General features: G+C 48.2%; 6 protein-coding genes and 2 long non-coding RNA genes across 21 annotated transcripts in view; 2 read left to right on the top strand and 6 right to left on the bottom strand.

The window, feature by feature from the left end:
• Nucleotides 1-23,886: 23,886 nt before the first annotated feature.
• Nucleotides 23,887-31,384, bottom strand: LOC136994040 (uncharacterized). Of its 3 annotated transcripts, XR_010886270.1 has the most exons (9): nucleotides 31,313-31,384; nucleotides 30,946-31,101; nucleotides 28,716-28,888; nucleotides 28,319-28,504; nucleotides 27,423-27,519; nucleotides 27,052-27,240; nucleotides 26,551-26,634; nucleotides 25,288-25,561; nucleotides 23,887-25,171 (listed from the first exon to the last, which is right to left on the bottom strand). It is a non-coding gene; the product is annotated as an uncharacterized lncRNA (long non-coding RNA). The 3 variants fall into 3 exon arrangements; XR_010886268.1 differs by having other exon boundaries at nucleotides 27,052-27,519; XR_010886269.1 differs by lacking the exons at nucleotides 30,946-31,101; nucleotides 31,313-31,384 and adding an exon at nucleotides 29,307-29,342 and having other exon boundaries at nucleotides 27,052-27,519.
• Nucleotides 31,385-34,161: 2,777 nt separating this feature from the next.
• On the bottom strand, nucleotides 34,162-61,172 carry C2CD2L (C2CD2 like). Of its 3 annotated transcripts, XM_067310319.1 has the most exons (16): nucleotides 60,942-61,172; nucleotides 52,513-52,608; nucleotides 51,899-52,018; nucleotides 49,889-49,999; nucleotides 48,907-49,023; nucleotides 48,062-48,176; nucleotides 47,786-47,909; nucleotides 47,239-47,303; nucleotides 46,549-46,676; nucleotides 45,872-46,043; nucleotides 44,986-45,090; nucleotides 44,255-44,388; nucleotides 43,452-43,734; nucleotides 41,745-41,954; nucleotides 40,832-40,935; nucleotides 34,162-34,195 (listed from the first exon to the last, which is right to left on the bottom strand). In XM_067310319.1, exons 1-15 carry the CDS (start codon nucleotides 61,170-61,172, stop codon nucleotides 40,865-40,867), a joined length of 2,082 nt encoding a protein of 693 aa, XP_067166420.1. In that variant the 3' UTR covers nucleotides 34,162-34,195; nucleotides 40,832-40,864. The 3 variants fall into 3 exon arrangements, with proteins under 3 accessions (XP_067166420.1, XP_067166421.1, XP_067166419.1); XM_067310320.1 differs by lacking the exon at nucleotides 34,162-34,195 and having other exon boundaries at nucleotides 36,198-40,935; nucleotides 48,907-49,020; XM_067310318.1 differs by lacking the exon at nucleotides 34,162-34,195 and having other exon boundaries at nucleotides 36,198-40,935.
• Nucleotides 61,173-62,981: 1,809 nt separating this feature from the next.
• Nucleotides 62,982-69,088, top strand: DPAGT1 (dolichyl-phosphate N-acetylglucosaminephosphotransferase 1). Its single transcript, XM_013943495.2, has 9 exons — nucleotides 62,982-63,480; nucleotides 63,565-63,685; nucleotides 63,770-63,983; nucleotides 64,609-64,755; nucleotides 64,887-64,971; nucleotides 65,847-66,035; nucleotides 66,666-66,753; nucleotides 67,104-67,259; nucleotides 68,233-69,088. Exons 1-9 carry the CDS (start codon nucleotides 63,326-63,328, stop codon nucleotides 68,296-68,298), a joined length of 1,221 nt encoding a protein of 406 aa, XP_013798949.1. The 5' UTR covers nucleotides 62,982-63,325; the 3' UTR covers nucleotides 68,299-69,088.
• Nucleotides 63,966-67,129, bottom strand: LOC106485186 (uncharacterized). Its single transcript, XR_001292663.2, has 3 exons — nucleotides 67,070-67,129; nucleotides 65,273-65,345; nucleotides 63,966-64,044 (listed from the first exon to the last, which is right to left on the bottom strand). It is a non-coding gene; the product is annotated as an uncharacterized lncRNA (long non-coding RNA).
• A 924-nt stretch (nucleotides 69,089-70,012) lies between the features above and the next one.
• On the top strand, nucleotides 70,013-71,927 carry H2AX (H2A.X variant histone). Its single transcript, XM_067310324.1, has one exon. It carries the CDS (start codon nucleotides 71,064-71,066, stop codon nucleotides 71,493-71,495), a length of 432 nt encoding a protein of 143 aa, XP_067166425.1. The 5' UTR covers nucleotides 70,013-71,063; the 3' UTR covers nucleotides 71,496-71,927.
• Nucleotides 71,928-71,937: 10 nt separating this feature from the next.
• Nucleotides 71,938-83,297, bottom strand: HMBS (hydroxymethylbilane synthase). 2 transcript variants are annotated; one of them, XM_067310321.1, is made up of 13 exons: nucleotides 83,146-83,297; nucleotides 81,316-81,388; nucleotides 80,567-80,616; nucleotides 80,410-80,465; nucleotides 79,287-79,364; nucleotides 78,355-78,432; nucleotides 77,011-77,086; nucleotides 76,193-76,306; nucleotides 75,659-75,697; nucleotides 74,260-74,379; nucleotides 73,960-74,013; nucleotides 73,293-73,379; nucleotides 71,938-73,018 (listed from the first exon to the last, which is right to left on the bottom strand). In XM_067310321.1, exons 1-13 carry the CDS (start codon nucleotides 83,278-83,280, stop codon nucleotides 72,845-72,847), a joined length of 1,134 nt encoding a protein of 377 aa, XP_067166422.1. In that variant the 5' UTR covers nucleotides 83,281-83,297; the 3' UTR covers nucleotides 71,938-72,844. The 2 variants fall into 2 exon arrangements, with proteins under 2 accessions (XP_067166422.1, XP_067166424.1); XM_067310323.1 differs by lacking the exon at nucleotides 83,146-83,297 and adding an exon at nucleotides 82,552-83,025.
• A 155-nt stretch (nucleotides 83,298-83,452) lies between these two features.
• Nucleotides 83,453-93,699, bottom strand: VPS11 (VPS11 core subunit of CORVET and HOPS complexes). Of its 2 annotated transcripts, XM_067310130.1 has the most exons (16): nucleotides 93,535-93,699; nucleotides 93,037-93,185; nucleotides 92,714-92,849; nucleotides 91,420-91,583; nucleotides 91,071-91,318; nucleotides 90,493-90,694; nucleotides 90,053-90,204; nucleotides 88,299-88,485; nucleotides 87,707-87,850; nucleotides 87,006-87,194; nucleotides 86,531-86,692; nucleotides 85,926-86,065; nucleotides 85,413-85,615; nucleotides 84,705-84,876; nucleotides 84,370-84,592; nucleotides 83,453-83,717 (listed from the first exon to the last, which is right to left on the bottom strand). In XM_067310130.1, the coding sequence occupies exons 1-16, from the start codon at nucleotides 93,686-93,688 to the stop codon at nucleotides 83,556-83,558; spliced, it is 2,787 nt and encodes a 928-aa protein (XP_067166231.1). In that variant the 5' UTR covers nucleotides 93,689-93,699; the 3' UTR covers nucleotides 83,453-83,555. The 2 variants fall into 2 exon arrangements, with proteins under 2 accessions (XP_067166231.1, XP_067166230.1); XM_067310129.1 differs by lacking the exon at nucleotides 93,535-93,699 and having other exon boundaries at nucleotides 84,705-84,846; nucleotides 93,037-93,381.
• Nucleotides 93,700-96,011: 2,312 nt separating this feature from the next.
• DDX6 (DEAD-box helicase 6) overlaps nucleotides 96,012-112,424 on the bottom strand; it is a 19,171-nt gene continuing 2,758 nt past the window's right edge. For 4 of the 8 annotated variants that reach the window (XR_001292665.2, XR_010886287.1, XR_010886286.1 and 1 more), the window contains exons 2-15: nucleotides 112,059-112,424; nucleotides 110,516-110,579; nucleotides 109,945-110,049; nucleotides 108,511-108,640; nucleotides 107,964-108,110; nucleotides 107,618-107,712; nucleotides 106,757-106,879; nucleotides 106,136-106,264; nucleotides 105,668-105,784; nucleotides 103,958-104,021; nucleotides 102,909-103,010; nucleotides 101,862-102,041; nucleotides 98,113-100,293; nucleotides 96,012-97,371 (exon numbers count right to left, since the gene is read on the bottom strand). The exon at nucleotides 112,059-112,424 is cut by the window's right edge and continues 98 nt beyond it. Coding sequence is in view for 3 of the 8 variants with exons in the window: in XM_067310300.1 (XP_067166401.1) it covers nucleotides 101,866-102,041; nucleotides 102,909-103,010; nucleotides 103,958-104,021; nucleotides 105,668-105,784; nucleotides 106,136-106,264; nucleotides 106,757-106,879; nucleotides 107,618-107,712; nucleotides 107,964-108,110; nucleotides 108,511-108,640; nucleotides 109,945-110,049; nucleotides 110,516-110,579; nucleotides 112,059-112,258 (1,452 nt within the window). In the remaining 5 variants the exon portion in view is untranslated. The other 4 variants (XR_001292668.2, XM_067310300.1, XM_067310298.1 and 1 more) reach the window with 4 other exon arrangements.

A 112,424-nucleotide genomic window follows, 5' to 3' on the forward strand; every position in this document is an offset into this window, starting at 1 on the left:
AGCAAGGCAGAAGGAGCACAGAGCAGAGCACAAAGAGCACAAAGAGCAAGGCAGAAGGAGCACAGAGCAGAGCACAAAGAGCACAAAGAGCAAGGCAGAAGGAGCACAAAGCAGAGCACAAAGAGCAAGGCAGAAGGAGCAGAGAGCAAGGCAGAAGGAGCAAGGCAGAAGGAGCAGAGAGCAGAGCACAAAGAGCAAGGCAGAAGGAGCAGAGAGCAAGGCAGAAGGAGCAGAGAGCAAGGCAGAAGGAGCAGAGAGCAAGGCAGAAGGAGCAGAGAGCAAGGCAGAAGGAGCAGAAAACAGAGCAAGGCAGAAGGATCAGAGAGCAGAGCACAAAGAGCAAGGCAGAAGGAGCAGAGAGCAAGGCAGAAGGAGCAAGGCAGAAGGAGCAGAGAGCAAGGCAGAAGGAGCAAGGCAGAAGGAGCAGAGAGCAAGGCAGAAGGAGCACAAAGAGCAAGGCAGAAGGAGCACAGAGCAGAGCACAAAGAGCAAGGCAGAAGGAGCAGAGAGCAGAGCAAGGCAGAAGGATCAGAGAGCAGAGCACAAAGAGCAAGGCAGAAGGAGCAGAGAGCAAGGCAGAAGGAGCACAGAGCAGAGCACAAAGAGCACAAAGAGCAAGGCAGAAGGAGCACAGAGCAGAGCACAAAGAGCACAAAGAGCAAGGCAGAAGGAGCACAGAGCAGAGCACAAAGAGCAAGGCAGAAGGAGCACAGAGCAGAGCACAAAGAGCAAGGCAGAAGGAGCAGAGAGCAGAGCAAGCAAAATCAGCAGAGAACAGAGAGGAGAAAGCAGAAAACAGCAGAAAGAAAGGAGAAAATAAAAAGCAGAAAAGACAGTAAAGAGCAAAGAGCAGAAACAGATTAAAGAGCAAAGCAAAGAGCTGAAAGCAGAAAGCAAAGCTAAGCAAAGGGCAAATGGCAAGGCAAAGAGCAGAAAACAAAGAACAAAGGGCAAAGCACAAACTGGGAAGCAGACAATTAGGCAGAGAGGAAAGAGCAAACAAAGAGATTAAAGCAATGAGCAAAGCAAAAAATGCAAACCAGGATAGCACAAAGCAAACAATAAAGAGCAAAGAGCAAAGCACAAAACTAAAATACAGGTAGAGTGGAAGACTAAAAAGTAAAGACTAAAGACAGAAAAGTAGAGAAAAACAGGGGCAAAGCAAAGACAAACATGAAGAACATTGAGGAAAGAGGAAATAAGAGACAAAGAAATAACAAAAAGAAAAAGATTTTTCTTTTTTTAAAAAAAGAAACAGAGTACAGATGAGGACCAAGATTAAAATATAGAAGATAAAAAAATTCTCTTATTTTAAAAGCAGAAAGGACCAAGAGCAAAGGGGAAAACAGCAAGAGCAAATGTGTGGCGCAGATACTTCAAATAAGACAACAGAAACAAACAACAAAGACATCTTTATTTGAAAGCAGACACAAACTCAGGCATCTTGATCATCTTTATCATCTTTATTGCTCAAAAAATTCAAAACAATCTCTTTATTACAACATCATGAGCAAATCTTCACCTTCCATCACCACAAAACCAGCAGCCTTCCCTTCCCCCTACCAGAACTCAGTATCTGCACCAGCACAACAAAGTTAATTTCAGGTACACAATCCATTACAAAGCAACAGACAAAACATCACAAACAAGCCCACACTCTGCATCAGCTGCACATACTCTTCAGCATACACCCCTACAATCTCACCACTACCACTCACATCCACCTGCACATATTCTACCTTCCTACAGTAAAAAGCAAGCGCCACAGGTTTTTTAGACAGCCCCCAGTAACAGGGTTACCGAGTGCCTCCAAAAACCATCCTGCCTAGAAAAACCCCAGCCCCAAGCCAAAACTCTGCAGCAATATTGGCGATGATCATCACCTCGCAGAGTGGCCGGGACCAGGGAAAAAAAACCCAGCCAGGGGAAAAAAAAAAAAATCCCCCAGCTGGGTTTTTTTTTTTTTTAATAGTTTAAAAATTCTAAATGTTAACTCCACCCTAGAGGAAAATAAAATAAACACACATGCATACAAAGTTAGACACACTCATACAAAGTTAGACACATTCAATACCTAGCCCAACCAACAACCACACAACTGCCCACTCACTCCCACCATCACTACTAATAAGATAACCACCACCTTCCATCCCTTTTTTAAACACAACACTGTATCAGCACGAATAAGAACCCCCCAAAATGCCCACACCAATCAAGACAATTTAATTTTTTTTTTTTAAACAATACTTTTACACCTTACTGAAACCCCTCAAAGTTTCATGGACACATTACTCTGCTCTGGCCACAACCATTACCACACCCACAAAAAAGGCAGCTCCAACCACAGACACATACACACAGACACTGAAAGAAAAATGGCAGTACAGAAGATGCTGCCAGCCAGAAAGCCCTATGAGGCCACAACCACATGGCTCTGATGCTCCGGGCGAGCCCAGAAAAGAGTCAAACGCCACTGCCCGTGACAGAAAGGACCCGGCAAAGCCAGGCAGATCAATGCAGAAGAGGCCAGCAAGAAAGACCTAAGGATGTGACAACACAGGGAAGAAAACCCTGAAAGGAGGCCAGGAAGACGCAAAACAAGGGCGGCCTCAGAAGAAGAGCGGCCGACAAGGCCTCGATGAGGACCACGGAGATGACCGACCACAAACGGCCATGATGCAAAGACGGAGCGACGGATGGCCCCTTTTAGCTGGCTGCACAGAACAAGACGCCATCCATTGGCACAAAGCTGATGAGTCAGACCAAGCAAAAGACAGATGCCTACCGCACCAGTGCTGCACAGTGTGGGCCGTGCTCCTTGAGCACGAGGAACAAGAGCAACATCAAGACCTGAGCAAAAGATAGCACAGCTACAACACACACCACATAGACTACACAACAACACAGACACAGGCTGGAGCTGCCCTGCCTAGCACACCCTCACCTTCCGCCATGCACACCCCACCGCCTCTGCCTCACACACAGCACTCATCCAGAAGAGCCCTCCATGCTGTACTCACTGTCAGCACACACACGCAGTCAAGGCACACCAACACCCAGGGCCCCTCAACTTAGCTTCTGCAGTGCTCTGGGTCACCATCCATCCTCAAGAGGCATCTGCAATGGCAGCCGCATCCTCTCCGATCTTCCTCCAGTCACCACATTCACCTTCATCACCTGCCAAAACAGAGCGCAAGTGGTCACCCCCAGGCCAGGCAGCTCCAGCCTCATCTTCAAGAACACCCTCCACACCAAAGCCCCACTGGCACTGCACTCACCTGCACTGCACCAATCCCAGACTCCAACATTGTGGCTGGGGGGACACCCATGGCACCTGCAAAAAAACAAAACAAAATTTCTCCTCTGCCAGGCAACACTCACCAACCCCACAACACCCAACACCAGGCAACATTTCAGGCCATCACTACTCTCCCCTGCACACTACCATAGCTAAAACCCACAGCCAAGGCAGCTCCAGCCCCAGACAGACACACACAAATATCAGACACAGACATGAAGGAAAGCCCTACACAAAAAGAACTATTCCGACGCATAAGACGCTGCCAGCCAGAAAGCCCTATGAGGCCACAACCGCATGGCTCTGATGCTCTGGGCAAGCCCAGAAAAAGAGTCAAATGCCACTGCCCGTGACAGAAAGGGCCCAGCAAAGCCAGGCAGATCAATGCAGAAGAGGCCAGCAAGAAAGACCTAAGGATGTGACAACACAGGGAAGAAAACCCTGAAAGGAGGCCAGGAAGACACAAAACAAGGGCAGCCTCAAAAGAGGAGCGGCCGACAAGGCCTCGATGAGGACCACAGAGATGACCAGCCACAAACAGCCACGATGCAAAGAGAGCAACAGACAGCCTTTTAGCTGGCTGCACAGAACAAGACGCCATCCATTGGCACAAAGCTGATGAGTCAGACCAAGCAAAAGACAACAGATGCCTACCGTACCAGTGCTGCACAGCATGCTCCTTGAGCACAAGGAACAAGAGCAACATCAAGACCTGAGCAAAAGATAGCACAGCTACAACACACACCACATAGACTACACAACAACACAGACACAGGCTGGAGCTGCCCTGCCTAGCACACCCTCACCTTCTGCCATGCACACCCCACCGCCTCTGCCTCACACACAGCACTCATCCAGAAGAGCCTGTCACCAAAGGAGTGATGCACTTCGCTCCTAAGAGGGAAGCACCACTACATTTATTGCAGTAAGACAGCAACTTAACAAAGTTGACTATTAAATAAGAACAATTTAGTGAGGTTCGATTGGCAAGGTTCACTCAGTTATTTACTGCATGAAGGACAGGGTTGGATGCATGTGCAATGGAGACCCTCCCGTTGAGTCACAAGGTTCAGACTGGACCCCCTTGCTTTCTAAACTCCTTCCAAGAGGAGCCTAGGTGCAGCTGAATCCAGTCCTAGTCCCAGACTTGGTCAACGGTTTATGTCTAAGGAATTATGTGTGCAATTAGTCAGAGCTATAACTCAGGAAAGTTTCACAAAGTTCACAAAAGTTCAGCATGCTATTAATCACTTGCCAAGGATCTGTCACAGGTAAGGAATCTCTCTCAACCTCAAGGAGTAACCTTGAGAGGCATTCCTGCTCAAGGGGAGGTTCTGCAGTGCAGCCTGCTGATGTGCAGGAGAGCTCAATGGGCTCTGGGCTGGCCTCTATTTATGGGGGGTAGATGATTGACTCTTGGTCATATTTGCATACTAGACAGGCCTTAGTTGGCACATGCTCAGCTAGCCCCTACATATGTGCTGTTTACAGGGAGATCAGGTTGAGGGGGAGAGAGCACATTACTGGGGCAGTGGGGGAAGGAGCACACCATCAGAGCCCTCCACACTACATTCACTGTCAGTGCACATACACACACACACACACACACACACACACACACAGAGTCAAGGCACACCAACATCCGTGGTGCCTCAACTTAGCTTCTGCAGTGCTCTGGGTCACCATCCATCCTCAAGAGGCATCTGCAATGGCAGTCGCATCCTCTCCGATCTTCCTCCCATCGCCTCATTCACCATCTGCGAAACCAGAGCACAAGCAGTCACCCCCAGGCCAGTCAGCTCCAGCCTCATCCACAAAAATACCCTTCACAAAGTGCCATGGGCACTCCACTCACCTTCATCACGCCAATTCCAAACTCCAACATTGTGCTTGGGGGGACACCCACAGCACCTGGGAAAAAACAAAACAAAGTGACTCTTCTGCTAGGCAATACTCACCAACCCTGCAACACCCATCAGGAATCTGCTCACCTGACATCCTCAGCCATGCCTGGGAAAGGCCCACGCAGAACCTGAAAAAGCAGAGCAAAAACCATCACCAACAGGCAGCCCAGCACTACCCACCGCACAAGAAACCTCTGACCCAACAAGCACCCCCTCTCACCTGCTCAGGCTCCTGTCAGCACTCAACTTTGCCTCTCCACAACTTCCTGCAAAACCTGCAAACACAAACAGAAAGCAAGCGCTCAGGTCACACCTGCAAAACCACAGCCCATCCACATCAAGCATTTGCTCCCACATCTTTACCTGCTCTGCACGCCCATCCTGACCGCCATGGCCTACAGGCCACCACACCAAGGCCTGCCACCCACCTGTAAAACCAGAACAGCAGTGGGCAACGGGGACAGCACCAACAAGACAACAGCCCTATGCTAGGCTCTGCTTCCACTCTCAGACTGACACTCACCTTGCCGTGCTCCTCCTGCACACAAGCGACCCACTCTCCATGTTGCTCCACACCTACAAGCACAAAGCAAAAATTAACCAGGGAACCGCTGACCACAAGACTCTGCTTCCAGCAACAAATCTCTAGCTCACCTTCCTAGTGCATGACCCTTTCTTCCTCCATCTCCCTCAGGCACTCCAACTGCTGCACCACATCTACCAAAAAAACCCCCCCACACACACACCACACACACAAAGTGGAGCACACAGGTGCTGACCAATCACCATTCCATTCCATTACTACTCTCCCCTACACACTACCATAACCAAAACCCACAGCCAAGGCAGCTCCAGCCCCAGACACACACACAAATATCAGACACAGACATGAAGGAAAGCCCTACACAAAAAGAACTATTCCGACGCATAAGATGCTGCCAGCCAGAAAGCCCTATGAGGCCACAACCGCATGGCTCTGACGCTCCGGACAAGCCCAGAAGAGAGTCAAACGCCACTGCCCGTGACAGAAAGGACCCAGCAAAGCCAGGCAGATCAATGCAGAAGAGGCCAGCAAGAAAGACCTAAGGATGTGACAACACAGGGAAGAAAACCCTGAAAGGAGGCCAGGAAGACGCAAAACAAGGGCGGCCTCAGAAGAAGAGCGGCCGACAAGGCCTCGATGAGGACCACGGAGATGACCGACCACAAACGGCCATGATGCAAAGACGGAGCGACGGATGGCCCCTTTTAGCTGGCTGCACAGAACAAGACGCCATCCATTGGCACAAAGCTGATGAGTCAGACCAAGCAAAAGACAGATGCCTACCGCACCAGTGCTGCACAGTGTGGGCCGTGCTCCTTGAGCACAAGGAACAAGAGCAACATCAAGACCTGAGCAAAAGATAGCACAGCTACAACACACACCACATAGACTACACAACAACACAGACACAGGCTGGAGCTGCCCTGCCTAGCACACCCTTACCTTCCGCCATGCACACCCCACCGCCTCTGCCTCACACAGCACTCATCCAGAAGAGCCCTCCATGCTGTACTCACTGTCAGCACACACACGCAGTCAAGGCACACCAACACCCAGGGCCCCTCAACTTAGCTTCTGCAGTGCTCTGGGTCACCATCCATCCTCAAGAGGCATCTGCAATGGCAGCCGCATCCTCTCCGATCTTCCTCCAGTCACCTCATTCACCTTCATCACCTGCCAAAACAGAGCACAAGTGGTCACCCCCAGGCCAGTCAGCTCCAGCCTCATCTGCAAGAGCACCCACCACCAAAGCGCCATGGGCGCTCCACTCACCTGCACTGCACCAATCCCAAACTCCAACATTGTGGCTGGGGGGACACCCATGGCACCTGCAAAAAAACAAAACAAAATTTCTCCTCTGCCAGGCAACACTCACCAACCCTGCAACACCCATCAGGAATCTGCTCACCTGACATCCTCAGCCATGCCTGGGAAAGGCCCACGCAGTACCTGAAAAAGCAGAGCAAAAACCATCACCAACAGGCAGCCCAGCACTACCCACTGCACAAGAAACCTCTGACCCAACAAGCACCCCCTCTCACCTGCTCAGGCTCTTGTCAGCACTCAACTTTGCTTCTCCACAACTTCCTGCAAAACCTGCAAACACAAACAGAAAGCAAGCGCTCAGGTCACACCTGCAAAACCACAGCCCATCCACATCAAGCATTTACTCCCACAACTTCACCTGCTCTGCTCGCCCATCCCAACTGCCATGCTACAGGTCACCACACCAACGCCTGTCATGCACCTGTAAAACCAGAACAGCAGTGGGCAACGGGGACAGCACCAACAAGACAACAGCCCTATGCTAGGCTCTGCTTCCGCTCTCAGACTGACACTCACCTTGCTGTGCTCCTCCTGCACGCAAGTGACCCACTCTCCACGTTGCTCCACACCTACAAGCACAAAGCAAAAATTAACCAGGGAACCGCTGACCACAAGACTCTGCTTCCAGCAACAAATCTCTAGCTCACCTTCCTGGGGCATGACCCTTTCTTCCTCCATCTCCCTCAGGCACTCCAACTGCTGCGCCACATCTACAACAAAAAAAACACATCACACACAACATAAAGTGGAGCACACAGGTGCTGACCAATCACCATTCCATCACTACTCTCCTCTGCACACTACCATAACCAAAACCCACAGCCAAGGCAGCTCCAGCCCCAGACAGACACACACAAATATCAGACACAGACATGAAGGAAAGCCCTACACAAAAAGAACTATTCCGACGCATAAGACGCTGCCAGCCAGAAAGCCCTATGATGCCACAACCACATGGCTCTGATGCTCTGCACAAGCCCAGAAGAGAGTCAAAAGCCACTGCCCATGACAGAAAGGACCCAGCAAAGCCAGGTAGATCAATGCAAAAGAGGCCAGCAAGAAAGACCTAAGGATGTGACAACACAGGGAAGAAAACCCTGAAAGGAGGCCAGGAAGACACAAAATGAGCGGCCTCAGAAGAAGAGCCGCTGCCAAGGCCTCGATGAGGACCACAGAGATGACCAGCCACAAACAGCCACGATGCAAAGACAGAGTGACAGACAGCTCCTTTTAGCTGGCTGCACAGAACAAGACACCATCCATTGGCACAGGGCTGATGAGTCAGGCCAGCCAAAAGACAACAGATGCCTACCACACCAGTGCTGCACAGTGTGGGCCGTGCTCCTTGAGCACAAGGAACAAGAGCATGATCAAGACCTGAGCAAAAGATAGCACAGCTACAACACACACCACATAGACTACACAACAACACAGACACAGGCTGGAGCTGCCCCGCCTAGAACACCCTCACCTTCCGCCATGCACACCCCATCACCTCTGCCTCACACAAAGCATTCATCCAGAACAGCCCTCCACTCTGCACTCACTGTCAGTGCACACACACACACAGTCAAGACATACCAACACCCAGGGCCCCTCAACTTAGCTTCTGCAGTGCTCTGGGTCACCATCTGTCTTCAAGACACATTCTCAATGACAGCCACATCCTCTCTGATCTTCCTCCGGTCACCACATTCACCTTCATCACCTGCCAAAATGGAGCGCAAGTGGTCACCCCCAGGCCAGTCAGCTCCAGCTTCATCTTCAAGAACACCCTCCACACCAAAGCCCCACTGGCACTGCACTCACCTGCACTGCACCAATCCCAGACTCCAACATTGTGGCTGGGGGGACACCCATGGCACCTGCAAAAAAAAAAAAAACAAAATTTCTCCTCTGCCAGGCAACACTCACCAACCCCACAACACCCAACACCAGGCAACATTTCAGGCCATCACTACTCTCCCCTGCACACTACCATAGCTAAAACCCACAGCCAAGGCAGCTCCAGCCCCAGACAGACACACACAAATATCAGACACAGACATGAAGGAAAGCCCTACACAAAAAGAACTATTCCAACACATAAGACGCTGCCAGCCAGAAAGCCCTATGAGGCCACAACCGCATGGCTCTGATGCTCTGGGCAAGCCCAGAAAAAGAGTCAAATGCCACTGCCCGTGACAGAAAGGGCCCAGCAAAGCCAGGCAGATCAATGCAGAAGAGGCCAGCAAGAAAGACCTAAGGATGTGACAACACAGGGAAGAAAACCCTGAAAGGAGGCCAGGAAGACACAAAACAAGGGCAGCCTCAAAAGAGGAGCAGCTGACGAGGCCTCGATGAGGACCACAGAGATGACCAGCCACAAACAGCCACGATGCAAAGAGAGCAACAGACAGCCTTTTAGCTGGCTGCACAGAACAAGACGCCATCCATTGGCACAAAGCTGATGAGTCAGACCAAGCAAAAGACAACAGATGCCTACCGTACCAGTGCTGCACAGCATGCTCCTTGAGCACAAGGAACAAGAGCAACATCAAGACCTGAGCAAAAGATAGCACAGCTACAACACACACCACATAGACTACACAACAACACAGACACAGGCTGGAGCTGCCCTGCCTAGCACACCCTCACCTTCTGCCATGCACACCCCACCGCCTCTGCCTCACACACAGCACTCATCCAGAAGAGCCTGTCACCAAAGGAGTGATGCACTTCGCTCCTAAGAGGGAAGCACCACTACATTTATTGCAGTAAGACAGCAACTTAACAAAGTTGACTATTAAATAAGAACAATTTAGTGAGGTTCGATTGGCAAGGTTCACTCAGTTATTTACTGCATGAAGGACAGGGTTGGATGCATGTGCAATGGAGACCCTCCCGTTGAGTCACAAGGTTCAGACTGGACCCCCTTGCTTTCTAAACTCCTTCCAAGAGGAGCCTAGGTGCAGCTGAATCCAGTCCTAGTCCCAGACTTGGTCAACGGTTTATGTCTAAGGAATTATGTGTGCAATTAGTCAGAGCTATAACTCAGGAAAGTTTCACAAAGTTCACAAAAGTTCAGCATGCTATTAATCACTTGCCAAGGATCTGTCACAGGTAAGGAATCTCTCTCAACCTCAAGGAGTAACCTTGAGAGGCATTCCTGCTCAAGGGGAGGTTCTGCAGTGCAGCCTGCTGATGTGCAGGAGAGCTCAATGGGCTCTGGGCTGGCCTCTATTTATGGGGGGTAGATGATTGACTCTTGGTCATATTTGCATACTAGACAGGCCTTAGTTGGCACATGCTCAGCTAGCCCCTACATATGTGCTGTTTACAGGGAGATCAGGTTGAGGGGGAGAGAGCACATTACTGGGGCAGTGGGGGAAGGAGCACACCATCAGAGCCCTCCACACTACATTCACTGTCAGTGCACATACACACACACACACACACACACACACACACACACACACACACAGAGTCAAGGCACACCAACACCCATGGTGCCTCAACTTAGCTTCTGCAGTGCTCTGGGTCACCATCCATCCTCAAGAGGCATCTGCAATGGCAGTCACATCCTCTCCGATCTTCCTCCCATCGCCTCATTCACCATCTGCGAAACCAGAGCACAAGCAGTCACCCCCAGGCCAGTCAGCTCCAGCCTCATCCACAAAAATACCCTTCACAAAGTGCCATGGGCACTCCACTCACCTTCATCACACCAATTCCCAACTCCAACATTGTGCTTGGGGGGACACCCACAGCACCTGGGAAAAAACAAAATAAAGTGACTCTTCTGCCAGGCAATACTCACCAGCCCTACAACGCCCGACACCAGTCTGCTCACCTGAAATCCTCAATCATGCCTGGGAAAGGCCCACGCAGTACCTGAAAAAGCAGAGCAACAACCATCACCAACAGGCAGCCCAGCACCACCCATGGCACAAGAAACCTCTGACCCAACAAGCACCCCCTCTCACCTGCTCAGGCTCTTGTCAGCACTCAACTTTGCCTCTCCACAACTTCCTGCAAAACCTGCAAACACAAACAGAAAGCAAGCGCTCAGGTCACACCTGCAAAACCACAGCCCATCCACATCAAGCATTTGCTCCCACATCTTTACCTGCTCTGCACGCCCATCCTGACCGCCATGGCCTACAGGCCACCACACCAAGGCCTGCCACCCACCTGTAAAACCAGAACAGCAGTGGGCAACGGGGACAGCACCAACAAGACAACAGCCCTATGCTAGGCTCTGCTTCCACTCTCAGACTGACACTCACCTTGCCGTGCTCCTCCTGCACACGAGCGACCCACTCTCCATGTTGCTCCACACCTACAAGCACAAAGCAAAAATTAACCAGGGAACCGCTGACCGCAAGACTCTGCTTCCAGCAACAAAACTCTAGCTCACCTTCCTAGTGCATGACCCTTTCTTCCTCCATCTCCCTCAGGCACTCCAACTGCTGCACCACATCTACCAAAAAAAAAAACCCCCACACACACACCACACACACAAAGTGGAGCACACAGGTGCTGACCAATCACCATTCCATTCCATCACTACTCTCCCCTACACACTACCATAGCTAAAACCCACAGCCAAGGCAGCTCCAGCCCCAGACACACACACAAATATCAGACACAGACATGAAGGAAAGCCCTACACAAAAAGAACTATTCCGACGCATAAGATGCTGCCAGCCAGAAAGCCCTATGAGGCCACAACCACATGGCTCTGATGCTCCGGGCGAGCCCAGAAAAGAGTCAAACGCCACTGCCCGTGACAGAAAGGGACCGGCAAAGCCAGGCAGATCAATGCAGAAGAGGCCAGCAAGAAAGACCTAAGGATGTGACAACACAGGGAAGAAAACCCTGAAAGGAGGCCAGGAAGACGCAAAACAAGGGCGGCCTCAGAAGAAGAGCGGCCAACAAGGCCTCGATGAGGACCACGGAGATGACCGACCACAAACGGCCATGATGCAAAGACGGAGCGACGGATGGCCCCTTTTAGCTGGCTGCACAGAACAAGACGCCATCCATTGGCACAAAGCTGATGAGTCAGACCAAGCAAAAGACAGATGCCTACCGCACCAGTGCTGCACAGTGTGGGCCGTGCTCCTTGAGCACGAGGAACAAGAGCAACATCAAGACCTGAGCAAAAGATAGCACAGCTACAACACATACCACATAGACTACACAACAACACAGACACAGGCTGGAGCTGCCCTGCCTAGCACACCCTCACCTTCCGCCATGCACACCCCACCGCCTCTGCCTCACACACAGCACTCATCCAGAAGAGCCCTCCATGCTGTACTCACTGTCAGCACACACACGCAGTCAAGGCACACCAACACCCAGGGCCCCTCAACTTAGCTTCTGCAGTGCTCTGGGTCACCATCCATCCTCAAGAGGCATCTGCAATGGCAGCCGCATCCTCTCCGATCTTCCTCCAGTCACCACATTCACCTTCATCACCTGCCAAAACAGAGCACAAGTGGTCACCCCCAGGCCAGTCAGCTTCAGCCTCATCTGCAAGAGCACCCACCACCAAAGTGCTATGGGCGCTCCACTCACCTGCACTGCACCAATCCCAAACTCCAACATTGTGGCTGGGGGGACACCCATGGCACCTGCAAAAAAACAAAACAAAATTTCTCCTCTGCCAGGCAACACTCACCAACCCTGCAACACCCATCAGGAATCTGCTCACCTGACATCCTCAGCCATGCCTGGGAAAGGCCCATGCAGAACCTGAAAAAGCAGAGCAAAAACCATCACCAACAGGCAGCCCAGCACTACCCACCGCACAAGAAACCTCTGACCCAACAAGCACCCCCTCTCACCTGCTCAGGCTCTTGTCAGCACTCAACTTTGCCTCTCCACAACTTCCTGCAAAACCTGCAAACACAAACAGAAAGCAAGCGCTCAGGTCACACCTGCAAAACCACAGCCCATCCACATCAAGCATTTACTCCCACACCTTCACCTGCTCTGCTCGCCCATCCCAACTGCCATGCTACAGGTCACCACACCAAGGCCTGTCATGCACCTGTAAAACCAGAACAGCAGTGGGCAACGGGGACAGCACCAACAAGACAACAGCCCTATGCTAGGCTCTGCTTCCGCTCAGACTGACACTCACGTTGCTGTGCTCCTCCTGCACGCAAGTGACCCACTCTCCACGTTGCTCCACACCTACAAGCACAAAGCAAAAATTAACCAGGGAACCGCTGACCACAAGACTCTGCTTCCAGCAACAAATCTCTAGCTCACCTTCCTGGGGCATGACCCTTTCTTCCTCCATCTCCCTCAGGCACTCCAACTGCTGCGCCACATCTACAAAAATAACATAAGGTGGAGCACACAGAAGCTCACTAATCACCATTCCAGTTCATCACTGCCACACTCTGCACATTACCACTGCTAACACCCACAGGCAAAGCAGCTCCAGCCCCAAACAGACAGACACACACACAAATATCAGACACAAACATGGAGGAGAGTCCTACGCAAAGAGAACTATTCTTACGCATAAGAAACTGCCGGCCAGAAAGCCGTACGATGCCACAACCATGCAGCTCTGATGCTCTGGACAAGCCCAGAAGAGAGTCAAACGCCACCGCCCGTGACGGAAAGGGGCTGGCAAAGTCAAGAATATCGATGCAGAAGAGCCTGGCAAGAAAGACCTGAGGCCGTGACAACACAGGGAAGAAAACCCTGAAAGAACACCATAAACACATGGAAGAAGAATGGCCAAGAGGATCTCAAAGATGGCTGCAAAGATGACCAGCAACAAACAGCTACGATGCAAAGCCAGTCCGACAGACTGCCACTTCTAGCTGGCTGCACAAAACAAGACACCATCCATTAGCAAGATGCTGATGAGTCAGGCCAGCCAAAAGACAACGGATGCCTACCTCACTAGCACTGCACAGTGTGGGCTGTGCTCCTAGAGCACAAAAGAGCAGAGCAACATCAAGACCTGAGCAAAAGATAGCACAGCTACAACACACACCACATAGACTACACAACAACACAGACACAGGCTGGAGCTGCCCCGCCTAGAACACCCTCACCTTCCGCCATGCACACCCCATCACCTCTGCCTCACACAAAGCATTCATCCAGAACAGCCCTCCACTCTACACTCACTGTCAGTGCACACACACACAGTCAAGACATACCAACACCCAGGGCCCCTCAACTTAGCTTCTGCAGTGCTCTGGGTCACCATCTGTCTTCAAGACACATTCTCAATGACAGCCACATCCTCTCTGATCTTCCTCCGGTCACCACATTCACCTTCATCACCTGCCAAAATGGAGCGCAAGTGGTCACCCCCAGGCCAGTCAGCTCCAGCCTCGTCTGCAAGAGCACTCTACGTCAAAACCCCATGGGCACTCTTCTCACCTGTGCTGTGCCAATTCCCAACTCCAACATTGTGCCCAGAGGGAGCCCGCAGCACCTGCAAAAAAACAAAATAAAGTGACTCTTCTGCTAGGCAGTGCTCACCAGCCCTACAACGCCCGACACCAGTCTGCTCACCTGAAATCCTCAATCATGCCTGGGAAAGGCCCACGCAGTACCTGAAAAAGCAGAGCAACAACCATCACCAACAGGCAGCCCAGCACCACCCATGGCACAAGAAACCTCTGACCCAACAAGCACCCCCTCTCACCTGCTCAGGCTCTTGTCAGCACTCAACTTTGCCTCTCCACAACTTCCTGCAAAACCTGCAAACACAAACAGAAAGCAAGCGCTCAGGTCACACCTGCAAAACCACAGCCCATCCACATCAAGCATTTACTCCCACACCTTCACCTGCTCTGCTCGCCCATCCCAACTGCCATGCTACAGGTCACCACACCAAGGCCTGTCATGCACCTGTAAAACCAGAACAGCAGTGGGCAACGGGGACAGCACCAACAAGACAACAGCCCTATGCTAGGCTCTGCTTCCGCTCAGACTGACACTCACCTTGCTGTGCTCCTCCTGCATGCAAGTGACCCACTCTCCACGTTGCTCCACACCTACAAGCACAAAGCAAAAATTAACCAGGGAACCGCTGACCACAAGACTCTGCTTCCAGCAACAAATCTCTAGCTCACCTTCCTGGGGCATGACCCTTTCTTCCTCCATCTCCCTCAGGCACTCCAACTGCTGCGCCACATCTACAAAAATAACATAAGGTGGAGCACACAGAAGCTCACTAATCACCATTCCAGTTCATCACTGCCACACTCTGCACATTACCACTGCTAACACCCACAGGCAAAGCAGCTCCAGCCCCAAACAGACAGACACACACACAAATATCAGACACAAACATGGAGGAGAGTCCTACGCAAAGAGAACTATTCTTACGCATAAGAAACTGCCGGCCAGAAAGCCGTACGATGCCACAACCATGCAGCTCTGATGCTCTGGACAAGCCCAGAAGAGAGTCAAACGCCACCGCCCGTGACGGAAAGGGGCTGGCAAAGTCAAGAATATCGATGCAGAAGAGCCTGGCAAGAAAGACCTGAGGCCGTGACAACACAGGGAAGAAAACCCTGAAAGAACACCATAAACACATGGAAGAAGAATGGCCAAGAGGATCTCAAAGATGGCTGCAAAGATGACCAGCAACAAACAGCTACGATGCAAAGCCAGTCCGACAGACTGCCACTTCTAGCTGGCTGCACAGAACAAGACACCATCCATTAGCAAGATGCTGATGAGTCAGGCCAGCCAAAAGACAACGGATGCCTACCTCACTAGCGCTGCACAGTGTGGGCTGTGCTCCTAGAGCACAAAAGAGCAGAGCAACATCAAGACCTGAGCAAAAGATAGCACAGCTACAACACACACCACATAGACTACACAACAACACAGACACAGGCTGGAGCTGCCCTGCCTAGCACACCCTCACCTTCTGCCAGGCACACCCCACCACCTCTGTCTCACACACAGCACTCATCCAGAAGAGCCCATACTACACTTTGTCAGCGCACACACAGACAAGACACATCAACACCCTTTGCCCCTCAACTTAGCTTCTGCAGTGCTCTAGGTCAGCATTTGTTCTCAAGAGGCATCCTCAATGGCAGCCACATCCTCTCTGATCTTCCTCCAGTCACCTCATTTGCCATCATCACCTTCCAAAAGAGACCGCAAGCAGTTCACCCCCCAGGCCAGTCAGCTCCAGCCTCGTCTGCAAGAGCACCCTCCATCAAAGCCCCACGGGCGCTTTGCTCACCTGCGCCGTGCCAATTCCAAACTCCAACATTGTGGCTGGGGGGACGCCCACGGCACCTGCAAAACCAAAACAAAGTTTCTATGCTGACAGGCAGCACTGACCGGCCCTAGAACAACTGAAACACCATTCTGGTCACCCATTCTACCTCACCTGAAATCCTCAACCATTCCTGGAAAAGGCCCACACACTACCCGAAAAAGCAAAGCATACAGCCCCAGAACCCAGGGTAGGGGTCAGAAGCAGAGCCCCAAAAGAGCACATGGCAGTGGGTTCAGGGGCACGGATATAACAAAGGAGCTGGCAAGCAAGACTGCCAATGGTTTCCTCGTGGTCCAGAGAAGTCCAGCAGTTTCTTCCCTCTCAGCGCTGAGGCTTGGGCAGGAAAAGAGATGAGCTCGTTGGTTGTGTGTAGGTTAGTTTCTGAGCACTTGGGGCACATGGGCTTACTCACAGTTGCGTTTGGTGTCCAATGACGTGACTTCCTTTCTCATCATACTGCACTTGAAGGGAAGGAGGATGCTTCCTTCCCTTTTCAGATAAACTCAGGACTCTTCTACAAGTCTACATACCACAAAAAAAACACACAGTTTCTTCCTGAACAAGGCTGACAATACTTCTGAGGAGCAACAAAACATCCAGCAAGCAAGCCAGAAACCAGACTAGTTGATGAGAGTGATACCTCACACCCCCCACAATTGCTGGAGATGCTGCAAAAAAACAAACAAAAAAACCCACACACCTAGCATGTAAATATAGGAGGAAATGTTTTCCCAGGACCTCTGCTGTCTCCTCTTGTCTGCAGTCCAGGAGAGGGACAAACAACTCCTCAAGTGTGATCATCTTGGAAAAGTCCAGTGATGAAGCTCCATCCTTTCTACAGTAAACACAGAAACACCAGAAAACAATACTGACAGGTAACAGAAGATACAACTGGAGACTCAGAAGCCTTCTTCCACCCCTGAACACCCCACACCAAGATACTGACCCAAGAAAAAGACTGTCTGCTACAAGCAGCTTTCTGGCACGCTCATAACTCTAGCTTTAGCCATCCCCTTGCTCTTACATTAAGGAATGGCCTTTGCTTCTCCAAATGCAGCAATAAGTCTTCCTGAGTAGCTTTACTTCCTCAAATTCTGTTGTTTGCCAAGGCAATTCCAGAGCACTGCTCCCATTGGAGAACAAAAGCAGAATGAACTCCCTGGCCCGAGACCCTGGCTTTATGTAACCCTAACCCCACCCACTGACCTACCCACAAGCCCTTGGAAGGGGAGGGGCAAACCAATGGCAGCCATAAATACACAGGGCTAGGCAGAAGCAAGGCTTTTTCTTCTCCTCAGTATCCAGAATGGAGAGCACAGAAAGGATAAACAGACCTCTTTGATGAAGCAGACCATCTACTTGGTTACTGAAACTTCATGTATTGTATCCATAATATCAGGAGGTATGTTAACTTTTTATCCTAACTAGTACTAACCTTTGCATTAAAAACTAGAAATCACTTCTGCTTATGCTTAGGAAGAAAGCTACAACATCCCACATAACCTGTAAAGGGCACACTATACCACAGTCCTGTGATTGGTTCGGGCCTGCAGATATAGTACAGCTGTTCTAGCAGGGCAGCACTTCCTGTAGGGTAAAGCAAGATATCAAAATAAACTCCTGGAACATGTGTGCTTCTGTAACGTGAGTACTTCCAAAGAGAGATGTTTCCTATATAGTACCTAGAGTAATTAGAAAAAGGGATCAGTGGGAAGAATGGGTAGATCTCCAGGGGAACACGAGCTCTGTTTCTCTAGATGAATGAGACACACAAGGAGACAAGAGGGGTGCTAAGAGGACTGAAGAACCAGCACAGGGCTCTAGGGCACAAAAAAAGGCTTCCAAAAGAGGTTCTGAGGGCACTAGAGCGGTCCTACAAGGTCTAAAGGGCCAAAACAGAGCTTGGGAACAAAAGAAAGGCTGAAAGAATAGTCCAAAGTAAAATAAAGGGGTTCCTCAGGGCTATACAGGACAAACAGAGATCTATGCAGAATGACAAAGCTCTAAAGAGGAATCCAAAACAGATTACACATCTCTTATAGAGACTAGAGAAGAACTAAAAGAAGCCAGAAGAGAACAACCAAGGTCTCCCAAAGGGTCCAGAGGAAAACAGGGTGCTCAGGCAGCTGAACAATGAAAAGAGCACTCTAGGGCATAAAAAAGGCTGCAGGAAGAGTTCTGAGAACACTGCAGAAGTCCTAAAGGAGATAGATAGAGACCCAAAGGACAACTGTAGGAAACAAGAAAGGCCAAAAGAGTAGTCCAGAACATGCTAGAGGGATCCTAGGGGGACTAGACGGCCAAAAAAAGTAAAAACTGGGGAGCAAGACAGACCTCCAGAGGTGGTCTAAGGGGACAAGAGAGGTTCTGCAGGGTGTGGAGGGCCAGAAGATAGCTCTGGGGCACAACAAGCACCCCACGAGGGGTTCTGAGCAGACCAGAGGGCTTCTAAGGAGATTACACAGCCAAGAAATAAAAACAGGGCAACAAGAAAGACCTCCGGAGGTGCTCTGAGGAGACAGGAGAGGTCTGATGGAATGTGAATGGCCAAAAGAGGGCTCCAGGGCACAACAAAGATGTCAGGAGGGGTTCTGAGTGGACTAGATGGGTCCTCAGGGGTCTGGGGGGCCACAAGACAGCTTTGGGGCATGACAGAAGCCTTTGGAAGGGTTCCTAAGGGGACTAGACTGGTGCTAAGGGGTCTAGAGGGACAATGGAGGTCTGTGGGTGGAAACTAAAAGGCCAAAGGAGGGGGCCAGAGCAGAACAGAGGGCTGCTAAAGGGTCTGGAGGGCCAACAGAGGGCTCCAGGGCATAAAGAAAGGCTCCGGAGGGATTGTGAGTGGACCTGAGGGGTGTGAAAGGGGCTGGAAGGCCAGAAGACAGCTCTGGGGCACAGAAGAAAGCTGAAAAAGTAGTCCCGAGTGCACAAGGGGGGTGCTAAGGGGTGCAGAGGGCCAAGAGAGGCCTGCAGGGGGGAACAAAAAGGTCGAAGGAGGGGGCCAGAGCAGAACAGAGGGCTGCTAAAGGGGCTGGAGGGCCAACAGAGGGCTGCAGGGCATGAAGAAGGGCTCCGGAGGGATTCTGAGGGGACTACCAGGGTCCTAAGGGGTCTCAGGTTCCAAGAGACAGCTCTCGGAAACAAGGAAGGCCCCAAGAGTAGTCGGGAACACACTAGAGGGGTCCTAGGGGGACTAAATGGGCGAAAAAGTAAAAAGCAGGGAGCAAGGAAGACCTGCAGAGGTGGTCTGAGGGGACAAAAGAGGTTCTGCAGGGTGTGGAGGGCCAGAAGACAGCCCTGGGGCTCAACCAAGGTCTCCAGAGGGGTTCTGGGGGAACAAGAGAGGTCTGAAGGGGACTAGCTGGCCAAGAAATCAAATCAGGGTAACAAGAAACACCTGTGGAGGTGCTCTGAGGGCACAGGAGGGGTCCTATGGGAAGCAGAGGGCCAAAAGAGGGCTCCGGGACACAACAAAGACCTTGGGAGGGGTTCTGAGCAGACTAGACAGGTCGTAAGGGGACTCGAGGGCCAGAAGACAGCTTTGGGGCATGACAGAGGCCTTTGGAAGGGTTCCGAGGGGACTGGAGTGCTGCTAGAGGGTCTAGAGGGACAATGGAGGTCTGTCGGTGGAAACTAAAAGGCCAAAGGAGGGGGCCAAAGCAGAACAGAGGGCTGCTGAAAGGACTGGATGGCTGACAGAGGGCTCCAGAGCATGAAGAAGGGCTCCAGAGGGATCCTTGTAATCCTGCAGGATCTAGAGAGAAACAAAGACTTCTTAAGGGACAAGAGAACAAATGCAGTGCCTTGGAGCACACCTAAAGGCAAATGGATAGGTTCTGAGGGAACTAGAGAGCAAATATGAGAGTGCTGGGGAGACGAGGGGCAAAACTGAAGATTCTGGGGCATTTAACTCACCCGCCATAATCTTCCTGCTTGGACCCTGCCTCTTACCTCTGAGAAGTTGGCCTTTGCTTTCATTCCACAGGCAGCTGTCAGTTGTTGCGTAGTCTTGGCAGACAAGTTGGGGACCACTGCCCAGGCAGTCATGACCCGCAACACCACATGCTCAGAACAGTTCTCAGGAAGTCATGCAGATTCATAACCTGAAGGGCAAAAAGCAAATATCTCTTAAGCACAGTTTTCATTTCATCATAGGAGCAATTTTTCCCTCTCTTCTCCACTGTACTGCCTCTAACACACCTTCCTCATCACCATTTTCCCCTGTTACTTCTACTCTTCTCAGTTGCCCCTGTTGCATCTCAGTTGCATCTTAGTCCTCTAAAGCAGCTGTTTCTCATCCACATGTACTCTCATTTCCGCTCACCGATTCCCCTTCCTGTTTGTCCTATAGCAGGCAGCCGAGACACCCTGGCCTGGTGTTTAGCCGCACATCCCTTTTTGTCTGGCCAGCAGCTGAGACAGAGCAGAGGGCAGCAAGAAGGGTGGCTCTGAACAGAGTAGACCTGGGCACCAAGCAACACAGAAGCAGCAGCAAGGCATCAAAGAGATCGCATCTTTGTAAAGAAAATACTTATAGTTCCAGGTCTTTAGAGGCAACTGGGGATTCTCTGTATGTATGCCCAGGCCTCCTACAGGCTCCTTCCGCACAGTTAAAGGTACCTGAATGCAATGACCTTGGGAGGCAGGGACACAGTGTCCCTGGGGCTGCTGTGGGGCACCTGTGGCTGTTTCAGGGGTGCTCAGGCTGTTTTAGGGTCCTTGGAGAGAAACAGTGCTGGTCACTTTTCCTTGAGGACTTTCTCTTGTGCTGCATAACAGGACAGCTCTGCACCGAGCCCTCCCAGCACCGCCGCTCCTCATAGCTGATGCCTAACTAGCCTCAGTTCTGAGCAAAGCTATGACTACCAGGAGTCCACACAGCCCCTCACACTCTCCTTGCCCTCCCCATTGCTGAAAGGGACAGCCCCAGCCCCTGGGGACAACCCTGCCTGGTCACACCAGAGATGGAAAACACTTCCTGACCTGTACGAGGCAAAAAAACAGAAATTCCACTGTCCCCGATGACCTATGGGGACTCTCACGTGAGCAGCACATGTCCAGTAAGGACCGGACACAGCAGGCCACTGCTGCAGGGAGGAAAAGGCACAGGCACCTGGAAGTACAGCTGCTGGCCTGCCACAGAGCACAACGCAAACGGCTGCTGGGAATCCCGCTGACAGAGACCTGCACCTCCTGCCACCTCGAGAGGCGCAACGTGGTCTCCCAGAAGGCCAATATAGGAAGACTACACCTCCCGGCATGCTCTACAGAGTAAAATGGCCACCGGGAAAATCATTGCTAAAAGACTATGCCTCCCAGCATGCCGTGCAGGCTAAAATGGCCGCCCGGAAGCCCAGTGCCGGAAGACTACTGCTCCCGACATGCCGCGCAAAGCAACATGGCCGCCCGGAAGCCCAGTGACGGAAGACTACTACTCCCGGCATGTCGTGCAGGCGAAAATGGCCGCCCGGAAGCCCAGTGCCGGAAGACTACTGCTCCCGGCATGCCGCGAAAAGTAACATGGCCGCCCGGAAGCCCAGTGACGGAAGACTACTGCTCCCGGCATGCGGTGCAGGCTAAAATGGCCTCCCGGAAGACTACTACTCCCGGCATGCCGTGCAAAGTAACATGGCCGCCCGGAAGCCCAGTGACTGAAGACTACTGCTCCCGGCATGCCGCGCAAAGTAACATGGCCGCCCGGAAGCCCAGTGCCGGAAGACTACCGCTCCCGGCATGCCGTGTCTGTCTGTCTGTGTGTGTGTGTGTCTGTCTGTCTGTGTCTGTCTGTCTGTGTCTGTCTGTCTGTCTGTCTGTCTGTGTGTCTGTCTGTCTGTCTGTGTGTGTGTCTGTCTGTCTTCGTGAGGTTTGACCCTCTGGCAATTCCGTTCCGACCCGCCCCTAGTCCCCCCCCTCCGCCCACCCTCGGGACCCGGATACTGCCGCAAAGCTGGGAGCGCGGCCCCACAATCCCCAACGCCGGCCCCAACACTGGCCCCGGACTCCCACGACACTGCTGCGACCGGCCCCAGGTCAGCTCCGACACTGCCCCTGCCCCCCCCCCCCCCCCGCAATTCTCCCCAGGGATTCTCTTGAGATCCCTCCTCCCCCTCCCCCACACGCTCCCGGTCTGACCCAGGACCAACCCCCCCCCCCCCCCCCCCCCGCTCCTCCGACCACACAATAAACCCCACCACAGCCTCGGCACAACCCCTTCCTGCCCCCCCCCGCACTACCAAAGCCCTGGCGTACATCCTCCCTCCCCACTCTCCATGGCCCCAGTGCACCGCTCTTCCCCACCACGTCCTCGGCCGGCCCCCACTGCCCCGGTGCACCACCATCCCCAGCCCCAGTGCACCCTGGTTGTGCCGCGTTGCCCGGGACGCTCCCGTCCGCCGGGACCCCCCGGCACGTGGGGGACCCTCAGCCCTGAGCGCGGACACCCTCGCCCTGCTCACCTCCTCTGCGGTGCAGCCACCGTGCAGGTCCCAGCGGGCGGTGCTCAGTGGCAGCTCCATTGTCCCGGACTGGCCCCAGCACAGGCTTCCCCCAACTGCAGCCCCAACATCAGTGCGTACCCACTGTTGCCATCAGCCCCACCTGGGGCTGGTCCCAGCCCTAGGGCCCACAGTTGCAGCCCATCAGGAACTGGGGAGGGGGAATGGCTATCAGCCCCATCACAGACAGCTGGGGCTCCCACAGTAGCTGAGGCACCCCCACTCCTGAGACCAGGTTGCTGAAAGCTGAAGGGAGACCCCTGGGGTGTACAGAGAGGAAAAGGAAGTATTCAGGGGACAAGAGAACAAATCCCAAGCTGTGGGTGCAACAAAAGTAAAAAAAGGCAATGATAGAGCAAACAGTGACTCTGGGCACACCAAAAGGCAAAGGGAGAGCCCTGGGGCACACCAAGAAGCACCCAGAAAACTCTGGGACAGGGGAGAAAGCTAAACGGAGAACTTTGGGGCGTGCTGCAAAGCAAACACAGGGCCCCGGGGCACACCAAAAGGCACACAGGGGGCTTGAGGGCAACCCAAAATGTGAATTGAGGGCTCCTGAGGGCATCAGAGGGCAAACACAGGGCTCTGGGGCAAACCAAAATACAAACGAAGGGCCTTGGTGCACACCAAAGGGGCCATAAGGCACATCACGCAGCTCGAAGTGGCTGATGGGACGGTGCCTGCAGGCTCCCCCCATCCCCACAGAAACTATCTCCCAGCTCCAGGCACACAGGCCTCATCCCCAGACACACAAGGGACATGGCAAAGTGCTAAAAGCAAATCCGGAAGCAGCCTGGGGACCTCACGCAGCCCTGGAGGTGCCCTGGCTGCCCCCAGGATGATGAGAAACACTACCGACACCACCCCATGGTCCAGGCAATGCAAGGGAAATTCCCCACAGCCCTGTGAACAGCACTGGGTTCCCTGGGAACCGCAGGGACACCAAAGTACAAGGGACTTGGGGACCAGCTCCCAGCACCACACACAATGTGTAACCTCCTCCCCTGGGCATCATCTTCAGGCAAAGCAATGGCAGGAACCACAGACATGAGTGCAAAGAATAAAGCAACTGTTTATTGTTTTACTGCACAGAAACAACACCTGGGCGTGAGTCTGCCATGCTTCCTCTTATCCTGTGACACCCGAAGAGTCATGACCGCACCGGGGTTCATCCATCCATCGGGGAAGGGTCAGCTCCTGCTGCTGCCCCTGACATGGCAGGTTTCTGAGTAGTCAACAACCTACCCCCTCTGCTCTTTCCTTCAGGCATAGGATCCAGCTCAGAGAGTTGAGAGGAAAATGCCTGATCTCGCCTGCCTGTGCTTCTGCCCTACCCCAGACTAGAGCCCTGCAGGACACTTTCACAGTGCTCAGCTCACCCATCACATCGCCAGTCTCGGTGTGATGGGCCTGCGCCGCATGAAACCCAGACCTCAGGTCAGCGCAAAGAGCTGAACGCTGGGTACAGGGGAAGGTTACAAACCTCGAAGGAGGGTTTGCAGCCTGCTGCTTAGGCTTCAGGGCTTACAGTTTATTATCCAAGGATTTAGCCCTTTTCGTTTATCAGTGAGCTGTAAACCCTGCACCCTAAGTGACAAACTGCAAATCTTGGAATTCAAATGGTTGCCAAAGCTTTAAAATTTATGGATGAGGTTGGATTTTAAATTCTGCACCCTGATTGCTAAATGAACAAACTGTAAACTCTGACTGATAAAGACTGAGCCCCACAAAATGAAGTAATACACCATAACCCCTGAGTGACAGACCCTCAACAACAAACTAAACAATAAACCTTAAGTGAAAAACTTCAAACGCTCAGCTTTAAGCAAGAAACACCAAAGCACCCATGAGCATGAGAACAGTACAGAGAAGCCATGGGGTTTTGCCCACAGTTTAAGAGGTTTCCCCTTCATTTAGAATGGCAGCAGAACAGGAAGACACGCACCAAAATCACGTGACAGTTGCTGTTCATAGGCTTGGTTTTAGCCACCGTTCAAATGTGAGCATGTGCAAGAATCATGCCACTGGACTGTACTAAGCTGCACCTCCACTGAACCTACCTGAAACACTGCAAGCACTAATTCATCTGTGTTACAGACAATTAATATTTTTGGTCCTCTCAGCTCCATGGGCAAACATCCACAGCCAGTGACACCAGTAACCACCGAGGGCAAAACCACCTTCCACCTCCCAGCCCTGCTCACATACAGTGCAGTCCCAGGATTTAGCTGTGCCCACGCTGCAAGTCAGAGCTCATCCTCCATGGCCAGCCGCAGATCTCCACAGAGCTCCCAGCTGTGACAACACTCCTTCGACTGCCAGACTATGCTTCAGCACCTGCAAAGTGGCCAGAACAGTTACTGAGAGGCACAGCCCTTCTAGAACTACTCCCTAGTCCAAGGCCCATAATTGTTTCCACAATTACGACTGACCCTCTGTGCTGCTTCACTCACCCTCTCTGGCTCCATTTCATCGCAGGGATGTCACAGCAGCCCTCAGGTACACTCAGGCTCGGTCAGTCACCTGGCCACCTCCAGCCTTCGGTAGATGATACTCCTCAGGGAAACTGCCACTGACAGACACTCTCAGAAAGCACTGTCCAGCCAAAGCAGGATAAAAACTAAGGCCTCCAAAAACTCCAAACTCTGCAGAGACTGAGCTAATGGGAAACTGACTCTGGCCAGGACAGTGACAGGAGGAGGATTTTGCTTCACTCGCTCAGGCTGCCTAGTGGACAACAAAAGTGGCCCAAGTCAGACAGATACTGCTGGAAAGCCCTATGACATAACAGTGTGCCAGAAAGCAGAGTCGAGCACAGGCTCCTGGAAGAGCAGCAGAGCAAGACTGATGTGGGGAAGACACCAGCTTGCATAAAGGCAGACCTGACAGAAAAGTGGGCTCGACACCAGCGCCGCAACCACAACTCGAGCTGTGCCGCGCGGCAGCCCTGTCTGCGCACAGGCGGACAAGATGCAGTAACTGCAGACCGCGCTGACAAGTAGGACAGATGACAAGAGCAGCTCCAAACCACCCTACCACGAGCACCTGTCCTAACACCCGAGTACTCGGAGCCTCTGCTGCTCTCTGCTGCTGTGACACCTTCCTTCCCCAGGAACCTCTTCACTGCCTACTACGTTCCCCCACAGCATCTCTGGCCCATTAGTGCCCCCCCACTGCACATCCACAGCCCTCTGCCTGCAGAGTCCCTGCAGAGGTGTCTGACGTGACCCGAGCCAGACAGATCGATGGGACCCACTGGTCACTGCTGACACTGGACCGAGTGACAGGGAAAGAAAGAAATGGTGGCGAGCTGGACAGAGGGACAGGGAGTGGAACCGGATGGATCCCGACAGCCCAGAACAGCTCTCACCACGCTCCAACCCCACTCGCCTGCCGAGCATACCGAACTCTCTGCGCACCGCTGTGCCCAAAGTCCACTTGTGGGCCTGCTTGCCTGTTTCCCTACAGCTCCAGGGTGCCTGCCTCTGCCAGAGCGAGGGTGCGCACACAGGTCTGGACTGCGGAGGAACCTTGTGTTCAGTGACGGTATTTCACTGCTCCTTGCGCCTTAGCCCCTTTCAGAGGCTTAACCCCAAATTCTCTCAGCCCTTAACAACTTCAGTACGTTCACGGCACCTAGTTTTTCCACACTCTCCAATCTTCCTTGCTCTTTCCTGTCTTGCTCAAAAACCCTCCCAGACCCCATCTGTACTTACATGCTTCCTTAAAACGATATCACTGAAATCAACCAAACGGGCTGAGCTGCTCCTCTTCAAGTTGCTGGCCCTCAGAACATCAGCCTGCAAATGAATCAGACCACCAAGGTCACTGGGAGACTCTCCTTTTGGAGCTTCCCCCCCCCTCCCTCCCCCAAAAAGCTTTAACGACCATCCCCTAACCTGGGCAAACGCAGATCCTCCCTTAAGCACTGTAACAGTTTTTATTCTGGGGTCCCGAGCTGCTGTTACGACATTAAGCAGCAAAGCAAGGCAAAGACAGCTGGGGTCACAGCTTATCCATCTAGCCACGAAAATTCTTATTTGAGGCCTCACTGCTTTTTCCAGGTAAACGCACCAAAATAAAGCTCCCAACAGGCAGCTGAGGCTTCACACGGGCCTTGGGGCCCTGCTAGCAACAGCAATGCCGTAGCCACTGGGCTACCGGTCGCTGTTCCCCCCCCTCCTTTGCTGGTCCGTGAACTGCGGCTTATTACTCACAAGTCCGGTAAGGACACGGCCGACCCTCCTACGGCTGAAGGCTCCTCGCCAGCACCGGGCAGAGAACCTTTCCGCTGGTATTTGGAGTCTCCTGGCCGCTCTTGACGCCTGATAACTTACGAAGGGCTAAGGACAGTAGCCTGTAGTTCTTCATGGCAGCACATAGTCGTTCCCCGATGTTCTGAACTCCTAAGATTAACACAGTTCATAAATACAAAAATACCACCGCTATAGGGTGTAAAGCCAAGCTAAAATTTCTGCAACCAAAGAAAACCTCTTTGAGTCTGACAGAACGAGCCGTGTGCATCAGTGCCTATAGCTCAAGGGCAGCAACCCCTCCTGGGCAACGTTCTTTTGGCAGGCTGCCATACCTGAACTCCTCCATCTTGCCTAAGAGTCTCAGTTGGGACATGATGTAACTTTGCCAGCCAGCGCTTGTTGATGGAGGCATTGTAAAAATCCATCGCCCTACAAAAGCATAAAGCAAAGCACAAAACAAAAAAACCATTCAAAGCTCTGCAGAGAATCATAAGAATTCAAAGCTGTTTATAAGCACAAAAAAACGGATCTCTATACATGCACACAAGCAAGGCAAATGAGAATACACAAGCCACAAATACTGCTTCCCCCAACCCCTCTTTTGGAAGCTACGACGACAGTCAGGCTTGCTGTGAAGGGGAAGTTAGACTAAGTAGCTGCTAGAGATTAATCTTTCAGAAACCTTCCACGTCCACATTTTTGGCACAACCGTGCTCTGTCAATTCAGACACGCACAAGAAGATCCACTTCTTGTAACGTTTGAACAGTAACCCCCCCACTCCGCTCGTTAAGATTAGTGCCCCCTGTGCCACTTGGATAGATGATACTCCGCTGTCTATTTGCTTCCCTGACATTAGCTACTACAGAGGGAATTGAGCAGATGGGATTGCCTCAGTGCTCTCAAAGGGAAAAGTCTCAAAGACAGTTACAGACCACGTTGCTGCTAAACAGTCTTTCTCGCAGCCGGAAAATTTCTGTTCTGGCCCCAAAGGGGATGTGAGGATTAATTAACCTGAGGGCGTGCTAACCGAGCCTTCCTGAAAGCGATCTCTTAATTTTACAGTTCGGACACTTCTGTCTCTTCAAAGACTCTGGCCACTTGACCACCATTCCCCTAAGATAATAGTTTGCAGTCTTGTAGCTCTTAAAGCATGATGCCTTGTAGACACATAAAGTCACACGTGCAGAAATATACGTACGTAGCATACTTTTCATAATGGGTACAGACCTTCAGACCTTATATGTTGGTGATCTATTATTCCGATCGCTATTAATGGTGATCCTTCCTCGCCAGGAGGAACGGGCTTTCCCTTTTTGGGCGATGGAGACAGCTCTCAGTTGGTTCCATTTGATTTCATTACTTCAGCTTGCTTACGTTTTTCTGGTCTCTTCAACTTCAGCCATGGCAATCAATCTAAAAATGAAATATGACATCTTTCCCTTTCTACATACGCACGTACGATAACAAAACAAAATAGAAACAACCAAAGCAAAACTAAGGCAGATACAGCGAACAACATCCACAGGGTGGGAAGGGGTTACTTAGTTCTCAGTGCTGCCTCCAGGAGACCGAAATAACTAACAGTCATTATCAAGTTACCTTAGTTATCAAGTTATCAAGTTACCTTAGTTACCCATGCCAGAACACCTCCTGCTGCAGCAGTATCTGGTGATATCAAGGGTCCACTAAACTGCATTTTTGCTTCCTTGTTTCATCCCGTCCCTTCGGTATTAATCACCAAAAACCTGCTTGTCCAGCTTTTCTCTTCGTCAGCATTTGCTACTATTGGTTCCATCTCTGTAACAAAGAGAGAAACTTGCATTTTATTGGCCGTGAAACACTTAGATTTATGCGTGTTCTTTTTCTCTTTACCGTGTTCTTTTTTCTTTTCTTCTTTTTTTTTTTCCTTTCCTTTTCCTTAAAGGAAAGGTCTTAATACAGCAGCTTGCATCATACATTGCAGGGTAAACAGTTTGGAAACATTATGTACAGCAATTCAGGCTAGGTTATTAGACAGGTAGGCACATCACCTAATACTTACCTACACCATCTTCCATAAAACCTGATTTTTATTCTGCTTCAGTATTATTGTTACTGTTCAGTATCCTTTCTCAAACCCTTGTATACACACGCTTAACCGACAAGCCTCTCAGTCTTTAGCCACGCAGAAGAATGATAGCACTTGATTTGCCCGTCGCTGCTTCAAACCTATTACCTTTTTGATACAACTCCTAGATTCCTGTTACGCTCGGATGCTGGCCTCACAGGTGACGACCAAAATCAACAACTGGACCGCTAGGTCTAGCTGCTTCTCTTCAAGATGTCCCCCTTCGGTGGACTACCCTGCCAAACAAACCAAGACGACTGACGAGGCCGTGAGGGTATCAGATCTTTGGACCGCTTCTCCAAGGCTTTCCGGGGCGTTGACAGAAATGCTTCTTTTCACATTACTCAAAGCTACATTCATCTATTACTTAAGACTAAACTATTTCTGTCTTTAGAGGGGATTGTTGCTTGCTGAACCTCTACACGTAGTCCCTGACCTGCTACGCATCCCCTCCAGTCCCTTCCGCTTTCACAACGCTTTCAGTAACTAAAGGTGGTAATTATTAATAGTACCCGTTGTCCTATGGGCTGCAGGAAGACATTTCTCCTGCTCTGAGGAGGTGCCTAAGAGCCATGCTGTTTTCTGTAGCAACCCTGGGGCTTCCCAGAGCCCATCAGTGTTCTCTTAGGCTTTTCCCAAGCCTTGTATTTTTTTAGGTTATTCCTTAGCCTGCAATTTTATGTTAATGTTCTCCTGAAGCATTGCGCACAGCACGATTATCCCACATCAGTCACATCTTACACGTACAGAGGGTTCTGAGAGGCGTCTCAGAGGAAAAGGGAGAAAAATCTGCTCGTCATCTGTGCACCCACCCGTCAACATTCTGCACCAAGAAGTGCTGTAAATTCCCTTTTCGCTAAAGTGGGACCGAGTCAAGGGGGAGACACAGATCACCCCCCATATTTATTAGAACACCTCACTGCTGCGGGCACTGGCTCTGGCAGTGGTTGTAGGATTGTTTGGGGCTTCGGGACAGAATTTAGGGGGAAGGTCTGGAGCCAGTGACAACGTTGCGGCAGGGTTTGGAGGCCTTTGGGGGGTCTGTGGGGGTGTGGGGGCAGCATTTGTGGGTGGTTTAATGGCTTTGGGGGGGCTGGTTGCAGGAAGGGTGGGAATCTGCAGGGCCCTCAGGGCGGGGGGGGCCATCCCAGACGCGCAGTGAGTGCATAGGGGTGCCGCATGTCGCTGTCAGCTTTACAGGAGGAGCCACCGGTCTCCCACTCCACCAGAGACGAGGAGGAGGAGGAGGAGGAGGGATCTATGAGCTTGCAGAGAACGCCAGAAGAGGCAGCAGGGGACTCCGCAAGGGCTCCATATCCTGCAAAGAGCTGTGAAGGACCCCGTGTCCCAGACAAGAGGAGGCATCAGGCTGCTGGGCCACTGCTGGAGACATCCAGACCCCTGTGCAGCAGACGGGTGCCCAGGGAGACGTCAGAGGGTCCTCCATCGCCATGTGCTGCACTGGGGAACCCCATGGCTTTGGGGTAGCTGTACAGCAAGAAGCAGGGCTCAGCGCGGCTCAGCGCGGCTTTCGAGCAGTTGGTGCCCGCGTTGGCTGGTGCCCACACTCTGTGCCTGGGAGTAGGGGGGGCCTCAGGGTGTCTGGGAGGGTCTTTCTTCTATCCATCTTCTTGCTTGCCTAGCCACAATTCTCAAGGAAATAACCCGGGGCTGCACTAATCGTACCTGACTCAAATTCACCTTCAGCCTGCTTGCTCCAGAGCCTTTAAACCTCCTCGGCACTTACCAGCACTCTCGGCCGAGCCTGCCGCCACAGGAGCCGTCCTCCCGCCGACGCCGCGCCGCAACACTGCTCCGGGGCCCGCCTGCCCCCCCGCTCCGCCGTGCCGCCTCCGCAGGGGCGAGCGCGCGCCCCGGCCCGCGCTGCCAACGAACCGGCGCCCTAAACGCCACACACACAAAAGGGAAAGTCAGACCCGCGCTCCAGCACACCCTGCCCCGCGCTCCCGGCGCGGCGCGGCGCGGCGCGGCGCCGGGCCCCAGCCCGCCCCCCCCCCACTCGCCCCGCACCGCCGCCTCCACGCAGCGACGGCCGCAGCGGGCAGGACACAGCCCGACGCCCGACGCCTCCCGAACCTACGCGTTCGCCTCACCGGGGGCCCCACATCCTTCACTCCAGGCGGCCTCCGCCCTCACCCGCCGCCGAGCGAAAACGCCGTCCCCGCTCGCCGCCATGCTGCTCCCCGCCGCCGCGCATGCGCCGATCGCGAACGGAGCGCGGCAGCAGCGGCGGCCCGGCGCTCGAGCACCGCGCATGCGCCGGCTCGGACCGAGCGGGAGGGGGGGGCAGCAGAGAGAGCAGGAGGGGCGGGGGGGAGCACGAGGAGCCGGAGGGGCGGGGGCAGGAGAGAGAGCAGGAGGGGCGGGGGGAGCCGGAGGGGCGGGGCAGTACGGGGAAGCCGGAGGGGCGGGGGGAGCGGGAGGAGCAGGGGAAGCCGGAGGGGCGGGGCAGTACGGGGAAGCCGGAGGGGCGGGGGGAGCGGGAGGAGCAGGGGAAGCCGGAGGGGCGGGGCAGTACGGGGAAGCCGGAGGGGCGGGGGGAGCGGGAGGAGCAGGGGAAGCCGGAGGGGCGGGGCAGTACGGGGAAGCCGGAGGGGCGGGGGGAGCGGGAGGAGCAGGGGAAGCCGGAGGGGCGGGGCAGTACGGGGAAGCCGGAGGGGCGGGGGGAGCGGGAGGAGCAGGGGAAGCCGGAGGGGCGGGTCAGCACGGGGAAGCCGGAGGGGAGGGGGGAGCAGGAGGAGCCGGAGGGGCAGGGGGAGCAGGAGGGGCGGGGCAGCACGGGGAAGCCGGAGGGGCGGGGGGAGCGGGAGGAGCAGGAGGGGCGGGGGGAGCGGGAGGGGCGGGGCAGCACGGGGAAGCCGGAGGGGCGGGGGGAGCGGGAGGGGCGGGGGAAGCCGGAGGAGCAGGGGAAGCCGGAGGGGCGGGGGGAGCACGAGGAGCCGGAGGGGCGGGGGGAGCACGGGGAGCCGGAGGGGAGGGGGGAGCACGGGGAGCCGGAGGGGAGGGGGGAGCAGGGGAAGCCGGAGGGGCGGGGGGAGCGGGAGGAGCAGGGGAAGCCGGAGGGGCGGGGGAAGCACTGGGAGCCGGAGGGGCGGGGGGAGCAGGGGAAGCCGGAGGGGCGGGGGGAGCACAGAGGGAGACGAGACCCATAATGGCGCCCTCACGTGCTCGCGGCGCGGCGCTGCAGCCGGGCGGCTCACGCGTGCGAACCGCAGCCCGCCGCGGCAGCCCGGGGCTCCCACCGAGCGCCCCGAGGCTGCCCGTGCCCGTGCGACTGGCGGGGATCAGCGAGCAGGCTCCGGTGCTGCACCGGTGAAAGCACCGCGGAGCGGCTCCGAGACGGCACTGCCCGTCCCCGTGACACCAGCAAGCACCGATAAGGAAGAGCGCGCTGCGCCACCGCTCCATGAGCACCGAGAAGGGGCGACGAGCACGCTCCATTCGCTTACCCGTTACCAAAACGGCGGAGAGCAGCGGCGAACACGGCGACCAGCACTGCACGTGTGCGCGCCGGCTGTGTGCGCATGCGCATCCCCGTTATGGCTGCAATACCTCTTTTTGGACACGCGAGGGCAGCAGTGAGGGCGACGGAATTGAGTGCGCATGCGCGCCCCCGCTTTCGGGTGCAATACCGCTTTTGGACACCCGAGGGCAGCAGTGAGTGCGGCGGAACGCACTGCGCATGCGCACTCGCCTTGCAGGTGCAATACCGCTTTTGGACACGCGAGGGCAGCAGAGTGCAGCAGAACGCACTGCGCACTCGCCTTGCGGGTGCAATGCCGCTTTTGGACACGCGAGGGCAGCAGTGAGTACGGCGGAACGCACTGCGCATGCGCGCTCGCCTTGCGGGTGCAATACCGCTTTTTCGGCACGCGAGGGCAGCAGTGAGTGCGGCGGAACGCAGTGCGCATGCGCGCTCGCCTTGCGGGTGCAATACCGCTTTTTCGGCACGCGAGGGCAGCAGTGAGTGCGGCGGAACGCAGTGCGCATGCGCGCTCGCCTTGCGGGTGCAATACCGCTTTTTCGGCACGCGAGGGCAGCAGTGAGTGCGGTAGAACTCCAGTGCGCATGCGCGCTCGCCTTGCGGGTGCAATGCCGCTTTTGGACACCCGAGGGCAGCAGTGAGTGCGGCGGAACGCAGTGCGCATGCGCGCTCGCCTTGCGGGTGCAATACCGCTTTTTCGGCACGCGAGGGCAGCAGTGAGTGCGGTAGAACTCCAGTGCGCATGCGCGCTCGCCTTGCGGGTGCAATACCGCTTTTGGACACCCGAGGGCAGCAGTGAGTGCGGCGGAACGCACTGCGCATGCGCGTCCCCCCTTTCGGGTGCAATACTGCTCTAATTCTGTTCTGCCCGTGCTCGAGAGACCGGCTGGGATCAGCGCGCAGGCTCTGGCACTGCACCGGTGAAAGAGCAGCGCGGAGCAGCTCCGAGACAGCACTGCCCGTCCCCACGACACCAAAAAAAGCACCGATAAGGAAGAGCGCGCTGCGCCACCGGTCCATGAGCACCGAGAAGGGGCGACGAGCACGGCCCATTCGCTTTCCTGTTACCGAAACGGCGCAGAGTAGCGGCGACTACGGCGACCAGCACTGCACGTGTGCGTGCCGGCTGTGTGCGCATGCGCGCCCCGTTATGGCTGCAATACCGCTTTTTCGGCACGCGAGGGCAGCAGTGAGTGCGGCGGAACGCAGTGCGCATGCACTCTGCTCTTGCGGGTGCAATACCGACTTTTCGACACGGAGGGCAGCAGTGAGCAATGTTAAGTCAGTGCGCATGCGCGAGTCGCTCTGTGCTGTGCTTACCTGTCACCACATGAGGGCAGCAGTGAGCGCGGGTCCTCTCCGCAGTGCCGGTCGGCCGTCATCCGTAGGCAGCGGTGAGCACAGCCGGGGGTTGGGGGGGGGCACACCGCTTTATTAACACAGCTTTCATTTGAACGTTGCAAATACTCCACAGGCAAAAAATATCCAGAGGCTGCATTAAAAAAAACCCCACCTACTTAGTGGGACAATTTGCAACCATTCAAGAAGCAACCTCTTTAGGACTTTCAACCTCTTGCCTTTACTGATTGTTAAACAAAATAAACAGCCCAAAGCAAGCTGTGCTGTTTTCTTGACGGACTGCTCAGCTTTTATTATTAAACAGTAAGAGATGTTGGCACAGAGTACGTCTACCACGTTAAAGCATGAAAACGTTACTATTCCGATCACCTTTCGTGGCACTACAGGAAACAAGCTAAAAAGGCTTGTTCCGTTTCTAAAATGGCCGGACTTTTGTAACAGTGATCACAGCCTAAAGGCTATTACTATGTGAAAAAGACTAATGGCTTGGTCACCTAGGTACCACTTACCTGGCTCCATTACTACAGGGATTAGCAAGGAAAGTGCATAGCCTTCTATAAAAGGTAAATATGGTCTTCCAGGGACTCCACAGAATTGTCATTACTTTTGATTGGTAGCCAGCTGCTTCTAACCCAGCTGCAAGAAACATTTTGCCTCCAAGTCACAACTTTCTGACCCCCCCCCCGCCCCGGGGTTAAAAGGAGACCTGTCATTCGCTACTCTCTCTCAAAATGTACAGTAAGCCCTAAAGTACAGGGCAAGACACCTTCTCTAAGGAAACCGACTACTATGTCTCCTTCACTGCAGGTTTTTCTTAGTATCGTGGTCCATTCAATAAACAAAAGAGTACGATAAATGTTTTCATCTGCTCTAAGGGCTTTCATATAAGAGAACAACATCAACATGAGTTATTATGGGATTTAGTCTTCACTATGCACGCTACCCCAGTGCCATGGACTCACCTTAAAGGATCGGTAACGTATGCGTTTTTGCGCTAATATTCATGGAACGAACAGGCGCTTGACCAAGTAGGATTGTTCATAAAAAACATTGACAATGTGTTGCGAGGTAGCAAACCTAGACAAGCAGTTATTTACACTGATCCTTTGGCTTACGTTTCTTTGGCTGGATGTAGTCAAAGGCGTCTTTTTCACGTCCCACTGTCAGGGCCTCCCCAGCAATTCCTACAGCAACTCTCCCCTCAGAAGAAACAACTGAAGGACGTACATAGTCTTGTTAAAAGAACGGGGAAACCAAGGCGTACTGTGCATGGCACTCACAGACCCAATCTTCAGGTCCAAAATAAAACTCTCTAAAGTAGACTAGGTGGGCCAAAGAGGTCACTTCTTTGCGCCACAGCATTCCTCGCACATACGTCGGCTGCCTCTCCCTGCTATCATGGTATCCCATACCAGCAAGGACACAGTGAAAAATTTTGGAAACTACAGTATTTCCCAGAAGCATTTACCAGGGCACAGGCACGTTGCCCATGGGCTGGGCTGGCTGCCACCACAGCGCCGGGTCGGGGCTTTCCCCTTAGCAGCAGCGTGGTGCTCCCCTTCATTGTTCTCACAGCACGTGTGCGCCCACGTGGGCCAGCAGGCACCCGTGTGGGCCACGCCGCCTGATCGCAGCTGCCCTGGCAGCGCCAAGCCCTTGGGGGCGCGGACACCATGGCTGTGCGGCAGCAAGTGGGGGCCCGAAACAAGGTTTGGGCAAAAACTAAAGCAGGGCTGGCTAATGAAGGAGAAGACCTGGAAGCAAGCACTAACAAGGCAGCATGTCAGGGCTCCTTGTTCTCAGCAGCTGCTCTGCTCGGACGCTCTGCTCCAGGAGCTCTAATGAAATCCCACCCTTTGTCTCACGGGGGGTAGCGCTGCAGCGCCCGTGTATCCTGGGCATTTCGGCACAGCTCATGCCTTCCAGGGCTGGCAACGTTTTCTTGGGAGTCCCTTGCCTCATGAAAGCAGCACAAAGCCTACATCTCTTGCCCTAAGGCTTGTGGACTGTAAACCCATGTATCTATTTTCTGAGAAAAGGGCTGATTGGAGCAACTGATCAGCTATGTCTACAGGCTTCTAAAAAGCCAAAGCTTTCCTCATTACACTCCAGTAGGTAGGAAGTGAGACTCGAGATCAGGTTTGCAACTTCCATGTAGTTTAATAAGTTAACAGGTTCAGCCATTACACAGCAATGGAATTCTTAAACATGTACAAAGGTGCTGAATTTCATTAATTTAGTCTGTAATTATTTTTTTTTATTATTGTCATCTCTTAAACAGCTAAACAGTTCCTATTTTTTCCTCTAAACAATCTGGGGTTAAAACAATCCACCCAGAGAGAAGGCATCCAAGTACAAAAGAGCACGCACATGTGGGGCACTAACTCAGATTCAGCATGGGTATTTGGTCCAGTACCTGTACAAATGAGGAAAGGTGTTGTAGAGCAGTCATGCCTGTAAAAGGAGCTGTGATATCACAAATATACAAAGACCTTTTCCAGAAGCTGGACCACCACTGAGATTATTATACTCATTGTGAACTAGGGGAGGAAGGGGAGAACAGAGCAAAAGACTCCAAAACACACAAACACCACCCACCCAACATTCAAATATTTCAGCAGCTGCCCAGAAATGATCTCTCTGTAGGATCAGCAAACAATGAACTGAGAGTAGTTGTCACAGGAAGCAATGTCACTAAAGACCGAAAGCAGAACAAAAACATTTTAAGCATAGACATTGCCATATGCACACATTTCTAGTCTAGAAGCAGAGCGTGCCCACTGCTCCCTTATATCAACCTGAAGTCTTCATTATGCTCTTCCCTGCTGAACTGTTTTCTGACTCGTTCTCTACCTGACTAGTCTCCCCTCCCTCTCCTGCACTTCAGCCAATCTGTTTAAAAGCCCATCCTCAACTACATAAGCAGTGTGAGGGGTCTAGCAGATGCAAAAGCTGGATTTCCTTTTTCAAGCCCACCTCTGGTAAGGTCTATTTGAATTTATTTTGTGGACACCACAGAAGCTATTAAGGCCACTCTCCTTTTCAGTCACTTCCCATGGTGACCAGGACAGGTCTTCATAGAGCAGGCTGTATTTGCGTGTGCAAACACAAACGCATGTGCGCACTGTGCCGCCTCTCCCCCCCCTCCCTTGAATAAGTAGCCTTTGAACTTCCCCTCCAAATATCAGGCCTCAGTCAAACATCCATCACACTAAAGCCTATAGTTCCCCTAAAACACTGAGGTCTTTGCAGTTCCCTTCATTCATGCACATGGTTTCTTTTGCCTCAGGAGGATACCCCTTGCAGGCAGATGCCAAGGGCTTTTTCCACAAGGGAGATTCTTAAAAGCCTTACCAAAACATGGGAAGAAGCTATGTCCAGACAGAAATATACTTACAAGCATGCAGCTAGAGAAATCTATTTTCTTCAGAGAAGTAAAAATACACAGTACAGGTAAATTCTAGTAACTGTTCAGCCAAAATAGAAGGGGAAAAAAAAAAAGTTTACTTTGGCTTCATTTAATAGTCACCCTTTCAACTTGTGCAGCCAGCAGTGAAATGCAGCATTTGGAACACAGGCCCTCATAAGCAGGTTGAACTGTTTCAGAAACCCCTCTGTGTTCAAGCCTACCTCCTTGCCACTCCTCTTCCCCCACATATTTGATCGAGGACCAATCTCACGACGTGCAAGTATTGGGCCTACCCTGAGGCACCAACATAGCACCTGCAGTTCATTTCAATCTAAAAGTTAGATGGCAGACTGCTCTGCGCACTGGAGTTGCTTCATGACCTGTCATTATGAAATGCCATAGACCCTGCAATGGCACCAAGATGAGGGTGCAAGTACACAGAAGTTAAATAGGGAACAGCAGATTTCAAACTTTCAAACAGAATTTCTTTTGTCCTAAAGCAAGAAGCACGAACAGAGATTAAACATGTAAGAGATTTCTTTATGCACCAGCTTTAGGGGGCGAAACAGCAGTTTTTGGAGGGCAAACACTTACATGACCTTCCCTTTCCTTCTGAAAAGATCAGGTTAAAAGAATGATTTGGCATGCCAATAATCACACCTCCCCACAAGGCAGACTTATTACCGTTTTTGGGTTCAGTAACCCAAGAAATTCACACCAGCTCATGTGGCTGGGGCAAACAAAACCAGCCACCTACTATTTGGAGGATTAAAAAAACCCTCTGCATGAGAGAAAGGAAGGCATATGAAGATAAAGGAACAGCACATTAATCAGGAACATACCAGAACTAAAAAACTCCAAGTGTACACAACCGAGCGTTGTTCCCCCTACCCTTCTGTTCCTCAATCACCCGTTTAGCCAGACACTCTGAAAAAGCTTCTGCACTCATGGGGAACATTCAGTAGATAATAAGAGATTGCAATATCAGTTCTACAATGCAGAAATTTGAGAAGCAATCATATAGCACAATGTACATCTCCACTAGAATGCACAGACAGATGCAGGAAATAATAGTGTTTGGGGTAGCGCTCTGTCTGAACTTGAGGACAAACCTTCCCTTTGCAAGCAATCTAACCAGATGCAAACTTTCAGGTTCAGTTTACTGCCTGTGATAAAAAGCACTGCTCAAAATTCAAGGGGAAATATACACCAACCACTGTACATCCCATGTTGCATTCATTCCATAGACTACAGTGCAAGATACTTCCAGATGATTCTTCTGCCAGGTCAGAGCTCAAAATCAAAACAGCAATTCATCTGCATGAGTATCCCTGAGCCAACAAATTGGGAACAAATTCAGTAGGTGTTGTAAAGCCCACATATGTATTGCAGGAATTGCCCATTTAACACAGCTTCAAAGAGAACCTCAGTCTCCAGAGGTTGGTGAAGAAGTCTAGTTTTGGTTTTACTTCTAGGTTTCCCATTGCCTCCTTCCTCTGAGACAGACCAAAATGTTCTGATTACAACCTAGGTATGTGTTTGCCAGACCCAAACCTTGTCGACATTTTCCACGTCAGGTCTATACCAAAGAGGAAAATACTCGCTATCCCTGGCAGCCCTTGTGATATACTCAAATGACATATCTGAGTTTCAGATGTGCAGGTGTGAGCTCTGGATATTCACCACCAGCTGCTCCACATGCTGAGACAGCTCGCTCTGCTCACGGTTTAAAGAAAAAAAAATTTTTTTGAATTTGAATCATAAAAGGTCAAACACTAAACCCATAATTGGAGAGCTGCTGTCTCCTCTTAAAGTTCCCTTCGATTCAAGCTAGCATTTCTAAGGCAAGGTTTCATGGCCATCCCACTAGAGATGCAGCACTGTCTGGGTTCAGTACATTTCATTCAAAGCAACCTCAAAATCTAACAAAACGAAACAGAGAATTCAAGTAATGTGAGTGGCAGAGGCAGTCATAGCAGGGATGGTGCAAGAGGGAATGCCAAACTGGAACCAAACCCTGGAACTCTGGGAACAAGGACGCACCTGTGAATGACACTGCTGTGCATGACACCACACCGATCCAGAGAAAGAAGCCTACTTCCAAACTGACAGTTGAGTTGCTACAGTCTAGATGCAGACTGCCAATTTCCGACAGTGCTGCAGCAGGAACTGGCCAACTCCATCAAAAAAACTGATTTTCAGTGACTAGTAGTGAGCACCGACATCTGTAGCAGAGAGCTGCGAGCAAAGCCACAAAGGCCTACCCACAGCAGTTTGCCTGCAAGAAAAGAAACAAGGGATAAAACAAAAATAAAAAATTAAAGAGGTTGGGAATGACAGAAGGACTTCTGGACCAAAAAAATAGATAGAGAAGAGGTTCCTGGTCAGCTGGCTGGACCAGCCTGATTTATCATGCACACCCAATCTAGTGGGGAATCAGAAGGAAAAACAGGAATGAGAGTCCCTTCATTTGGCACACATCAGCGCTTTCAATCCAAGCCCCAGGTGACTCGGGCCTTCCCTAATTCCAGACATCTTCAAGACAGGCCCTGAAATTCCCGCCCGTAAATCCTTTCATGGTGGCATGCCACCAAGCCCATTCCAGTCTTTCAAAATGTCCTGTGATGGCCACATCAGTAAGCCAGAATTTGTCTTTCTGAATAACACAATACATTGTTTCACACACTATTTCAGAGAACTTCTACTTTTTAAATTGGTCACATCCTGCATGAGGACTAGCGACACTCCCCATCTTGGGAGCTACTGTAAGACAGCAGAGCTAGAGAATCCAGGCAGGCCTAGGTGAGCTCTTCACTACAATTTTCTCCCTTTTGCCCTGTTCTGTTGAGTCTACATCCCGCAGAAGAGCGAGCGCTTCCATTCAAACCATTTGCTCCTACAAGATGCAAGCATTTTTCCCAAACAATCTTGTTACACTGATCCAAACAGGGCCTCGGGGACATTCAAGACATGGGTGTTGTGGTGGAAAACCACACATTTAAAAGGGAAAGGCCTCCTCCTACACAAGGAGTTGATTTTCCTCTGTGCAGCTCTCCCTCAAGAAAAACCCACCGCAGACATACACCCTGCTTGAACACAGTGAATCAGATTTGCCAGACTAGTATCCGACGCAATCAAAAAAGGTTCCTTCTGCTACGGGAAGCACTTCTGTCAGTGAAAACATGTAAACTCTTGACTCTTTCCACCACATGGCTTCAAGTTCCACAGCAAACTGCCCTTTTGCTAGCATCACCACATCCCTCATGATCCATTCCCCAGCATGATGCTGGTTGTCAGTGCTAAAACCGCTGGAGTGCAAGGCCAGGCACTCCACAAGACAAAAAGACAGCATCCACTTACCCAGTGACCCACCAGCAACGCTCCCTACCACCTCTAAGGAAAAAGAATCCACTCGTACAAGAAGATGGCTGGTACACACATGGAGCATGGCCCCTTCCCCATTCCTGAATACAGATACAGAGGAGAGAGGTGTCAGAGGAGGGCAGCACTGACAGCAGTGACCAGATGTTCTTGCAAGGGCTTGGTCTTCTATGGAATCTTGCCTAGTGATCAGGACTTCCTTCTTCTCAAGAGACTCCTTTCTTCATCAGAACAGAAGGGAAAGCAGGCACCCCCCCAGCACCCTCTGAACCAGAGACCATTCCAACAGCAGAGCTGGGTGGAGAATCACAGCTCATTCTGCTGATAAATCACAGCCCAGGAATACCTTGCCCCACACCACGTCACGCCTCAGTCAGGTTACGGCCTCTGCACCTAGCAGAAGTACTGCAAACATTTAGACTGCCAGTGACTGCACCATTCTCTCTCACCAGAAGAGCCAAACGGCTGCATCCCGCACCTCTCGGAAAGGCAGCTATCCTGGTAGTTTCCCAAACTTTAACTCTGAGGCTGTCACGTGAGGGGTCCCTCCCCTTTCCAGGAAGGGTCTGATGAAGCTGGATGGCTACACATAGTCACTTCTGCAGCTCCTGGGACCCCCGCGGGGTTTTGCATGCCAGCTGGATTTCTTGGGAGAGCACAGTGGGTCACAACAGTCAGAGAAGGCCGAGCCAAGGCAGCCGAGCAGGCTAGGCCCTGGGTTTACCACACCTTTCCTCCCCAAACAGTGTAAAGCACTGGTGTGTCTTCCCTCAACCAACATTGGAAGAAACTGGACTGCAGGTCACAGATACCGTGGAGTGGGAAGACAAGAGACGAGAAAAGGGTTTCTGTGTAATCTTTCTGACTGGCTTCTCCCTCCTTCAATTCTCACCTGTTGTTGTGCTGTCACTGGCTTTAGGTTTGGATTTAGACTTGAAGGAGAAGCGCTTGATGAGGCGGCGGGAGAAGCTGCCAGCTTTCTTCCTGGTGGCAGAGCTGGTGCTGACGTTAGACAGGTCATCATGCGACTGGCTCAGGCCCGCTTCCTTCTGCTTGCTCCTTCTCCGGAAGATGAGCTTGGTACTGCTCCGAAGAAAGCTAACTGCAGAGACAGAGGAAGCAGAAGGGAAGCACGATGGTATCCTGCCCTGGCAAGTCTCAGTGGCAATGTGCATTATTTTTTGGCCACTCTCAGACGAGTGGTAATCAAAGACCTCACACACCTTGAGCAGTGAAAGTGTTACCAAAGCCCCCGGTGACAAAAGCACACAGCAAATCAGTGAGTCCCAGCTCCCAAACACAAGGCAAAGCCTACATTCAGGACAGAATGCAATACCAACAAGCTGTTTCACTGAACACATTGTCACATGTCCCCTGCCACTCTGAACTTGCTTTTGCAACAGGATCCTCACTTCTGTGGAATTGTGGAGAATTGTAACAGAAAGATAAAAGACTGGTGTGAATAAAAATTGAATGGGAATGTGTGGGTGTGGAGGCACCAGCAGGAACACACAGCATGGAAAAAGCCTCTCAGACTGGCCTGTGTTAATGGCACCCAGATGAGCTGGTCATCAAGCCCCCAGCACAAGTGCTTGCAGTTTCACAAGCCACCCAGATCTGGAGACAAAAACAGCGATGGCTCCTGATGACTCACAGGGGTGGGACAGGATGGGCACGCTGATCACTGTCAGCTCCAAAAGGGAACAAAAAGGCATATCCAACACCTGCACACGATACAATGTTGCAACAGTATTTCCTACAGAGGGGCTTAATTTCTTTTTCTTCCCCCCGCCCACCAGGTCTCTTGGGAGTCTGAGCCGCACATCATTTTGCCTGCTGACATGCAAACAAGGGACCAACATGGTTCAAATAGTACCAGGGCACAGACTCCAAAACACTGAAGACTCTCCCACCCCTCTATTCTGAGAAATTGAGATTTTGAGGTTGCTTTTGTTTATGTAAGTTTGTAGCTAGCTGCAACTGTCATGGCTGCAAGCAAAGAAATCCAAGGTATACGGCCTGCCTAACTGACAGCCCCAGAAAGTCTAGAATGATAGCTCAATCAAGGCAGATCTGCTCCGCTGCTTAAGGAGGGAGTTAATGGGGACATCCTATGGTATAACAGGTCAGAGGTGCTAGCTGCTTTGATGCTAACAAAGATGATAATGAGGAAAGAGGGAGGGCATCTAGGCCTGCACAATATACTTTGTTTGGCATCCCATTCTGTGCCACGTGCAGTAGAATTCAGGGGAGGAATTATTATTTGCAGACACGAGTACACATGCCTGATCTGTGCGCCCAGAGGCCAGAGAGTCAAAATGGCCTCTTGGGAACACGCAAGCTGTAAAAGGTTCCCATCCAACAGAGCACAGAAATCTTAAAACCCTCAAGTAACTGGACACCTGCAAATAGAGATGTCTGGGACCATTCCAAAGGGGAGAGCAAGAGAGAGAGGGGCTCTTCTCGGGCTTCTTGGAGGCCACTCATCACTAAGCCAAAAGCTGGTAGCAGACCCACACTTTGGCGGGATACTCGGCCATTGCTTCATCCTCAAGCACAACAGGCTGATGTTAGTTACCATCCAATAGCTCATCCTCACCTTTGTGATCTTTCAAGCTCCTGGTCTCGAGGGCTCCTGTGGAGCCAGTTTCAGACTCAACATCTTCCACGGATGGTCTCTCAGAGATGTCTGATCGCGTTGTCTCATCCAGCTCCTGACTGGCCCTTTGTCCTGACAGCGACGCTTCCAACAGCTGTGACGATTCGGTAGAATCGTGCACCTGGTCAGCTGCATCTGCCGCTACAGGATCCCCGTATGCCGTGGCCTCCATGGATGCAGCATAACCCAGAGAAAGTGCCATTTCATCTTGGGCAATAGGTACCTGGAAAGGGTTAAAGGGCAAACAAAAAGGAAGACAGGGTCTAAAAGATCAAATTCATCCCCTCCCTTCCATCCGTACCTACATACGGATTGTCCCGTTCAGCTCCTCAGTGCTAAAAAGCACAGAGGCACAGTCTCCAGTTTTGTGCTGAAACATCCTGGAATGTATCAGATTCCACAGTATTCCGCACCACCTCCCTCACTCCCATAGGCGAGTCCCAGGATAACCTCTTAGATTCTCTACGAGGCTCCCAGCTGGCTACAACAGCAGCTTCCCTTTCTGCTGCTGCCCTCTGTGAACTCCCACTGGCAGCAGCACTGCAGACTGGCGAAGTACCTTTGACACCTGTTGGGAAGCAGCAACAAGCTGCAAGGAAGCAGCAGAATCATTCTCTGCTGAGCAAGTCTTCTGTGCTGGGGCATGCCCTCCCACACTGCTCCCTATGGGAGGGACTGCTTTCAAACATAGCCTTAGAAGCAACCTCCCAGATTGGAGATGTAATCCCCACACTACCAGTTACCTTGGAAACCCCTGAGATGATTAGCGTGCTACGTTTTGTTGGGGTCTTCTTGGCGGGCTTGTTATTCGTCTCGGTTAGCTGCCGGATTGCTGTCTCAGCCACCGGATCCAAGCCATTGGACATATGGCTGTCCCCTGAGCACAAGAACGATATAAACAGCATCCTTTAGCAGCGGCAGAAGGTCACTTGCTGACCACAATGCTTTTAATGGGCAATACATGTGCATGATGGTAGAGAACAGCAGTTATTAGACTTGCCTGAATAAACTGAAGGAAGGAAGCTCCACATAGCTCTCGGCTCTTTCAGGCACTTGACAAGTTTTAGCTCCCGCCAGGCATATCATCACTACCCCCCCACCCCCAACCACAGACTTCCAAAGACTTCCCAGAGGTCAGGCAGCCTCTGTTGCAAACTGTCAAAACAGCCACAGCACTGTGCCCTGGAGACAGTCACCCAAGAGTACTGCTAGTAAAGCTCTTTGGGTCCAGATGGCTTGAGGATGTTCTTGTCAAGCAAGGCAACATCCAGGGCCAGGGACTGGAGAGCCAAGGTGGAACATAACTCCTCTCCCCACTCCATTCCAGCACTTGGACATTCTCTTCCACAGCAAATGCAGATGAGTTAAGTCACCCATATAGCGACATGGGCAATGTGCCTTACCAACTCTGTCTCCAAGAAAGGCTAAGGAACATCACTGCTCCAGTAAGACCCTCAGACTTCCAAGCACTTACAGCTACCACTGGACAAGGTGCTGCTGCGAGGACAGCTACTCTCCAAAAGCACTGTTGTCTTCTTCTCAGTCACTTCCACCTTGGATGGTGACCTTGATGGTGAATCTTCGTGGTGAAGGAGAGACAGAGACACAAGATTAGCAGTAAGCAGACATGAAGCTTGGGCAAGTTCACTGCCTTATGAAATGGAATTCACACACCCTCGAGCACACGCAAAGAGCCTGGAGCGGCTGACTCCATGTGGCTTCGCAGCAAGGAAACAGTAAGAAGGCTACTGGAATAAGACGCATGAAGCATCCCTGGCACAAGGCCCCGGTCATGCTGCTTCCCAGACCTATCCCATGGAACATCCAGCACTACATTCACCAGCATGTTGGGCTGCGAGCAGCAACAACTGTTATTCAGCAACTTCAACATGCTTTCAGCCCCACATTCAGGATGCGAGGCATAACTTCTTTAGCAGTAAGCAAATTGAGTAAGAGCAGCAAAATGCTTAGCGCAACATCATGCAGAAGTTCTGCAGCAGCAGCATATACAAAATTAGAGTCAGGGCCTCCTGCCACCAAATGATGTCAAAGAGACTCGTCCCTTTCACATCTCTCCCTAAACATTGTGCTCCTTCAATTTCCTCCTCTGGGGCTACGTACAGTTCTCCAGCCAGCCACAAGAAAGCAAAGGAACAGCGATGATGGTCACATGCCAACCCAGAGGCCAAATGTACTGCCCACCCATTCACTGTTTAAGATGCAAGTCAGCAGCAACCACACCATACAATGGCTAGGTAGTCTGGCTACCGCCCGAGTGAGTAGCCTTGGGAATATCACAGCCAATTTTGTGACTCCATAGCAGCCCCCTGTACAAGATGCCTGTTCTAGGGCAGCCTTACCCAGCTTGCAGTCTGCCTTGGGCCGGGACTGAATTGTCGTGACAGTAGTCACGATGGTGCCATCGGGCATGATGGTCCGGTCCATCTCAACCTTCTTGGTGGGGGTGATGCTCGTACGCAGAGACGTGGCATGCTGAGCATTCAGAGATGCAGGACACTCCTGGTACAGCAGCTACAAAGAGTAAACCATAAGTCAGATGAGGCTCTCCTCCTCCCAGTAGGAAAGGCAGGTAATACGGATGACGAAAGCTACTGCTCAATACTTTTGATACTCCCACAAGCCATCATGCACCTTGGTCTCAACCTACTAAGCCTGCCCTTTCTGAATGTCTGAGAAAGTCCGTCTCCTGTAAGCAGCAAAGACTCCAACTAGCACCTATATCAGAGTGGTGGCGTGGGCCCAGGCAGTGTGCTTAGCCAGGAAGATACTTACACCCCTCACACTATATCACCCTTCCTCCCACCAGCAAGGCCAGACCCTCACTGTGGTGTCAGTTGAATGGAGGGACACTCAGGAACTGCAAGCAAGGTGGAAAGTGACACCCCTCCTCAGCCTAGGGATCTGCCAGTCCCCTGTGGCATGCCCAGGCCTTATCACGCTAGTCTCCAGTGAGGGACTAGCATCATAAATGATTCCGGGGCATGCATTAGCAGAGCTTATAAAGTCATCAGCTCACCTCCAACGTAATAGTAGCTTCAGTTGCCAATGACTGCCCAGCTCCTGGGGCCAGCAAGCAGACCTGTCTCCCAGATGGCTGTTTGCCCAAAGAGTCAAGCAAAAGCGTAGCATGTGCCAGCAGCACATCTGTGAGAGGGAAAGGGAAAACAAAACACACTGCAGAACCTCAGCACCTTAGACCTCTTCCAAACTCCCCTTGCTCTTGGGAAGTAGCCCTGTGGGCCAACAAAGCAGATCCCCAAGACTCCAGTAGCTCCCAGGTTCAGCAGAGGCGCCGCCGCCTTACTGATTCACAAATCAACTGAGTTAGAGAAGCTTCAGTTTTGTGGCTTTCTTCAAAAACAGATGCTACAGCTAGTCCCTAACTGAGTACAAACGAACAGAATTACAAGACCTCTGCAAAATGAGGGCAAAAATCCCTGCGTCCCTCTCTCCACTTTTGGATGGAGAACTGCAGGCTGTGGGAGCCTCCCAGGTACCAGAAAGATCAGTAAGAGCATGCAACTACGAACGAACTCAAGAGTTATTTCACACAGTCAAAGGCTCATATAAAGTGGAGTACAAACATCCTTTGCAGAGTTCACAACACATCGCACCAAGACAGAAGACCCACAGACTCAAAGCACAAAGTCCCTTAGGCTCTTTGTCTCCCAGTAATAGAATCCCTTTCATGGCTGCCCATACTCACTCTCCCCTCTGCCACTGTTCCCCAGCACTCGTAGCTTCAGCTCTTTACTTCTAGGCCCCAACTCCCTGTTGAAACAGAAACAGACAGGCTGGTCTCGCAGAACTGCCACAGAGTGAACAACCCCATTGCATATTTTCTCTCCCTCAAACCCACATGCCTTGGGCATGCTGCAGAGAAGAGAACTCAAGCTCGTGTCCCATGCAGCACTGTGGAGACTGTCTAGGGAAGCTGAAAAAGGCTGTCCGGAAGGCTGCGAACTCCAGGCCTTCTCCCCCTGCCACTCCTCCACACTCCCGTGATCAGCGCTTCTGTCCGTCCAGTCAAAACACACAGGGTCCGGGAGAGCAAGGGACTAGATACGCAGGTTGAAGCTGATCAGCAGAACTGCCTGGCAGCCCAGCACATGAGCAGCACTGATGCACACCGCCCTGAGGTGCAGACTTCACCTCTACACAGTCTGCATCAGTTACTGCACAGCAGTAATGACACCCAGAGACTGTGCCAGCCTGCCTCTGCTGCCCCAGCCAGAAGGAGGGCTGCCACTTACAGAAAGAGCTCCTCGTTCCATTCCATCTCTGCTGCAGCACCAGCACCACCAGCTTTCACCGGCTTTGTGCATTTCTGCTGCAGAGGGCTGTCTAGCTCCGCCACACAGTGTATTTCCCCAACTCCTGCCACAGAAGAAGAGAGAGCACATGTGCACTTGTCAACACAAGGCACATCTTTTCCGTTCCAACCCATCCAAAACTTCCACTCCTCTAACCTCACAATCTATGCGCTTCCCGCTGGAGATCTAGCAATGCCCTCATGCCTTCATGCTTACCTCCCTTCCCCATGCAGCCCAAGTTCAGCACTTGCAGATTCCGAAGCAACAGCTTAGACCCCAGAGGGGCTGCCACACTGGATGGGGGCTCTCGAGTCACCTTATCGCTGGATACCTGAGGAATGATGAGATAAGACTGATGCCCTGTCATTCACTCACCAGCAGACAGCAGCAAGATGCACAGCATTAGTCTCTGCATATCCTAACTAGATCCTCACACCAACACACAGGAATACCTGAGGGGCTGTCAAGAGAAACTGCAGGTTTCCAGAGCTGTTAACCTGCAGCAGGCCCACTATTTTTTCAGATATTATAAAGCAGACAGGGAAAGAGAGAGTCAAGAATCAGCTTGAAGGCTGCTAGAAGGGGAGGGGAAGAAGACTAAACACACTCAGCTCAGTAAAGACTACACTGCTGAGGATCTATCCTGTGCTCACCTGCATTTGCTCCCTGACCTCTCAGTCCAAATTCCCCCTCTATCACTCCTCTTCAACCAGTCTCTGGACTGTTCCATGATTGTAAATACTGCCCCGGTGCCCCAGTGTTCAGAGCAACAGAGAGACTGCCAAAACGCAGATTTGTCTCAGGTAGTCTGGCTTCACCTCAAAGTGGCTGGCACCCAAAGCTCACAAACAAGGTACAAACACAACTGCTCTTCAGAGCAATTCTAATTCTTCCTACTCTCTGGGTCACATAGCCTGTTCCTGTGACAGTGCAGTCAAGGATGTGGCTGTTGCCCATCCCTGGGGCAAGATTCAACCCTTGGATTCCTGCCTAAGCCTCAGCCCTCAGAAGCACACCAGGGCACAGTGTTCAAGGCCCAAGACAGACAAGGAGAGCCTTACCGCAATGGCCCCTGCAGTGAAGGCCTTCAGATTCACCATCATGGCTGGCTGTGTGCTGACAATGGTATCCTCTATCAGATCCTTTATGGTGGACAGATCCACTCTTCCTTCATTCTTCTCTCCATAAATCAAAAGGAAACGCAGCAAAGTGATAAAGAGGCGGACACATTTTCTCGTTACACAGCTTGAGTCTCCAACTGCCTCTCAAAGCCACCAAGGCTCTGCATAGCCTCTCTCCCAGGGTCACACTCTTCCTGTCTCACGCTGTATTCTTTCTCCCCAGTGCTTAAAGTTTCTGCATAACAGCTTCAAGCCAACATAAGCTGCCTAAACAAGACAAATTAAGCCTTTACATCTGTAGTGTATCCCATTGCAAATTCTGACAATACAGCCTTTACAGTTTGCCACATCCTCACAACTTTGTGAGATGCCACTGCTGCACTTTCAGGATAGCAACCCAGTTCCTACATCTACTCCGAATAAGGCAGCAAGGGTGCCAATAAAAACACCTGTTTGGATCAGAGGGCCTGAACTGAACATGCTATGGAAGCACAAGCACATCCGTGTTTCATTTGTTAAACCACCAATACCCATGGGCTCTGCACACACTAACTTTGCAAAATAAATAAACAAACAAATAAATAAATAAAATAAAAGCTCATCTTTGCAACTCTGGCGACAATGGTGGGAGCACCTACATAGACAGGAAGCATTTTTTGCTATGCATACTCCCATTCAGACGTTATGTGAAACTCAGACAACAGGCACTGGTACTGCCCTGGCTCTCTTGGGGCTGCGCTGTTTTGGTACAACTGAGTTAGCACTGATTCCAGGGTGAAAGAATCGCTTTCCTTGCCCACAAGGGCCGCAACAGTGAGCTGCCAACCTTTCCCCTTTGCAGTGGCCTTCTTCCTGGCTCAGCGCTGTTTCTGCCCCTCCTGACCTTCCTCTATTTGAGTCTGGCCTCCCACCATTTGCTCACCTCATGGGGCTGAAGTCTTGGAAGAACCGAGAGATTCAGGTCTGGTCTGTCCTTGAATGCCCATGACACCAGGAGACCCTCATTCTGTATCTCCTGCAAGTGGATCTCCACCTGGGCCAGAACAAATACGCACCATCAGGAACACCTTCTGCTTTCAGTAGATGCTTTTTTCCCCTGCTTCGAATTCAATGACTAAAAGGGCACCACAAAAGTGTGACAGTAAGAGACAGAAAGTAAGAACAGAAGCAGTCCTGGGGCTATGGGAAGAACCAGCTGCAGAAGCCTCACAGCTCCATAGCAAGACCTGACTTCCTCACTGCCTTTGGATGCACAGGGACCATCAGAGATAAGGAAGAAAATGTTATTTCTTTGGCTGAGGAAAAAGCCTGCAGGACACTGAAAAAGAGAAAGTTGGGTACTAATATAGAACATTTGCTGAGCAAAATCCATCAAGCATTGCCAAATCTGAGCACATTTCTAAGTTAGCCACACTTCTCTAGGAAAAATTTTAGCACTGAAAACTCATCCAGGTCACCAAGTAGCTTGCAACAAGATACCAAGTTTGATTCCATCCTGTGGTTCAAGTGAAAAATTCCATATCCATACACCTGAAAGGCATCATTAATACAACAGCCAGAAATAGAACCACACAGGAAGAACTCCTGCCCCAGTATCTGCAGTAATGACAACAGTGTGAAATTTAACATTGTTCAGAGAAACTGAAAGATTAACAACTAGAACATTTACCATGAACACAGAAGCTCCTGAGTTTAAAGTGACAGATTTGGGACATGGTAGCCAGATAGGTTACCAAGTGGCGGTGCACGAAAAAAGACAAGACACATTTGGGAATAGAGTACTTGAAGTATTCTGTCCAAGAGACATACAGAAACATTATCAGCATTTAAAAGGCAGCATGAAGACCTCAATCAGAATACCACATGCAATTCTCTACAAGAAAGATCAAGCCAAAACTTCAGCAGGTGCACACAAGGAGACCCAGAAAATTCCAGTGAGTAGAGGAGCAATCTGACAAGATGTGTCAAAGACCACCTGGCTTCTACAGACCAAGCAAAGATGAAAAGGGACTGCAATTGCCAGCTACAAATACATCAGCAGTGGACAAGATAAACACCAGGGAAAGAGAGGAGCTTTTTAAATAAATGTGGAACATACGCACAAGAACAAACCAGCATGAGCCGACAAATTTAGGTTGAAAATTTTAATAAAGCTTCTAACTATGAGAGCAGACAGATCCTAGGAAAATCTTCAATTGTAATATCTGCAAAAGCATGGGATTAGCCTTTACTACTCCAGAGGCTACTTTTAATCCTGCTGCCTCTTCCTAGCATCATAGATCAAGCAGTCTCCACGCAAGATACCATCTCCAGCATCAAGCCCTCCTTCCTGAGGGGGAAATGAAACTCTGGAGGAGCAAATCCAGCTGGACAGCAACTATGGCGTTACTGCCCACTGCAATTTCACAAAGTTTGTTTTCTGGAAAAAGCATTTCCAATATCCAACAAAAAGAAAAAAAATGGAATGACACTCCTGAGAAAGTGTTTAGGAGAGCATTGACAAGCAGATAGCACCTCACTGTGAATTTCTTTTTCACTCCAACAACAATACAAAATGGTATTTGTAAATACACACAGGATGCATCTTTCCCTATCCACCACACTGCAAGGGGTGTCAAACTGTGTGCACCCTCTGCTTCTTAAACAGCTGCTTAAAAACACAGTATAAAACATGGCTGTGCCTCAAACCTCTCCAGTTCTGGATTTTGTTATGCCTATATTATGCAGGCAGGATCTACAGGACGACACTCAGAAAACATGACTCAGTACACAGATCAGAAATATTTGCCGCACTGCCGAATATTAGTGACAGAACGATTCTCATTCTGGCACAATGGGGCCTTTATTTGCACTCAGTCCAGTCCTCCTCCCTCAGTCAGCATAGGAGCAGGTGAAAGAATAAGTTCAGCGACAAACTTTTTACAGCTGTTACCTGAGCCTGCAGCAGAGCCAAGGTGACATGATAGGTATCCACAGAAACAGCAGCTGGGGACTGCTGAGTAACAGAGACAGGGAATTTCACAGCTTCAGCTGACAGATTGCAGTGTAGCACCTAAAGAGAGAAGAGAGGAGATGGGTTTATACCCTCGGTGAGGAGCAGATGTGTGATGGCAAAGCCTGTAAAAACAATAGGTTGACCCACTGTGGCAAGAAAGGAATGCCAGGCTTACGGCCAGCCCCTTCTGCACTGAGAATCTGCCATTTCCAAACTCCGTAAGTGAGGCAGTAAAGATGCATCAGTGATGGAAGATCCCTTCTCCTCTCCACTGCAGGACCCTGACATTCAGGCCCAGCACCATACACCTCAGCTCCATGAGCACATCCCCCTGCTGTGCTTTTCCAGAGCTCACCCATTCACAGCCCAACACTACCCTAGAGCCCTAATTTCACAGGTCTGTTGACAGGCCTCTGAACTGAACCACAGCCTGTGCCGAAACTTCCCCCAGGTCCACCACTGCCATCATACAGGCCTTGGCAATCTCCGTAGAATGCACTGTTGGTTAACAAAGAAACCTCACGCAGCACAACAGAATGGCAAAACCTTACCAGGCTGTGGTCTGACTGGCCCTTGCATGTCACGTGACTTATATTTGCTGCTGGTGGTAACTGAGGACCCTCTTCAAATGTGATCTGCACCGCACTCTGTGGAAAGAGAACTCCATTAGTCCCCAGTGGTCAAGGTATCCCAGGCAGTTTCAAAGCGGATGAGCAACTCCAACAAGGAGCCCCAGAGACGTTCTGGTGAATTTCCATGAATCCAACTAGTATGCAGAACTGCCCACACCACAATTCTACCCAGCTGAGCTTGTCCGGACAGAGAAAGGAAACAAGATTTGCTTAGATTCATGAACGCTATTATTAATTTCAGATGGGTGACCCCAAGTTAGAATGGAAAGTGATTCTGGGTAGCAGTCAACTGTAAGGCAGGTGCTTTAACTCTTCATCACAGAAGCTTTGCTCTTTCTTTTCTGTTTTCTGTGCTGTTTGACTAATCCTGCCCTAACTCAAAAAAAAAAACCCAAAAACAAAAAACAGCAACAAAAAATCCTTATCATATGATACATCAGCTCATGTGCTTGACTTGTTGCCTTTCCCCTTCTTCTCTTGACGTACTAGATTACAAGCTCCACTGTCCCTCCTCTTTGTGGATTTCCCAAAATAAGAGGACCAGTTCTCCACACGGGACTCTTCTCATGAAATACAAGACCAAGGTAAAGAGCTGAGAGCATCCCTGCAAGAGACCAAGCCCTCAAAGATTCCCTTTGTTCACAAAGAGCAAAGAGAGGCAGAGACACTCTTTCCTTCAGCAGGCAATTTGAGCACAAGGACGTGACCGTTTGCCATTGCTGCTTGTGTTTTAGGGCCAGGGTCACTGAGGGGTGGAGAGAGGCGTGGGAAACCGCACTCCCTTTTCTCATGTGAATGAGACTGCGCGCTACCATCTACATGCAACAGGCAGACCCAAATGACGGGCAGAATGGGAGTGGAAGGGGTTCTCAGATACTAATCTTATAGGCATACATGCTATGACCAAAAGAGCTACTCGCCCACCAAAAAACAAGCCCAGACACAGGCCCTCCTCACAACACAGACACAAGGCAACTCTCCATCAACCAAGCTTCAAAACTGAAAGAATCAGTGGAGAAACAATGCCAGCTGAAGATCTTTCAGACAACTGGGCCACAGGTCCTCAGTCCGCAGTCTGGATCACCTCCCTATGCCCAGCATTGAAGAAAGGACAAGGACAGCAGAAACTTACGCTCCCTCACTATAGCTGCCTCCCCCAGCCTTCACATACACCCAAAGTCCCCCGGAACTGACCTGCACTGGCTTGGGCATCTTCTCCTTTCATCCTAGCAATGCTAGCTGCTTCTTCTCCTTGCAAACCTCCTTCACCCGATCTGTGTGTTCACCCACCTAGATCAGTCCAAAGTATCAAATCAGTCCTTTCCCTCCATGCCCAGTCAACCTCCAGCCTCACTATCATCTCCATTCACTCAGTACAAGCACTAGTGACAGAAATGTTCTGCCTGTCCCACAGGGGTGACTGTGCCCCTTATTTCAATGGCACCTAGTACTCCATCTCACGTTCATCAATTCTCTTTCTTCCACGAGCCAGTTTCCCTCTCCTCTCCCCAGTACATTATCATCTGAGTACACCTACCTTGCCCATACTTACGCCCTCCGCAAGGATGCACTGCCAAGCATGGCACATAGAAAGCTGTCAACAGATTGTATCAAATAGGCACCATCTCACTTCTCCTAGCCTCTGCCTCCTTGCCTCTCTTCTCATCTCTCCTTACAGCTCCTTCTCTCTCTGCCCAGCCAATGTAATTTGCTGGCAGGGCAGTCTATCACAACACCACAGAGGGCCAGAATACAGTCACAATTGAAATCTGTCAGGGAAGCTGAGATTTCACCAGAGGGGACACGTCTCAGAAGAGGCATTTACTGCCCCGCAATGCATTACAGTTCCGATGAATTCACTTTAGCCAGCCCAAAAGTCTGTTCTCTCCTCCATTTGTCAAGCACCTGCACTAGCCACCTAACTGAATGCTGCTTCCCCAGTCCCCATGGTCCCCTTTACACCTACCTGAACTCTCAGCTAAAAGCATTACTTCCCCTCAATGCATTCATCTGCCGAAAATGTACTTGACCAATGGTTTAATACTTACCTTCTCCTCTACTGTCCATTCAAAGGGCAATGCTGCACGCAATTATCTAGCTATAAAGGCAAGGTTTCGGAGTTCAGCTTTAAGCCTTCCATGTGGAACTAACCAGAGACTAATGCAGCAGACTTCTCAGACCTCTACACAGAAGCCATGGGTTTTCAGGAGGACTAGCTACTCATCTGCCTTTACCCACCAGCAGGAGCCCTGTACTACTCAGTGATCACAGTCAGCATAAAACTGCTTCAAGAGAAGAATAAATCGTCTTCAGTCAGAGAGGTAAATGACCTATCCAAAACCTTTCCAACATGCTAAGGAATTTCTTAACAGCATTTTAACACTGCTGCAACTCCCTTCAGTGAGCATCAAAGCACTTTGCATCGTATGTCATGCCATGTCTCACCACTCACCTTAAGCCAACAGGAATCTCATTTAATATGGAGCAGCAGCGAGGATGTCAAGGAACAAAATGCACAAGTCACTCCCAGAGATAAGAACAAGACCTATAAGTATACTTAAAACAGAGTGTGTGTGGGGGGAGGCAGGGGGCATTCTGAAAAGACCACCTCAAAGCCGAACATTCAGCACTGCTGAAAAGAGTAGGTCTGACAGCTTGAGCACGGTATCTTCCATTTATTCAGCACACAGCAGGTGTGGTGCTGGCAGGAACGGGAGGACCGCAGGCAGCCTGGTCTCCCTGGCTCTTTAAATCCCAATGCTCTGCTTAAGGCCACCAAGGAGAGCATACAACTCATCGCCACAGTCAGCTGCTGTGATAACAGCCAACTAACCCTGGTCCAGACAGAACTGAAATGAAGGATTCCAGTCCCTTTCTTGAGGGCATTCAGAGATCAACACCAAGGCTTGAGACAGTCCCCTGCTGTCAAAGAGTATCCACCAGGAATGCCACTTATGATAGAACTCTAAACAAGGACCCTTTCCACAGGAATTTTCACTACAGCTTCAACTACCTTATTGTTATATGGAGACACAAACTGACATCAAAGTACTTAAGTGATTGAAACACTTTGCAGCACACCACCAACACTTATCTCAGGATAGGTGTGGCACACTACGCAGTCATTACTCAGAGGTAAAGAAAACCTCCTTCCTCAAGAATACGTACCAAGTCAGTTGCAAAGCTGCACACTTCATGTCCTGCTTCAAGCATCTGAGAACAGATTAAATTTTCCATGGCCAGCCAGTGCTTCAGCAGTAAAAATTGTAGCGATTGTGTGAATCAGTAGTCCACCACTATTTGGACACTACACACAACACCGCTAATCCCATGTCCTAAAGAGTACTGAAGAATTAGAGTGGATTAAGAGAAGAATGAATGAATAGGAAGGATGTGCAGGAAGAATGGCTGAGAAGATTGGATGAAAACACAAAACATTATTTTTGTTTCCATGGAGGGCCTCAACACCACATAGTGAGTAGAACACTGAGCCAGAGAGAAAAAATTCTGTAACATTCACCACTAACTAATGTGACAGCAGAAGGAGCTAAAAATAAGTCTACCTGGGGGGAAAAGAGATCACTAGCATACATCTATCCCTGAGTCCTCTTGGGATCTAGAAAGGAGAGCATGTATGAAGTTGAACTGGGAACAGGGAAGAAGTTGCTGTCAAATGCAAGGAGCAGTATCCGGCCCTATATCCTTTCCCTCTACTAGAGGCAGAAAGGCACAGATGGGGTGGTGGGGGAAACCTCTTACCACAAGGTTAGGATATTTTCAATGACAGATAATTACTTTGAGCCACAAAAGAAAGAGCTGGCCTTATGGATACAAAACCAGCAGACTCTGCAGGGCTTCAGTTTCCAAGCAATAAATCAACCAACATCCTGACATTCAGAATTTTCCCACAATTAAAGGGACCCTTTTTTTTTTAGGCTGTTGATATCAGGATCAACAATGAATCTGGCTATTTGCACAACTAGGGGGAGGCTGAAGGGAGGGAGGGAGAGAGGGAGGGAGGAAAGGAAGCAAAAGGAAGAGCTTTATGAGCTAACATGTTACATATCAGGTCAGGTTTCCCATATCTTCCCATACCCAGTGTAATTATCAAGGGCATAGTTTTACAGCATGCAATCTAGTCTTGTTTAGGTCCAGCCAAAAGACTCAATTCCAACAGCCTGCAACAGGTAGTCCTATAACGACATTATATAGCATCATCTCCTCATTCGTCTTGTACCTCACCTTGTAAGATCAAGAACCCTGCCCAGTTAGTACTCACTAGGCTACTGCTCACAATCAGTTGACCCTAATCTCTGGACTCTTCCCACACTTGGTATATTTAAAGGACTATTTTCTAGCTTTACTAGAGTATGATGAAGGCTACTGAACTCATTCCAAGTAAACAGTACATGAAATGGGACAAGAACACAACAATGAGGCCTGTCAGATTTTTTTCTATTAAAACTTCTTCCCCTTTTTTGAAAGTGGCACATTACCATTTTCTCTGTAGTCAACCATCAAGCACAAGCAATCAACAACAATAAACGTTAAGAGACAGAAAGAATCATCAGAGAAGGACCAGCCAAATTCAAAAAACCAGGTGGTATACGCTTGCTTTGACGCATTGATCTATACCCCATGTCTGGCAGATTAAATGCACCTTTGTGAAAAGCCCCATTTTTCCACAAACTTCTTGGGAGCAAAGCACTTGACCTCTTGAAAACCAGACAGAGGATAAATTTACCCAGAAACCAAGGAATAGCTTTGAATACTCTGTCCTTTGACACCACCAGAAACCGGACAGGAATATAAACATCCATTCCCATTTTCTGATGCTAGCCAAATAGATCTAAGGCAGAGAAGAGAGGTCAGAAGGCACTGTGTTTCTCTGTTGAAAAGCCCAGTTTCACTTGCCACAAATAATAATGAATGAGAAACTACATCAGCCTTTCCCAAGACAGGCACAACACACGAGCATGTTTGGGAAAAAAAAAAAAAAATTGATAACAAGGAAAAAAACTAATTATTTAACATCAAAAAGAACTCATACTCTCCTGTTTCTACAGCTTCTGGACATCAGCATTTGCAGGAGAGATCAAAGAAAGAAAGAAAGAGAAAGAAAGAGAAAAGTCAGGCAAGATGACATCAATTGCTACAGCCACTTTTCTAACAAACAAAGCCTAGAAATTCCTGCAGGAGTTTGCTTAGAAGAGTCCCAATAAAATTTCACACATATTCACAGATTTGAAAGCAAACAAATAGAGGGCAGTTTTCAACCAAAAGCAAGTGTAACTCTCACTTTTAAGTAACTGGATGCAGATTTTTTCTCATAGTACCTGTCACTTCTCTTGAGCACTCCGTTCAGGGTTTAAGGGCAGCTGCCCTCCTCTCCTCTCTTCCCTGAGGTTATGGGTGTTTATAGCAACACCCTCCATAAACTCAAGCAAAATATATGCCAGCTCCAGAGGCACCTGCGCTCCCCCCAAAGTTTTTACAAGTAAAACCATTCCATGCTTCTGGTTTTTATTCAGAAGCTTTGGATCAAACAGAGCAGGACATCAGAAATGCCCTTTTACCACCACCATCAACCTTTTCTACTCAACCAGTCTGTTCTCTAAATCGATACGGATCATCTAACAACTGCACAACACATACTCTGACTATCAGCGAGGTACAAATTGAAAAACAATTAATTATTTAAAGCAACTATCAGGTGGAAAGACATACAACGCTTCCACAAAGTTTCAAGTGGTTCCTCAGCCTTGCGCAAACTTGGCCCAGTCAGTCAAACTAACAAAGCAAAGGAGGGGGTGAGAGAAGTCATGCTGTGGAGAGGAGAGAACTTTTGGTGAGAAAGTGAATGACTGAATGCAATGGAACAAAGGAAAAGTCACCTTGGGTTGTTTTTTTTTTCATCATAAGAAAAAGATAAAAAGATAAAAACTAGGTGGGGAGTGTCAGGTGGGTCCAATGAACCAACTCTGTCAAAGCCAGCAGTAATAAGCAATACCCAGCTTTATAAGCGGGTTCACTAGCACACCTCAAAATAGTTAGACACAACATACATGAGACAAGTATTAAGAAAGCTAACATTTGCAAAAGGTCTTTTCCCAGATCTATCCACAACAGGTAAAACATGTAATTGAGCAGATAAAAACATCAGCCAGGTAACAGGAGTGCAGAATCCTACACAGAAAGCCCATCTGAATTCATACCCGCACAATACTTTCAGTGGCAGTTTCTACATATTTCTTATGACAACAAAACTTGCTTTGAAGCACACTGTTCTTCCAACTAGTAATGCTCAACCCTCTCACCTTGCAGAAATGACAGACAACAAAGTCACTCAGAAAACTCATCCTCTCCACACAGCAACATACCGGGTACCAGGACCAGATAGTACCGCCTCTAAAGTTACTTCAGGAAGACAGAACAGTCTGTGTTCTAAAGATACATTTGCATTTCTAGGTGACTTTGCACATCCTTTCAAAAAGGGCAGTGGACAATATTGTTGAACGAACGTTCTTTGCCCTATAATGCTTGACAGTATTAAAGAATTCTAAGTCACACCCCATGTTTCTTTCTCCTTTTCTCTGAGGCCGGAAAAGGAATTCAAGGGTGACTCCTTACTAGCAAATTTCCCATTCTGTTTGCTTTTCTCTGCTTAATGCAAGGAGGTAACTATCAATTGAAAAGAGTCACAGGGAATGTCCACTTTCTGCACTGCAGAGTTCTGCTACAGTGAAGGACTTCAGAACCTAAAGAGCACCATGACCCACACAATTAAGATTTGTTCTGTCTCGGGCAGTTACTTTAAAAGATGCCCGATTAGCAAGGCTCACTAACACCTCTGCTCTGTCTGATACTAGACAACACTATCTATACTTCAAGCAAGAAAAAATAGGCCAGGACTGAATCACCCTACACTTGCTGGTGAGGTTAAACCCTACTTCAGGCAAATTGTAAAGAAAAGTCTTCTAAGTTCTGTAGTCTTTATTCAACCAGTTGTATTGCATGGATGTAACTTAAACTGCTTCCTGTACTGATGTAGGGAAAAAAAACATCCATTTCTTCATAATGCAGATATGCTCTGTACCTAAATAAGATCCTGGGACAGTGACTTCGCTTTCTTCAGCTTTATGAACCCACTAAGAAATTAATTCTCCTTTTGAACACTGCTTTGTGTAACTAAAAAGGACTCTGAAAAAGACAAGAGTACAGCTCAGGTTAGACAGAAGACAAGTGTTTCTTCCTGTGTTGTACAGGATTTGACAGCTCTGGTGTTACAACTAACTCGTCTTCCTCAACAGTCCGTTTTCCTCATTTCATCCCAGCAAGTTATCTCCGGGGGACTACACTGAGGCAAAGGAAAACACAGAGGAATGAACTACTACACACCATGTGCTGGAAAAACTAGTGTTTAAACAGCCACAAAGGAGTCAAACTCATGACATTACTGACGAGGTCAGACTTTATGAAGCATACTGCGTCGATACAATTAACAACAATTAAGGGGGCAGGGGAAGAGTAAAAATTTCTCCTTCCTCCCCTCTTCCAGCAATCCCTGCATTTTTCACATTCTCATGCTGCACTTTTTTTGCCCTGCCTCTTGTTCAGGATTTAACTCATTTTGACAAAACGAGATTTTCCAACCCATTTCAGTATGAGCACGATTTCACATGACATTCCTCACGAATTTAATCTCTTTTTGTTAAAGCACAGTAGCCTCACCTGACCTTTTGGAGCTCTTGGTTTTCCCGCGTAACTTAACAGAAAAGGGTCGCCTTCCAACTCACCCGCCAAAAGAAAGAACCTAGCACAAATTGCGGACCGTGGTTCTTGGGGGCAAAAGCCCTCACACCTTGCAGGCCACGTGAGCTGCTGTGTGATTATTTCCTTACGAAATCAACAAGGCATAGTCGTCTTAATCAAATTCAACGCTAAAGGCGTCAATACGACAATAACACGGGGAGATTAAAGGGAATAAACACCAGAAAAATCACAAAAGGTTGCTGTGGAAACCCGAGGCGGCCACGTCAATCAGTTTTACCGGCCCGCAGGCTAGGTCCCAAGCCGTTTCTAACGGAGCGGAGCATGCCGCTGGACACGCATCTTCCCGCGGCCAGGCGCGTCGGCGCTCCGCTCCGCACGCCGCTCCCGCGGCGCCGGCCCCGCGCGAGAGCGAGAGCGGGAGGCCCCCGCCGCGCGGCCGAGCCCCGAGCCCCGCGGCCCCGCTTCCCGCGGCCGCGCACAAAGCGCCGCGCCCGGCGAGCCGCCGCCCCGCGCCGCCCGCCCGGCTCCGCGCCACGGCCCCGGGGCGGCCGCGACCCCCGGCGGCCCCGGCGTACCCCGTGCCGGCGGGCCTGGCCGTTGAGGGCGCGCACCCAGGCCCGCTGCCACTGCTCCCGCAGCGACCGGAGGGCGAGCAGCGCGGCGAGCAGCGCCCGGGCCCCGGCCTCCTCCGCCGCCGCCGCCCGCGGAGCCGCGGCCCGCCAGTACTGCAGCAGCCAGGCCGCGACGGTGAGCAGCGAGGCGGCGAAGAGCAGCACCAGCGCGGCCCAGCCCGGATCCGGCCCCATGGCGCCGCGCGCAGCGCCTCACGGCGGGCCGGCAGGCATGGCGGGCGGCCGCCGCGGGCCCAGCGCTGCGGAGCCGCGGCCGGCCCCGCCGCCCCCGCCCCCCGCGAGGGGCGGAGGCCGCCGCCGCGCCGCACCGCGCCGGCCGCCCTCCCTCCCTCCCTCCCTCCTCGCGGCCCGGCCCCCCCCGCCTCTGGAGCCCGCACGCCGGGGCACTCGGCTCCCCGCGGCCTGGCAGGGCTCTGCCCGCATCCCGGACCCTCGGGCACGCGCCTTACCCGCTCTTTTCCCTCCTCGCCTTCCCTTCCTACGGCTGAAAGCAGATTATTTACACTCCGTGTTGCACGCCCTGCGCTGCCAGCCGCCTGCTCGTCTTTTCACGCACCCTCGTAACCGTTGCCGCAAGCCTTCTCTTCTGGCTGCCTGAAATAGCAACGCAGACATGCTCTAGATGACAAGTTCCCTGAGTGTTCTTCAAGTTCTGACTAAAAACATTTTTCTCTCGAGTTCGTATTCCTTTTCATCTGTAGTAACCGGCATGTTCACCCCAGGCATACAGTCCGTTACAGAGCTGGCATCCGTTTTTTCGCATGCTTCTGGCTTAGGTGACCCGCACTGTGGAGGGCAGGTAAAACGAAGAACAGTCATGTTCTAAAATACCAGCTGCTAGACAGCAACTAGAGCTGTAGGAGGGTCTTTGCCAACCATTCTCCCTTTGCGCTGCAGCTGCCCCTCTCGGAGCAATATGTGCCTGCCTTAAAGTTTATTTCAGCCTCCACTAAAGTTTACAAACTCCTTTTTACAGAAGTTCAAGAGGCAGTAGAATAGAAAAGGCTTCTCTCAGCACAGCTGCAGCACTGTCAGCACAGAAAAAGCCATCGGAAACCATCTCAGGTCACCCCACCCCACCCCACCAAAATACAGACACAGGAAAAAGGAGGTGATTCTTGCTACTACCGCCCCTTCTGCTGTGTTTTGCCCTCTTGTGACTAACACCAGATATTCCGATGCAATGCCAAAGAACAGAAATTGCAACTATCCTGTCTTTCCTGCAGAAATATTTACTTGAAGATCAGAGATTTGTTACGGGTTTCCTGGTGCGTGAAGATGAGTACCATATTTTATTTATTTTTCAACAAGTGAGGAACTGTAGGGGGCAATAAAACCGCAAGGCCCTCCATCATTCACTCTTACACAGCAAGCTAGTGCTAGATTGGAGTATACTCCCTAAGTAACCCGATTAACCACTCATCCACCAGCAAACGCACAGCCGAGGACGGAGGAGACAGTGCTGCCCAGAAGTCACCCCCAGCTGCCCATAAACGCTGGATCTGGGACCTCGACAAAATGCTTTTTTGCTGATCCTAAAGGCTGCTCAGAGGGAGTCTCTGGTGTTGCTGCGAGCCGGTGCCTCCGCCGTCCCCCACTGCATACGACGAGCTCTTCCGCCCGCACCGCCGTCTGGCTGTTACCTTCGAGGCCACCCGCTACCACGAGGGCCCTTCCCGGCACCGCCTCGCGCCGGCTCCCCATGCATCGCCGCCACGCAGCGGGCCCCGTCTGGGCCGCCCCCACCGAGACGCATCGGCCCGCCACGGGCGCCCGCAGTGCCGCAGCAGCCGGCCGCAGCTCTGCCGCCCCGGGGCGCTACCGGGGGCCCGCGCACCCCGCGGTCGGGGCTTGCCTGCCCGCGTCAGGAGGAGGAAATGACGTACCTGGCGGCGAAGAGAAAGTGACGCGAGGCTCGGCAGGCGCCGAGGCGGCCATGGCGGTTTCGGGCACCGCGGCCCGGTACGGAGCCCGTTGCTGGGCCACTCCCCGCTGGAGCAGGGACTGCCTCCCGCGCAGGGCGCTTCGTTTTGCACAGGCGCGCGAGAACCAGCGGAGGCTCCGGCGCGGAGTATAGACGCTTACGTACGCCTGGCCCCGCCTGGCCTCCGGGCAGAGCCCCACACCACTCCCGACTCTTGCCAGGGTCAAAGATGGCGGCCGCTGCCCGCGCGCTCCCCTCACTGACAGAACAGGGAGGCGCGCGCGCCCAGTGCCTCCTTTTATAGCGTCCGGCTGGAAACTCGCGTGTGGAGGCGCCGGCGGGCGGGGCTGCCGGCCCGGCCCCGCTCCGTGCCCTCGGCAGAGGCAGCGCCCGCGCTGCGGCCATGGCCGGCTCGCCCGCCATGCCCCTCCTCATCAACCTTGGCGGGTCACTGCTGGGCTTCTTGGGCACGCTCACGCTGATCCCGGCCTTCAAGGACCGCTTCCTCGCTGCGAGGCTCTTCGGCGAAGACCTCAACAAGGCCTCTCGGCGGCCCATGTGAGTAGTGGCACCCGCCGGGCCGGGCCGGGCCGGGCCGGTCGGGTCGGGTCGGGCTGACTCCCCGCCTCCCTTTCCTTTCAGTCCCGAGGCGCAGGGCGTGATCAGCGGGGTCGTGTTCCTGATCATCCTCTTCTGCTTCATCCCTGTGCCCTTCCTGAGGTGCTTCGTGGAGGAGCAGTGCACAGCCTTCCCGCATGATGAGGTGAGGTGTGCCCGGCCCGGGGAGCACGGCAGGTATGGGCGAGGAGCGGCCACCAGTAATCGGGGTCCTGTTCTCTGTCTGCAGTTCGTGGAGCTCATTGGCTCGCTCCTTGCCATCTGCTGCATGATTTTCCTGGGCTTTGCTGATGATGTTCTGAACTTGCGCTGGCGCCACAAGCTGCTTCTTCCTACCATGGCTTCCCTCCCACTACTCATGGTTTACTTCACCAACTTTGGGAACACCACCATTGTGGTGCCTAAGCCCTTCCGGGTGCTCCTGGGCATGCACTTGGACCTGGGTAAGCTGAGAATTGCTGGAAGCCATTGTCTAAGCAATAAGTGACAGGTGGAAGTGGTCACCTGAAACCGTGACACGTAGCAGTTAGCATTTTTCACACTGCAGAAGAAACTCGTGAAGGATCTGCTTAATCAACCAACAAGAAAGCATAACTACACCAGCTAAACACTGGGCTACAAAGTGCCCAGCTTTCTATGTAGAAACCCAGCACACACTTACCTATGCACCAGACAGGCACCAAACGTTTTTGCAGAATCCTGGGGGTATGGCATCTGATGGGGTATATGGCATGTGGGGTATTGGCACCTGAGTGCCATGTGCACCTGGCACTTGGATGCCAATACCGAAACATCAAAGCACAGAAAGAGTGCTACAGCCCTTTGCTGTTTTGCAACTCTTGGTACACATGCTCACTTTGCAGCAGTTGCCATGCTGTACCTGTGCATACACCTGATATCAGATTCACAGGAGGGGGAGTTATTTGTTAATAAGCTACTGATTCTGAAATTTGCTGTGATTGCTAGGTAATAAACCGTGGTACAAGGATAGAGCTTTACTTCAGTACACTGCACCACAGCCTGCTTCAAATATGAATGCTAAAGCACTTGGCTCACTCTGATCTGCAGGTATCTTCTACTACGTGTACATGGGCATGCTAGCCGTGTTCTGCACTAACGCCATCAACATTCTTGCTGGAATTAATGGGATTGAAGCAGGACAATCTCTGGTGATTGCTGCTTCCATTATCACATTCAACATTGTAGAGTTAAACGGTAAGAAAGAAAACATTTTTTGGGGTACAAAGGGCAAAGGGAGCTAGAATCCTAGATTTCAATATCTGGTATTACTAAAAGTGAACTGATCCTGACTTACCACAGACTCATTTTGTATCTTTCTTCTACAGGGGATTATCGAGATGATCACATTTTTTCTCTCTACTTCATGATTCCCTTTTTTTTTACCACACTCGGGCTGTTTTACCACAACTGGTAAGAGGATGGACATTCAGAGAAGTGTCCTCTGTCTTTACTTTCTCCCTTTTCAAACAAATAAAGAAGGAATTCCACGCAGATGGAATACTGGAGCATAGACCAGATTCTTGCCAGAACCAAGAACGCAAAACACTGATCCATTGACAGCTTTTGTTTCTACTTGAACAATTCAGGTCACACTGATTAGCTAAACTGCACGGAGTACTCTGCCTCAGATGCCCCACTACCCATATTTACACACTGTATTCTCTGCAAGTCAGGCTGTGAGTTCCAGTCCCACAGTTTCTAGCATACATACCTGCAACAGTTGTTTGCTGTATTCTTTAGAGCAGAACCGAGATTTGCAGGCTACAGTCTTCTTGCTCTAGGATCTGTGTGACCAAAAGGGGGGGGGGGGAGGTGTCAGTGTTTGAAAAGATCTCTGCTCAGAGTATCTCAGTTTTAAACCCATGAACCAACTGCAACATTGCAGGTGCAGCTCTTGTATCCTGCTCTAGGCTACTGTGCACATGACCAGGCATGAGTGGTAATACTTGTCCAGGGAAATTGCTGTTGCTTATGTAGCATGAAGGTATGTCAGATCAGGAAATTTTTCTGTGGTTCTGGGATGTGGTATGCTGGCTGACTGCTTCATCCGTCTTCCACAAAAGAACTGTGCTAGCAGCAATTACATTAGTATAGTGTGAAATCAGTATTACACTTCTGTTTAGCAGAGAATGAATTGTCTACATTACCTGAAACCAAGCCAGCTGGGGCTGCAGTTCCCTCTTGACCCCTAACCTGCCACATGGAGATGCATGCACTGATTATAGCCATTCTTATGGCAACAGTGATCTTGACAGACCTTTGCTCTTTTCCCCTGTGGATTGCAGGTACCCATCCCGAGTCTTTGTTGGGGACACCTTCTGCTACTTTGCTGGCATGACCTTCGCTGTGGTGGGGATCTTGGGACACTTCAGTAAAACAATGCTGCTTTTTTTCATCCCACAAGTGCTCAACTTCCTCTACTCGTTGCCTCAACTCTTCCACATCATTCCTTGTCCCCGCCACCGGCTGCCCAGGTAATGTACGACTGACCTATAACGTTACCAGAGATGGGTGCCTTTTATCTACAACACCAACTAAGAAACAAGAACTATGGTGGGTAGATGTTCTTTTTTAAAACCTATCAAAATAGACTGTATAGCTAAAAAGTAGCTGCCTCGCTCTGCCAATTATGGTTGAGTCCTACAAAGTCATACAGGTTTCTTAAAGAAATGAATAATTTCTTTTCCAGGTATAGAAGACTGATCTTTAACAATGTTAGACTATGGTTTATTCCCAACTACAAAATTGAGAGAAATTGATACAGGCCACTGTCAATGTTACTAGAGTATGGTCTGCTAAGATTTCATAGTAGCAGGCATTCTGTAGTACTGTACCATATCAGTGATTGCCTCTGCACATCTGATTTTTATTTTTAAAACCATACAACTTTATGCAAACATTTGGGGGAAGTGGGGGGGAAAAGGAATCTTCTCTCAACTTTGCCAGATCTGAGGGACCAGGTATCAGCAGGTGCTGTTATGTATATCAGATTATTTCTGCTTTTTCCTCCACTTGATTTCTGAACTACCCAGGTAAGAATCTATATCTGATTATACAGGGACCATTCTGTCTCCTTGCTCCTAAAATTTTAATGTTTCTTTTAGGCTCAATCCTAGTACAGGGAAGTTGGAGATGAGCTACTCCAAATTCAAAACTAAGAGCCTCTCAGCCCTGGGAACATACATTCTGAAGGTAATATGAGAGAGACTAGTGAAATCCAGACATGTTTTGAGGCAGTGATCAAATGGAAGAGGAACAGGATGGGAGGGAAGGCAGCACTTCTGGGTACAGTGGTTAATTCCTAGCTCAAATCCAGAAGAAAACAGTCTGGTTAGTCCTGTCACTGTCCCTCATGGACACTCAGTCATATTAATAACCATACCCTAGTAGTGGTCCCAGGACCCTCGTAAGCCTATCCTGTCTTTTCAGTAAGAGCATGAGTCAAACCACTGGGATGGTGCAGCAAAAGGGATCTTGGGCAAAACCAGCTGGTGAGCGGCAAACGTACCTGGTGAAATAGCGTGCAATCTTTCTTTCCCCAGGCAGTAAAGATCTTGCACATAGTAGATGTGAGGAGTGGAATGGATGAAGATGGCGAATACACCGAGTGCAATAATATGACACTTATTAACTTTGTTATAAAGCTGACTGGACCCACCCATGAGCGAATTCTCACTCTCCTGTTGCTACTCATCCAGGTCAGACAAATGGTCTCTCAGGTAGAAAGATGTACTCTGCAACAGAAACAGATCCAAGTCAGTCTCAAGAGTGTTATGGAGAATGGGGGGAATAAGATGTCATACTTTCACACAAGCAGCAAATGAGCTGTGGAACTTGAGGAGAATCAAGAGGTTTACATAGCTGAAAGAGGAGAGACTTTTTTTCCCCCCAGACTTTGTTCACTGAGAGCTAATAAATACATACAAATTGAGAGCTAATAACATACCTCACAGATACTGCTGTCTGCTACCTCTATTCAGCATGTGAACTCCCTTGCCTGATATTATAGGCACTCTATTTTTAGAGAGGCCTGTATTGCTTAGTTGCCCACAATAAAGTTCTTTTTTCATGCATCATATATGAGAGACTCTCATCAGGAAAGAGTAGAGACACTTAGCCGAATTCCCTTTCAGGAGGAAGACTTCCAACAAACAAGCCTGGAGACTGAACAGGGCTTAGGCAGACTACGTCAGGGATGGGAGAGGATAGGAAGTATATACAGCTTCATCTTGATCCCAGTCACATCAGAGAAGTTTTGATAGTGACTTTTTGAAAGGATGCTGAATTACAGCTTTGCAGTAAGGCATTCCCCATTACAAACAATAGAGTTTGCACTAAAATGCAGGTTTGTTAAGAAGGAAAGCGTTATTCCCAACCGTTCATCTCGTCTGCATATTCTGACAATGTGAATGTGCACAGGCACATACAGAAATCCCCCACAGCTAGTTATGATTCTGATACAGAGGACTGAGAACTTTGGCCAGACTTCTGCTTTTCATCATACTACACCTAAATATTTTAATATTGTCATTTAGTGAAATAAACTATGTCTGACAGCACAGCACATCCATCTGGAACAGAAGAATCTGCCAGCCTGTAAAATATCTAACACTGCAAGGTTTCAACTGTCTTTCTTGTTTTTTTTTGTTTTGTTTTGTTTTTTTAACTTAGGTCCTGGGCAGCATAATTGCATTTTCAATCCGATACCAGCTAGTGCGCTTGTTCTATGATGTCTGACTGGGCTGCCAGGAGCAGGGGAAAGATTTGCACCTTCCAGTTGATCTCTTACTTTCTCTGATTGCTGACCCTGTGAGAATCTCAGGACTCCTTTTAAGATGCAAGCAACTGCTCTGTGCTGGCCAGTCTTGAACTGTGATCTTGTTTTTGTGTACAAGAAGGTGTTTGTCTGATTCTGACAGAAGAGATTCAATGCTACTTGAACGTCATTGTTATTGGGAATACCTTCCATAGGGGAAATATACGACCCAGATCTTCTACCCAGAGTGCTTAGAGAAAGTGGGAGAGATGAAAGCTCTATATACAAATAAGCAAGTTACTATTCCCTGAAAGATAAAACAGAAACTTCAATTTCTGTGGGACTCTGTATAGCAGAACAAGTAAACCAGAATCCCCTCTTGGCTATGCCAGTCCTATCTTTGGTCCATGAACATAGAATAACGTGCTATAAATCATACCCAGAACTCAGAGTGCTCTAAGAATAAAATAACTTGTGGTACAGTTCCCCCTTCAGTGCTTTGCCACAGGAAGAATGCTGACATACAGTGAAACTAGATAGTGTGATACATCCCTGTGGCCTTTTGCCCTGCTGAGGGCTGTAAATTTCTACAGTAGACCACCTCCTTTTTCACAGCAACTGGGAATATTCCCACTGAAGGGCTTTAACTTCTGAATGGCTTTATCATCTGTCTTCCTTCCTGGAATAGAACACTTCTAAGGTAGCAAAGTAAGGGTCACCATGTCCTTTCATAGCACAGGACATCAATAAAAGCCTTATGTTAATCTGGGACTGAGACCCTGCAGGCTGCAGTTTAATTTTTCTTATCCAAATAATTATTCATATAGCATTTTCTGGCATCATAGTTCACCACAGAATTGCTACCTACCTGACAGAATAACACACGTGAGCCACTGGAGCATCAGCAGTAGGTGAAAGATTCTGCATGAGACTGATGGGAATGAAATGCAGAATAATAAAGCTACAAAGAAAGGGATGCTGAGATGGGTGACATTGGAAGTTGCTGAATCTGGTAGCCTAATAGATGCAAGGCTGTTGCATCTCGATGTCCCCAGGTCCAGCCAGTAGTGAGGCTGAGAATATGTTCCCAGTAGGCACAAATGCATATGGCCAGCCACACAGATCAACAAAGCACTCAAACATGAATGATATGGGTGGCCTAATCGTCCTTCACAGCTGATCAAGATAGCAGTCTGCTAGTAAAACATATTCATATATATACATGTATATATCTACATGCACTGCGGATCCCTTTAGTAGCTGGCCTTAGACACTCTGTCCAGTAGCTGGACTCTGGATTCCTTGGTCTCCCCAGTTGCTGGCAGCAGAGCATGTGAATCCCTGAGGCCAGCAGCCCCACTCCAGTTGCTCATACTCTGACCTCACACACAGACACACACAAGTAGCTCTCTCTGGTAGCTGGTCCAGACCGATGGCCTCCCCCTCCGCCCTGATTTTTCCAGCAGCTGCCTCGGACCTACCTCCAGTAGGTAACTTGTCGACCCTGGTCTCTGTAGTATCTGATCCTGAATACCTGGCTCTAAAGCCTCTCATGTTACTCGCTGGCTAGTGCGACTTCATATCCACTAGGGATTACACAAACTGACATTCCCTCCCCCCCCCCCCCCAAAACCAACCATCACCCCCCACAACCTGCACACACTCTGGTCCCCCCAGTTGCTGGTACCACAGACGCACGAGCCTCTTTGGCCAGTGATCCAACTCCAGCAGCTAGCACTTAGACCTCCATACACACAGATGCACACAGAATAGAGTCCCCTCACCACAGAAAAAGCTAGAAATAGTTTAATAAGAGGACAGGACAGCAACATAAGTACGCATGACACCCCTCACCCCCCAACCTTATAGTTTCTCATGCTCATTCCTCCCAATCCACTTTCCCCATCTTCGGGCCTTCTGCTAAACAACCTGTAATAAGTCTCGCATGTTCCCCTTAAAGGGCCACACAGTAAGTTTTGCATGTCCCCCAATGGTTTTTCGTGGTACCCCACTGTGAGCCCTATACCCCTGCAGGCAGGGACCCTCAGCCTGTGGGCATCTTGGGAGCCCCTGACTCACCCTGGAGGTGTCACTCCTGGAAGGGACCCAGGCCAGGGCCCAGACCCTGGGGTTGAGCACCTCCTTGGAGAGCTCCAGGAACAGCCCAGCTGTGGCAGCATCACACTGATGGGGTCACTAGGGTCCCCCACCTGCTGTCATTCCTCTGTCCCTTTGGGGTGCTGTGACTAGCCCTTATTCACATAACCTAATAGGTAACATGGTTAAAGGCCATTATCTCGCACTGATCTAAAACTATTACCTGCAGGCAACGTGCCATAGTCAGCTCTGACCAAAACAAACCCGATAAGTTTCTCCTCTCAGGGGTAGTCGCTCGTGCTGTAAATGCTTTTGCTGCCCCAGGGCGGTACCACACGGCGCCGCGCTCCTCCCCCAGCGGCGCGCCCCAACTGCCTCCGCGCGGTATGAATTTGGCGCCTTACCTCCTTATTGGCCTGTCGCAGTCGCCAATAGACTCGAGGTGAGCGCCGTCACATCGTAAACCCGACCAGTCAGCAAAGAAGTTCTTCCGGGCGACGTACCAATAGCGAGGCGCGGTAGCGCTGTCCAATGAGCTGGGCCCTCCTTTGCCAGAGGCTATAAAGAGGCTGGGTGAGGGGGCCCCCAGCCCCATTTCGCGGCACAGCTCCTGCGCAGAGGGTGCGAGGCGACACCGTAGCGAGACGCCATGTCTGGCCGTGGCAAGAGCGGCGGTAAGGCCCGGGCTAAGGCCAAGTCTCGCTCGTCCCGGGCTGGGCTGCAGTTCCCCGTCGGGCGCGTGCACCGGCTGCTGCGGCGCGGGCACTACGCGGAGCGGGTGGGGGCCGGCGCGCCTGTGTACCTGGCCGCCGTGCTGGAGTACCTGACGGCCGAGATTCTGGAGCTGGCGGGCAACGCGGCCCGCGACAATAAGAAGACGCGCATCATCCCCCGTCACCTGCAGCTGGCGGTGCGCAACGACGAGGAGCTCAACAAGCTGCTGGGCGGCGTCACCATCGCGCAGGGCGGCGTCCTGCCCAACATCCAGGCCGTGCTGCTGCCCAAGAAGACGGGCGGCGGCGGCGCGGTCCCCGCCAAGGCCGGCAAGAAGGGCGGCGGGCAGCAGTCGCAGGAGTACTAGGGCGGGCGGCCAAGCCCCCCCCCGACGCCACACAAAGGCCCTTTTCAGGGCCACCCACATTGCTCAGCGGGAGAGCTGCGATCCGCGGGGGGAAGGGGGCGCGTCTCCGGCCCGCTGTCGCGCCTGGAGGCGGTGCCAGGCGCCGCCCTGCCCGGCCTGGGCGCCTGCCGGGCCGCGTCGCCCTCCCGGCCGCAGGGGGCGCCGCGGGGCTTCTTGCGCTCGCCCCGCGTACCGCCTCCGCCTGCGGCCCCTCGGGCGGGGGCCTGGCGGAAGCGAGGCCCGAGCACTGGCTGCCCCGGCCTCCGCGCGGGGGGGTGCGGGCACCTGAGATGGGCTGGAGGCCCGCAGCAATAACGGAGCGGAACTCTTTTTTACGCCACCCCTGCTCCACTACAATCAAAAATACTGTAAATACAAGCGCTGCTCCCTAAAGCCACTTGCGTCCTTTAAGTTAACTGTATTTATTGGCTGTTACATTCAGTGGACGTTGCCAAGAGAATAAACAATGCTTCATTTCCAAAACAATACCCCAGTAAGATGCCATGTCAGTGTTCCTACAAGGCACTAATGCAGGAGCTCTGGAGAGAGAATCTGCAAATGGAACTGGACATGTCAACTCTTTACTATAGTACAAGGAAATAGCCAACAGTTACAGAAAAAGGCACGATAAGCCCCATTTTTTCCTCTTCAAGTTTGGATCAAAGTTGACTGGTTACTGTATATAAATGACTGTCTCAGATTACATCTATCTAGGGATAAATTAGCCATCCAGTTACTTCAGATTATAATTAATTAGTGGTTGATGGCATAGATCTGATACTTCAAACTTAATTCTTTAACTGAGACCTATGATGAACATAGTGCCCCTTTACTACGAAGAACCCTGTATTAAGAACCTAATTCAGCTCCCTTCCATCAGTCTTTCTGATGAGTGAACAGGCCCAAGGAGTATTCAAAAGATTATGCAAGTCTTATAACTACCAAAAGTACATTATTTTCTTTAGTACTGGCACAATTTAGTCTTTGATGATAATTTGTATTCAGTTCCTTATTCCTAAATGCTATAGGAGAACATTTCCCAAGTTTTTTGACTTTCTAGTGACAAAAATCAAATCATCGAAATGAGCTTCACAGAGATAGCTTGCAAGTTGGAGAAATGAAGAAAGGGATGAAATCCCTGAAAAGTTAAGTACTCACAAGTTAACTTTGTATTTCAAGTTTTTATGTCCACCCATCAGATGAGACTGATATGAATGTTTAAATAAATCCCTTCCCCCAAAGGAGGACAACCCAGTAGCTGCAGAGGCCTGAGCAATAGTTGTAGCAATCATGCCTACTGCACCACAGGTTTAGCAAGCATCATTGAGCTGCCTTGCTACACTAAGGATATGTTTAGCTCCCTTGCTCAGAAGTAAACTAGCAAGTTCAGCACCAAGGTTCTCTGCAGCTTGCTGGGCCTGACAAGGAACAGTCTTGGCTGTGATGCCAACATGCTGCACATCGTCATTTGGTCCATCTTCATTCTGCAAATACAAATATCTCAATGTAAGGCAGCAGGAAGGAGTAGGCAGTCAATTGTTTAACCCATACATAGAATTGGGTAAAATGTGTGGTCTGAAGAGTCTAGAATGGTGGTGTCCTGTTACAATTTCCAAGAATTCTTATCAGAATGGGGAGAGGGGAAGATATGAAGTTGGGACTTTGAAGAACCAGACCAAAAACAATAGATTTCAAAAGGTCTGGTTTTGTTATCCAGCTTCAGGTTTGGATTTTGAAGCCAAAATGTGGTTCACCTACCTGTTGTGGATAATTAACACTGGTCTGCATAGTCTCCTTCAGGCTATCAGAACCATCCAAGCTGTAGACTGCTCCAGTCAAATACAACTTAGAAAGACACACAGAAAGGATTAATAACATTTCAAAACAAAACAAAACAAAACACAGAAACAACCCAAGCCAAGCACCTCCTTTTAAAAAAAATATGCAAAATATACAGCCAAATCTGGAGGAGAATGCTTTCATAGCCCAGTGGGACCAGCAGGAATAGAAATTCGATAAAGCTGTAAGGAAAGCAATCCCCGTTAGGGAAGATGTGAATTCCTGAGGAAAAGGCTGAATTTTTTCCCAGCTTTCCATCTTCTTAGTGATTATAGTGTTGTCTAAAAACATTGATTTTTAGGAGTCAGAAACGAGACTTTTTCAGACCTAAGGGCAACACTACCTTTAAAGAAGGAAAAGCCTGATTATAAGGGTATTTTCCAACAAACAGAGCTTCAGTGACCAGACCCATTCTCATAGCCCTACTTTGGGCACCAAACTGAAAAACCTGAATCAGGGCCCTATCTGCCCTACTTAGTTGTAAACATGTCTGCTGGAGTTAGCTTCAGCAAAGTATCAGGCAATATGCATACATTGGAACAGTTTTTCAGCAATAATCCCAGAAAAAATACAAAGTACTCCTTACCTGGCCATCTTTCAGCATGCTGCTGACTGCAACAGGAACACTACATCCACCCTCCTAAAACAGAAAGAAGCTGACACTGAGGTTCCTACCCGACACATTCAAAGCAGAAGCTTCTGCAAAATTTGTGCTGCACACAACTCTAGCTATCACTTCAGTCACTTACACACACAATCTATTTGGCAGTTTGAAGAAAGTGTTAACAGACTTACCATGCTATATTTTCAGTTTAACTGTAGCAGAGCCATATTTACTGCTCCTGCAGGATGGAAGCAAGCAGAAAAACAACAATGCCACACATACCAAATGTTTCATAAAGGCTCTCTCAGCAATGCAGCATAGCACAGTTTCTCCATCATGCAGGGCAGATACCATATTCAGTATCTCTTGGTCTTTGGCACGAACTTCCACTGCTAAGGCACCCTACAAGAAGAAAATAATAATAAAAAAAAAAAATCCTCAGCTTTATGCATATGCATCTCTGTGTGCACTCAGTGTGGTCATGAAACAAAATTCATAGGCTTGGATGCATTTCACTTGGGGAGCGAAGTTTAGCATTTATAAAAATAAAATAGGAAACAATCCACCGGTTGCAAAGGTATCTTAGAGTAGCTGCTCCAAAGAGAAGATCAGAACTTCCCTCAGCCAAGTGTTCGAGCTCATGCTGTCACCTGACATCTTTTTCTGGCCCCAAACCATGCCAGTAACTATTCCAGTTGGGACTGCACGTGTACAAACACCTACCCCATTGTCCCCTCACTACAGTACAGGAAAGGTTGGATAGAGCTAAACTCGCCAACCTTTTGTCAAGATACAGGTCAAATGCTGAATGAGTAACAAACCAGTTCTTTCCCAAACTGAAAATGAGAACGAACAAACAAACAAAAGATGAACAGCCCAATACCTGACAAACATGATAAAAATCACTATTTCAGACTGATTTTTTACAGCTTTCTCTTAAATGACTATTTCTTTACTGTCGGACCCTTTGGGACACTTTTAAAGGAGGGCTGTCATCACAGACCACCTTTTCCAACCCAGAAGTAACATGCCACCTCTTATTTGTCCACTGGTACCATATCCAGAGTGGGGAATAACTATCATATATGCAGAAACACTTGCAACCACTAGTACATAACCGTGCCACATGTTTAGCAAGTTTGATACCTGCAGTGCAACATTGTGTAAACACAGCCAGGAGGCCAGCACAGGCTGGAATGCTTTTCCCACCTAAAAACAAGTGCACTTGGAATGTGGCCAAGCCACATGCTTCAGCTCCACACTGCTGGGGTTAGGATACCAGGAGTAAGGGGTGGGGTGGGGGTGGGGGTTGTCACAGTGCAGAGATACTGCAGTGGCTCTTCGCAACTAGCCTGCTGCAGCTCAGCACTGACCCTGCCAGGGCCTCCCTGATTTTTGCAGAGACACCCCAGTGCAAATTGTATCACACACTGCCTTTATTAACCATTTTTGCATTACTAATGACGCCTCAGCCCCCAACACCCAGGCTAGCAGAGAACTGCCCACTGTTCCCACAGTCTGCACATAAACAGTTTAACAGCCACCAAGAGAGACTGATGTAGTTCTTTGGCAACAAACAACAGAAATATTCAGCTGTTACACAGTTATCTACTCTGGCACATTGTACTGCTGTTGGCTTTCAATATGCAGTAAGGCTTCAGACACAGAAGTTGTAACATACCTGTCCAACAGCATAGAGACAATCTTCCGGGCTTAGGATCTGGAAGAAAGCAAAGTCAGACTTAATTCAGGTCGCACAGTTCAGAATAGAGAAAGTGAGAGCTCAATTCTATGTTCATCTCTAAAATCTGCTGATTGTGTGCCTGACCGTGAAAATATCACCTCCTCCTTCCTGTCCCTCAGTGTTTCCATCCCTAACATGAGATAATCCACTTTCCTTCATCTGGATTGTAACATTTCATTAATTAGTTATCAAAAATATCTTGGCTGCCTACTGCTGTGTTGCTGGACACAAGTATTGTGAAGTGCTGGGAGATTATCAGATTACAAACTCTTGCTGCGCCATGGAAAGACGCATGGTAAATTTGTACTTGAAAAGAAACAAAAATGCCTGAAATGCATCAAACCACAGGCTAATGTGGAAATGGATTCAGCAGGCTGTGTGTTCCTCTGTGATGGGGCCAGCACTGGGCCTGAAAGAGAAGCAGTTAATGGTTCAGAAGAGAACGTTATTTTCTGCTCTGCTGCTCTTTACCTGGCCAATGCGATTCTCCCAGCCCATTCTCTTCAGCCCGGCAGCAGCCAGGATTATGGCACTGAAGTCTTCCTTCTCATCAAGTTTCTTCAAGCGGGTGTTTAAATTCCCTCTCTGCAGAAGTGGTTAAGCAAGTATAGAAACAGCACACAAACAGTCCTATAACCCTTCACTTGAGTGTGCCTACACAATGCATAGAGCTTGACAGCCTCCAAATGAGAATCAGTCAGGGTACCACCCTGAAGCAAGTGTTAAACACGGACAATTGTTCCATTATCTTTAAATAGAATTTTCCTCAGTGTTATGGAATATTCATTCAAGCACCGACTCTTGAAAGATATCAATGTCATTTAAGAAGGTGCATTGTTGGCACCTGACACCAACTCATTTTGCAAGGCAAGGAACTGGGTTACTAGGACCAAGATAACACTGCCTTTTACCACTAGTTCAGTGGCTCAAGTCATATCTAAGGTACTGGGGACCAAACGGCAGTTGGCCACCACTGTGACAAACACATGGTAGGCATCTGTCAAGCAGGTTTTAGAACACTTCTTACTGTGAAATGCTTCTACCTCTTCAAAGCTAGAATAAGGCCAGGCCCTTTCTTTACAGTTTCAGGAGGAAGAGGATTGAATGGGCTACAGAACATTATACACCCCTCTCAGAATACATTAGAGGAGGCAGCCTTTGGGGAAGGGGTTTGTTCTTGTAGGTCAGGCAATGAGAATCAGCCTTGATTCTAGACTTAGCATTACAGTAAGTTCTATTTTCCTTTTTGCAGCTTTATAGGCTCCCATTTTTTTGCCAGGAAAGGATACGATATCCCTGAATTCTAACTGAGGGAACTTCTTTTTGAGTTGGGCTGCTCGCCGAAGTGAACTGGTTCCAATTACACTGTCGGGAAAATCAAATCAGTGAAATCCAGAATACTCCTGCACTTACCTCCAGCCAAAGATATGTCAGAAGTTTCAAGGAAACGTGCAGTGATTTTTTTTTTTTTTTTTTTTTTTTAAACTTCTAATGGAAATGAAGATCTTGAGAACCTGCCTACAATTTATATTTTCTTGGTAGAAAGAAAAACTACTTGGTGAGGTTTAGTACAAAGTCTGGCTGAAACTAGAAGGCCATTCCCAAGGGACTGATGTACAGGAGATGCTTCTGGAAGGCAGCTGTTAGCCACCATCAAGGACTGATGAAACTTCATTTAAAGAGCATGACCACCTTCAACCAAGTCATCTCCATTGGCAGTCCACAAAGAAAGCTGTCACAGAGAACAGACTCATCTGTCCCAAACTGAGGCAGACATAGCCAGCCAACCTAAATGACATAAAATGAAAGAGGAGAACCTTTGAAAACAACAAAGTGCATAACTGGACACCATGGAAAGCTACCAGTCTGGACAGTAAGCATTTCCTTTCCAGAGATGTATGCTATTTGCTTTTCTTGGTACCCTGGAATCTAAGCCAGATATGATCTTCCAGCTACCCAGTTGCACAGAAGCGTGAATCTACATTTGCGACACTGCTACTTTGTTTCTTTTACTTTGTTTTTAATACAGAAAAACAAAATCTTTCTAATACAGTAATAATACTAATAATATGAGTAATTTCACTCAGCAGTCTCAGGCAAAAGAATCCAATAACCTCTATAAAGAGGCACAGAAAACTAGTCAAGTAACTCAAAACAGAGAAACTGCTCATCTCACAGAGAACCACAGGGAGGGGAGGCCAAACAAACAATGAAAAAATCAGAATTGGCTGGGTGAGAATAAGAGCAGCGTGGTTCAGGCCGGTACAAACTAAACGATGCACTGGACACGCTGTCTAGACTGCGTGCCTTCCCCTGCAGTGAGCACTATATAAAGGGTGAGGAATTCACTCTGGAGGCCATGATAAGGAAGGGTCTAACCTGAGAAAACACCGAATCTCAAGGATGGCTGGAGAGATCCAACCTCACTCCATTAGTCTACAGCACACCCACAAGACAGTGTTGCTCTTTCCAGCAAGTGAGTTCAATATAATGTACATGAAAAGCTAATTTTAGGCAACGCAGAACCACTAAAGAAAAAAAGCAAGGAGCACACCAATGTATCACCGGGAAATATCAAGAAACCCCTTCTTTCCATTTCTACACCTTACTGTCTTCCCCTTCTCTCTGCTTACCTCTTTTCAGGAAGAAGGCTAAGCATTTTCCCAGAATTTTTGGGATGAAAGACAACAGCATCATGTGGGTTTTCCCTTCTGCAAAACAAAGCAAGAGCAGAATAGCCAAGACATCATTTAACAGAAGGCTATTAAAACTTCAGCAGTTCTTTTCTCAGTCCTCACAGGAACTGTCCTCAGCTCCAAAACATGCCCCTTTATCCTTGTAAAAGCAAGGATTTCCAGCAAGCCTGCTGGCCACAGAATTCTAGGATAGCTATAGCTCTTCCACCAATTCAGAGAATAATCAGAGGGTGAACAAACTTGGAAGAGGCAGGCATAACCTGCTGACATGCTTAATCCTTACCTGGAAGAGTTCACTGAAGGATGAGGGGAAACAATATCTCCTATGGACCTTGCGCATGTCCACAGGTTCACGCTCCCTTCCTTTCCCATTCTGCCTATTTCCAAGTCAAGCAGAACGGTAACAAGCACTGTTGCAAAGTGACCTACGTGGACACCGATCACCACGTGGCACAGGAATCCAGAAGACATTTCATTAAAATGGCTTTTAATTGTTACTAAAACAAAGCAGATTTCAGCTACTGACCTAAATGAGAGAGAGGTCTTATGTGTCTGCCAAGCCTTGTGCAAGCCAGCCCTTCAGCCGCAACTGCTCCATTGCTCCCCCCAGGTTTTAAGGAAGAGTGAAGCAGCCCAACATGCCATCTTTGTAATAGCACAAGTGTGGCAGTGAAGAAAAAGGAAGTAACTAACAGAACCGTGTAGTCAGTTTTCCTTGTAAGAGCCAGGCCTGACAGACCTGGGTTGTTTTGTTTGGTTGGTTGGTTTTTTTGTTTTTTTCCTAAACAGAACCTAATCTGCCTTTGCTTTTCTACCCACACTTTAAAATGCAGGTCCCTCAGAGAATCAAGCCTTGTGTCCACACTTACTTGCAGATAGCACCAATGGTAAACCCAGGAGGGAGAGAAGTTGGCAGGTCCTTCAAGGAGTGAACCACCAGGTCAACTCTAAAAATGAGAGGACAGTAATCAGAGTACTGAGGAGATGGTTGGGACCATGAGGTACCTACCAGAGCCCTGCAGGTAATGTACAGAGAAGTGAGAATCCACACTGGGAATTAATTTGGAAAAGAGAGAGGGATTTCAGGATTCTACAGCCAGAATCACTAGAGAACGACAGTGCAACATCAGAAAGGTCGCTTCACCTTTCTGTTCCCCCCTTTCCCCCCCCGTAAAATTAGAATAATGCCTTCCTCCCACCAGTGCTGCAAGACACTTTACAACGATCAGGTTGAGTCAGGGGAAGATGCTGGAGAAGCACACATGGAGAAATTCATTGAAAGAGTATGCAACCAGTATGTTGGCTGATATTACACTTCAAAGTGAAAATAACTGCTAGCCAAAGTACAAGCCATCTGCCTCGTTACAAGGACAATGAACAAAACCGTAAGTGATTGAGCCTACAGAATTTTTTTCACTGACTTTACTGGAAAGCGTTATCACGTGCCTATGCATAAGAGATGCAGAAGAAAGTCTTTGTTTTTAAATCCACTTTACTATGCCACAAGCACCACAGTAACTCTTCTCAGGATATTACAAAAAAGCAATAACCTCTTTCTGCTCCAATATGAGTCTGAACCGAGTTTTTCTGTAGAAGGAAGATACCGTAAAAAGCAGCACAACCTCCCCACATCCAATTCTCCAGCATGTTTATCAACAAGCAAAATTACTCAGCCAAGTGTTTTAAAAATAATGTAGTTGTAAGCAGGAAGTAGATTAGATTACATCTCCTTTGGTGCGCATGTAACACACAAATCACATAGGCAAACCAAACTAACCAGGGCACACTGTGATATGACAGCTTTGCTTCAAAATATACAGCCTAAATCTAGAGCAGGGAGTAAAAAAAGACAGTGACTTATCCAAAAAGGTCTCTTTCTTAGGCTACGACATAGCAGAGAAGGAGGAAACTAGATCACATGTGCAGCAAGCCCAGGATGTCTAAAGAGCATCATGAATGGCAGGCAACAAAGGGAAAGCATTGAGCTCTTACTCATTTCTTTCAAGGGCATTTTCCAGCTCTTTGGTGAAGAGGCTCTTCTCCCCGATCTAAACATGAATGAAGAAACATGAAGCACAATAAAAAATTTGCAAATATACCATCACATACAATTACTCTGCATTTAGAGGGAAAAAAAAAGATCCTTTACCTTGGAAAGTGCTGTATCCAAGATCTTGTCTCCCGTTGTTGACATGGCAACTGTTCAGCAAGAGAGAGCACAGGCAAAATGTAAGGCATGGTCAGCGCATGTAGGCCTGGACTAGAAATGTCTATGTAACCCATGACATGCAGTAGTACAGCGTTACACACCACTGTGTGAACACAGACTCAGGATAAACATGAGAGCAGTTCACTTCTAGGAATGCATTGTAGTGAACGCAAGCAAAAAATTAGATTTCTTTCACTATCCTGAAAAAAAAAGAAGGAAGAGAGGGCATGTTTTGGGAAAAGCCGGCTCAGTGGAAATTGTCCAGGTCTTTCTCTGAAGTGTTGGCAGATACTCAGCAGCTTTCTTCAGTGCAAGACTGGGCTCTCAGTGCTTCCTATGCTGATGAACAGCACAAGCCCCAGACAGAAAAGCATCCTTAGCACATACACTGAAGTCCAGGGTGCAGTTAGATTGATGCCAGGATCTCAAAATGTAGCAACATAATGCTATCTACATTATGTACTCAGATCCTCAACTGTTGGTAGTTTTTGAAATCCATCTTTCTTCCTTGGAAGATAGCAGCAGCAGTTGCTCGGCCACACAACCTAATTGAACTCAGGCTGGACTCCTAGATAAGTGGGGGCTAACTCTCCTCCTCCTGACAGCGCTCTACACTCGCATCTTGCACACAAAGATAACCAGCTGGCTCCTGCTGCTGTCTACCTCAGAGCAACATCCAAAAAACTTACCAATCTCATAGTGGAGGTCAGGATATAGCTCACGGAGCATCTCAACTACACTGTCAGTCTGAATCCGGGCCAGCTGCAATAAAGCAGAAAGCAAAGTTCCAAGCAAAAAGTGCATCATTGATACAGTAGCTAGAGAGGCCTTTAGCCTTCTTTGATAGTCACTCATAACCATGACATCCTCTAAAAACATAAGCATTAACAACAAGTAGCATCAAGCAAAATAGCTCATGCGTACAAACCCTTTGAATCTGTACTGTGACCAGAGCACCCCCACACACATACTAAGTGTGTGCCTGACAAGGCACAGCAAAGAGAATTCATTCAGGTAAAAATGGCAACTAGAGCAAACAACTATGTCATGTACACTCTACTTTCAGCTGTGCCGATTAAGTCAGTAGTTTACCTCCAATCAGACATTCCATTTCTGTATGTCACCTCAGCATCTTTATGCATGGACAGCACTTACCTACTTAACTTTATGCCACCCTGTTTTATTATCTCTGTGGAAGGCCACTACTGAAAGAACGATGCTAAAGACATGTCATTATTTTATTACTTCTAAAATTAAGGCAGATCAAAGCTTACACTTTCAGATGTATATGTACAAGTAGCAGAAAGGCAAACAAAACCACCCTGCTGCCACTCACTGACAAAAGAACAAGTTGTATCACACGCTGGGCACTATAAGTTTTTTCTAGGAGCATAAATTTTACCAATGCTGCAAGTTTTGTAAAGAGCCAGTAGGATCTCACTTTGCCTGTGGAAAGTCTCTACTGCAGGCAAATACCAGTTACTCATGCTGTATAAGATCAGAGCTCTATTTAGAGGTTCTATGGACACAAGAAAGTAACAGCTCAAGTCTGGACACAGAGCAAGCAACAGGTCTTAAACCAGTAAAACACAGGAAGAACTTTTCCTTGTACGATAGCAGCAGAAGTAAGTAAAATAGAACCAGCATAATACTCGCGGAGAAACTTTCCACAAATACAAGCAGCGCTAGAGTCAAGCAACCGCAGCTGCATAAAAAATGGGTGTTTTAGTCTCTGCCGTGATGAGCTACGTAGCCTAGGGCAATTAACTTTGTTCTCAGGACTGCAGTTGCCCTAACATATAAAATGAGTATAAGTAGTTGTTTCCCTTTGTAAAGGGCCACAAGAGCCTGAGGTTGGAAACGGAGATAGCACACACACAAGGCTATATCCCTTGTCCTGAAGTCCACATATAACGCCTTCTCACCTTCACCGAAGTACAGAATTCTTCCTAGAACCTGCTACCAGGATGAATAAATTTATCGCAGAACAAAAGCCCGAGGGACATTTATCTCCCCTTGCAAGTCTGCTCCTCCCTGCCGCAGCTGGCTGGCAAAAGATACCCTCTCTCTATCTAGACACCTTCCCTCCCGGACCTTTGCGAGAGTCGAAGCAATGCGCCTCTTCTTTTTCTGCCTTCCTCTAAGAGCTGCACGAGCCCTGCATATTAGGAGGTGCACAGCACGACCCCTGTCGCCAGAGAAAGGCGCTCACACCCTCAGTCCCGGAGGAGCTGCAGGAAGGCAGCACCGCTTAGGGATACCCGTTACGCGGCTCCTAAAGGGAGAGTTCCCGAAGCTCGTTCAGAGCCCCGTTAAAGGAGCCGAAGGGCGCGGAACTTCCCTCCCGCCGCCTCAGCGCCGACGCTCCGCGGTGCAGGAGCCCGGCCGCCCCTCCCCGGCTGCCGGCGGCAGCCCTGAGGTCGGCGCTGCTCCCATTCGCGTATCGAGCTACAGGACCCCCGCCCCCAGGACGGGCCACCCCGGGCCTCGGCGGCCGCCCGCGCCGCCCCGCCGCTTACCTGGCTCCGGCGGGTGCCCACGCGGACCGCTCTGCCGCCCGCGCCCTGCGGCAACAGCCGGGCCAGCGGCCGCTCGGGCCCCCCGCGGCCCGGCCCCGCGGCCCCACTCTCAGCTGCCGGGCCCGGCGCGGCCATGGCACCCCCTCCGCGCTCAGCGCTCCCCGCTCCGCTCCATGGCGCCGCGCCCCCCGCTGTGCACGTCACGTCCGCCCCGGCGTGACGGCCGCCGCGCCCCGCCCCCGGCCCCGCCCCCGGCCAGCAACGGCCGTTCCCGCCTCCCCGCGTGACAGGCCGCTGTGCGCGCCGCTGCCCGGCAGGCCGCTTTATTGGAGCGAGGCGGGGAGGGGTACAGGCGCCTCGGGGGCGCGATCGCACACCGCGGCGCGGGGGAGCGGGAGACGCAGCCGGGGTTAGGTGCTGCGCTTGGTGTGCACGAGCAGCTCCCGCTGGAGGCCGGCTTCAATCGTTGTAGCCGATTTCCCCGGCAAGTCTGTGATGAGGGTGAGCTTGTTGAAGACGCCTCGCCCAAAGTAGTCGGCGACAACAGAGAAGCCGTCGTTTGAACATTTGAGCTGCAGGACACAAAGCGGCACAATCAAGAAAAGCCTGCAGCTAGAGCCCTTCCTTTCCTCCCTGTTCACTTCCATCCCTTCGCATTACAGATGCACTTGCACGCTTTGCAGCATTTACAGCATACAGGTATAATAGCATTACTGCATTTCTTGCATTAAGCTTTTCTGTGACTGGGACATTCAACCTTATGAACTTAGCTATTCTTGCTTTACTCTTCCATTTGAACCATGCACAGAGAAGTTGAATAGACAGATTATCCTAAGCACAAAAGCTACTGAAAACACACTGCCTGAGCTGCTCTAGTTTTTCCAAACGCATGAGCACGTTCCAGCCAATATCCCATCCTGAACATCGCTATTTAGTCCTCAGGGAAACACCGTGCAGAAGCACCACGTGTAATGCAATGGAGATGCATTGTCACATGCCAATTTAAACAGGTACTCTTCCATCTTTGCAGAGCATCAAGGAATCCTCTTACCCTATACCTAAGCCAGTCACTCCAGCTCTTAAAGTCTCATTATTCTCAGTCAATAGAACCTTGTCTACAAAGTAACTTCCTGCCCTACCCTTCTCTACCAGCCTTTGGGGCCTGCAAAGAAAGCTAAACCCTGTTTATTTAAACTTGGCAATACAGGCAGTGTGTTACCCTACCTGATGCTGAAATTGATCATGCAGATCTCTCTTCTGCTCCTGGGCTCGGATCATGTCCATCACTTTGCGATTTTCTGGCATACAAGTAGGACATTCTGAATCGCTCTCAGAGTAGCTTTCAAAGCAATGCTGGTGGAAGGAATGACCACACAGGAAGTGGACTGAAGGCAGCTCCAGGGCACTGGTACAAATACTACACTTCGTCTTCTGAAAGATCTTAGGACTGAGAAAATGAAAGGAAGGAGAAGGGTGGAAGAGACAAGGTATATTTTCTTCTTAATAAAGCGGAATAACTTTCTACCCTATATAAGACAAGACACCACAAAGTCCTGCACCTTGCTTTTAGCTCTTCAATCTCCTGGCGGATCCTCATGGTTTCTTCTCGGTATTTTTGAATTCTCTGCTCGTCCTGCTCAATTTGTCGGCTCTGCTTCTGCAGTTTGTTGACAAGATAATCCTTAATCACAGACAGTGTGGCTGTGGAGTTATGAGCCAGAGTCTGCACAACTGAAGACAACCAACAAGTTATTTAAATGCAGGCAAAAAGCTGCAGCTACATCAGTCTTACCTGGATGGACCACTTTCTTTTAAGAGGTCACTTACAGGCAAAGAGGTTCAGTATTTCTACTGAATCACAAACCTCATTTAAAGACTGTTTAAATTTGACCATTTGAGGGCCACAGCAACTAATGCGCTTCCAGAAACAGGTGACTGGGAGCATGTTTGGATAGCTCAGATCAAAGGGACAAAGCACAATTAGATCGGATTCTATTTCTACTTCCCCATCAATCCACTGCGGGAGTTTTGGCAAGTCCTTCACCTCCTCACACTGACAGGACAGAAGATAGAGATGCACAGGCATCTGTGTGTTTGAAACTGCAGATCTTTGTCCCCAGTTAGGGAGCTGTCACTAGCATCACTGTTCCCTATAGTGCAGGTTAGTAATTTGAGTGGTGGGCTCAAACTTCATTGATACCTCTCAGACTTCTAGTTTACACAGAGTGCTATAAACCATTTTTTTTGGTGCCACATCTCAGTATTACCAAGCAGCGGAGGCATAAGATTCTTGCTCTCAATGTGTTTCAGCACTGCAGCAATATACTCCTTACAGTCCTCCTCCTTCCGTGCAAAGTAGCCAAGAGCCTGTTCCCAGAGGCAAGCCTCTTGGTCTCCATACAGCTCGCACACCTCAATGACCTTCTTGTACTGCTCATTCTGCATGTGGTAGTGCATGATCTGTTGGAAACTAAAGGAGAAGGAAGCAGATCAGCTATACAATCACCTCACTTTTTGAATTGTTATACAGACCTAAAGTTTTCACCCTGCCATGCAATCCCCACACATTGCCACAAAAGCCAAGACTGGTCCGTCATTCATTCTCTACATAGATGCCTTGCTTTAACAATAGGAGATTTTCAGCTGAGCCATGATCTACAGTTCCCGTCTTGAGATACTCAAGAGATTTTTTCACTCTTCTAGGGCAGGAAGGCTTATTTATGGCTCAGCTATCCCCATGGCGGGGGAAGAAAAAACATGGGGAGAAGAGCAACACTTACAGTTTGCCCTGTTCATAAAGGTAGAGGACACCATCCTTGAAATTGTGCATCTGACATAAGACCAAGGCCTTGTCAAAGACTGTTTTGAACCTTCCACTCTTCAGGAGGGTGATGGCTTCATTGTGCAGCTTCTCCTTTATCTACAGAGAACCAGGGTGGGGCAGAACAAATACACACATACACTGTTTTGCACTAAGACCCGATGACAAGTTGTAGCTCTTTAGAAGATAAAGAAAGCTCTCCTATTTACCCTCTAGCCCTATTAAGCAAACAGGACATAGTTTCTTTGGCCCAAATAACCAATATTCTCAGAGGCCAAGGCAAGCCTAAACAGCTTATTTTGTGGGATGAGGTACCTGCTCACAGGGGCTGTATTCTCTGGAATCCATGCTTAAATGAGACCCACAGAAAACAAGCCCAGCCTTATTAAAAGGAGTCCTCTCCCAGATAGCAGACTGCTTTCCCATTTATTTGTCCAGGACAGCATATGTATTGCTTCATGTTAACACCACCCACGTGGAAAGGTTACAGGTCAGCAGGAATGAAAATAGGTTCACCAGACACCAAAGTTCCCTCTCAAAATACAAAGTTGGAGGAGTTCAAACCTGTTCATCTTGTTCATGTGCCCAGTTCTGAAGCTGAAGTTCCAGCAATGTGTCATAGACACCTTGTGGGGAGTCAGACTGCACTTCAGTCATGTGCTCCAGAAAAGCCTTTAATTCTCGGGAGTTGTTTGCAAAGACTGGAATGAACTCCTCAGAATTAGCCTGTAATACAGCCCAGAAAAAGATAAGCACCCAGACCAGCCACAGCCAGACAGGTGCTTCTTTCCCAACACGTAGGGTGCTCATTTCCAGCATCTCTGACACGAGAGAAATACTCAGTACAGAATTCTAATTAATGCCAAAATCAGTGCTGAGCAATAGCATCAGGGAGTCTCTTATCTCTGGTGGTAACACCAGGGCAGGTCTTCTCATTACGTTTAAGACATCAAGGCTGCACCAGAAAGCATGTGGGAGCATCCACTGGCTGCAAACCTGCTACTCTAGAGCAACAATGCCCAGTCAGTGCAAAGCATACCTTTTTTCCTTCCAGAATCCCAGGGCCTTCTTTGTCTCCTGATGGCTGGTAATCAGTGCACAGTATCTTCAGCAACTCTGTGGTCTCATTAGGAACATGATGCATCAGGATTTTACCATACCGCTTCATGTTGCTCTCTGCCTGATCAAAAGGCAGCTTTCCAATGTACCCCAAAGCCTCCTGGTAGTTCTGTGGGGGCAGCCAGCAAGAATCATGAGACACTGGCACCTGTTATCCACGTCGAGGTTACACCTCTACTTGGGTCACAGAGAGCATTGAAGACGTGCTGCAAGTATACCATGAAGGTATACTTCATTTTTGAATTTGCTCTGAATTACCACTTAGTTCACTACTCCTGCTGATTTTCCTCCTCAGGGAGGAAAATTGGCCATTGTCCCGAGGAAGACGACGGTGATTTAGATCAGTTTGTCACTAAAGCTCCTCCCTTCTCTTAAGTGGCTCTGTAAAAAGTCATCTCTGAGACAGAACAGTTAACCCTTCTGATTTCCACCCTCAGAGTCTACTGTACATGCCAGAAGCAGAGAACCGATGCATAAGCAATAGCAGGTGTTTTCATTGCCGCCTGAATAGTCCTAGAGGGGTCCATATCCATGGAGTCCACAGAATAGTCCATAGAGAAGTCACACCTCTGACAAATTGTATTCTCACCAGTAAGAACATGAGCAATGGCACCTCCTCACCTTGATGTCCTCTAGCTGGATTTTGAGGTACCATTCATGATGCGCATGCTTCTCTGCCAGGTACACAGCATGGGAGTAGTAACCTGCTTGACGAAGCACCTTGATTGCTGTCTCCACATCAAAGCGGACCTCACTCTCACTAGTCTACGAGAACAGAAGCAGAAAGGCAGCCCCCTCATTATTCCCACAATCCACAAGTAGCAATCATTTATGTAGAAGGAGGAAAACCAAAGCAACAACAACTCAGCACCTCTCATACAAGGGAAAGGTCACTCATGCAGAAAGGAGATAGTTCAACCACCTCTCAGTAGATTGCTAGTCACACTGGCCAAAGCCAGCACACTCCAAACTTAAATGGCAAGCCAGCCAAATCCAGAATGAAGCTGAGAGCTTGGAAATAAAGGAGCAAAGAGAAAGGTACTGAGGAACGAGCCTCATTCTGTCTGTCCTTCCCCCTCCCCTTTTTTTTTTTTTTTTTTAAATAGATACAGCCCCCCTCGGAACCAATTTACTCTGTCACCACTACCGCTTTTCAATTATCATGGTAACCTAACAAACTTTGCATTATTAATAGTTCACCTTCCACAATTACCTTGATGAACTCTTCCAGTTTGGAGCTGTCTTTGAGTTTGGTATAACAGTTCAGCAGAAGTGTGGTATGGTCTGCATTGGCCAGGGACTGCAGGTGTAGAGTCTGCAGATAAGCAGTGAGGTTGTGTATACGCTGAGCATCCAGGAACTTCCGAATAACATAAGACGGCTCCAACTTCCCTATAGTTCTGGGAGGGGAAGAGTCATTGCACAAGAGTCCAGGTACCCAATGAGTCACAAATGGAGAAATTAATAATGGAGCAGGCAGAACAATTTCAGCAGACACTAACCCATTAGGGACCACCCAGCTACATATCAGAAGAAACAACTAGTTATGGCATAACCAGACCACCTGTATGCACATCTGTATGCATCATCTGTATGCATCTGTATGCACAGTGAAACAAACAATCCCCTCTAAAACAAAGCCTGCAAATTGGAATGATGGTGGCAGCACATGAGGGGTTAATGATCCTTTAAAGAAAAGGTGAGAAGGTAGACCACACTGACCACAGCTAACTGGGAAGCCCAAAAAGGGGAACAGCAGCCACATTTTCCTTAATTTCAGCCACATACTCAAAGTCTTACATTCAAAACTCTTGCTGACATCTGAGCAGTTTAGCCACAGTTACCCTGACACTTAACACAAGTCCACAATAAAATACATGCCAACTCTCACCAAAGGTCAAGATTCCAGACAGCAAAGTTTCAGTTATACATGAATAGTGCACTTCATAGAGTTTTAAAGAGACTAAACATGAAGTTGTTAGTAAGCCCCAAAACAGCATTAGAAGCTTTATAAAACCTGAGAAGTTTTACAACAGACTTCAGTTAATCTGTTTGAGCATTTTCCAAGACTGCCATACCTGATCAAATCACATCATCCATCTTATCTACTGTCTTGGCTCTGACAACAGCCAGTAGTTAGTATTTCCAAGAAAGATACAAGAAAAGCAACAGAAGAAAATTTCATCCTTGCCTCCTGTAATAGCTGTAAGGCTAAGCAAGTGTACTACATGGTTTTCTTGTCAGCTCTTCAAAAGCTTTGCCTACATTTAAATACCATTTTTTCCAGATAGTGTTGGAGGCTACACGAGTACCCAATTATGCCACGATTTGCAAAGAAAGTTAATGTTGGGTTATCAGAATTCTATTTTTGCATTGCATGAAAAATTTTTTTCTTATCAGTCAACTAACATACCATCTTGAAATTACACCAAATTGCTTCCCCTTCTGCTTTGAGATAAGAACAGATGGTCCTGAACCACCCTCTCTCTATTACACCTTACTTGCATCATGTTAGCATTTACTCTTTTCCTCAGTAGGACACAAAACCTCAACTTTTATATTTGCCCCAGTGGATAGTCTTACAGACCCTTAATCTGGTTTGTCATGTTTCTGTGAGCCTCTACAGTTTCAGTGCGCTTTTGGACACAGGATAGCTGAAATGGTGCACACAATTCCAGACAAGACAATCCTTTGTTTATATCAACATTATTAGGCCCCATTCCACTCTTATATGTGGGTTCATAATCCATGTTATGATACAAACAAAGAGACATTTACACTAAGGTGTAGGCAGTGATTTCCAAGTAACTCTTCTCAGACTTGTAATCTGACTAACATGCCTCTCTCTACTGGTAGAACCCTTCACCTTGAGTCAATGTCTTTTTTTCCCGGGCTGAGACAAATATCAAGGCCTCCGTAGCGCCTATCTGTACCACATTATCTTGGCTCCACACAACCCCTGCTTACCGGATATACTGCTGGATGGCTCCATCATGGTTCCCTTTGTTGTACAGATGATCTCCATACTGCCGGAAAATCTCTGACAAACCGTCACTATCCAAGTGGTGACTCTTGGCCAGGTTAATAGCCATTTCAAATAAGTTTTTTCTGAATAACATCTGTTAAATATGGGATAACAGCAGCATGAGGGAAACATCACCTCCCAAAACAAGGTTAAAACATGCCTGGAAAACAAGTTTTTTTCTTCTTTTCGGTGCTGCACATGTAAGTACATGCAGGATTTTAAATATCAAATGCTTACAACATTGGTTATGCAGAGAAGCCATCCGGTCATTTGTTATGTTACTCACTTACATGAATGCTGTCTCTTCAACTTTTCAATTTGTGAAGGCAGTACAATTTTGCAGACATAAGGCAGAGACTAATAACAAAACAGATTTACATGCCTCAAGTTTGGTCTGTGTATCCTTCTCCTGCAGGACATGGATCTTCCCGTCTCTGGTCAGTACATACAGAGACCCCCACTCCGCTAAGACATCTACGATATCATCGAAGATTGAGCTGTATGCAATGAATTTGTTGCACAAGTCATAGATATTCAAGATTTGTTTGTCTGAATTCTGTGCCTCACTCCCAGCAAACTCTGACCTGGAGAGCAGAAGAAAGCTTTAGAAATCCAGGAGAACATAACTTGATTGCTTTTGATACCTATGCAAACTAGGGACGCCCAGAGAGAAAGACAAGCGGGTTTCATTCAGACAATTAAACTAAGTGGGCCCATACTTATGCAGGAATTCCATCTGTGCATTAGACAAATTCATACGACTGGAAAAAAATCCCATCGGTTCAGCATACTTGACTGTGCCACTCCCTCAATAGAGATTAATGATGTATGGGGTTTGGATGAATTTTGACAGCCTCTGACAAAGTTGCAATCAGCCCCTACAGTGAAGCCTCCCAGGGAAGAAGGGAAAGCAGGAAGCTGCAAAAGTGAAATGAACTCATCTGTTCCAAGGAGCCCTACTTCGGAGAAGTCTTTCGGTCCTTGGAGACAATGATGAGGTACCCCCGATACCAGTGAACAATTAGCTTTTGTCCCTCGAAGGCAAAGCATGGGCCACGTTCATCTGGTTGGTAAAGGTACACACATTCGTTTCCCGCCACAATGAACTGGAGATCCTGGGAGGGGTCGCTGAGAGAAGAACAGCGCAATCCACAACCATGAGTGTCCAACTCCAGATGGGGATAATCTTTCACTGAAAGTGTGTAAGACTACAGAAGAGATACAAGATTTTGGGAATCACTTTGAACTAGACTCTGAAGCCAATGCAATTTGCAAGTCAGATTCTCATTTTTAATAAGTAACTTCCCACCTGGATGTTCTCTGTGGTAACCACAAACAGATGTGTTGTTTTGCCAGACTGTCGGAAAGCAAGGCCAGTAATCGGGTAACTGCCCTCATGGAGAATCTGGGTCTTACTATGCCGGTCTCGAGTGATGTCTCCTTTTGTAAGTACAACACTCCCATCTGCAAAACCTGGTGAAGGGGACAGACAGAACTGTTTACTCATATGGCCCACTTGAAATATTATCCAGTGTAACTTATGGCAGCTCTGGTGAGCGACAACACCTGCTAACCAACAAGATATTAAGGAATGGGATTGCTGCAGGTTCTCACTTCACAGAAGCATGTACCAGACTATCCCTGATTAGTCTTATTACAGTCCATAGCTGTCTCCTAGCTGCACACATGATGCCATTTTTCAGTGACATTCAACTTGTCTTCCCCATGCAAACTTCACTTGCAGGTTATTTTCCTTTGTTCTTTTGTATTTATTTATTTATTTTTTAAAAAAGAACAGCTATCTCATCCACCAATTGTAACTATCAGTTTAATTAATTTGCTCATTTAAAATATACAACAAACTCAAAAAAACCCTAGAGGGAGAATTCCTAAAACTTTAAAACCTAAATTCTTAAAGCCCTAGAGGGAGATTCCTAAAACTGAGTAAAACGTTAGGTTTCTACAACTTACTTAGGGTTCTGATCCTGCAAATTGTTTCAAGGGAAAAGGCCACAATACACATATGGAAACTCTGATTTCAGTGCAGGGATCAACCCACAGAAATAGCTTGTAGCCTCACAACCCTTACTGGTCTTACTCTGTCAGTGTTTAAGGAACAAATACTATAAAGGAGGGTTTAAATCCAAGCAAAAAAACTAAGGGGGGTTTTGTGTTTGTTTGTTTTTTGTTGTTTTTTTTAAGATTTCTACAGAGTGACTAAGAAACAAACATCTCTGCAATCTTAGGTATCATGCAATCCATGATTTTTTTCTGTGTCACAACAAAAGCTAAATTTCATAATAAGTTCATTAAATTTGAAACCCTACTGATTTATAGGGAAAAATTACATCAGTTAAGAATACATACCTCTCTTCTAAATATCAAAGTTAATACAGTAATATATATAGATGCATGCTAAGCATACACATTCATCTTCTCAAGCTCTCCAGCAGTGCGAGACACTATCTCTGCAAGTAAAAACTGTATGAGAATAAAAAAAAGCCAGAATGCTCAATGATGACTTTTTGTGTTATCCATCCATTCTCCCTACATCTTAGTATCATAAGATTTTTCTTTAACTACTCCTGTTAAATTTTACTTACCGATAGCCATGAAATTAAGATTCTCATGGACGGTTAGGCAGGATACAACTGTGGGCTTGTTACCCGGTATTGCTGGAAAAATCCGTGTGCAAAGAGGATTACCACCATCTCGTTTCTCCAGGTTCCACACTTTAACCTACGAACAAGAGAGGAGGCATAGGCAAAAGGGCAGGTGTTAGGAAGTCAAGAATGGACACCAAAGTTCACAGAGCCAAGGATCAGTGAGTTACTTAAGAAAAGAAGCCTCTGCCAAAGTAATCACAATAGTCTTTATAAAGATTCATAATACAAATGAGCTTTCCTCTCTTAGCTGTTTGACTTACCAAAGGATTAATACCCTCTTCATCCTCACCAACAGAAACCAAGATACTGTGTTGCTTCAGCTGGTACAGGTGTGTTACCCTTAGCTTGTAAGCCTGGAAACTAGTAAGCTGAAGGGAGCGGGGCAAAAACCAGATCTGACCTTCCATATGTAGATCACAGTTAAGGTACACCAAGACAAAAACACACCTCCAGGCATGTCATAACCCAAACCTTCACGCTTCCCCGTTGCTGGCCCCTACCAAGCTTACAGTAGGTGCACTGCCTGAGGGTAGCCAAAGGGCACCGCACATCTAGCAGCAGTTCTGAGCGCGCAGGGGCCGCAGAAGTGCAGAGAGCCGCCGTAAGCCCGAGGCTGCTGTGCCCCGAGCCTGCACGGGCCGCCCCCACCGGGGCAGCCCCAGCCCCCGCGGGGCAGCCCGGTCCGCCGCGCCCCCAGCCCCGACCCCCGCGCAGGCCGCAGCGCCCGGCAAGGCGCCTCTCGCCGCCGCCCAGGATATCCCCGAACACGAGGCTGCCCCTGCCCGAGTCGCAGACCGCGATGCCCGGGGGAAGCACGAAGGGCTTCGCGCCAGCCCCGTCGGGCGCCGGCGGCTCCTTCACCGCCTCCCTGTCGAAGAAGACGAAGCGGCGCCACTGCAGGTAGGCCGCCATCTTGGGGCCGGACCGGGCCCTGGGAGGAGTCACGTGGGCGACGCCCCGCCCCTCAACTCTCACGTGACCGGCGGGTCAGGGGGCGGGCGCGTGCGGGTGCACGCCGCGGCTCGGACTGCGCATGTGCGGCGCGCGAGCGCACGGCTGCGCGCGCGCGGGCGGGGCCGTAATGGTCGCGCGGGGGGCGCTCCGCAGCCGGCTCGGGCGAGGGGCCGCCGTCGCGGAGCCCGGTGAGTCCCAGCGCGCGCCTGGCGGCCGCTGTGCCCGACGGTGAGCCGGCCCGGGGAAGGTTTGCCGGACATGCTGGGCTCCACTAAGGGCCGCGGGGAAGCGGCAGGGCGTGCAACCCCCAACAGCACCTTCCTCCCCTTGGTTGCTGGGAGGCAGTGGCCCCCCGCTCCCCCACCGCTGCACAGGCGGTCCCCGTGCGGGCACAGCCCCTCGTTTCCCGCAGGCAGCACAGTGGACACCTCCGCACTGCTTGAGTACAGCTGCCACAATTTAAGCTGGTACTAGCTAAAGAATCCAACAGATGGAATAAATCCAGTACCCAATTAAACTAGAAACACCGCAACATATGGAATTACTGCTGTGTTTGTGCTGGACATGTTTATGCCTGAGAAGTATCAGGAAGGCCCCACACTATTCTTTTTCACGTAGACTTGGGCTCAGATTACAAACTATTTCAGAGCCTTCACAGCACTGCTAGTTTAAGGTTCACATACTGCTTTGGATAACCCTTTCCCCCCTACCCGCCTACTTAAAGAGGTCACAGACCAAAAGCTGCAGCCTTGCTTTTGAAATTTGCCCTGCCTTTTCACACCACACCATCTCTTTGCAGCAGGTATAAGGCCCCTTTCACAAGGATATCTGATTGTTTTTAACCTAGCTCCTTGTGTAAATGCTAACGCATTTAAATTTTAAAAAATCCTTGTTTAAATCATCTGCTCTGGTTGGGGGGAAAAAAAAAGGAACTGACAACATTTGGGGAATCTGCTATTAAAGTATGTGCTGAAGCTTGGCAACAATTTTTCAGCCCTTTCTAGCTGGGTTTCTCTTATGCATAAGTGATTAAAAAGCAGTGCTCCTTTCACAAGTATTTACGCTGAGACTGCACATTTATACCTCTCAAACATCACACTAGTCAGAAGTAGCCTGTCGCATTCCCCCGCCCGGTTTACCCACAGAAGACCAACTCACACAGCTGTCTTATTTGCGTGTAAATAATCATGGCCAGGGCCACATGCCAAGGCAAGTAAAGGTTCCTTGGAGTATGAGCAGCCAACAGGGCAGAGCTCAGGGCAACTGTCAATGAAAGACAAAGATGCAACCCCAAGACTTCTCTTTTGCAGTGCTGCTCCTGCTCCCTAGAGTGACGTGGCCCTAGAGAAGCTATAATAGGGCTAACAACTCTCTCTGAAAGAGGGATAAGAACAAACTCTCTATGAAAGGTGGTGGTAATTGTGCTCCCAGCATCCAAAACTTTCCCCAGAGGGCTAAGCCCACATCTCCCATCACTGCTCTAGCACCAGCTTGCACAACCTTCTGGAAAGGCCTGAGGCAGAGAGAAACCACAGAAGCCCCCCCTTGGTCCAGATGCTCTCCAGAGGTCCTTTCCAATCTAAAGTACTCTGTGACTACCCAGAGCCCCAGGCCAATTCCCTTTAAGTGCTCTCCAATTAAGCAGCTCCATTCAGCAGCTTGAATCAGCTCTTCCCCATGCCTTCTGCAAGGTCCATGACCAGGAGTACAGCATATCAGCCTGAAGAGGTGCCATGAGTTTTACCAGGATTTAAATTATTTCACATCTGTAAGTCAGAACCCAGGTGCTTTATAAGGTTGGCACTGACTTCAGTCTGCTTCAGAGTGCTTTATTTAATGTAAATTCAGGCCTAACAGCTGAGGAAGCAATCCCACCAACTGCAATTCAATTTAGTTAAACACAAACCGAGCACTATGCAGATGACCTCAAAGAAGAAACCTCTCACACTGTGAAAGTTAGGGCTAATACAGCACTGTAACCAAAAGGCAGGTAAAGTTTACTAGTCCAGTTGAGACTAGACAGTGGGACATTATACTCTAGAAGAGCATATGCCATCTAGGCTAGACAGTCTGTACAAAGAAAGAACGAATGCCTCTTGCAGATGTGTCATCACTCGAGCTAGGAGAGCCTTTCATTTTCTGAAGAGTGACTCTGCCTGACACATCTCTCCAAAGCTAGTTCTGAACATTCACAGACACGTATGGAGGTTTTCTGTACCAAGGAAAGGTAAGCAAGCCTTTTGCTCAGCACAGTTAAAAGAAAGGAATACCAAAACCAATCTGGAGTTCCAGGGAGCTTTTATTGAGTTTAATTAACAAAATCAGGATTTTACCATTCATCTTTTCTGCACTCTGAACTCATGAAGCTCTTCACAAGTCAGTGTTGCAATGCACATACATCCACAGAAACACATTCTCAACAAAATTTCAGCTCCACTGGAGAGTTTGCCAATTACCGATTTAACAGAAAGCCAATTTTCCCCTCCCTCCCCTGAATGTTTTGAAGGACTAGTCAATGTTGTTCACTGGTTATCTGTAAAATACCAATCTCCTGACTAGGGACCAGTGGATTATAACATCTCACTTGAATTGCAGGGTTTTTTTTTTTTTCTTTTCTTGAAATAAAGTTCCAGTTTCTTTCAATAAAGGGAACAGTGACTATTTTCTTCTCCTGACACCCCTTTCCCATAGTTATTGGTTAAAATACAGCAAAGCTGTATCTTAATAAACCCATCCCTCCCCCCACCCCCCTTACCCTTCCCTAACTTGTCTACAGCAGAATTTAACAATGCTTCCACATGGGGACATGTTAGCAACACAGTAGTGAATTGAGCAAAACCTATGGGATGATATCCGCCAAAGCCTTATCTTTTAAGTTTGGACGCATGCTCTTTGCTCCAGAGACTTGGTTTATTATGAAGAGAAATCCTGATTCAAAAGAAAAAAAGAAAATGGACCAGAAGTTCATAGCAATCAGAACATTCCTTGCACAGACTACTTTTGCCAACCTTTACAGTGGCAGTTGTATTGCTAGAGTTCCTGGGAACAAAGTTCACTCTGCCCTCAGAAACCTACAGCTGCTTGGCCCCAACAGCATTACCCAGTCCAGCGCCAGCACGAGAACCACCATGAAGGCGGCACTGGAGGTGTGGCATGGCAGTTCTGTAACCTCTAGAACAGGAACACACACAGGATGGCCGCCTGCTCACGTTTGCATCCAGTCATTTGAAAAACCACAAGTGTGCGAAGCATTTTTAAATTCTTGGTGCAGACACCCTCCCCCATCCCACAGTAAAAATAAAGAACACAGGATCAGAATGAGATGATTTGATACCAACATGTACACAACATTCATTTGAGCTTCCGTGTTTTTACCCACTAAAATGTCACAGAGGGCAAAGGAAAGATGCTCCCATCTCATTCTGGAAATTAAAATACGTATTTGAGACCAACCCACCCCCCTCCCTTTGGTAAAAGCCCTCCAAGCAACTGTGGTGCACTCTGAGAGCACGCACCCAGAGGGCAGCCTATAGTTTATCTAGAATAAATTGATTGAAGATTTGTGTCACCCTCTTCACAGCCGTTTCACCCAGCTGTGAAGTTCCATTTCATCAGATTCATCAGGTGACACTTTCAGACTTCTGAGGGGAAAAATGCAGAGTACATCAGAATCTCAACTTCATCTTTGTCAGAAGAAATATTTGACTTTGGGCTAATCACTGAAGGCAGAGACTGGTTCCAATCAATGCAAAAATATAATGGCTGCTACGTGACCAGTAGAAACAGGAGGTCACCAGGATTCTGAGGAAGCCCAGGTTTATACACACTCCTTATACAGGTAAGGGAGGAAGAGAGGAGAAAAAAAAAAAAAAAAAGACTAGGATTATCCTAGCCATCCGGAGCATCTTTCCATTTGCAAGATCGCATCTGTTAGAGATAGCCTATTAGCACCAAAAATAGGCTGCTTCCTTCTTTACTGGAAGCTACCTAAAAATGGTGCCCCCGATAGTCTAGGTAAGTGCCAATCCTCAATTAGAGGCCAAGTTTAAAGTAATACTTTCAATTGAAAAGTTCTGTGCTTCAAGAGGGACCATCAAAGCATGGCACCAGGCTAACCTACGACAAATCCAAGCAGAGCACACACATCTGACTCAACACAGCTATCTTGTTCTTGTTATATGTGCATGCCCTGACAAGATACAAAACTTTATTTACATTTTCCATGTCTTTGTTGCACTAAAATGATCCCTCTTCTGTCTCACTGGAAAATCATAAGCTGGCTGCAGTACAAGAGCAAGATTTTACTTTTGGTCAAAGTTACCACCCACAAACTCCCACCCCCCACCCCCAAAAAGCACCCCAAAATTGTTTACATTTAGTACCTGCCAGTCAGATGTAGCTGTGTGGCTCACAGAGTGTCTGTGACCAAGCTCTTGAGTTTGTACTCTAGTGCAGCATTTGCTACAATTATGGAGTCACTGTTGACAAAACAAAAACAAAACAAAAAACAAAACAAAAAACCCCGAACAAAAAAAAAAACCTTTCCATCTTGAAAAGCTGCTGCCAGGAGGCACCTGGTCTCTATTTATGATCCTCAAGGAAAGTGGTGGGTAAGTCTGCCTGGTAGTTCCAATTTTACTTGTATATAAAAAAAAAAGTCAAAGTGGGGAGAAATTAAGAAAATTAATTCCTGCATCCAGGTAAGCAAGCATGGTGTGAGTGCAGCATCTGTATACACAATAAATGACTGAGCAAAAGGGATTGCATTCATCCAGGTGCCTCCTGACAGTGTTGTTGAACAGGCTAAAAGGGAATTTAAAAAGTTTACGGTTTTGATTTGTCTCACTCCTTTTGCCTGTAGATCAGGCCAAACATCAAGCATGTTGGGAGGGGCACAATTTAAAGCAACACTACTTGACCAGAAAGCATTTTCCAGCAATATACAACGCGGAATGACAGACAGCAATTCATGCCAAAACAGAGAAGATGGCAAGCAGCTTTCTGCAGCTTCTGACATTAACAGGGGTTCGCCCTTACCTGCTTAAGAGTCTCTACAGAGGTTGTTTTGGGCAGAAAATGCACAACACTGCAGGAGGTGAATCAATCCCATAAAGCTCCAGAACTGTCAGTTTATGCATGTAAATTGGTTTTCTATGGTTTCTTTTAAAACCAAATCCACGCCTTACGCATATACTGCTCAGCAACACTGACACCCGCTGGATTTCCCTCACGCCATGGTGGAACACAGATCTTGGCCCCCTTCAGAGCTTGTAAAGTTCCTGAAGTTTCTAAGGGGGAAATCGAAGAGCATCTCAAACAGGTTGAGCTACGGAGTTTGAGGCCTTGCAGCCCCGCAAGTAATCTCTTCCGTAAGAGCGGTACAGGACAGTGTTGCCAGCACCCGAGCAAACCCACCCTGACAAGGGACACTTGTAGAGGCCTGCTCTTCACGGAGGTCAGAGCACTTCTCATTGTTTAGTGTTGCAGAAAACTGAGCCCCTCTCATCTTTAGCTGCTCCCATAATCAGTCAAATCCCTTTAACCCCAGCAACCTTCATCAAAAAAAAAAAAAAAGTTATATATGAACCCAAACAGGAAAAAAAAAAATCATATTTACAAAGTTTGTACAATATACACATCTGATTTTCTATGGGACACACTGCACCAGAGGAAAGAGGGCCATGGCTCTGAAACAAGTCTACATATCAAGTGCTGTAACTACTAATGGAGACTTATGGAAACCAGTCTTTAGTGTTCTGCTAGAGCATAGGGCTTTTCTTATGGCTCCTGCAAAGGATGACAGGCTACTCTTTCCTTCTGGAGCTATGATGCTGCACCTAATCAGCCCAGATTTTTAGTTGGTTTTGTTTTAAATACAGGTATTTACAGTGTAGGTGAACTGCAGATGCATATCAACTCCTCCAAATTAAAAAAAAAAAAAGTTGAACAAAAAAGTAGTATTACCAATCCGTTTCACCTCCCAGCCCTGGGCTTGAGTACTTGGGGAGGAGGAGAAGGGGAAGAAAGGGGAACTTTGACCTGAAAAAAAACGGCTGTTGATTCCTTGGGCTGTGTCGGAAAGGGGAATATTCTGAATGGTCTCATAGCATAAGGCACTTTGCACGAATAAGTAACAAGCTCTTTAGCTTAAAAACAGATGAGTAACCAGGGAGAAGTTGAAATGCACTCAGTCGGTGGTTGGAGAATTTGAAATAGCAGACAAGCTTGTGTTCATCAAGATTCTTCTCTTTTTAGGGTTTCTCTTCTTCCCTTGCTGCCCCTCCCACCCAAAGAAAAAGAATTTAAAACCAGCAGTTAGTGCAACTAATGTTCAATCAGCACACAGTGCAAACAAGTGGAAAAAACAAAAAGATATTCCTCCTTTTATCTTCTTTCTTCCTTGCTGCCAAATTTAAAAAGAAAAAAGACTGAGCTCTTTAGTCTTCATAGTTCCAAAATGAAAAGACGAAGAAAAACCCACAAAGAGAAGGGTATCCCCAAAGAAACGATGTGTCACAGATCTGGATCAAAGGGCTTCACCTTCTGGCATGTGTAATCAAAGCCTAAAAACAAAACAAAACAAAAAACCCACAACACCTACAGTTAAATCCTTTTTATACATAACCCGAACTTAAGAAATGAATCACACTGACTATGTAGCAGCTTTGAAAAAGCAAACTGAAGCTGAATCATTTGTAACAGCTTGGCTTCAACAATGCTTCCTGCTCCACAAAATCATGGCACAGTGAATGCTGAGGATACACTCTTCCGACCAACAAAGGGGATGCTACTGTGCACAGCAAGTGCAGACCAGCAGCCGAGTCAACGGGTATGAAGAACTTCTCTAGCACGACAGAAAATCCAAGGCTAAGTTCATCAGCAATAAAAGCTGTTTCAAGGCAAAATTAATCTTACAGCTTAAAAAGACCCACTGCCTCTCAGAACAGCTGCAACTATCCAACTATACCTATGGGACTTGACCACTCACTCGTTGCCTCCTTAAGGAAGCAGTATACTTATAATTCTCAGACAAGGTCATAGCACGCACACACACACGCGCACACACGCACACACACACACCCCTTAGAGTAAGGCACCCAGGAACCGTTGAACTTTTCCCAAGTTTGTTTTAATTAAAAAAAAAAAAAAAAAAAAAAGAGGAGACAGTTCAGTCAGCAAAGCAGAGGCTGCAAGTCAGCTTGGCATGACTGGTTAGGGCTCTCCCTCACTGTTTTCAGAGAAAGGACATAGGTTCATTTTAATTAAATTCAGCAGCCTGCTTTTGCTGCAACTTTTTATCAGTTGAGAAAAATTTCAGCAGCCTTCTCAGGATTCTCCGATTCATGATTTCTAATGGAAGGGTACACACAAGAACTTCTTTCAGTCCAAACTGAATCATCTTTTATCTTACACAATGTAGCGTCTTAACCAAAAAAGATCAATCATCACCCTCTATAACTATCTTTCTCGACTGCAATCCAGGGCAATTTTTCTTATAAAAGGAACTGACTCAGCAATTCTTCCCCCAAAGTTATCAGAAAAGTCACACTTAACTACCCTACAGTGAAACCTCATATTCTTTTTAAGGTAAGTAGACCTCAAGTGGCAACAAGGATGAATTACACCTTTGCTACCTACCCTTTACTTGCAAGAGGCCCGAGTCAAATAATGTAAGCATCTTTTAGCTTGAACCTGTTCCTTTTAACTGATGAGGTGCTTAAGGCTTTGTTGTTGCTGCTATGTTCTCAAATCAGCAGTCTCCTCTCACATCTTTCTCATGACTGCTTGCCCCTCTGCCCCTCAGCTATTTCTCCTTTTAGCTATGCCAAACAGAGAGAACTCATGAGGCTACTAGACATCATTCTGGCCTTTCCACCCTGCCCTTCTTTAGTCTCCTTAACACATGCTCAGCATTTCAATTAAAACCACTAAAAGTTACCCCTCCCGCCCTCCCCGCTTCATCACACTCACAGAATCCCTTGCATTGATAGAGTCTATCTCAAACTCTTGTTTTCACATTCAGACCCTCTTCAGCACATCACTTTCCCCTCTTCCCCTCCAACAACATTCATGTCAGCTCTTCTTTCATCCAACATGACTTCTGCACTCAGGAAGGCATTTACATACGCACATGGTTATGGTTTCTCATCTTCTACAGGTTCACTGTGGTATTCTGCCACATACAGGCTCTTGTCAATGTTGCTTGGTATGGGTTTAATTTCAGTTCCCAACTGCTCCTCAATACTTTTCAGGTTGAATCGATCATCATAGGTGATCAAGTTGATGGCCAGGCCAAGATGACCAAAGCGACCTTGTGAAGAGAGAGAAAACAAACAAAAAAAACAAACAAAAAAAACCCCTGAGTAATAAAAGGTTCATTGAAAAAGTCTGCAGGCTCTGGTGTGATCCAGATGGTACTCTGATGATAAGAGCGAACCCAGATCCTGCTACAGGGCTCTGCGAGTTTCATATCACCTGTCGCTGAGGAGTTTCACACTGCTGTAAGAATGCAAAAACCCAAGAGGCTAAAGATGCTCCCACTGAATATACCCATTAATTACAAACTAAAAGCATTCCACTACTGCAGTATGTGTGTCCAGCCTTTACTCAACAGCAAGTGCTCCTGCCGCAGAAAAGCGTGGGTGGGGTCAGTGATTAAGTTATGTAACAGACAAGAACACAAGAGGTGTTCTCTCTCAGAAGGTGTTTTCTTCTCTTCCCACTTCTCTCCCCCCAACAAATACAAGCCTCTCTCAGTAATGTATTTTGCTGTTGTCTGGACATTAGAAACATTTTGGAGCACCCACAGAAGAAAACTATGCTGAAGATACCAGGCAGCTCAGTTCTCAGTACAGAATTTTCCCAAACCGCAAACAGGAGCACCAGCAAGTCTCTTGAGATTAAAGCAAAATACACAATTTTTTCATTAAGCTGTTCAGGCCAGTTTCAAGAGCACAGGCATTTATTCAGATTATTTGTGAGGATAATCACCCGAGGCAATACCTGAAAATATATACTGCTGTCCCTCTGAAGAAAGTATGATGCCAGAAATTTGTCAGAGAATCAAAACTGCTTCAAGTAATTCTCAGATACAGTAATAGAAAGCAAAAGCCAATTCAAGCCTAAGAAAGTCACAGTTATTAGCTAAGTTTTCCCTAAAAGATGCTTCTCCTCTCACCTGATCTGCCAATACGATGGAGATACGTCTCTGCCAGCTTTGGGAAATCAAAGTTTATCACCACATTCACAGCTTGGATATCAATACCTCGGGTAAACAGATCTGAAAGACAATCCAGGTCACGAAGAAAGTTAATTTCAACAAGATCACATGCTGGCAGGATTTAGGGTGAAAAGATTAAGAATAACAAACAGTAGATTACACTAGTTTCTAAATATAAACCTCTTTTATCATGACATTTTACATAGAATTCTGTTCTGGCCTTTCTCGCTCTTTATCCTTTTTAGGCAGGAATAATACAGGAAAAACGATGAAGACACCAGATTTTCACATCTAGGCAGGAAAAGTAAGTAACACCAAGCCCATTTTCCAGGTTAGATTATTTTTGAGCTTTTTTTTTTTTTTTTTTTTAATAAAAGCATCTCCTTATCCATGAAGTACACTGCCATTGTACAAACTCAAGATCCGAATTACATCCAACTAGCTAAACTGCTTCCCCCCCTCAACTTGTGATGATTTTTATTAAGACTACCCAGATTCGTGTAGCTATCAGCAGACACTGCCATGTTATTACTCAACCAGGCTGTGCAATGAAGAATTCAGATAATACACAGGCAATCAAAACTGTAAAAACTTTTAAAAAAGATGAGCTATACATCCAAAGAACTAGTAAAATGTACTCTGGTGATCTTAGTCACAGACTAGGAGTCCTACCTACAGTTCTGCTGTTATTTCATAAAGCTTCTGCCCAACAACTTAAAGGGCTCTCATGCGTGAAAATAAACACAGTACATTACTGATGGGGGGGGAACTATTACAATGACAGGATTTGCTAGCAAGCTGCGCCTTCACCATTTGTCACAAAAGACAAAATGTATATGCCTCAAGAATAACTTTTCTCTGCTACACATAAGCTTGACAAAATTCTCTCACCCAAACCTATTATTTTGCTTTATTTCAAATCAAGTTATCCCTTATGTAAGAGCTAATGGCTAATCCACCTTTTATTGCCACCTTCCAAAAAAAGAAAAGTGTTTAGGAACTCTTACCAGTGCAAACAAGATTGCGGCATAAGCCATTTCGGAAATCGTGGAACACACGATTGCGGTGTTCCTGGAAACAAAGAAAAAGCTCAGCTGTGACTTTCAGGTAGATATTGAAGTTACAAACACTGAACTTCGATCAAGTGCATTCCTACCCCTCGTCATTACTGAGAACAAGTGAGTCACAACAAAGCTGTTAATACATATTTCTTAGGACTTACCCATATGCCCTAAAGACCAAAGAGGCCCTTGTAAATACCACTTTTAAGCAAAGACACAAAATTGGGTTCAAAACCCTCATGCACTTCCCTCATAGTCATCTCAGAACAGAAGTATTTTAAGTAACTCTTCAGTTAAACCTACATAAAGGAAGTTAAACTAACTGAAGACTTCTACTAATAGGAATGGCATCAAGTAACAAACTGGCCTCTGTAGTAACTAACTACCCCTCCCTTATCCTTCCCAGTAAGAAACATCTCACGCCAATTTCTGCCAGCATTAAGCACAGGAACTAGCATACATGAAAGCACACGAAATCAGCTAGGACTCCGTTTTTATCACACTTAACTCCAGGGAAATACAGTTTTAGCAAAGAATGTTTCCTGTGCCAAATTTTATTTTCATTTCTGATATTCTGACTACTGTCTCCTCCAGCCCCCTGCTAAATTCTATACACGCTTTATTCATTTTATGTCCTAGAATTAAATTTGTGATTATTTCCATTATGCCTGGAAACATTTCTCTTCTAAAAACTGATTTTTGCACTAACTTTGTTTTCCACTGAGTATTTTTCACTACTGATTCAGAATTTGTGATGGAAGGAGTCAATTGTCTCTAAAGACTCTCCTCCTCTGACAAACAAGTCATTTTGGCCACACGAAGATTAGGTCATATCACTTTGAAAGAGTGAAACACACACCGAAAACAAACAAATTGCAGCCTTCAACAGCAACAAACACACCTCACATTTTGCCACAAAGAGCAACTAATGACTAACCAAAAAAAGAAACCCATTTATAAATTCTCAACACCAATGTCTCTTCTATATCTGACTGAATAATTACTGGTCTGCTTATGGCCCAGGAAACATTTGCTTTGCTTGTCAGTCCAGTGAACAGCAAGCTAGATCTCCTCTGAAGCTTTCATTTGAATTTACTCTAGCTTATAAATATGGAAAAATATTTCAAAGTACTATTGCATTACAAGTGGCATTTCAACCTTTTGCCAATGTCACTTAGTGCATTTGCTGGTAGCAAGGTAACTGAGTATGAAGCTAGAGAACATAAGAACTAATCTACAGTCAAAGGAATCCCTTGCACCAGTTAAACTTCATTTGGTATTTCACATAGTTTATACCAAAGGCACCTGTGCAAGTCGTTATGTACCAACAGGGGCTGTCACCAAAAGTTTTGATCAAAGCCACTGCCCTGACTTCTTATTTGATTCCCTCAAATACATAGTGCAAGGTTTACTGTATATCCACACCAAGCACCAAATCATCCACCATGGCTCCTCATGCTGGCAAAAGGGAAACAGCAGCAATAAAAACTGTGCCTTCTGGCAGCAGCTTGTGCTTAAGCTGGATTCAAGTAACCTGACCTGAAGAACTCCTAAATATTGACTGACGAGCTACACTAAGAAGTCTAGAAAGAGACTGACCTCGGGTATGGAGTAGAAGGGGAGGAGGGAGATAAACTACGGTAACTTCATACTCACCTGCCTCATTTTAGCATGGATATAGAAGCAGGAGTAGCCCAACTGGGAGATCTTTTTGGCTAGCAATTCAACCCGTTGAGAGGAGTTGCAGAAAATGATCGACTGGTTAATCTGGAGCTGAACATAAAAGTAGCATGTTCAGTAAATGCAGCATTTTACTAATGAACGGTCCAAGACATAAGAACTCTAAATCCTTTCCAGGAAGGAGGCAAAACAGGTATGCTGCAACTAACCTAACCATCCTACATTTTTGCACAAGAGGAGAAAAATTAGTATTATTCCATAACATGAAGTTACAGGACAAGAAGCATGTATTTTTAGCTTCAGCTTATACAGTAAGATCAGCACTTTTTGGCACAGGGTGGGGAAGGAACCACACACATAGTTAAGCAATCTTTGTTACCCTAAACCTTATTCTTTTGAAGGAAAAAAGCTTCTGTATGTTCCTTACCAAATCCTATTGCTTACCCTGGAAAACAGCGTATTGAGGCAGTGTACTTTCTGACGCTCAGTTACATAGGCATAGTACTGGGTAACTCCCTTCAAGGTCAGCTCCTCCATCAGATTAATCTCATAGGGTTTCTGCAAATGGGAATTCTGAAAGAGAGACTTTCAAGCTAAAGATAAAGCAGGCATACCCATGTGCAAACCAGCGTAAGGACTTCTCACCCTCAGTGCATTAAGTTCCTCCCTGGCAAGTATGCACTACCTATCCACTCTCAGGCTACACATACAACAGATAGGGCGGGCAAAATTTCACAAAGGATTATTTATAAATCAAAGGCAACAGAGCAGGCCAGACAGCAGTGCCTCTTGGAAGCAAAGCAGTGCAGACTGCGTGTAACGACAACATAAAAAGTAAAATGGTGCCTTTTATGTAAGAACTGTGCTTATCTAGCTTTCCTGTTACTGTTCTTTATTAAAGTGGCAAAACTGTTTTGACACTTCTGTTCTAGATTTAGGCTGGTATCAAGCAGCTAATGTCTGCATGCATAAGTAAATGAGCACTAACAGTTACGCACCATTCATTCATGCATTTCATGTGTAAGTCATCACAATCAATACGTTCATGAATACATCTGCACCTACCATGAACTTCTGTACACTCAGAGGGAAAGTGGCTGAGTAGAGCAAAATCTGTCTGTTTTTAGGTAGCGTGAGAATAATGTCCTCCATTATTTGAACAAAGTCTTGAGACAGCAACTTATCCGCCTGTAAAAGAAAGAGAAAGGAAATTAAATTAATGGTGCAAGCTTCAATCTTCTAGTCATATTACATTGGAAAAAAACAAAACACACAGTATTCTACCTGTCTTTATGAAGCAACTGCCCCAAGTCCTAGTAACATGCTCCAAAAAGTTTAATTTAGCTACTACAGATAGGATTCATTTCTTGGTTATCCCAGAGTAAGAAAAAAAATTTAACTTTCCTGGTTCTCAACACTTGGATTCAAACAGAATCAATCTGAGGAAAAATGGCATGGGAAACTACACCAAAAGCAGCTATCAGAGTTCCTATCAGATTCATCAAAGAGCTTTCACACAACTATCTTCTCAACCTCTCATTCAGAAACCTGTGCTCTACTGGATGTTCATACACCAGCTTTTATAAAATTATGTTGTAAGCACAACTCATTCTTTATAACCTGAAACCAAATGAAGTATACTCCATCACTTCAGAACAGGCTGTTAATCTATTCCACAGGAATAGCAAGGAATACATGAAAAGCAATTTTTTCTAAGTTGATTTGTTAAAAGATTCACCCAAAAGATCCAGATACATAAAAATTCTTTTGCTAAAACACCTTCTCAGAAAAATTCAGAAATGGATTAACTTTGTAGTGTCTCTAACCAAAGTTTTATTGCTGTGCATAATGAGGACGCTTGCTGAAATACATCATTACTTTAATTCAGTGTCAAAAATTCCAAAATGTTTAACATGAGCAACTTGCCTCATCCAATACTATCATCTGGACATGCTCAACTTTTGCTACTCCTTTCTTGATGAGATCGAGAATTCTCCCAGGGGTAGCTATCACCACATGCACTGTAAGTTTGGAAGAGCAAAAAGATTAGGTGACTAAAATAACGCAAAGAGTTTCTGGCAGTCACAGCCAGGTTTCATATCAACAGTTTGAAAGAATAATGACTGTATACAAACAGTGAATAAGAGATATTACAGTCTGTTCTGTGACAGGCAAACAATAACACATGAATAACTCAAAGGCAGAAATTCCACCGCCATACTTTAAAAGCCACAAATAAACAGCAACTTTAGTGTAGCAAAAGTGCTTCAACCTGTATCATCAAGCCTCATTATGTCATCTCGCAAATTGGTTCCTCCTGTTGTTGCCATCACTTTGGCACCTCCCATGTGTTTGCTGACTTGGATACAGATTTGACTGACCTGCAGGGCTAGTTCACGGGTGGGAACAATCACCATCGCTGAAAGTTAAAAGTCTCGGCGTGAGTTACTAGTAACACATTGTATCTTAAAAGCTTATCCTTAGAGCAGATACAGACTTCAGGAGGAGTGCTACATTCCTCCATATTCCCCCTCTGCCTCAGGCCCCCAGCCACCAACCACACTTATTACTCCAAATCCACTTTCCAGGGCAAGACAGTAAAGCTCACAGGACATCCTCCATTTCAGATTTTTGAAAGCAACTGTGGGACTTTTACAATTCCACCTTCCCTCCACCACTCCCCATAGCTTTCTTTGAAACTACGAGCAGATAACCTACACTTCTGAAGGAATTTCAACAACCAGTTTAAATGCAAGTGTGCTAAATAGGTACTGATACCATTACCTAGATGGAGCTAAACAAAACCCATCTCGACTGACCTTGTATATTGTCCTTCTTTAAGTCTAGCCGTTCAAGTAAGGGAATGAGGTAGGCTCCACTCTTGCCTGTTCCATTTTTCGCTCTAGCCAAGATATCCCTACCAGATAAAGCAATGGGGATGCTCTCCTCCTGAAATGCAATGACAGTCAGTGCGTGAGCAATCATAAGCCATGCTCGCTTTAAGAGCCTGGCTAAATTTAACTCCCCTCACTAACAATATCACATTAAGTCCATTTTTCCCATAAACACAATACCCTACAGCTACGTATTCTAGCCTCATGACACGAAGGAGTTAAACCTATCAGGAAAGGGTTCTCTAACACAGCAATAGTTCTGCTCCCACTATCTCATTTAACACCCTTGTGTTGCCTGGTCATAAGAGAACCAGCAATCAGGTACCACAAGGATGGTAAACCCATATTGAAGGATTAGAAAAAAGTGAAAAATTAGGAAAAAGTGGGGAGGCAAAGAGAGTCATTAACTAACTCCTCTTACGGAAAAAGATAACCTCTATATCTTGACATGAGAAATGTATCAGCCCATGCAGTTTCAAACCTACATGTTTCTGAGACACATCTATCACAAAACCAGCAGGCTTTCCTTCTGAAACTTCAGACATCCAAACACAGTCCTAAGTCTTCTGCTTTTTTATTTCTTTTACAGTAACATCTAAACAACTCAAGCCCCTCAACCTTGTCATGTGGTAAATGCAGTGGGTCAGAATCTGTGTTAAAGCTCTTACTTAAATTAACTAACAGCCACAGCTTTTTCTGTGCCTTAAGCAGATAAAATGGAACAGCTGTGTCAACAATAATCCTCCAAAGAGCAATTAAAAGAGAGTCCAAAAACTCCCAAAGTTTGCAAGTCAGCAACATTAAGAACGAGCATTAAAAGTAAAAGCCAGATGGAGGGACAGAAAGGTAAACTTGCTAACATATTAACCTCACTCCTGTATCTTCCACTGTGCCTCCTTCCAGATGCTTAAGATTAAAACAAACAAACAAACAAACAACATACTGTGATAAAGCTGTACAGATATCTTTGTAACAGTTAATGACTTGCAATCTATGGCAAGTCAAGCAAAAATTTCCAAAAAATATACAGAAAAAAACACTGTTATCACTGGGACTACTTATTTGTTTGAAGGATGCTACTGAACAGGAGATTACAGTACTAATGCCTCTACAGTGAAAAGGAAAATCAAAATAACTTCTTTAACGCACAAGTCAGTCCCATTTCTATGTCACTCAGGAGCTAACACTGTTTGGTGTAAGAATTTCTCCCTGTCCCCAAAATATCACCAAGTTCTACTGTCCAAATTGCCAGTTTTCCCAAATCGTGACACGATTATCCAATGCTTAAGTGGGAATAAAAATCTCAATAAATTAATATAAATTAAGCCGCTGCTTATAACTAGTCTGCTTTGTAACAACCTGAATAGGAGATGGTTTTTCCCAGCCCATTTCAAAAATTCCCATCAGCAACTCCCGTTTCAAACAGTAATCTTCAAACTCATTTCCTTTTGTGGAGGTCACATCCTGAATAATCAAAAAAAGCACATCGAGAAGATTAGTTCACAGAAGCCATGGCTGTAGATTGGTCCGACTCAATGAGAGATTACTTATGCAGGAAGACCACAAAGCCCATTCCATTACTATATAAGAGTTCCCACTAATCTATACAATCCCATACAACGGAGAAGTAAATATTGACTTTCTGGTAACTGTGAATATACACTCACACCTTTTGATCTGCCTTACAGGAGGCACTGAGAATCATTCCCGTGCTACAACACTCAAAACCCCCTAAATATAAATCAAATTTGAAGCTTTACAAGGGAAACATCTCTCCCATACAATTGTAAGAGAACACATTAATTCTTCATTTAAAAAACAGCAAAACATGCATTGCTTTTGAATCTCTGCTTAGGAGAAATATTTTGTCAGTGCAGTTTCTCCTTTGTCTTTTTTTCAAAATACACTCTTACAATTCAAACATCCTTACCGAAGTTTTGATTCTCAAATCCTTTGGAGGGAGTTTTAAAGTCTTCTTCCAGTCATCACCAGGTCTAGAGGGGGAAAAAAAAAAATTGCTTTAAACATTTCTTTTTTTTTTTTTTTTAATTTTCTTAGCAACAGTTTTAAGAAGTAGTATTTTCACCTCTGGAAGACTAAAAGCATCTACACATATGAGCTCATGTCTTCTCTGAGCTAAGCAGGATGCAACAGGCAGGAAACTGTAAATAGAGAAATTCAGCAGTCTGCCAAGTACAAAAAAGACTTTGTGAAAAGTCATGATTCGAGGCCCATTTTTAGGGCACTGTATCAGTCCAGTAGAACTCTGAATTAGTCACACAAAATAAACTGGCTATAATAAATCCACATAAGTATTTCACCATTTGGAAACAAACAAACAAAAAAAATACCTGAAAAACAGAAATCTCTTACCCAAGGATCATCTAGTCGTAATTTAAAAGTATGTGTGCAGATAAAAACACTTTTGGGGAAAAAATTAAGTAACACACATGCGCCACTAGGTCCATCAAATTTTGCCTTCTGCTGTCAGTGGGATTTAGACATCCACCCTCTCTCAAAAGTCACTGCAAAGTAAGGTACAGAGGACAACAAAGTCTTTTCTTCCTCATTCCCAGTTGCAAATGAGCTTTGATTAGTTTAACCCACTAGTTTGCTCAGATTAACCATTTTACAAAAAAACAGAAGCAAGTCAAGCAAACTTCACGAATCAGAATATTTCCTTATGTGCTCTATTATTATGTCAGGCATTTTCTTCACAAATAATTAACAAAATACCAGCTTTTTTTATTCTGGAGTAACTGTGGGGGGAAAAAGCCCCATATTACTATACCGCGTGAATCTTTCAAATCCGTCAGAATTTCCAACCAGTACATTCATGTTTTATTAGCATAGTTTCAAAAACAGTTTGATGGGAGGAAAGATAAAAGCGACATAGGATATCATAACAGTACTGTATTAGTTTGACTCAGATTTTGACTAATGAAAAACCATAGAGTTACATTGTGGAGAGTGCACACTACTGTTCAATTCACAGAAGTTAATGGGAAAAGGATTTCTCACCATGAGAGACATCTGCAGCAAACAAATGAAAATCATACACAACTGGACTAAAACTACATGGTATTTCCTCCTGTCTCAAGTCTCAATTCAGTTCCTCTGCACTCCCCAACTCCCTTCTCCTACTGCTTGCAACAAACAAAGAGAACAGGATGCTGCTGCTCAGTAGGGCTACCTCTGTCAAGCGACTACATGCTTTGAAAAGCAAAGTACCAAATTCAATTTTCACAACTAATAGATTACTAAGACCATTGTCAGAGAGAAGTTCACACCTGAAAAATCCATTTTTTTTTTTAAATGTATGTCACAGGACACTTCTATCACCAATATCATAAAACAACAGAACAAAAAAAACCTTTTTAAACAGAAGAGCCCAAGTACACTTTCCCATACATGAAATTTAAGTGTTTTTTTTGCGTCAGCTAATGTTATTTAGCATTTACATGCATACTTACTTAATAGTGGTGGTCATACTCTGTGCTTGCTGTTGAGTGCCGTTATTGATTGTGTTGGCATTTTTCAGCTGGTTCATCTGTTGCTGAGTTTGTGTGCCTCCACCTCCTGGGCCCCCGCTGGGTTTTACAGGGCCTCTCAACTGCCCATTCTGACTGGATAGACCCATTATAACAGGGTTCTCTGTTCTGGCCGTGCTCATGTTTTTATTTTTAAAGATGTCTTTTTAGACTTCAAAACTTTGAAAGTCAGTACAGAAACTGTAATAACAGTTTATTAGACTCTCCAAAATGAAGAGATAAATAAGTCTTGCTCAATATATGAGTCCTTTATTGCAATGCAGGCAAGCACCTGTAAGTCACTCAAAA

The sequence above is a fragment of the Apteryx mantelli genome, chromosome 23 (assembly GCF_036417845.1).
Source record: "Apteryx mantelli isolate bAptMan1 chromosome 23, bAptMan1.hap1, whole genome shotgun sequence".
In the NCBI taxonomy this organism is placed as follows: Eukaryota; Metazoa; Chordata; class Aves; order Apterygiformes; family Apterygidae; genus Apteryx; species Apteryx mantelli.

Coding starts and splice junctions, on each gene's coding strand:
- C2CD2L (XM_067310319.1), bottom strand. CDS start 61,172: ATGGGGCCGGATCCGGGCTGGGCCGCGCTGGTGCTGCTCTTCGCCGCC. Junction 52,019..52,512: donor GCCAGTCAGACCACAGCCTG/GTAAGGTTTTGC, acceptor TTCTCTCTTTAG/GTGCTACACTGCAATCTGTC. Junction 48,177..48,906: donor TCACTGCAGGGGCCATTGCG/GTAAGGCTCTCC, acceptor ATCATTCCTCAG/GTATCCAGCGATAAGGTGAC.
- VPS11 (XM_067310130.1), bottom strand. CDS start 93,688: ATGGCGGCCTACCTGCAGTGGCGCCGCTTCGTCTTCTTCGACAGGGAG. Junction 84,877..85,412: donor TCTTATGCCTCCGCTGCTTG/GTAATACTGAGA, acceptor GGTTGTCTTCAG/TTGTGCAGACTCTGGCTCAT. Junction 83,718..84,369: donor ATGATCAATTTCAGCATCAG/GTAGGGTAACAC, acceptor TGTGTCCTGCAG/CTCAAATGTTCAAACGACGG.
- HMBS (XM_067310321.1), bottom strand. CDS start 83,280: ATGGCCGCGCCGGGCCCGGCAGCTGAGAGTGGGGCCGCGGGGCCGGGC. Junction 77,087..78,354: donor AGCCTTCTTCCTGAAAAGAG/GTAAGCAGAGAG, acceptor TTTTCCCGACAG/TGTAATTGGAACCAGTTCAC. Junction 76,307..77,010: donor AGTTAGAATTCAGGGATATC/GTATCCTTTCCT, acceptor CCACTTCTGCAG/AGAGGGAATTTAAACACCCG.
- DPAGT1 (XM_013943495.2), top strand. CDS start 63,326: ATGGCCGGCTCGCCCGCCATGCCCCTCCTCATCAACCTTGGCGGGTCA. Junction 63,686..63,769: donor CAGCCTTCCCGCATGATGAG/GTGAGGTGTGCC, acceptor CTCTGTCTGCAG/TTCGTGGAGCTCATTGGCTC. Junction 63,984..64,608: donor GGGCATGCACTTGGACCTGG/GTAAGCTGAGAA, acceptor TCTGATCTGCAG/GTATCTTCTACTACGTGTAC.
- H2AX (XM_067310324.1), top strand. CDS start 71,064: ATGTCTGGCCGTGGCAAGAGCGGCGGTAAGGCCCGGGCTAAGGCCAAG.